At 40.4% G+C, this 144,179-nt stretch overlaps 2 protein-coding genes and 1 long non-coding RNA gene across 10 annotated transcripts; 1 reads left to right on the forward strand and 2 right to left on the reverse strand.

Annotated features, from left to right (window-relative positions):
- Positions 1-8,339: 8,339 nt before the first annotated feature.
- fat1a (FAT atypical cadherin 1a) lies at positions 8,340-113,836 on the forward strand. 8 transcript variants are annotated; one of them, XR_010800287.1, is made up of 32 exons: positions 11,010-11,109; positions 13,399-16,688; positions 41,026-41,340; positions 52,818-52,879; positions 61,975-62,310; positions 65,006-65,216; positions 65,894-65,962; positions 68,029-68,168; positions 76,552-76,827; positions 76,978-77,188; positions 78,700-82,770; positions 84,052-84,248; positions 85,176-85,329; positions 93,603-93,836; positions 97,336-97,725; positions 97,814-98,028; positions 98,124-98,261; positions 98,583-98,726; positions 99,066-99,263; positions 99,938-100,669; positions 100,758-100,860; positions 100,980-101,111; positions 101,446-101,603; positions 102,735-103,164; positions 103,278-103,431; positions 103,851-103,961; positions 104,075-104,727; positions 105,717-105,854; positions 106,436-106,496; positions 109,151-109,210; positions 110,374-110,409; positions 111,765-111,791. XR_010800287.1 is itself a non-coding variant. In XM_066659801.1 (30 exons), exons 2-30 carry the CDS (start codon positions 13,427-13,429, stop codon positions 112,427-112,429), a joined length of 13,935 nt encoding a protein of 4,644 aa, XP_066515898.1. In that variant the 5' UTR covers positions 8,340-8,707; positions 13,399-13,426; the 3' UTR covers positions 112,430-113,836. The 8 variants fall into 8 exon arrangements, 6 of the variants coding, with proteins under 6 accessions (XP_066515898.1, XP_066515897.1, XP_066515899.1 ...); XR_010800288.1 differs by lacking the exon at positions 109,151-109,210 and having other exon boundaries at positions 111,765-111,856; XM_066659801.1 differs by lacking the exons at positions 11,010-11,109; positions 106,436-106,496; positions 109,151-109,210 and adding an exon at positions 8,340-8,707 and having other exon boundaries at positions 111,765-113,836.
- A 10,296-nt stretch (positions 113,837-124,132) lies between these two features.
- Positions 124,133-128,606, reverse strand: LOC136687561 (uncharacterized). Its single transcript, XM_066662048.1, has 2 exons — positions 128,552-128,606; positions 124,133-125,847 (listed from the first exon to the last, which is right to left on the reverse strand). The coding sequence occupies exon 2, from the start codon at positions 125,837-125,839 to the stop codon at positions 124,301-124,303; it is 1,539 nt and encodes a 512-aa protein (XP_066518145.1). The 5' UTR covers positions 125,840-125,847; positions 128,552-128,606; the 3' UTR covers positions 124,133-124,300.
- Positions 128,607-131,973: 3,367 nt separating this feature from the next.
- LOC136687769 (uncharacterized) lies at positions 131,974-134,503 on the reverse strand. The gene is made up of 3 exons (XR_010800530.1): positions 134,294-134,503; positions 134,159-134,206; positions 131,974-132,697 (listed from the first exon to the last, which is right to left on the reverse strand). It is a non-coding gene; the product is annotated as an uncharacterized lncRNA (long non-coding RNA).
- Positions 134,504-144,179: the final 9,676 nt, after the last annotated feature.

A 144,179-nucleotide genomic window follows, 5' to 3' on the forward strand; every position in this document is an offset into this window, starting at 1 on the left:
TTGTGCTGGTAATAATGGACCCAGCATTGCTGCTGGAGTTTTTAAACCAACTCACTTAGCCATTCTGTTAGACGTACATCGTTTGTCCACATTGTGAATGTAAAGTCAGACACAGTAGCTCATTTGTCACTGCACTTTGTGTCCGTCATCTTCTAGTGCTTCATCAGTGGACACAGGATGCTAATGGCTGGATGTTTTTGGATGTTCTCAGTCCTGCTGTGACATTGAGGGGTTAAAAACTCCAGAAGTACTGCTGTGTCTGATCCTAACATACTAGCACAACACACAGTGATACTCCACCACTACACGTGTATCACCATCACTGCAGTTCTGAGAATGATCCACCATCCAAATCATACCTGCTCTTTGGAGGTCATGTTGGGGTCCTGACAATTGTAACTGTGTGTTTGTGAAACAAAATACTCTTTTTTTCATGTAGTTTTATCATGTACTCCAGATGTAGGAGAGAGAGATCATGTTAAAAATGCTGGAATGTTCCTTAAATTTAAAATACGTGACAGAAAACCAGAACTGTATTCAGATACATGTAGAAAGACAGATACAGATGGAGGGAAAGTTCAGCAGATGAAAGAGCAGAGATGAGCTTTAGTGAAACAATGCACTAGATTAGCAGTGTATGCGTGTGTGTTTCCGACCCCTATTCTGACCCCATTGTCTCTAATCCTAATCCTGTCCAAACACTAATGCAGCTCTAATCAGGAGGCTCTGCAGGCGGTCACTCACTCAGCATTAACATTGCCCCCGGAGTCAGCAGCATTTTTTCTTTGCAAAGTTGTAATTATGTAATGCTTGGGAGCAGACCTCAAAATGGTAGCCGGGTTAAAATTTCATGTTCTTTTCCCAACTTTTAATGTTGCTTTTCTCCTTCCTTGGATTTATTTATTCAGTCTACCCTAAATACCACCTTAAAAATAGAATCTGACACTCTGGAGTCATCTGACTTTGAGGAAATGTAGGGATGATACATAAAACAATCAAAAGCTAGAAGGTGCATGCCTTTTTTGCTGACATCAGAGAGTTGGGGAGTTAGTGTTCTCCTGTAAGTGTGTTGAGCATCTGTGACACTGAAGATATTTGAAAAGATGCTCATATGTCATTATCAGTACTGGCAATATTGGCCTTTTACAGTCCACTTGGCTTCTGTTTGTCTTTTATTCAAGGCCTTCAGTCTGTCTATTTGTCCATCTCTTGGACTTGTTCATTATAATACTGCTTGTTTACAAGGAGGTCTTCAAAGGGCCAGATGTTCCTTCTCTCTCTGTCTTTCCTTCATGTAATAACACTATCATTCCGACACCTGCATAGCTGATGTCTTTTGTCACTCCAAACATCAAGGTAAACAAATATAGAGCCATGCCGTGCGATGCGCCCCATCGTTCTCAGTTAATTGCCAATTACGTCCCATATGTTTATTCCCCACTCTCTGTCTGTCTAATTTCGTCCTGCTTCAAATCCCTTCCCCCTCCCCTACCCCCTTTTCCTTTCTTGCTACAAAAAAGCTCACTTGTCACTAGCGCTCCTCATCTAGCAGTGCCAACAAAACTGTGCTTTTTGCCAGCGAGCTGGCAGGTATGAGGAATTTGTGTCAAAGTGTAGATATTGGAACACATTCCCAGCCATTTACAACACACTGTTAAACACACATGGACTTTTAAAGGCATCATTTAATATGACCACAACACAGAACAGAGCAGACGTCCACAGCTGACCATTAAAAAAATGAGACTTTGACCCTACAGAAAGATTTTGTCCAGTTATAGCTACGTAAGTAAGCGCCATCTAAATGCATTTAATGGGGCGACTGATACACTTCTTGGGTCACTGTATGTGAGGAGTGTGGTGTGTTCTCCCTGTGTCTGTATGGGTAACTTCCCACTGTCCAAACACATAAATTAGTAGGTTGATTGGCTGTGTGAATATGTCTACAGGTGTGAGTGTGTGAGGGACTGATGTGTGTATATTTGTCCATGTGTGAGTTAATGCAGCAAAACCTGTAGACAGCTCGTTGTATTTGAGGGGAATGTATTTGTATGATGGAACTTCCTAGCCATCCTGCCAACCCAGAGAGCCAGGCCAGTTGTGCTGTCAGCCTTGGACGGTTAAGACACAGACAAGGATTGAATTAGCCATGTCCTGATGTCTGGTGCACTTGACTAAGGGCTTGAAACATACTTGTTCCTGGCAACTTAGTGATTTTTTCCTACATCTGCTGCTTAGCACTGGCACCTTTGCAAACTTCCAGTGACTGATGATAGAAATAATTATCTAACCCTGCGTTTTAGTAAATTTGGTCTGACTTGGCATCAGAAATCAGGATGATGCATAATTCACAGCTCCAACTGAGAACACAGCGTGTGGACATTAAGGAAAATAGGTCCATATGAAGCCTCCTTTCTGTATGATTCACACTCTCTCAGGAGTGTGTGTGTTGTGAGAATGTGTATCTCCACTGTGGCATAAAGCAGTAATTACACTGAGCTTTTCCTCCCGCAGGCTTTGTGAAGATAATCTCCGAGCCCACTTCAGAGAGGACGCCATTTCTACACTTTTGCTGCCTCTGCCTTCCTAAATGACGACACAGCCCATTATTGTGCACTACACAGAAGATGTTGGGTGGCCCTTTGGATGTGTTTTCCTCATTCTTTTTCCATTTCTGATGTCATCTTGAGGACCCTCCAGGGCCTTCTAGGCTTTTAGAGAAAACCTTATGGCTTCATTGTGAGGGTTCTGAAGTACTGCTTCCATAATGGTTGAAAAGAAAGAGTAAATCTCTTGAAATACCCAATACTTAATGACCCAGTCAGGATTAAATTTAACCTCCATTTAATTTAGCAAATAACCAATTCACTTCACTAAACTGAATTGAAATTTTACTGTAAAATTACAACACAAAATATGAAATGTGTTGATATAAGTTACAAGTTTCCAATGTAGTGATCAGTGAGTGGAAGTACAAGATTGGTGGTTCTTATAAACTTGCCAGAGAGTGTTAAATTGCCTGTAAGCGTGACTGAAGATAAATGTGTTTTTATGTGTGAGGGCTAAGTCTCCTGGAAGTAGAGATTCCAGATCAGATATTAAACATTTGTGACACCTTATCTCTTCAGGCATTGAATAAGTAGCCTGGCTTGTTTTTCAGTGTGCACCTATATGGACATTATCCTGCAGTATCACTCGGATTTCTTGCATTTAAATGATTGGCAAGTAGGACATGCAGTTTGGCTAATAGGAATTTATCCAATGCCAAGCTTCAGTCAGAGGGAGTGGAAGTGCCATACCTTGGGTGATAGATCTCATTCTAATACCTTGGCGATGAGTTGGAACATTAGTACCAATTCAGTATGTGAAATCTCTAATGTTTATACAGTTGAACTGAATCAAATTTAGTGTAGCCTTCAGAAGAGCATTAGTTGGAGTGATGTTTTGTCTTTAAAGGAATAAACAATATAATTGCAAAGGATGTTATTACCTAACTAAAGATAATGAACACAGATGTCTGAAGGGACCACCTCAGTGACATTAGGGACAAAAATATAAGATGCAAGAATGTAACATTTTTCTGAGATTGTCGACTGTAGGCCTGATGCCTTTGTTCGTATTTATCAATTGTAAGCATTTTCAGTATTCTAGTACTAAGCTAAATGCCAAAGTTGCGATTGCAGTTCCAACACACCTAACTGACACGGTGAAGAGCTCGGTAATGAGCCGACGTGAGTCAGGTGTGTTAGAGCAGTGAGAATTTGACCCTATGAAATGCAGAGGTGTCCTCAGGGGCCAAGTATGAGAAGCACTTCGCTAATCATTAGCAGTTTAATTAAGTGTGCAGGGTCATCGGGGAAAGCTGAATTGAGGGGGGTAAAAAATAGGGCCTGCTGAGAGTTGTTACACCAGAAGAAGAGAAGAAGAAACTTCACACCAGCAGTCCATTGACTGTTGAAGAATTTAAACAATAGCTGCATTTGGGTGTGTAAGCCTGTATTCACACCAGCCCAGTCGCCTTGTTCGGTGCCTTAACACAACTCTCTCCCTTTCCCTACAGCCCTGCTGCCCTATGATCATACTTTGTTTAATGCTCAGACCCAGAGCAAGCTTATAGCATCAGGCTGTGGAAAATGGTTTTGAATACCTTTGAGGTTGACTAGCACAATATAATTTATGTTTGTACCTACATTGTGGCTCATTTGAAGTAATTTTGTGAGCAGTGATTTTTGGCACTTTCACATGCCTTATAGATTGATTAAGCTGTTTAAACTATCTGACAATTATCTCATGGATTATGGCATAAAGTGATGAGCAATTACCATTTTTGCTTGCAGAGATCAAGCCTGTTATAAACACTTATATGTTAATGCTAAAAGTGTGACATTAATATTCTATTATTTTTTCATTTCAATAATTTTGCCCCGTCCCAACTTTTACCAGCATCAAATTCTGAACTGGTTTGTTACAAAACACAGTCAGGTGTGGAGGAATAAACACATTAATTAATAAATGACCCAATAAAATGAATTTCCTCCATAAAAATTATAATAAATATTAAACCCAGAGAACATAATAAATAAAACATTAGATTAATTAAAATGTCTGTTTAATTACTTGTTTTTAATTTACTTTCTCTCTCACCTGTCCTCCTCAGGGTGTGACATATCTATGGACTCATTCATTCATTATCTGTAACATTATCCAGTCCTTCACAGGGCACAGGGCACACACACATTCACTCACACACTCAGAGACTTCTGCCTCGCCAATCCACCTAACAACGTGTTTTTGGGCCATGGGAAGAAACTGGAACACCTGGAGGAAACCCACACAGACACGGGGAGAACACACCAAACTCCTCACAGTCACCCGGAGCGGGAGTTGAACCCACCACCTCCAGGTCCTTGGAGCTGTGTGACTGCGACACTACCTGCTGCGCCACCTTGCAGGTATTTATACATTTATTTCTGTAACTATTTTATTTTTGCATAAATTTAACTTTATTGCATAAACTTATCTTTATTTGTTTCCCAATTAATTTTTTTCAGTTTTTCCTTGCTCTTTTATGATAATAAAAGTGCCGTCATGGAGTCTAAACATTCTTATTATTTGATAGATGCCCGATGCTGTAGATCAACTGTATACATATATGTATACATGCCTTGCAACTCTACGTGCCATGCACACTGAAGCTGGAAATCCACAGACATTAATGTCATGCGACAAAGCAGTATGAAGAAGTATGCTAAGGCCTATAATATACCCATAGAACAACTCCGTGTGCAGGAGAGACAACGCTCTCCTCACGGATCTTCTGCTCCCAGAAACAGGGCAGCACAGTCAGTCTGCATGGCAGATCAGTGTGAGCTGGAAATGTGCAAAAAGCACTGCCAAAGACACATTTGCTTCCTTTTATGTTGAATTTTTGAACTAAGACGTGATTGGACCCATGAAATGGCGTGGCATCACACTTAAAGGCTAAGCACCACTTAATGGACCTCCATGAATATTTCACATTATTTTAGTTACTGACACATATAAGTCGCGGTGGGTCCAGAGCCTACCTAGAATCATTGGGCGCAAGGCAGGAATACACCCTGGGTCCTTCACAGGGCAACGCAGACACACACGGACACTTTTGAGTCACCAATCCACTACCAACGTGTGTTTCTGGACTGTGGGAGGAAACCGGAGCACCCAGAGGAAACCCACACGGACACAGGGAGAACACACCAACTCCTCACAGACAGTCACCCGGAGCGGGAATCGAACCCACAACTTCCAGGTCCCTGGAGCTGTGTGACTGTGACACTACCTGCTGCGCCACCGTGCCGCCCAGTGCCTGTTTAAAGTTGACAAATTTAGTCCATTTTCTAGATTTTTTGGGATCTTTGGGCCATTTGTGCACAGATGTCCCACTGTACATTGAATTATTGGAGCCAAAAACAACACCCTTTTCGTCATTTTGTATTAAATTAAGTGCAACTTTTAGAGTTGTTGTCCACCATCTACGTCACAGGCAAGACGCCTATTAGAGTTTCTGAACACCGTTGGGAGAGGGGGGGGGGGGCACCAATCTCAGGTCTGACACCAACCTTCGCTCTGACATTTTGTGTTCTTGGACAATGTTATCAGTATCAACTGCTTTTTTCTGGACTTGATTGCTAAGCCTGAAGGTAAAAAACATGCACCTTCACTAGCATGTTTTTGGGTTTATATCCCTAATTGATTAATTCATTCATTATCTGTAACCGCTTATCCAATTCAGGGTCGCGGTGGATCCAGAGCCTACCTGGAATCATTGGGCGCAAGGTGGGAATACACCCCGGAGGGGGCGCCAGTTCCCATATTAATTAATTAATTTATTTTGTTTTGTTTCCATATTCCTTATTTATTTTATTCTTTCTTTAATTCCACTTTTATTCATTTTTTTTATTTTGGCAGGTTTGGTCGTCCATAGTCAAGTTTGTCATTGAAAACACTGGAAATCTTTTCCTTGTAAATTTGTCTGTTACATAAAGCTTCAAGTGTATAATCACAAATCCATGTTTTATAGCAATTCTCGTAAAACTAGGTTTGTATATTGTTTGTTACAAAATTCTCCAGTTCCACCCAGTTGTTTATCGAACATTTGTCTTGTCACGGGAGTGAAATTTATCACTTAGGAGCTGTATTTGAACAAGGGGTCACAAAGTCTAAGCAACAGCAAGCGAACAGCTGGGATTCAGGGTGGAACTATGAAAGGCTCAAAGGGTCAAACTTGGGAAATATGTTCATACATTTGGAACAATTATCTGCAATGATTATTATACACATTTTAAAACTCATAAATATTTTTCAAATTATGGCCCATTTTATTAAAAATAATAAACTACTTGTGCATAAAAGGCATAACACTTGATATCCAGGTTTGAGATTTTATCAACACACACACACACTCCCCTCCTTCAGGCGAGTTGTTAGTTCTCAAGGCCATTGCTCCCAAAGCCCTGGACCAACAATGGAATGTCTGCACATTGCCAAGATCAAAAGCACCAGCCCTATCCCTATATCACCTGACCGGAATCCAATTAAACTTTATGGACAGTCCCCCGGGGGGAAGTAGGGGGTTGTTGGTGTGTGTGTCCATGCATATGTGTGTGTGTGTGTGAGAGTGCACAAGTGTGTGTCAGAGGGAAATGTTTTCATGTACAAGACCTGAATGTCCATTTGCTGAACTAAGAGAGTAGGAGATCTCTTCCTCTCTTTCCCTCTAAAAGATCTGGTGCCTCTCATTTGCACTAGCCCTTTGGTGAATGTACTTTTAATGAAAGCTAACTCAATAAGAATCATGTTGCCTCCACTGCTCCAGGGCTTTACCGCAAACACAGGCTGCTGAGCTTTGTCATACAGTTGTCAAATGATGAGTTCGGGAACAACACAGGCCTGTGTATTTCTCATAAACTTGTTCTTTTTCTGAGATTTCTGGGAGCTAGAGACCATACCCAGGTGTCCTGAAAAAACATACTGGGTTTGGACCAGATCTGGGCCCGTTTTTCTTGTAAAACATCAGGCTCAGGTTTGTTTTCTTTTATGTAGACTGGAAAATATATATATATATATATATATATATATATATATATATATATATATATATATATATATGTGTGTGTGTGTGTATCTTTTACAAATATTTTGCTGGCTGACGAATTACACCAAGGGGAACTTTAAGAGGAAACATTTTTTTGTGCTGGGTGGCACTGTGGCGCAACAGGTAGTGTGGCTGTCACACAGCTCCAAGGTCTGCGAGGAGTTTGGACTGCAATTCTGAGTGCTGCTCCCAGGTAGCACTATAGACGTCATTCAAGTCAAGCTAAAATATTCTGTGCTTCCAGCTGTCAATTCATAGCAGGGGGATAATAGGTTCAATCCCTGGTGATGCAGCCATCTGTATCCAGGAGACCAACAGATCAGAACAGAAATTACCCTATCTCTGGGTGGGTAGGATGGCCCTCCCTCTTTTCTCCATCACTCAGCATGATATTAACCAACTCTTGTATACTTTACCACCAAGTTGCCAAATCCTTCCAAAGTCCCCTTAAACCTTCCTCCTCTACAATCACTACAACAGCTTGCCTTCCCCTGCCCCCACCACTACAATCACCAAATGCCAACATTCTGGGGCAGGCACTCAAGCCGTGATCCACTCTGAGTACTGTGCAGGAGATGCACAACAGTGAGAGATGGAGGGAGTGGGAAATAGAGAGAGAGAGAGAGAGAGAGAGAGAGAGAGAGAGAGAGAGAGAGAGAGAGAGCATGAGCGCGAGAGAGAGAGCGAGTGGATATGGTGACGTCAGGACCCCCCTTTTGAGTGTGCACGTGTGCTTTTTTGCATACTCCTCTGCTGAAACAACTGAAGCTCACGCAGCGCAGATGGATGGAGGCATGAGGGAGCAGCGGCAGAGATGTGAGACGATGAAATGATAAAATGAGTAAATGATGAAGTGAAGAGATGATGAATTGGTGAATAATGAGATGAGAAGTAATGAACAGCAAGATAGTGAACCCTGCAGCGTGAGCTTCAGCTCCGTGACAGGATCCACGACTCGCTCTTTGACGCTCCGTTACTCTCCCATTCCCAGCGGCAGCTTGCGCACGGAGCGATGAGCCCGAGATTCCTCTGAGAGCAAGTTTTTCGGGCTGTGCATGGACCGCTGTGAGAGTGGTGAGTGGAGAGTGTGCACGGGCATCTACAAGGAAAATATCATTACACAAAGTTCAGAGTAAGGAGGTGACATGATGATAATCATAACAATAAACCCAGTTATTAACCTTATTAAAACTTATTTAATCAATATTAATATTCCTCTGGTAACTGTAATATCACATATACAATTTTGATATTACAATTATAGTAGATCATTATTATTGCTGTTTTATTTCTTGCTGTTGTCCTCATTGTTATCCAATAAAACTGATTAATAAGAGAAATTATCAGCAAATATTATATATATGAACCATCACTAATAATAATGATATGATTATTAATAATAACAATAGTAGTAAAAACTAACAGCAAAAAATGGTGTATGATATTCCATATCCAGTGAAACTCATATGAACATATAAAGTATTCATATAATAAAATGGCATCTCAGTGGTTGTAGAAGTAATATCAGTAGAATTAGGTGTATTACTATCAGCAGTAATAGTATAATAAGTAGTAATATCAGTAGTAGTATGAGTCTAAGTAAATATAGTAGTAGTTGTAATATCAGTCTTAATAATAACTGTAGTAGTAATATAAGTAGAAATTGAAGTATTAATAGTCCTTGTAATAGTATTAGTAGTAACAGTCTCAGTAATAGCAGTAATATCTGTAGTAATGTCATTATTACTAATGAAATTATTGTAATATGAACAGTTGTATCAGTAATATAATTTGCAGTAATATTAATTAGTAGTACTAATATTAACAGTAAAAACAATAGTAACATTAACAGAGTAGTAGCAATAAACGCAGCAGTATCAGTACTAATAAAATGTAGTAATATTAGCTCTAGCAGTTGCAATAATAACAGTAGGAGAGACAATATATTTCTATAATGCTAATTATATTAAATTATCTTTATACTCATGGTGTGATTTCATTCAGGATTCTATGGTTATCTATCTATCTATCTATCTATCTTACTGCTGCTGTAAATAGACTAATCTATATCTATATCTAATTATATCTCATTATAATTAATTATCCTCCATTGTCAGGACTTTCATGCTTCTCTCTCTCTCTCTCTCTCTCTCTCTCTCTCTCTCTCTCTCTCTCTCTCTCTCTCTCTACAGAGTTGAAGTTTTAGCGCCCTCTATCCGCGCGCTGATACACTCATGTCAAAGTTTGGACAAAGTGTTTTTTTTTTTTAAGGTCTAAATCAAAAACTAGTAACAAACGCAAATATTACACTTTTAATATTATATATCAACAAGCGATCTGATTTAGTTTCAGGTATTTTGCTTTGAGTTTAATCCACTGTTTATTATTAGTATTATTATTATTATGTTTCTAAACTCCAGTGCTCCTGTCCTCACCCCGGTGTGTCAATGCAAATGCTTGGGCACACCATGGTCCAATGACTGTGTGTTAATTTCGAAAATAATGTCATTGAAGACCCACACTTTTATGAAATTCATACACATATTATAAAGATAATAAAACCATAAAAAGTAAAAATAATTTTTTTTTATTTGCAAATGTATTATTTATTTAAGTTTTTTTCAGTGCGTGTGGATCTACTATACAACTAGTCCTCACCTCTATCTCCACACATCCCTCAACGCCTCGCTCACAGTTCAAAGGCCCTGTCCCGCGACCTGTCATGAACGTTTCCTTAGATTTGTGATGTAAGAACTCCTGACGGTCTGGAAATTTTTTTTTTAACTTTCTTTGCAATAATTTCCCTCCGGATTTATCTGCTAACGTATAAACCATAAAGCTTGCAAAACACGGGATTTCCACAGGAGATTGTCTTTAAAAGTGTTCCATGTAGAATGTGTATTCACATTTTTTCACATAAATCCAACAAAATGTGAACTTAAATGTACAGACCTTTTTCTAGCCCCCTATTTGCGAACAGCCTACCTGTCCTCGGCTGAGGTGAGGGGCTAAATGTTGCGCTAGTTCGTAGTTTAACTCAGGAGGTTTTCGTTAGTTTTCCTTTTCAACATTGTGTAGAGAACTCATCTACACAACATTTCTGTTTTTAAATGGATGTGATATCTTAGCTCTGGGCCGTATTTTGCGTAGTTTCATTCAAAAATCACCGGTTTATTCCTTTTTTTCCCTCTTTTCTGTCGAGTTCAGAAAATCCCTGAGAAGAGAACATAAATATCCCTCCGCGTTTGTAACGGCTCATTCCAGGGGGAAGTAGGTCCGGGATATGTGCGGAAGGATTTTGAGAGCGAGTGGGGGCGAAACAGAGAGAGAGAGAGAGAGAGAGAGAGAGAGAGGCTCGCGCTGGTTCTGTGTGCTTAGTTGGTTGAGTGTGTGCGAGCGGAAGGTACGATGCAGAAATGTGGATCTTATAAATCACGAAAAATCCCTCCATACTCGGGACAGTAAAGCTGGAAGAGGTACGAAATAGCGTTTGGTTTTATATTATATTTTTCCCTTTGTGTTAACACAGTTTGTAACGACTTTAAAGTAAATATTTAGTGGAACTGTTTTTCAAGCGCGAGCTCCGTTGCTTTTGTATTAAGGTTTAGGATTTGGCTAACCGTAACTTTTATTCACAATTAAATAAACAGCATACGACATTGGAAACTGATAGCTCTGTATTAATATGCATTTCCAATGTGTTGTTCTTAGTTTAAATGAGATCCAGGTTGTTTCCCAGCGAGTTTATTGTCGGTTCGTGCGCGTACCCCCATGCATCTGGCTTGCGAGAGCGAGGGGGATGGGGAGGGCACAGCTTTTGTTGCCACATTTTTGTTTCAAAGTTAATGTGCGTGCGAAGACAGATGTTTGTACTGACTGCATGCTTCGTATTAAGCTAGCGATGCTGTGCGACGTGGTGGACAAAGAACAGTAAGTGTTGGGACACCTGGAGAAAGTTTTAGAAGCTGAAACCCTCTGGTGCCGTGTGGTGGTGGTGTGATAAAGCATGATTCCCCGGAGGATATGTAAATTGCTCAGATTGCACAGAGGAGATAATGAAGAGGTAGACTAATCTAATTGCCACATGCTGGCTTTACCAAATATCCTAGTAACCCAGAGGGTGCAAGAAATCATCTCTGTGTATACTCCATTCTCGTTTAGACTGAACTGAATTGATTTGCTATGTATGGTTTCTCTAAACTGGTTTGCCTTCTATAGACATTTGGATTTTATTGGTCACCTGCTTAATAATGGAGTCCAAATAAGGAATGGATGATAAGGCTAAATTATCATATCGTGATATTTAAATACATATCATGATGTAATAATAGTGCTGCATTAAAATTAGGACATGATGTCATTAATAAACAAAGTAATACAAAGAAATATCACTCCTTTTGCATGTGGTTAAATGTGAATAAGTAAGAGAAGGTATGAGTGAGTAAGTTACCTGCTCCAGTAACTGCTTCACATCTAAGAACACAACAATACAAGCATTTTATTTCCGAGTTTCACTCACAGTATGGCACTATGTCCAGTTAAGCAGGACTAATAACACTCACTTTGGACCCGCTAGTCAAAACCACCTCGATTGCTGAAGGGATTTGGGCTAGTCGCTATACGATTGTTCACAGTGGTGTTTTTTGGAAGCAACCACCTGAAGGATTTTAAAAGCTATATCAAATTTGTTTTGTGGTAGTTATAAAGTTACAGGTTTTGGACTTAAATCTGTTCACAGCATGAAGGTTCTTGTAACCCTATATTCAAACTCACAGGCGACATGTTGCTTATGTAGCTCCAAGTTTGACAGAAGCTGGCCAAACTTTGGAACCTGTGTCTATGAATGGTTCAAAGAATTTCTTGCAGCCAATCGTTTAGAATGCCGCTTTAATTCATCATAACTAATTTGCATAAAGTAGAGAAAATCTCAACTTGATTTGTTGCTGTGTCACTTGCTGCTTTGTCTCCTGCTAGTGTGAACGCATGGTAAGGCATCACAAGGCAAACTAGTCCCCCATCGCTCTTTACTCTGTGACATGGTTGTGTTTGTGTAGTGGTTATTGTGATTCTTGGTTCCTATCACCACCACTAAAGAAAAATGTAAACTCTCCTATAATGAACCGCTTTAGCTCAAGCCCGCTCCTAATGATCGCAAAGTCTCAATTATGCAGAAATCTGGAATTCCCCCTTTAATGTACTGGTGTACCTTGGTTGCAGTCTGCAGATATAAATGTAATGGGAATCTGAATGTGTAAAATGGGTTGATGTAATTGAATTTATGGAGGCAGAGCTCATTTGTTTCTTTGTAATGGCTTTGAACCTGTATCTCTGGGGAGCATGGTGTTCCAAGCTAAACAAGGTCTGCAGATTAAGGCTCGCAGAAAAGCTTATACCTACCGTGGCTGGAGGAATGTGTATATTTGTGTATATCTAAGATGAATGAGCCCATCCTCCCTGGGTTCACTAATGGTAATCGCTCACACTGTGTTCTGTTAAGACTAGCGAGACTGGAACTGCAGACAGGGAGGAAAACAGTCACTCAGCTCAATGCTACACTAATCATATCTGCTCCTCCATGCTGCATCTGCTGTTAACATTCACTGTTTTTATTGGCATGCTTTATGAATGCCAAACAATTGATTTTACAACATGTAATGATCACTGAATATTCTTAAACCAATTATATATATATATATATATATATATATATATATATATATATATATATATGCATTTCTCATCCATCTTCTGCATTCTCTCGACAGGTGGTCTGGTGAAGAACGTCCTGTGACCATGCAGATCCAGGCAACCCCACTGCTGCTGGTGCAGCTGCTTCTCCTGTGTGGCTACACATGGAACCAAGGGCTGGACACCACACCCCTCCCACACTTCACCCATTCTTCTTACAATGCAACCATCTTTGAAAACTCTGCTGCTAAGACCTATCTGGAAAGCCCTGTTAAAATGGGCATCTACATTGTGGACCCCTCTTGGGAAATACGGTACAAAATTGTGGCGGGCGACAACGAGAACCTTTTCAAAGCCGAGGAATACCAGTTGGGAGACTTTAGCTTTTTGCGAATAAGGACCAAAGGAGGCAGCAGTGCCATTCTGAATCGGGAAGTGCGAGACCACTATTTGCTCACTGTCAAAGCTGTTGAAAGGAACTCGAACGCAGAGGGCCGGACACGGGTTAGGGTTCAGGTACTAGACACCAATGATCTCCGGCCTCTCTTTTCCCCTACTTCCTACAGCATTTCCCTGCCGGAGAACACAGCTATACGCACAAGCATTGCCAAGGTCACAGCGACAGATGCTGATATCGGTACAAATGGAGAGTACTACTACAGCTTCAGAGAGTGGACCGAAATGTTTGCGGTCCATCCCACGAGCGGTGTGGTTACACTTACTGGAAAACTTGATTATGCTGCAACAAAGCAGTACGATTTTGAGATTTTGGCGGTAGATCGAGGGATGAAGCTGTACGGGAGCAGTGGGTTTAGTAGTATGGCTAAACTTACAGTACGAGTAGAGCAGGCTAATGAACATGCTCCAGTCATCACTGCTGTTACATTAGCACCGTCAGATACTGACAAGGACCCAACTTACGCTGTAGTGACCGTAGAGGATGATGACCAGGGTGCTAATGGTGAGATAGCATCGTTGAGTGTAGTAGCAGGAGACCCTTTACAGCAGTTTAGAGCAATGAGGACTAGTCCTGGTAGTAAGGAATACAAAATTAAAGCAGTTAAGGAAGTAGATTGGGACAGCCAACCTTTTGGTTACAACCTCACTCTGCAAGCGAAAGACAAAGGCAGCCCACCCCAGTTTTCTTCTGCTAAAGTCATTCATATCACATCCCCAAAGTTTAAAGTAGGGCCTCCGAAATTCAAACAATCCATTTACAGGGTGAATGTAAGTGAGTTTGCTCCACTGCACACACCTGTTGTGATGGTCACAGCTGTGCCAAAATATCCTCAATTAAAATATGTCTTTAAACAAAAATTAGAAAAGAATCACTTTGCAATCAATCCAGACACTGGCTTAATCACAACAGCTGGGCCCATTCATGCTGATATCTTCCCCCGTTATGAACTAGATGTTATTACCAGTGACAGAAAAGTAGCCACTAAAGTTATCATTGATGTAATTGATGTGAATAACAATGCCCCAGAGTTTGAGCATTCAACATACAAAGCCAGTGTTGATGAAAACATGCCTGTAGGAACAAGTGTGCTAAGAGTAAAAGCCACTGATTTAGACAGTGGAGAGAATGGCTATGTCACATATAGCATAGCTAATATAAATCCCCAGCCTTTTGTTATTGATTATTTTTCTGGTGTTATTAGTACCTCAGAACAGCTAGATTATGAATTGATGCCAAGAATTTATAATTTGCGCGTGCGAGCATCAGATTGGGGTGAACCGTATCGGCGTGAAGTAGAGACACAGGTTATGATCACCCTAAGCAATTTGAATGACAACAAGCCCCTCTTTGAAAATGTGGACTGTGAGGTGACCATTCCTAGAGATCATGGCACGGGAGAACAGATTACAACTGTGTCAGCCATTGATGCTGATGAGCTTCAGCTGGTCCGGTATGTGATAAAAGCTGGCAATGACTTGAATCTGTTTGAATTAAACCCTAACTCAGGTGTGCTGTCTCTGAAACAGACACTTAGTGAGGGTGAAGCAGCAAAGTTGTCCTTTCACAGCTTGCAAATCACAGCTAGTGACGGAGAACATGAGACTCTACCAATGTTCTTGAACATAACTGTTATCACAGCACGTAAACCTGTTCAGGTTAAATGTGTTGACACAGGTGTAGCCACTATGCTGGCGGAAAAGCTGCTGCAAGGCAGCAAGATCCACACCCAGCTTGAACCCGATGAGAACTTTTTAGACATACATGCTGTCAACCGCTTTGCACCACAGTTCGCGGACTTCTTCCCCAGCGTTGTTGAGGTCAAGGAAGACCTGCCAGTTGGGGCTCGGATTGTGCATTTGAGCGCTTCAGACTCAGACAGTGGTTTCAATGGAAAACTAGTCTATGTTATATCAGGAGGTGACATGGAAAGTCGATTTGTTATTGATATGAATGATGGCTGGCTGAAGGTGTATGCACCACTTGACAGAGAAACAACTGATCACTATACACTCAACCTTACTGTGTACGATCTTGGACTACCTCAAAAGTCGTCATCGCGCCTGCTGGATGTCAAGGTTACTGACGCGAATGATAACAGTCCACAGTTTCTGCAAGAATCATATTCAGTGGAAATAAGTGAGAATACAGCTATTGGCACTGAGATCATCCAAGTAGAGGCTAAAGACAAAGATTTGGGAGATAATGGTGTTATCAGGTACTCAATATTGGCAGACACTGATCAGTTTGCCATTGATGAGGAGACTGGAGTTGTAACGGTCAAAAAGCCATTAGATCGTGAAGTTCAGCCTAGCTTTGTTCTCAGGATAGCAGCCCGTGACAAGGCTACTGTTGAACCTCAACTAGTATCTACTGTGTCACTTAAAATCACACTGGAAGATGTCAATGACAACCCCCCAAAATTCATCCCTCCCAGTTATCGAATAAAGGTCCGTGAGGATCTCCCAATCGGTACTGTAATCATGTGGTTGGAAGCTCACGACCCTGATGTTGGACCATCAAGCCAGGTACGATACAGTCTCGTGGACAATGGTGAAGGAAAATTTGAAGTGGACAAAGTCAGTGGTGCAGTGAGAATTGTGCAAAATCTGGATTATGAGAAAAAGCAAGTCTACAACCTTGTTGCGAAGGCCAAGGACAAAGGCAAACCGATTTCTCTGTCCTCAACTTGTCACATTGAGGTGGAGGTAGTGGATGTGAATGAGAACCTGTACCGTCCGTGGTTCCCATCGTTCGTGGATAAGGGATTTATCAAAGAGGACGTGCCAATTGGAACATCAGTCATGAAAGTCACAGCTCAAGATGAGGACAGAGGTAGAGACGGGGAGATCCGCTATTCAATTAGGGATGGATCTGGTCTGGGGATCTTCGCCATTGATGACGAAACTGGTAGGTTTGCTTTGCTTTGAGATACTGTTATTTCTCATGTGCTCAGGTCTAGTTGGAAGGTAGAATGTGGAAAGTAGGAATGAGTGATTCTTTATTTTGTCTAGCCATGAATATTTAATGGAACAATTCATTTCTGCATGAATCTGAGTGGTGATTCCCAGATTGTTCAGTTGTGATATTGCCAAGATTGGAGAGACTGGAATTTTTTCCTTTATATTGTTGGTTCAGGTGCAAATACAGGTTGATGTTGGTGGAGGAAATTTGTTGAGCAGCATCCCTTGGTTTCTCCATGTAAGGAGGCAGAATTGATGGCAGGAGCAGATGGAGCAGCTGTCTCTCCGACATGCTATAAACATTCCAAGCTAGTTGCCTTGGTTTTAAGAGGATTGCTGTGCACTTCCCCCTGCTTTCTTCTCATCTCAGCCCTCTCCCTCAAAATGCTTCAACCCACCTACATTTTTCCTTCAACTTTTTTATTTCATTTGCTTCTCTATACTGCGCACATTTTCAAACAATACATATGGTGTAGGTATCTGGGCCAACAACTTGTTGCTGCACTCTCTGAAAGTTTGTGCAAAAGAACTTGTGCTGTTTGGACTGAAAACCATTTCTGTGGTAAAAGTCAAGATCTGGCCTCATTACCAACACACAAAGAAAGTATTAATACCTATTTTAGCTGGACACAGACTCTGCAAGCACCTGTGCCAAAAAAAGATTGGAATTCCAATGGTCGCTTGACTGCCCACCCAGTCTCCCTAGATTCATGTTCACCACATGCAGCCAGCACTCTTCTTTAATATGTAGTGAATTTCTAATTTGCAGCTAATGTGGGCTTCTGCCTTCTTCTGAAAGTGTATTTCTGTACCCTGGCATGCATAATTAATGTACAAATGGGTCAGTGAAAATGCAATACATTAAACATAAGCTTTTTAGCATGCATGCAGTCCATGGTCCAGATTTTTGAAGAATACCATTTGTTTAAAAAAAGAGAAAGTTTATTCCAAGCTCATTCTAAGAAAAAGTGGAAATTATAATTAAGCATTCATTTAGTTGAAGGTGGTGCATGGCACTTTATTAAGGTGGATAAATTAGCTGTGGCTCTTAGGCACCCCTGTAGGGAAATCTTAATTTCTGCAGTGGTAAATTTAGCATGACAGGACGCGCTGGAGTGGGGCTCTTCCCCTACAAAACCATCTGCCTGTCATTGTGTTCCCACCAGTATTATGGAGATTGCCTCACTGCCTCATTCAACTGATGGGACATTATTGATTATTTGCACCTCTTTTGTTCAGGGTTTGCAGGGGGGAGTTTTTAAACTGGGTGCACAACAGCAAGACAGGGAGAAGAATGAAGCAACTTGTGCAAAATATTTGTTTGATCCAATAAAATACACAAATGAGCTTGGTATAAATTTGGGTGCAATGCCAGTCCACAAAGGCATGGTTAAGCTTGTCTGGAACGTTAACTCTGTTATAGTCCAGCATTGTTTGGGGTCTTTAACCAGTGCCAAGTTCTTTCTGCCAGACCTGCAGATCTCCACCAAAGATTGTCAAGTGGAGATTACAAAATGGGCAATTTCATTTCATCCAGTAAATGATTTCTAAATTATTTCTCAAATGCTAAGTGTTTAATAGTGTGGAAGAAATCCACATGAACATTTTGGGTCATATGTTTTGTAATAGATGTCTTCAGATCAAGAATTCCATTTTTTTTTCAAATATGAAATGGGTTTAAAGGGAAATGCTTCATTAGTTAAACAGACTGACTAAGATTATCCTTTATAGTGGTAGGCATAGGAAACAGGGATTTTGATGTCCGCATTGCAAATAAAGTAATTGTATTTACTGTTCACATTCATCAATGAATCTACACATCTTCTAGATGGTAAATTGTTCATGTATTTTTATGGGGCGGCTGATTTTTCTAAGCATGTACTTCTACACTGCAAATACGTTGGTGGAAATACAATTTGGGCCACATTTTAGTCAAATATTTTTTACAATGGAACATTGTGTTAGTTATTTTGGTCAAAGCAGGTTTATTTTTAACCATATCATATCATCAGTTTGCTGTATTCAGAATTATAATCTTAGGTCTAGTCAGAGTTTGGTCCATGACGAACTTAGTTCCGTAACTGATATTTTCCTGTACTGTGCCGACAAGTGCTCAACTTAGTGGGCGATCCCTGGCACTCTCAACTTGATATATTTAGCTGAGTGTGACACTCTAGGAGTAGTCTGGCCGGCACCACCTTTAACCCCAAAAGATGCAGGTCACCAGGATCACCTGACCTGCTCTTCCACCCTCTGTGACCTCAGTGATCTATGGGCACTGTCTGGGTTTGGGTTGTTCTTACATTGAAGCTGCATTGTTCTGGATCACAGCCAGGGCTAGTGGCAAAGTAAATATGCCTGAGGTCAGAGCGGTTCCCTGTGCAACTGAGATTAGACAGTTGGGGTCTGCACTGGAGGGGCTTTGAATGGTTGGGGAAGGGCTAAAGTTACCACGAGTGGCCTAGAGATTACATTTCAAACAAGGAATCAATCTCAGTGCACAAGCTGAATGGGTAGTGCCTCAGAATGTGTCCTTTATGTTGTGATATTAGCAGCAAAATATAATATATGTAGCATCAAGTGGAACAGATCTGTGAATAAATAAATCATTAAAAAATAACTATGGCAGCTGTTTACCGTACTTTAGGTGTAAGAAGTCAGCTAGTCAAGGAGTCACATTTAATATATTTTCAGAGAATTTAGTGAAAGCTTTCTCTTTCACTCTGGGGTCTCTGGAGAGAGAGAGTCATTTGACATACAGCACAGCACTGTTTTGTTATTGCAAACTGACAGAATTAAAACCCCAGAACTGCTTTAAAAGTCACTTAAAATGGGTCATTAAAATGGGAGCAAACTTGTAAACATGCTATCCAGTACTGCTTTTTTCTTAAAGATGGCGTAAATGCCATAGGCTGCTCAAGCTTATATGTGTCAGCAGGTTTTTAACCAAATGGGTCTGCTAAAACATTAACCAAACAAGTAATAATTTTACAGTTTTCTGTTTTATCTGGAAAAATGTTGTGAGTCTTAAGATTTGGAGTTAGGAGTGTAGTTAATATTTAGAGGTGAAATGATATGCTCAAAGTCATTTATTTTATAGTCATGATATTTGAAACTAAAATTGGAAAACTTAGATGTGTATAGAGATATAAAGATGTCCAAATATGACATTTTTAAAAATATGTTTTAAAAATATTATGTGATAATTTATGTGATAATAAAAAAAGAATCATAGATTTAAATGTGTCTATTGTAACAAGTCTGCCACATAATAAAAACCCCTAGTGATGTCTTAAAGTATGAAACGAAAGTGAAGACATGCTCACAGAGCTTAGTTGTACGCAATCACAGGTTAGCATACATTCTTACCTAGGACAGGGAAAGGTTTTATTTTCAGAAATATTAACTTTTTCAGGCAGATGCTGAATGCTCACAATTGTCATCGTTCATTGATATTCTCCTAAGAATGTTTTTATACTTGTTCTTAAGAAAGATCTTTAAAAAATCCAGAGTCATCACATTTTCTTAAACCGCAGAATTGTTCACTGCTGTGTTCTTATAATGATGAATTCTATTGTCCTCTTAAATTTAAAGTGCCTAATTGTTCCATCCTAATTAACATAGGTATATGCCTGCTAATCTCCATAAAATTCATGGAACTGCAGGACATTAACACCAAATGACATTATTTAGCAGTGTCAGAACTGGACAAAACTCACACCGACAATTATGCATGGGATGTAATAACTTGTTCAGTGAACACGATCGGGAGAAGAGTACAAAAGTGATAAAATAAGAGGCAAATATTATAAGAGATAAATATCTTTATTGGTATTGTAATATTGTCATTGTGTTCAACTGTAGAACTGAAGAAATTACATTAACCATTTTTTAAAATTTTCTCATTAACATTTATTTTTCACAAACATGCCAGAAATCAAATATCAACCAAGAAAATATTGGTGAATGTCAGAATCTACATTAAACTGCATAAATGGGTTTTAAAAAGAAAAACCTTGGTAAGAACTGTTGATCAATGAGAATGATTGCTGACTTATGCAAACTGAAGAAACTTGACCAGGATGTATTTTTACAGTGTGTTCTTTGGTGGATCCAAGATCCCCACCTGAATGTGCTTAATGTCCCACTTAAAAAGTGATTTCCTAATATGTCCCTTTTAAGATTTAACAAGTTTACTGCTATCTTTTACCATTTTTTGTTTTATCATTTATTTCTATAGGTAGATATCTAAAATACAAGTACTTTGCTAAGCTAGATAAAGCAGCAGCCATCTTGACAGATGAGTCTTTCGCCATGTCCGAAACTGCCCTCTTCGCTATATATTTGGTTCCACCATTTTGCACGACTGTCCGAAAACCTAGTGCAGAATTTTCAGTGCACTCAAACAATGCCACGATGCACCCCAAAGGTTAGTGTACAACCCATGTACAATAGCTGACACTAGTGGATAGTAAATACTCACAATGCACTGCTTTGCAATGCACTCAGTTCCCTATATTAGCGCAGTTTAAAATGAGTAATATGGAGAATAGTGAATAGGGAGCTGTTTCAGACACAGCTTATGTTATATTCAGAAGGAAATTTGGTTCAGGCATTAAATTTTGAGGACTTTAAGAGTCTTGTACATTTTTCAGCAGTGGCTTCACTTCCAAAGACTACTCATAGTCCTGCGTGTACTTTTTATGTTTATGTCTCTGGTTTTGCCCCGACTGACAAACAGGGTTTGTGGAAGGAATGTGCCTAGACAAAACCCTGGTTCTGTTTGTCTTGTTAGCGTTAGCTTCTATAACTCCCTGTGGCTCTCTTGCTCCTCCGCTCTGGGACCTGTGGCTGTACTTTGTTTTATATTTAGCCTGCCTGTGCATGTATTTAAGGATAAAATGCCGCCCTCGAAAACCATGCAGAAGCTGGCTCATGTTTTTTGTGAGGCTGTTCCTGCGTCGGGAAAAGCGCACTAATTTGTAGTCACGCACCCGAGATAAGATTAGCCTCGCTGCGAACCCCAAATTGTTACTCCCAGATTTGGTCCCTTTTTCTTTTTCTCTTCCTGGCAGAGATTTGCCAAACGAATAAGTCTCTGGCCGAGATGTTTACCATCTCCAGATTGGACAAACACAGAGATTGCTTGGGGCCATATCGAGCCTTGGTGAGACCCCCTGTGTGCAGACCCCAGCCAATTTCAGCCCCGCTGTGCTTGTGCACCAGTTAGAGGATTGATTTTGTGTGTGCGAGAGAGAGCGCAAGAGAGAGTTAGTCTGAGAATTGATGTGTGCGTCTGGGTGTGTGTGTGTGTGTGTGTTCAGACACTGCTTCCCGAGTAATTGAGTTAATAGAGGCCTCACACACTCGCCCAGGATAAAGGGTTTCGCCGCAGATCTGATTGATGTTGCCAGAGCCACGCAATGAATCCGGCGCCTTTTACTGCTTTAATGCCCTCGTGGCAAAGGAACAAGCGAAGAGGCCGCTCCAAACCACACCTCGCAAATCACAGGGAGAAGCTGTACAAAAAAAAAAAAAAACCTAATGGCTGCAACTGCCTGGAGTCTACAGTCTACAGTATAAGCTTGCAGCATTGTAGATTTGGTAATGGTTTGGTGGAAAACTCTATTTCATTATTCTTCCAAATCACACCAAATGTGTTTGATGAGTTGAGACATGTGGTGTCTGAGGTCTGCTTTTTCAGTTATGCCCAGGAACTAAAATGATGTTGTTGCTAGAGCTAAACGTATACTTTCAATCTGAAGTATACTTTCAAGCCCCACAGCAGCATTCTCCCTCTGTCTAAACAGCCCAGTTCAGAATGGCCGTTTAGCACTTGTTCCTTTAAATGAGAATGAATTAGTCACTGTTCACCCTGACCTGAGTGTACAGCAGTGAGGAGCGAGGACCATTTTTATCTATTTTTACTCTGTCCTCTCTCTTCTCTGTTCTTGTTTTCTCAGTTTTTACTGAGTGTTCTTATTTCTCAGTGCTGGCCATGAATATTCAGTTATTTGGATATTCGTTCGTTGGGTAGGAACTTGGTTTATAATTTTGAGATTTGGATATTTGTTTTTTTAGATAAATGTGGCTATTGATAAAAGCAACCCTCCACTCCACATGTATTCAGCTATGTCAAAGTTTTGAACAAAGCCTTAAATGGCCTAACACGCTACAGCAACCTACTTACAACAAAGCATGGCAAAGCTACAGTTCATTTTGTCAGCTTTACCCCTCAAATTAGAACATCTCCACAAAGTTCTGGTTTATTTGTGTACACTCTGTGCCCTTAGTGGCACCGTGTATGCATGAGTTAGCAAACGACTCAACAAGTGGAGCCATGCTGGGAGCGGCATTGCAGCCTTAATTCTAAAGTGGGCGCTGAGCGCTGATTTTCTGAACAATAGTGCTGGCCCCAAGCATTTGGGCATTCAGATATTTGTTTGTTGGGTAGGTATATTTCTAATTTAGAAATTCAGATATTCAGTTTTTTGGATAAATGTGGCTATCGAAGGCAATGCTCCATTCAACCCACATTCAGGTTCTCCAGCAGTAAAAATACTGCCCTTCCCACTCCACCCATATTCAGGCTTATCAACATGTGCAAATGAATTCTAAAACTTAGTCATATAAACCATCCTAACAAACAAGGTGTGCCACAGTTCATTTTGTGAACTTTGTGTCTGAAATTATGTCTGTGAGCCGCAGCGCAGCCTGGAGGGAGAGATATTAAAGCAGGGGTCCGAAGTGGATATTGTTAATAGCAACAATGTATGCCACCCCACTCCCCAAATATATGAATATTCACCAAATCCCTGAAAAGGGTATCCAGGACAGCCCTACTGTCTTGCTGCATTTGATCTCGCCTTTGCGCTCTCACATAAATGTGGGCCCAGCGCTATGATTGGACAGACTCAGATGAGGGGGCAATTATAAAGTCTCTGCAGTAGATGTCAGAAACAGAGCAAAATCTGAATGGCTTGTTTTATCACAGGTTTTTTGACATGGGCAGCCCACAGAAAAATGACTGGCTGGTCTTGTTACACAGTTTGTAGTATGATAGGCTCTATATATACACATTAATGAATATGTGCACTGAACAAGTGATTCTGACATAATATTCCCATTTAAGACCAAAAAATTACTTCTAGACTTCTAGAAAGGAACAGACAGTTTTAAAGTATCTGGAGTAGCTTAACATTCATAGCATCATTTTTTTTCTCTTTTTTGGTGGGGAAGTGAGGCTATATTTCCTAAAATGAACCCCAACGTAGTTACTGGACTGTCATAAAGATCTGATTTAATAAAACTCTTAATGTGTTGACAGAACAAGAGTCTTTGATTTTTGCTCTTTCAATTTATTATTAGAAGTTTATTTAACTCTTAACAAGTTGTAAGTGTAGTTCGTAGTGTCGAGGAGGTGCAAGCGATAACAAGAGAAAGAGCTAAACTCTGTGAAAATTTTTCTGGGTTTATTTGAATGCAGAATTATGCAAATGGGCAATTTCAACTATTCATTAGAGCTGTTCTGGCAACAAGATTGTCTGACCCTCAACATGGAAGGTCATGGCATTTTCATTTTGCTAAATTAAGCGCTGTTTTGCGTTTTTGCCTGACCTCTCGCCTGCCTTTTGCAGAGGGAACTGTTTGAGCTTGGGTTATGTATCTGATTTCTGTATTTTTCCCCAGAGAGTGGTGAGTTTTCAGTCCTTGTTTTGTTCCCTTTTATTTCTTTTGCTCTGTAATTAAGTCAACTCAAACACTTAGCTGTAAGAGGAAGGGTTATGGTGCAAATAAAAGCCCTGCTGTGAAGAATGGAGGGGAGAATGGAAAGGGGCACGTGGTCCTGGGTCGCTCCTAATGGACCAGCCTCGGAAACAACCCTCTAGCATTTCAGATTGAAGGTGCTTACCCTTTTTAGTGGAGAGGATAATGTATGCGATGCCCTTTTCTCTAGCGGAGCGTCCTCTTTTGATAGAGTAGGCCTCCTGTTGTAGCTTGGAGTGTAACAGCTAAGTACCTGAAGTCAGTTGTTTATGCTTCTGGGAAATGCAACTAAAACCCTCTCACAAAACTCTAAAATTCACCCCAAAAACCCACTGATCCTGAACACCAGTGTGACCCTATCCTGCCCTTCTGCTGTGGGGGGGGGGGGAGAAAAAGAAAGAGGTAGAGCTGTTTTTCAGCGATGCCAGATAACAGAGGTATGCGACTGTTCGCTTTGCTTTTTCATGTTTGACTGCCTCTGCCCCAGCCCGGGCGAAGAAGGGGAGCATGGGAATGGGTGGGGTGGTGGTGGTGGGGGGGGGGTCTTACTGTGGGAAAGGAAAGAGAGAAAGGGAGGGAGGGAGAGAGGTTGACTTATCAAATTTGCCGCAATCCCGAAACAATGCTTCTGTTACAGGGAATAATGGTGTGTTATAGGGTACCTGAAAGTGATCAGTTTTTTGATCTCTGAATGGTAGAATCAGTAGGGCTGACCCTGAATATTGTGATATTTGTTTGTTGGGTAGAAATTCGGTTTATAATTTTGAGATTCCGATATTTGTTTATTTTTTGGATAAATGGGGCTATCAATAAAGGGCAACCCTCCACTCCACAAGTATTGAGCCTTGTCAACATAAAAGTCCTGAACAAAGACCAAAACAGCTTAACACGCTACAACAACCTACTTACAGTGAAGCATGGCAGAGCTACAGTTAAATTTGTCAGCATTACACCTCAAATTAAAACACTTCCACGAAGCTCTGGTCTATTCGTTTACACTCTGTGCCCTTAGTGGCACCGTGCATGCACGAGTTAGCGAAGGACTCAGCGAGCGGCACCATGCTGAGCCATGTTCTGTTCAATAGGGCTGACCCCAAGTATTCAGGCATTCAGATATTTGCTCATTGGTTAGGTATCTGCCTCTAATTTTGAAATTCTGATATTCAGTTTTTTTGGATAAACGTGGCTATCAATAAAGGCAATGCTCCACTTAACCCACATTCATGCTCTCCAGCAGTAAAAGCAGTGCTCTTTACCCATATTCAGGCTCATCAACATAAAAGATTTTGTGAAATGAAGCCACTCAGTCATATAAAACAACCTAACTTGTTAAAACAACACACTTACAATGAAGTGAGGTGACACCACAGTTCATTTTGTCAGCTGTGTGCCTGAAATTAGAGCACCTCCACTCAAACTGGTTAAATGGTGTATACTCAGTGCCCTTAGCTAGCAAGGTAGTTAGCAGATTAGTGAGCATAAATAGCAAGCAAAACCATGGTGAGCCACAGCGCAGCCTGGAGAGAGGGATATTAAAGCAGGTGTCGGAAGTGGATATTGTTAATGACAACTATATACACTAGGATTGGGCGGTATAGCGATAACACCGTATACCATGGTATTTATAAATGTGGATAGTAACTTAAAATGATCGGTGTCTTTAAAAGTCAGCTATAATGTTCATGTGCATTTAAAAGAGCCACAGGGAGGGGGCGCTGTGGGAGCTAAATGACTGCTGATGTCACAGTCTGAAAACAGGTGGAGAAAAGCACAAGCCTAGTAGGCAATCGCAGTTGTAAGTTTATCGCTGAGTTTGAGTTAAAAGAGAATGTAATTAAGCTGTAAACAGACATAATTCTCAGAAAATCCTCCACTCGACTTTGTGCACACAGGTATATGGCTTCATCCTCTAAATATGTGTGTTTTGAGCCTCAATTCACTGAAAAGTCTGCTGTGATGTGCTGAAACACAAGTGCCTGTTAAAGCTAGATATGCTTCTAAACAGTGTACACCGTCTTATTTCGCTCATTTTCAAACTTTTCTGTTCCTTCAGCACCAGTTGCTGAAATCTGCTCTTACAGAAAAGGGTTTTTATCATCAACACGTGTGTTGGAGTGCACTCTCGGGCTGTGTTTAGATTAATTTACTCAAATTTGTGCTCAAAGATATAAAGCTAAGTGCGGCCTGACAGAGCACCCCCCCCCACGCCCATCCCTAATATACACCACCTCAGTACCTGAATATGCAAATATTCACCAATATCTCTTCTGATGCTCAGAAGTCCTAGAAATGGTATTTGGGACAGCCCTGAGAATCAGTCATAATTTAATTTAATTAAGTCCAAAACCCATAAAAGAACTGGGATCATATACATTATTTACAGTCTGTGGCCAAATGTTTCTATTTTTGTATTTTCTATTATTCTATATTTCTCCACACTCAGAAATAAAGGTACAGTAGATGTACATTACTCTCACTAAAGGTACAAAGAGTGTAAATGTACTTGTAAAGGTACAAAAGTGTTTAAAAGTCCAGTTACATTACATTCTCTTCTCCAGAAAGAGTTGGATATTTGTAAGTTTTCGTTATAGAACTGTGTCAAAAAAAACCAAAGAAACAAACAAACAAAAAAAAACATAATAAAAGTCCGGGAGATTAAGCTGAGTGTATGAAATCAACACCCTTTTTTAAATCTACTAATTGTTTGTTCTTCTGTTAAAAATCTAATTATAATAGAATAAGGTACAATTTTGTTCCCTAACTAAAGGTGCAACCACAGAGACAGCAAAAAGTACCATCACAGTGACACATTTTCTGACAGTGCAGAACTAAGGGGTGTTAATCAGAAATATGCCCCCTGGTTGCTTTAGTAACACTTTTCTCACAGTGTTTTTTTGGGACACTTCTGTGAGGATTTTATGTCATTCAGCTGCATAAACATTTCTGAGGTTGAATAATGATTTTGAATTATTCCTTCTGGATAACAAAGGCATTGTATAGGAGCTCCTATACCCTGGAGAACAGTTTCTCACAGTTCCACTGCTACACAACTCACATTTTAACATTGTGTCCAAAGTGTCTGCACCTTAAGGAAGCTGATTTCAATACCAGCACGGTATGTTCACTTTTTTTTGAAGGAGAAGTGAATAGAATAAATAAAGTACCTTTCTTGGCTTCTGGGACTGCTACCTTTGCCCTGTTCCTTATTTGTTTTTCCTATACCCCCACACAGTCTGCACACCCCAGTCCATCTCTTGGAGAGTTATTCCTCCATGTTATTTTTTTCCCCAAATAGCCATGTGACCGACTCCACTGAGTCTCTGCTTAGCTCATGTTGCTCAGGCGACGGAGCTCAGGAATGTGAAGGGTGCAGGAGTTGATTGCAGGGCGCCAAATGAAAAGCACACTTTTCCTTGTTAAAATCTGTAGATTTTAGGAGTTGGGTTTTAAGGTACCTTGCTCACATGCTGCATCCCACTACTCTTTCACATGGTAATGTGCGCTAACAAGGGCCAATCGTGTTGATATGAATGTGTGTGAGAGTTCATTAAAGCAACAAAAAGAAGAGTTCTGTGCCAAAGTCTAAAAGGCAGTCTGTTTAAACCTGCTGGTTTGTTCGTGTTCAAGAATATTTTCCGGAAATATGACTAGCTAACTCTTAAATTGATGTCAACAGTGCCTCTGCAGCCTTTGAGCTCATCGTGTTTTGAAGCAAAAGCAAGTTCAGTGAAACTTTTTTTTTTGTGGAGTTATGCATATTTTTATTCAAACATATCCTCTGCTAATTTGACTAGCTAGCTTTTAACTATGATGTCCACAGTTTTTTCTTTGGGGACTGTGGGTTTAAACCTGTTTGAAAAGGTTTGGAGAGCTGCAGGATTTAAGATCTTATTTTAGGAAATTTTAGGAACTCCAAACACAAGGCATCCATGTAAATTATGCTCAATCCTAGTTTCTGCTAACATGACTAGCTAGCTGTTACATTTATTTCCACATTCCCTCTTCAGTCAAATAATGGCTAACTGCAGGAAAGGAGTGTGGGAAATTAAGTGGAGCATTTCAGAGATTTTTACGGCTTCTAATTCATCCAGTCCAACCCTGTATATATTTTCAACCCTATTATCCACTAATCTAACTAGCTAACTCTTAAATTGATATCCATTATCCTTCTACAGTCTATGAAATGCTAACTGAAGGAAAATAAGTTTTGTACCTGAAAAAAGGCATTGGACAGAGCTGCATATTTTTGGGTGTTTCCCTGTGCCAAAGTCTATTTCTTGCTTGCTAATCTAACTAGCTACCTTGAAAATAGATATCCACAAGCTGTCTTAGGCCATGGTTGAGTGCAATGGCAAGATGGCATCGCTTACTGTTTGAGCTTATTCAGCTCCTTTTTAATGTCACTGTCTCAAAACCATAACGAGAATCAAAAGTGAAGTGAGCGACATTGGATGTAAACATGGCGGTCTTCTGCGCTAACTGCCGGTGCAGGACAGAGCAGTGTGATGCATCTCTTCTCAAAGTGTATGTGACTGTGCATCAAAGCTAACTGGCAGGCAACCGAGGATGAGGCAGAACTTTCCCCCTGGAAGCCAAATTGATCTGAAATGAAGATAAATGCTATTTATTTCACAGTCCAGACTCTTTTGTGTAGGTTGATCAAAGCTGTAATCATCAAACATAGCATAAAAGCATTAACTCTTAGTCTGGAATGAACTGTCATAATGGTTGATATGGAAAAAAAACTGCCTTGATATCTTGGCAAATTCGTAGAGCCGTTCCCCTACTCAGGATGCATTCAATTTGGCTTGTCTTGGAGCGTCACAATAGTGCCGGTGTTTGCTGGCAGGGGCTCCATGCAGCTGGCCTCCAGACAAGGGATAAGTGCACACTGGTGTTTGTTGTAATGACGTATAAAAGATGTAATTAGCAGCCGAGTGTAGAGTCTAAACATCTGGCTTTTGAACCGGGTGGCTTTCCTATTCCCTGTGTTTTACTGCTGTGCCACCCTCCACCCTGCCACATTTAAAAAACTCCCTTTGATCCCCTCCTTGCAGAAATACTCCCAAGGAGCACTGGCTTATAAATAGAAGAGAGAGTGAGTGAGAAAGTGCAAGACAGAGAGAGAGAGAGAGAGAAAGGGAAGAGAAAAAATGTTGGACTCTTAAAATGTCAACTCAAACGGCCCTTTGAAACACACTCCCTCGCTTCTTGGTCTTATCAGCCTTGCAGAGAGAGCACTGAAAAAGGCGCTTTAGCACACAGTGCCACTCTTAACGCTATGGCCTCGCAGATATGCCTCGCGGCCGTGTGTCACCGGCCAGTTATTTCATGCCTCATAAAAATGTTGTGATAGCAGAAGACAAGCGGTTGTTATCGGAGGACAGGGTCCAGAGGCTGGGGCCAGATTCAAGCCTAAAATAATCCAAGCGAATAGCGGCTGCTTGGGACAATATGCCATGTCTGGGCAAGTCCCAATAGAGCCTCTCGACTGGAAGTAACCGGCTAAAGTTGGCGGAAGAAACAGCAGGATGAAAAGGCAGCTTTCCACCAGGCATGTTCTAATTGCATCACTCCTCTTCATTCATTGAAGAACTTCCTCTCCCAATTCCCAATTTTCCACACTAGTCTCTGTGATTTTCGTCAGTCAAGGACTCTGTATATTCATGGATTCCCTGTTGTCCTATGTGCACTATATGTCTATAAGTTAGACCCACCATAAAGTGAGTGAATTAAATTCTTTTAACTAGCAACTGTTGTGGACACAGTTTATAAATTCTCCATAGGTAAATATTAAGTACTATGGGAGTCTCTACAACAGCATGTGAGCCTAAGGTCATTATTAGAGGGGGGTGGTATAGCGACTCAGTAGAAGTGAAGGGGACAAACTTCATATTTATACCCTAAATTGGATATGCAGATGTTCAAAAACTATTGGCACTCTAGGGTTCCAGGATTTTTTATCCATTAATGCCCTTTTTGGGGATATGTTTTACTTCTCCCACCATTTCACTTTTTCCCTCTCTTATCATGATAAGATGAGCAGCGATATGTGGAACGAGACACAGTTCTATATTGTTAAGTCTGAGAATCAAGTCTGTTTTTCCACCCTTGGTTTTTCCCCTGTTTTCCCCTGGGTCCTGCGATTTCTGGGGCTCTTAGACTTTTAGCAGTGCTGGCTGTGTACAGAAGGCCCAGCGAAGCGTGGAGAAGCTGGGGTTGACTCCAGAGGCTCGCCATCCCATAATCACCCATGCAGGATATTCTCCAGATAAGGTGGCTTTTGTGCGAAGTGCATATTTGTTAAAGTCATCAGGCACTGGCCTGATAACCGCTTCCTCAATCCACACTTGAGTGCTGATAACCTCAGCAGTGCCGGATGGGATTCATACAATAGGGTTAGCAGGTTGTGGGGTTGGCCAGTCTAGTTCAAGAAATATTCCTCACGGGTGCTCATTTTCCTTTGGTGAAAGTTATGACACAAAATATGTATGTTTTTGTGATTTCCTTCACGCTGTCTTGTTCAAACATGTGGTTTAATCCCATTCGGTCAGAACAGATGTTCTGCTGTGTGAGCAAAGTTAATTTATTCCAGTTGACTTCAAGTAACATTTGTAGTTGATTTTAAACCTAATTCCGATCTGATCCCTTCAGTTGTGACTCAGTTTGCCCAGTCAGATTAAATGTGAACATCAAGTTTATCATTAGCACTAATCTTCCTGAATGTCCTATAGTGTTTCCCACAGCCTGCTCTAGCTTTTTTCTTCATATCATTTTTATATATTATCATAGCTTTCTTTTAAAGCAAAACTGCACTAAGGCCTCTTGCTAATAAAATCTTTGCTAATGCTTATATATGTTTTAACAATGAAGCCCTGGAATTTTTTTATGATCTCAGAAGGAAATCTGGAGAGAGAGAGAGAGAGAGAGAGAGAGAGAGAGAGAGAGAGAGAGAGAGAGAGAGAGAGAGAGAGAGAGGATAAAGGCTAGCGGAAGCTTAGCTTTGGGTGCCCATCTAAAACCCCAAGCTCTGACAAAGGAATTCAAGCTATTCCTGCAGACTGAGAGAGGGAGAATAAAGACACAGAGAAAGAGAGAGAGACAGAAAAATGCTGGGAAAGTTTGGTGCGAGCATGTGAGCCCGGGGCTTTGCGAAAAGCATGATAAGGAGAAACTGGGGAATAAAAAAAAATAACAGGTGAGTTCAAAGCCAAGTAGTCAGACTTCTAGCATGTGGACCAGGGCTGTGTGTGTAGCTGAGCTCTTGGCCCTCTTTAAGCCCCCAATTTTCAACTTTACTTCTTTTTTCCCATTCATTCTGCTACATGTTCACATATTGCCAGAGCAGTAGCATAGAAATAATGATAAATAAGTATTTTAGGAACTCTTCAATAATGGCCTTTTTGATTTTCTCTCTGAAAAAAAAAATCAAAACAATCAACTATTGAAACTATTAAATATGTATTTCTGAGAAGTCAAACATGAGCCAACACATTAAAACTACCATATTGTCTGTTTTATCAGCTCCACTATAATATAGATGCACTTTTTATTTGGGTATAACTTAGCTTTGAAAATTGTTGGTGATAAGAATGCAGACTGGGTGTTGCATTCAGTTCCGTGTCAAGCTAGAGACATGGATGAGCCACATGATCTAAGTGCCAGTTTCCCAGATTAATCTAGTTTTGGTCCCTGGAACCAGGTTGTTTTTTAGTCCCTGCTCTGTCATGGTTCCAAGCTAGCCGAGCAGGGACTAAACCGTGACGTTGAAACCTTGCAGAGCATCAATTGCCAGAGAGGGTTATTATGCCATGCAACACAGACATTCAGCACAAACTTGCCATCTGTAAAATCTCCAAGCTACAGCAGAGATCACATTTGTTTTTACCCGATTAACAATGGCAGCTCATAAAATTACGCCATGGTCTTTTGAAAAGGTTTTAACACTCTTTGGTTCAGTGGCCGATGAAAGAAGACACCAACTACATTTCAGGGGAGCTGTAACGGTAGCAGAAAATCAGTGGTGTGTCGTTGCTATGGCTTGGGAAAATATTCCTGCAAAAACCTTTGCAATAATGAAGTATCAGATAACGGATTATCACTGCTGATGTGTTTGAATGGAACTTTAAACATCAAAATAATGTACTTGTGTCTGGCTTGGTTTGTGGACGCAGGGTGGGTTTTGGGTAGGAGCATAGGCTTAGAGTTATCGTTGCTTTATTACTCTTTGAGCCGCTGCCAGAAAAAGAAGCAGATGATATTGAGTGGGATTTTTTCATGTGTTATGAAAATGAGAGTGTGGGGATAAACAGGATTTTACATTACCTAATCCTCCTCTGACAACCCTGCTAATCTGTTTCTGGCTTTCTAATTCAGCGCAAATGCCAGATTTCTGTACGCAATACACATTGTCTGTGTGTGTGTGTGTGTGTGTGTGTGTGTGTGTATATATATATATATATATATATATATATATATATATATATATATATATATATATATATATATATATATATATATATATATATGTGTGTGTGTGTGTGTGAGAGAGAGAGAGACTGTCTCTGGATGTGTACTCATATTTGCTCTTTTCTAGAATTTGTCTATAAGAAATAACCAGGGATATGGATTTTATCCATCGTTTTTATTTATATATTAATTTTTGTCCAGTTATGACTTGACAATTCAGATCAACCACATTGATACACTATCCTGTAATTCCTAACAGTGTTTTTCTCCCATATAATAATTGCAATTAAAACTGCGATTGTATTCTTTAACTTAAGGTCCAGTCCATTTTGGGGTAAGGGGGGCAGGGTTCAAGGTTGTGTTGTCAAGAGTGCTTGGCAGCCTGTGAATGGTTAGGAACTTTAGCTTACACTGCAATATAAAAAATTCAACCAGCTCAGTTCAACAGCATAATCTCATCTGTAATGTTAAGTATTATAAATATTAAGTTATGTTTATATGTGTGTGTGTTATAAATGTAAAACCACAGTTTTTGTGTGTGTGCATATAGTTTAATACTGTTCTCAGTGACTTGCTGCCAATACTGCCTCTGTCTCATTAAATGAGAAGCGAAAAAGAGAGAAAATAACAGGCTAACGGTGTGTGTCCCACTGGGAAAGAAAAGAGAGGCTCAGCAACCCTGTCCACTTTACTCTCTCTCTCTCTCTCTCTCTCTCTCTCTCTCTCTTTTACAAACACACACACGCAAACACACACTTAGCATTCCAATGGTTATGGCCTCTCTCATTCTCTGGGTTTTTACATAAAACCTGTTTAACATCCAGCTCAGCCACCAGGAAGCATGGCCATATCACATACAAACAAATGATTCTTTAAAATGTATTTACACTCCCTAAAATAGTGCACTATATAGTGATTAATGCAGGAAATAATGAATAGGGAGCCATTACAAACACACCCCTGGATTCATTCAATAAAGATTTGCAATGGAATTGAATCATGATTTACAAAAGAATCACCATTGATTTGAAATTTGGCCAATGTAAAGAATTTATTATGAACTGAATCATTTCTGAAGAACCACAACCACAGAACTGATTCTTTGAAATGATTTGTTTTAAGAAAGTCTTAACCCTGTTAAACTGTGGTCTCTTGGGATTTCTCATGGTGAGGTCTGAAATTTGGAAATGTAATTATACTTTTCTCAAATAATACTACTGCTGCTACTACTACTAATAATAAAAATAAAATTAGTTTTGATTCTATGTTAAATTAATTGTGATTTAGAAGCATTTTTAAATGACCATTTTGTGGAGTAGTGAATCTCTTTGTAAACAATTATAATTATAATTGAGTTGATTCACTGATATATTAAGATTTGTATGGATTATAGATAATTAATTATTTTCCATTGAATCATTTCAAAGCAATAATAATTGATGTGATTAACTTATGAGATTTACAACACTTGGGTTTGCCACACTACCAGTTAGTGGCTAGGTCAGCTTGGCATAAGAGTGTGATATTGGTGTCGACAAAGTAATTAAAATGGGCAAGAACAAACACATACACACACAGTTTTGCAAGGTCAGCTGTGTTGAATCAGTGTGAGCGTCTCTTTCAGTGTTCAGTTAGCGACGCAAGGGCCGTGAAAAGTCTGAGCCTGGGGCCAAAGAGAGAAAGAGAGAGAGAGAGAGAGAGAGAGAGAGAGAGAGAGAGACCTGTCGGATTATTCTGTCATCGTTTTCTAGGCCCCCGGGGCAGATTTCACAACTTCCTTAACAACTACTCATTTGAAGGAGTGGCTCAGGATCACACACACATGGGCATGCACACACAAACACACACACACACACACACACAAAATGCTGCTTGGAAAGATTAGACGACACGAAGCGGCTTCCTCTCAATCTTATTTTGTAGTCAGCGGCATTACATCTGGAGCTTGTTTGGAGATAAGAGGTTTTAAATCGTAAAGAGGCTGCTTTAGTCTGTGCCTATTTATTTGTGGGGAGGGGGGGTGGCGTTAAGGAAACCTGGGGCTTCTTCCTTCAGAAAGGGATTAATGAGCGTATTTAAAGCCCTGAAACTGAAGAGCAGCCAAAAATGCTCGCCAGAACAAAGAGCAGATTAACACTGATCCACCCAGAGCTGCACTATAACACACAATCCAACATCACTTCTAAAATCAGGGGTGTTAATAAGGAGTTCGTCCGCTCAATGCTGCCATAACAACTACTCATCTGGGAAGGTTTTAGACCACATGTTGGAAAATTACTCTGAAGACTTGACAGCGTTCTGCCTTGAGGTCAAGTACTGATAAAGGACAGTTAGGTCTGTAGCACCAGCTCATCCCAAACATATTGGGTGAAGTTCCATTGCTGCTGGAAAGCTTTGTACCCCCTCTAGCTGACACTTGGTATTGAGTATTGTGACCTTATGGAACCAGTTCCATTTCATGGTACCTACTTGGTTCAGCGGTGGCAAAACTACCACGCATAATTTTACAAGGCGGGGAATACACCCTGGAGGGTGTACACAGGGCAACACACACACTCACTTTGGCGTCACCAATCCACCTACCAACATGTGTTTTTGGACTGTGGGAGGAAACCGGAGCATCCGGAGGAAACCCACGCAGACACGGGGAGAACACACCAACTCCTCACAGACAGTCACCCGGAGCGAGAATCGAACCCACAACCTACAGGTCCCTGTAGCTGTGTGACTGCGACACTACCTGCTGCGCCACCGTGCCGCCCTACTGTGTGATTTATGTATGTGATATGTACATGAGACACTGGTTGGCTAATTTAAGTACTGAAGCTGATTCATTTTGCTTGTTTCCAAGTTGTATAAAAGTTTCCTGGCCCTCCCTCTCCCAATCACTTAGCAAAATTCAAGCCAATGCAAGGATCTTTTATTTGGCATAAAGGATCAAGACAGTTAGTGTTCTCTTCCAAATGTGCTGAACTCTAGTGCCACCAGTTTAGCGTTTCATGATGGAAGCAACTTCAACAGTTTCCAAGTGGTTGCTAGGAAAGTGCTGAATGTGGAATGAGCAATAACTAATAAATGAGGGGGAAATTGGACAAAAATTCATGATGCATTTGATAAACACTTTTTGGGAATAATAAAAGGTAAAACAAATAATCCAATAATTCTGTTGGTTACCAGCTCAGCCCTGCATTATCATCATAGTCGGCCATGACAGCTTCTGAAAACAACAGGACTTTACACCAGTCTTACTCTTACACCCTGTTATTTTCTCTTTGCTGGAGGGCAGGGTGTTAAACAGGGGATAGATGGAAGGCGAGAGAGAGAGAGAGAGGAGAAAGTCAAAAGCGAGAGAAAAAGAAGGGAAGGGGTGAAACGTAGACAGGTAGAAAAAAGCAGACAAAGGGAGGTAGAAAAAGAATGGATGAAGAACATAGAGAGATGGATATTAAGGGCAGAAGGAAAGTGTGAGAGAAAAGGGGGACATATGAAGTCATCATCTTTCCAGCTGTGTAGAGGACGTCATGAGCAAAACTCTAGATATGTGTCATCTAGATGAGTGTTCAAGCTGAGGACCAAGGGGCAATGGAAAATAAATTCTGTCGTCTTAAAGTCTGTCTCCTTTTCTCTCTCTGGAGTTCTTGTCTCTTTTTTTGGATATTCTCCTGTTAGATGTTTACAAAAAGTGCTGAATTACTTTTTGTTTTTACTTTGATTTGTGGGCCACCATACACTCTCCTGTCTGTACTTCGCCCTGGGCAAGTGTAAACTGACACAGTCTTTTTTTACTTCCTCTCCCTTTGTTACCACCTGAGGCTAATTCAGCAAACCCTCTGCAAGCAACCTAAATCAGCAAATGAGTGAGAGGAGATCTGGTGTTAGAGCTCCATAAAACAACTCCGTAAGGTCATATTTTCTCCCACTCACTCTTTCTCTTGTTTTCTTCCCTCCCAGGGATGAATTCGAGTCCTAGCGAGTTAGCAGTTAGCGACTTGTGGAGCAGGTCATCAAGTTACAGAGCTCAGCAGCACAAAAGACTCAAAAATACTCTCAGAAAAAGATCCCGTGATGAAACCTGATTGTTCTGGAACAAAGAGCAGCAATGTCACAGATCCCAATTGTGAGATATGTAGTGGATCTTTGATATAATTATGCACTTTCCATGGTAAAGGTGAAAACACACCTGGGATGTGTCCCAAATCAAGCACTTGTAAAGTGTGTGGGATACTTGCTTGGGATTTAGCACTTTTGTAAGGGTTGTTAGGAAATACCCTGGGGACACTGGAACATTAGCATTAATGACGTCCCACTGTATCCTACAGTGCAAAGAGGTAGACAGCTAGCAGTGATTTATGGCACTTTTCGACTGTATGGGGCCTACAGCAGTCTACTCAAAACTGCACTGCTTTTTAATCAGCTAAATTTGGTTCCTGATACTTGGAACCAAGTTTTTTAGTACATGCTCTTTTGAGGTTCCATGAGAGCCGAGTAGGGACTAAACCATGATGGCTAAACTTTGCAGAGTGCTGATTGGCCAGAGAGAGTTGTCATTGTACACCACGCAATGCAGACATTCATCTGTAAACCTACAAGCTACAGCAGAGATCACTTGCTTTTATCCAACTCACAAAGGCAGCTCATAAAATTACACTGTGTTTTTTGAAGAGGTTCAAAAGCTCCTTGAATTGGTGGCTGATGGACGAAAGAGCTGGACGCTGCAACAAGTAAGGCAGAAAATCTATTGATCTTTCTGAACTGATGACAGAGCTGTGTTCAGTCCCAAACAACAACAAATATATGAATACACAATGAGTTAAGAATTCTTAATATTACCGCTGCCGTTGTTGTGGTTTCCAAAGCCTACTGTTTCTGTTAGAGTCATGGTTTTGAGACATCACCAGCTATATTTCAGGGGCAGCTGTGGTAGTGGAAAATAAACAGGTATCAGGGAACAAAATGCGAGTTGAGTCAATTAATTTAGGTACCGTGAAGTAGAAAAGTGCCATTAGTGTTGTTTCACAATGCATTGAAAAATTAAACCGACCCAGAGCCCGTTGGCAATGACTTGTGCATATATATTGTTATAGTAGTATTTGAATTCTAGCTGTTTTGTCATAAATTTGCCAGTCAGTAGTGGCTAGCTTACAGCTGCAAAACTTTCAGCTGCACAATACACACATGAATGCAATCAAATCCTGACTGCTGTTTTCCAACATTTAATGTAACACTTGTCCAGAAGAATATAAGCTCTTACTGCCTTAACAGAGGTCAGAAATTCTCTGTTAATACCCTGCCTTTCAAAGGTAATATTGGACAAGAAGGCATCCAGAGACCTCTGTGAATTTAGTGTGTAAGTGTGGAATTACAATGGCTAGGATCTTCCAGGTCTGCTATTCCGAAATCTTTGAATGAAAGGGAATGACCATTTTCTTGACAGATACCTAGAATTCTTGGGAACCTTAAGTTCAACCATTTAGTTGTAGAGCCATTCAATTCCTGAACTCACAAGAGGAATCATTCTTCTGAGTGGTTTCTGCAATGTTTTTCTGTGGACTCTGGTAAACAGGTGTCTGGACACTTTGACTAGGGAGTGCCTTCATCTCCACAATAGCACCCACACCCTGCTCTATGAGCATGAGCTCACCAGGTTATTACTGATAGCCATCAGTTATTCACACAGTTCAAGCGAGGTTAGTTCTTATCACAGACCAATGCACCATTTATCTTAAAGTTTCTGGACTGTTGTTGTCCAGCATTTTTGTCTGAGATGAAGGGTATGAATGTTTTTTCCTAGGAAGGCTATACACTAGATGTCAGAGCATTGCTGTTAGGATTTGATGGCATTTAGTCATAAGTGTGATGATGAGTTCTGATCACAAAGTCATCCCAAAGGTATTGTATTGGTCTCAACCAATTGGAGGCACAGCCCTTTTCTACCAGCGTGGAACAGGATCGAATCTCATTTGTGAACCTAATTTGGAATCCTTTGACTGGTTTCCAAAAACATAAAATGGCTTTTGAAAAAGAAAAATTAGATTCCACCTGGGATCAAAGCATAGTACATTCTTCAGATTGAAACGTGACTACAGTTGTTGGCTTGTTGGGCTTAAGAAACTTATAAGTCAGAGTTTCAAATAAAGTGTTATGGAGCAGTGGAGTTGGACGGGTCATTTGCAGCAAATAATATAAATAAACAAAAGGAAATAAAAACAGGAAAGTGCTCCTTGTGTGTTTCTGGGACTGTGTTCAGAGAGACTGGAGGCATGTTGGCTATATTTCTCCACTGTTCACAAGCTCAGCAGGATGCTCAGAACTCAAACCATGACATTTTCTGGCTCTATTTATTTCTGTCTCTGGCGCTGAATTCGGCACAGCGAGACTGGAACCAAGCCTGCACAGCGCCCCCAAAACTTGTGGAAACACAGGAGGAATCGTTTTGCTGGATAGAACCATGGGTCCAGGAATCCTGAAAGGAACTGGTCCAACAACCAGAGTTTTTTCGTTGGAGAAAGGCTAACAGTTATATTGCTTCACAACCCAGCATTGGTGGGCTTTACACCTCTCTGCCAGAGAGTTGGCATTGGGCATGTCTTGTCTGTGATGTTTATATAAGCTGGATAAGCAATTGACTGCATGTTGCAGCAGTGAGTAAAGCTTAAAACAGTTGAATTCACTTATTATAAGGACAATAAGGGGTGTGGACAAACCTTTGAAAGCATAGTGTATAATAGAACGGTCTTTTATGGAAGTTCATGTTGGAGTTACGCCATAGTTGCAGTTCGCTTTGAAGAAATGAGTACAAAGGAAGCTCAAAGTCTACCCACACTCCCTTCTCTCTTTATCTCTCTCTCTCTCTCTCTCTCTCTCTCTCTCTCTCTCTCTGACACTCTCTCGCCTGTCTCCAGTATATATTACACTTGTGTGCCAGGTTGCTGTTTGCTTTTGGCCCCTCCCCATTCCTGGATGTCTGTGTGAGAGAGAGGTTTGAATAGACCATGTTGACACAGCTGAGTATAGGACACTCCACAAGGCCTTGTGCTCAAAGCATTAAAAAGAATTAAACAAAAACTTTAAAGGAATAGTCTATTTTTATTTCATGCTAATTTGTTTCATTATTATAGTTACTATATGTCCTTATTAACTACCTCACAGTTTCACCTTAGGTAAAATTCTCTAAGAAGGGTTCTAGCTCTCATTTGGGTCATAAAACTGGACATTGCAGTTCATTATATGTTTGTGAAGTTTGCTTCCTTAACTTTGCACTGAAGCCATGAGCAAGAAATAGATTACAATGAGCACTGTGGTAAATCTGTTCATCATACTTTGATTTTGATCTTATAACATTCATTCATTCATTCATTGTCTGAAACCGCTTATCCAGTTCAGGGCTGTGGTGGGTCCAGGCCTACCCGGAATCACTGGGCGCAAGGCGGGAACACACCCTGAAAGGGGCACCAATCCTTCACAGAGCGACACTCACTGACACATTCACTCACACACTCAAACCTACGGACACTTTTGAGTAGCCAATCCACCTACCCTCACACCTGTTTTTGGCCTGTTAGAGGAGACCAGAGCACCCAGAGGAAACCCAGGTTAGGTTCATGTTTGGATATAACAGTATGTCAGTTTTTGACAAAAAAGTGTTTTTCCACATTAAAATGTGCAGAAAATTACTTCTGGGTCTTGTGAGGTGGACTGGCAAACTTGAATACGACTTCCTACTGTGTGAAACTACAGATGACTGGAAGAAGTGAACTAAGACGTCATGATATTCCAGTGTAAAACGATGAAAATGTGCATTATGGCAAGCAGACATTCTGTTGTTTATTCCTTATAATGCAGTTGCGTTTATGAGAATCATAACATGCAAGTGTTACTCAATCCCTTGCTCACTCACTCTCAGGTGGACCACTAGGGGCATTATTTCTCACATTCTTCTTACAAACAGCAGAAGAAATGATAAACTAAGAATGAAAAAGCAAGGAATTTAGAAGTATATAATGTTTAAACCTTTAATATGTTTAACACTGTCGCTTTACCTCTTCCAGGTGTGATTCGTACACTGGAGCTTCTGGACCATGAGACAGTATCACACTACTGGCTGACGGTTTATGCCACTGACCGCGGTGTGGTGCCCCTCTCTTCATTCGTGGAAGTTTACATCGAGGTTCAGGACGTTAATGACAATGCGCCTCAAACGTCAGAACCCGTCTACTACCCATCCGTCACTGAGAACTCACCCAAGGATGTGTCCATCATCCAGATTGAGGCTTTCGACCCAGACACAAAGTCCAGTGAAAAACTCAGCTACAAGATCACCAGCGGCAACCCACAGGGCTTCTTCAGCATCAACCCCAAAACAGGTGAGTCAAGCTGGGGGAGGTTTCTACCATCGGCCCTTGCTGCAGAGGCACTGGACCTTGTTTTGGACCTTTTGTAGTATTTGTAGTGAGGCTTAACACATTCAAGTTCATTCATTTCTTCTGAATGACTGATGACTCAAAGCAAGAAGAGCAGTGCTTCTAATGTTAACTCTACTTTTCTTTGTCTATATTAGCAATGTTAGTATTTTCGCTGATATACCCTTTAATTTAGGAAGCACAGTAATGATTAGCTTTTAGGTGTTTTCCTGAAAATGTGGGATTGGTGTGTGTGTGTGTGTGTGTGGCTTCAACCTCACCACAGTCTGACCTACAATCTGTGGCTTTTTCTTCTTTTATTTTTCTTCCGTTTCTTCCTCTTCATTTTCCTCAGCACAATCTTCATTAGAGCTCATTTACACAGTCTGCATCTTAACTGCTGAAAAGACAGAGAGTAAAACAGAGGAGAAAGAGAGAGCGCAAGAGAGATTCTAAAATGATCCACTGAGATTGCTAGCGTGATTGTCAGTTAGCATTCAACTGCACCCCCTCCCCCCACCCCCAACCCCTCTCCCAGCTATGGGAGTATGTTCTTTTGTAAATGGACCAGTGATGAATATTTTATTCTCTTCAAATGATTCTCTCTCGTCTCTCATGTAGAGTTGCTTCAATGCTAACAGCACCACTAACAGGTCTTCAGAGTATGTGTGTCTGACAGAGAGAGAGAGAGAGAGAGAGAGAGAGAGAGAGAGAGAGAGAGAGAGAAACCTCGAAAACCTCATTGCTTTGCCTCTTTCAAGGTTTGGAAGTCAGGTCAGGTTACCTTACTGCAAGAATCCTTTCTTTTCTCCTCTTCCTTTGCTAAGTCTGAACTTGTATTTACAGATAGAAGCCTGTTAGCAAAGCGCTAGCTAGCTGGAATCTTTGTAAATTTATATGAGGTCCATATTGTATTTCTGTATTTAGAGCTGTTGCTATTAGGCTAAATTAGCTGACCTACTGTAGTCAAGTCTTTTCCATGAATACATCCCCTGAAACCCCATGCAGGTTTTCCAAGATAGTATAGATGTTAAAGAAGTGTTTTTAAACAGTGAGACTTACATAGATCTACAAATGAATCAGACTTCATCATGTAGCTGAACACAGCAGTCAGCCATGTCAGAAAACAGGTTATTATTTCTTGAAAGCGGATGGCTGTGGAGACCAAGGGCGTAGCTGTTCATTTAGGATTTACACACAGAACCCCTCCATTCAAACAGGTTGTGCTTCCGCCTGAGATCAGACTAAATCATGGTCTGAGAAAATGGCCCTTAGGAGGAATTTATTTTTTTTTTGGTCTATGGGAGTCGCTCCAGGTTTGCCCTCGGCTCCCGCATACTCGCCCACCCTGGTGTGTGCTCTCTCTCTCTCTCTCTCTCTCTCTCTCTCTCTCTCTCTCTCATTCTCTCTCTGTCTCTCAGTTAAACTACTGTTTTCACTAGCAGTAGCATGATGTGTGTTTTCAAGCCAAATATGGGTTTGTGTTCACTCTCTCTCTTTCTCTCTCACTCCTGGTCCTGGACTCTCTCCAGAGAAAGGAGAAGAAAGAAAATCTGGAAGAATTAAATAAAAACTCTGAGCTGGTGTCGTTGAATATTAACTCTGTGAGCAGCGCTTTTGTGAGTTAATAAAACATGAATGTGTGTGTGTGTGTGTGTGTTTGTGTAAGGAAAATGAGGAATAAGATAAGAGATCTCTGGGCAAAAGGCATCTGAATAGTTTTCAGAAGCCATTCCACCTCAGCAATGAGAGTAAATCTGCCGTATTTTAAAATTCACATTGCAAAATTCAGTTCTTGATACATTAACCCTTTACTATATATATTTTGTTATTATTATATATATAATGAAATTTAAAATCAATTTAGTTTAATTCATAAAATACAGAAAATAATAATTTTTCAGTTCATGTCACTCCACATTTTCGATGAGATATCACAAGTGCATATATAAGTCACATATGGGTTGTGTTTCATTGTTACTCTGATTAAAACAAAACACTAACAGAGATTGAGTACTGACTTGTAGAAAATATTTGCGCATCCAACTGTAAATAAAGCCCTATGCATCTTGTATGCAGTTAAATAATTTTGCAGGATTACGTAGCGTAATCATAATCTTAACTCAAGCAAAAAATAGAGTTAAACTCACAGGACACTTAATGCTGCACTTTCCCTTTAAGAGACTTTGACTCTGGGTGTGTTATGCGTGAGCTTGGCCCACCCAAACACTCATCCACAGAGACATAACACAGTGTGTTACAGCACAGTTTCATGGTTTAGGGCTGAATGACCCATGTCTGCATCCATCCTGGGTGGTAGCTGTGGAAAACAACTGGACACAATCTGAACAATGATTTTCCTTCTCCCAAAACGTTTATACATAATTTAAATATCTATTCGAAATTGACATGAATGGGAGTTTTAAAACAAGGAGATACATTTTTTTGTTGCTATAGATATAATATGTTATTTATCAAACTATCTAGTAGTTTGATAAACAAATTTATCAAACAAATCTAGTAAAATAATTCTTATTTATTGAGAATTTACATTGTCATCCACCAGCAACAAAGAGACTTCTATTATTGAATAAAGTCATATTCAAAACATATTCAAAACAAATCAAACAAAGAGACTGTTCAGAATAGTGGGCTGACTGCCCCACAGCCCAAACCTCAACATCACTGAATGTGTTTGACTTGAGAAAAAACAACCAACTTCTAAGACTGAGCTCTCTGTGAGTGAGAAGACTTAATGCAAACACATGGATTCAGTATGAATACACAGTCCAATCTACTGAAAACAGCATGTGAGAGAGAGAGAGAGAGGGAGAGAGAGAGAGAGAGAGAGAGAGAGAGAGAGAGAGAGACCTCACAAGGGCAGGAGAATGAGTGGGAGTAAACAGGATTAAAAGTGTTTGAACACACGTCCCCACACTTTCAGCTCTGAAGACTGAGGTGACCTGCTCCTCCGTGTGTTTTGAAGTTAAAGGAGAGTAGGAATGTGTGTGTGTGTGTGTGTGTGAGTGAGAGCGAGAGAGAGAGAGAGAGAGAGATGTAGACAGATAAAGATAGATGGGGGAAGGGAGAGATGGAAAGAAAGGAGACAGAGAGACAGAACATTTTTAAAATAGGGAGCGAGAATTATGTGAACTCTCAACATTTTGAAACGTGATAAAAAAAAAAAAAACAAGAATGAAATTTCAAATTAAATATGGAATAACATATGAAATGAGTAAAACGTATGTAAAATGTTTAGGCATATAAACACACCCATTCCAGCATCTAAGGGTTAATAGTAGTTCTGCAGTAAAGCCCTTTGGAGGGTCCCCTCACAGTGTGCAGTTTATTCCATGAATACATTTTCTTTTAAACCACCTTCATGCCGTGTTTTATTCCCTGTGTCCTCTTCTAGTTTTCATCCTGTGCAGTGGGAAGTAGCCATTCAGTAAAAAATTAGTTTTCTTTAATGCCAGGAAAATGGAGCACTGCTTATCAGCTAACCAATTACAACACAGATTGAAGGGGAGTGGCTGTTTCCATGGCAACAACAATGAGCAACAACAGGAAGATTCTGTTAGCTAGTACCTCACTGTACCAGTTTACACTCCATGGAGTGAGTCTACCTCAAGGGGATGGCCCAGAGGGAATGGGTGTAGTAGGCAATATCTGATACCTCCAGGCCACTATGGGGCAGTAAAAAGATTACATAAGGTGAAGAAGCATGGAGAAAATGTCTGCATGCTCAGTTATGTTTCCTCTGTGTAGATGAATTGTATCTGTTGGTTTTTGAAGGGTGCATATGTAAATTAATAATAATAAATTATTATGAATAATAATAATAATAATAATAATATTAATGATAATAATAATAATAATAATAATAATAAACACCTTAATAATACATTAGGACTGTCCCAAGTACCGTTTTTAGGACTTTGGAGCTTCGACCAGGATATTCTGTGAATACTCGAATTCAGAGTGTGGGGTAGTGTATGTTGTCACTGACAAAATCCGCTTCTAACCCCTGCTTTAATATCCCCCTCTACAGCTTTGCTTGCTACCTATGCTCGCTAACCTGCTAACTAGCTTGCTTACTAAGGGCACATAGTATTCATAGTTTAACCACTTTGAGCAGAGACGCTCTAATTTCAGGCATAAAGCTGACCACATGAACTGTAGCGTCACCTCACTTCATTGTAAGTGTTGTTTTAACATCTTAGGCTGTTTTATATGACTGAGTTTTAGACTTCATTTGCACAAAGACTTTTATTTTGATGAGCCTGAATATGGGTAGAGTAGGGAGAACACTGTTTTTACTGCTGGAAAGTGTGAATGTGGGTTAAGTGGAGTATTGCCTTCGATAGCCACATTTATCCAAAAACGGAATATCCGAATCTCAAAGATAGAAACCGAATAACTACCCAACGAACAAATATCTGAATGAACATGAACACTTGGGGCCAACACTATTGTTCAGAATATCAGCACTCAGTGACCACTTTAAAATTAAGGCTGCACTGCGGCTCGCAGCATGGCTCAGCCCTTTGAGTTATTCACCAACTCGTGCATACATTGTGCCACTAAGGGCACAGAGTGTACACGAATAAACCAGAGCTTCTTGGAGGTGTTCTAATTTGAGCTAAAGCTGACCAAATAAACTATAGCTTTGCCATGCTTTGTTGTAATGGACTACTTTATTTTGAGAAGCTTTGCTAGCCATATTGATTAGCACAGTATTTTGCTCCAAAAACGCTGATTTTAACACAGCATAAGCGTCTCTCACTGAAATTCAATTAGCACCTCAATCCCTATATAGTAAGTTACATTAGTCATAAAACAACAATGAATTCATTCAGGTAACATTAGATTTCAGATTTCCACGTATGAATAAATATAAATGATGTTGTTTAGAAATATATAATGCACTATTAAGATCTAGGCTCCCTAATGTCATGATTTACATAGTGCACTACATACGTATTATGGAGTGATATGGTATTAAACCTCTGTTTCTCTCAAGCTTTGTGGTGTTTTGATGTTTGTTCTTAAGAGGTTCTATGGCCCCCTGCTGGACTGGCATGATAATGCCGCCAGAAGTAAAGCATAGTAAAATTAATTTACCAGTAAATAATGTGTAAAGTAGTTCCATTACAGCTAGAGAGAAATAATAAGTCATTTATAATTACTTTATTTGGAGTAGCTAACATGCTAGCTCTTTTGATTAGCAGAGTAACAAAGCAAGAAATGTATTGATGAAATTAATTTTAACAGGGCACATTATTATCGTCAGAATTAGATGGAAGTATTTAGTAAATTTGTTAAAAAATACTTTATTTGGAGTTGCAGTGCTATTGCTGTTGATTAGAACAAACTGGCCAGCCCTAGAAGTTACTTTACCCAAAAGTACTGAATAATATAATCCCATTACAGTTGGAGAGAAGTAGCTTGTAATTAGTAATGGATTTGTTTATTTGTTGTAGATATTCTACCACCACTCAATGTGTGGGAGTTATGGGCAGGTGTGTTTGATGAGGGTGGGTGGGTGTGGGCAGTTTTGGGGTGGATTTGGTGGGGTGACGGGATGTAACTGGAAGTAACCTCCACTCTCTTCTTCTTATTCATTCATAAAATCCATATCAAATCAGAACAGGAAGCTGCGAAGTGGCATTTGTGTGATAAATGTAGCTGCTATTGGCTAATCAAAAATACATTAGCCGCAGAGCAGAGCCGACAAACACACACACACACACACACACACACACACACAGACACACACTTTAAAACACGGTGGAGCTTTGGAAAGAGTGAAAGAAATAGCTACGGTAGGTGTTGGAACATTGCTGTGAGAAATTGATGGCAGAGTGCTGATGCTGGTGTGAGGTTGGAATCTAGCATTGTATATATTTATTTCTTTAAGCATGTTTTAGGTTTTATTTGTTTGTTTGTATATATAGTTTGTGTAGGTGTTTTGAAATCTGAAAGTGGAGAGAGAGAGAGAGAGAGAGAGAGAGAGAGAGAGAGAGAGAGAGAGAGAGAGAGAAGATAAAAAGGAGAGTCCAAAATGTTTACCTGGTCACACTGGCCTCAATCCTTTTTGCTGTGTGTGTGTTTTAGGAAAGTGCCCCATTGAGTAGGTGGATCAGGAAGTGTGTATTCCTACATGGAATTTGCGATTTGTGTGTGTGTCCTCCCATTTCTTTCTTTCCTTCACACTCATTACTGCACCAAACCTCAGGGGCCTTGAGTGTTGCCCATTGCTAAACAGTGGACTTGTCAAGGTTTGTCACCTAAGAAGGGGTGGGACTGGGTACAAGCTGTCCAGTTGGTTGGTGTGTCTGGCTCAACAGTTGCTAGGCCAGCAGAATCTCCAGCTTCCTGTGAGTACCGGGATACTACCTCTGTGGAGCAACCCCACTCTTGATGTTGAGGGGCTGAGGTTGTGCAGTTACTATACAGTGGTTGATAATGTTGTTTATTTCTTTGGTGTGTGGAGGCTTGGTCTTCCTCTGTGAATTTGATGGACGTGCTGAACGTGTGTGCCGATCTCTCTGTAACTGAACTGTTTTGATATTTGGTTTTATTATTATTATTATTATTATTATTATTATTATTATTATTATTATTTTATTTTTTTTTTTTTAGTATCAACCTGGTTATAACTACTTTTTATGTTGGATCAAAGACTTAAAAGGCTCTAACTGAACTCAAAAACTCTCTCTCTCTCTCTCTCTCTCTCTCTCTCTCTCTCTCTCTGTCTCTCTCTCTCGCTCTCTCTCTCTCTGTCTCTCTCTCTCTCTCTCTCTCCCCTCCCCCTGTCTGTGTGTGTGTGTTTCTTGCTGGTTTCTTTGACCACATCTGATTGTGTGTGTGTATGTGTGTGTGAGAGAGAGAGAGAGAGAGACAGAGAGAGAGAGAGAGAGAGAGAGAGAGAGAGAGAGAGAGAGTGACAGAAGTTTTTTTGAGTTCAGTTAGAGCCTTGGATAAGTCTATGCCTCAGTGCTGCACCCTGTGTTGAAATTGCAGAACAGCAGCGAAATTGCAGAACAGCAGTTCCAGCTCAAACTGACACCAGTTCTTTTCTCTCCTTATTTCCTCTCTCTTTCTCTCTCTCTCTCTCTCTCTCTCTCTCTCTCTCTCTCTCTCTCTCCCCTGCGATCATCTTTCAGTACAAATCCACTTTCATTTCAGAGTAAAGAGAAAAAAAGAGAAAAAAAAGAGAAGGCCTTTCTGAAAGGCCGGAGTTTGGAGCCAGAATGGTCAGAGAGGAAAGGGATACTTCACCTCTACAACTTCCTCAGTCACACTTCCTGCCTTTGGGCAGTTGGCAAATACACCTTAATTAAAAATAAAAAAGTGTTGTTTTTATATGTTTTCAGAACACATCCAATCTACTCTAAAACCTTAGAAAAACAGTGAACATTTTCAACAAGAGTGTGTCTCTGTGTGTGTGTGTGTGTTTGTGTGTGTGTGTGTGTGTGTGTGTGTGAATTTAATGGGCATTTGTTTGGGGTGTGTGTTTGTGTTTATATCTCTCTTAAGCCATATTGGGACAGGATTAGTTTTACCTGTGGACGTGGGGGTAAAGTAATTATTACCTGAGTATCTCAGTAGTTTTAATCCTGCTCCTAATAGACCATTTCAGTCATTTTTCCGGAGTGCATGCTCCTGTTTCAGGAAAGATTCCTGGGCCTTTTACCTACAGTAAAACAGTAAGAAGGTCCCCAAGTTCAATTAATTTTGCCTGATTTAAAATGTGGGGAAATATTGCACCACATCCCAGAGAAAATGAGTTTTTCACGGGTTTCCTTGAAAAAGGAGGAGCTGAAGGAGGCGTGATGGAATATACGGTTTATTACCGTATATTAGTGATGGAATATATGATTTAAGTAAAAGCTCAGCGGCTGAACGTTGCACATTGCTCAAACCCACAAAACGACCTGTAGGTATGTTTTGTCCACACTAGCCTCCATACGTGTGTCGTTATCATTAAATGTTATAATATCGGTTATAATATCTGTGCAAAAGATTAGAAAAGTTTTTTGCCACCTTCTCACCCGTTATCTGTTATGAAGAACTAGAAGATAACGTCGTTGAGGGCTGATCTCAGAACAGTTGTGACAGTCTAAAAACTCCAGTAGCTCTGATGAAGATGATCCACACAGTGCGTGAATCGAGTGGCCCCTCCCATCTTGGTTATTTTCACGGCGATTTCTTATCCAGTGCGAATTCACTATAAACATCACTGATGTCATATAGAAACATTACATTACCCCAGCTCCCCATGTAAAACTAATCCCGTCCGAATAGGGCTTAAATCTGTTGAACCTTTAATATTTGTCCTTCATTCTACATGCTTACAAGGCCCCAACTGTGCCATTTAAGCTTACAGCAGCACACAGAGCGAGAGAGAGAGAGAGAGAAAGAGAGAGAGAGCTCTATGGATGAGTGAAATCAGGAATGCTTCAGTCAGTAAGAATGGACATTAAAACATTTTTTGTATAATGTTCTCTACAGCTCTCTCTCTCTCTCTCTCTCTCTCTCTCTCTCTCTCTCTCTCTCACTCTCTGCGCTGTGTGTGTGTGTGTGTGAGAGAGAGAGAGAGAGAGAAACCAACCGACAGAAAGAAGAAATTAAGCTAATTCTAGAGCAATAACAACGTAAAGCTAGCTGAGCATACTGTCTTTTTACTCTTTTGCAAATTAGCCGTTAGTTTTCCCTTCTTTCATTTCTTTGGCTAGTTATTTTGCTCTTTATTTTTCCTTCTAATTTCCCGACGGGATGCTCTTGTCACTGCATCAGGGCTATGGTTTATAAAGAACAAGCTGAAAGTGTCCAGTGCTGCCGCAACCTATACTAAAGGGCTTTTCATTTAGCTTTAACAGTTTGCAAGTCAGCCATGTCCATTACCACAGAAACAAGGGTGAATGAAAGAGGGAAATCTCAAGGTAAACAAGTCAGAGAGGCTAGCAAACACATACGTGTTCTTGTTTGGATTTGCTCTGTAGGCTAATGTAGCTAATAGTCATGAAACAGCATGAAAATATATATCACAATTATCATGGCTGAAATAATGAGGGTTATCCGTATTATCACAGTATTGTTAAATATGCCGAAAAGTTCAGAAAGTACTGATGAACACATTTAAATTATTTCACCACATTTTATATTGAACAAAAATTATTGCAGTACTATGCAATTTAAATAAAAATAGACCCAAATGAACAATAAACTCTGCTCTTCTATGCTCATTTCTCCCAGTCAGGTAAAACAGCAACTCTCTCTCTCTCGTCTCTCCATAACGGCAAATTGTATTTATCTTTGGCCCAAAACAGAGATTGTGCTTTCGTTTTTTTTTTTTTTTTGTATTTTTTTCTGAAGGAAGGAATGGATCGTGGGTAGTGACTGCGGGAGTCTCTCGAGTCGTTGGTTTGCGTATGTACTGCCAACAGATGGACATGCAAACACTCACACACACTGGTGTGGAACAATATTAGGGAATATTTCCAAATATTTCAGTTTTTGTAAAGCACAACCGCTCCTGAGCCTGAAGATGTCACCAGGCCCAGTGCCAGGTGCTGTATTGAGGGGTGTAAAGCACTGGTCTATGGAACAGTGGAACTGAATTCTCTGGACCGACAGAGCTCAATTCAATGCCTCTGAAATGAACTCATCATCCACCATCAGCACCTGACCTTACTAAGGCTTTCACAGCTAAGTACCATCAAATCCTCACAGCAGTGTTCCTAAATATAGTTTAAAGCCTTTCAGAAGGTAGAAGCAAGATCACCTTCCTTTCATTTCTTAAGGAATGATTGAAGAGCAGGTGTCCATAAACTTTCAAATATAAATACACACAAAAACATGCAGACACAAACACACACACTGCTGCTGTAGATAACTGTCATAATACTGGCATGTTCTCATACTTGTGTGGGTGATATTGAGTCCTCCCTCTGAAAAATGTGTGTGTGTGTGTGTGTGTGTGTGTGTGTGTGTGTGTGTGTGTGTGTGTGTGTGTGAGTAAGAGGGAGCGAAAGCGAGATGTGTGTTTTCCCCTATTGTACGTCTTCAATATGATTTCTCAATGTGTCACCATATTGTTTTAACCCTTTAAGTCTCATATTCATAAACAGCTCTTGGTTGAAGCCTTTTCCGCTTCAGTTTGTCATGGAGTTTTATGGCTAATGTTACTAACATATAAAGGATGTTTATTATTGAACTATTTATTTTACGTCCAACAGCTGGACCAAGGCTAGCCACATTAGCCTTAGCTCGATAGCCCTCGGCCTAGTGAAACACAGACACATGATTAATGCAAGGGCCAGGGTTTGATTACTGTTTGGACTCTGTGATGGATTTGCAGTTTTGTTTACACATAGCCTACAGAAATGAAAAGAGAGGGGGGAGAGGGATAGAGAGACACAGAGAGAGAGTAGGGAGAAATATAGACAAGGAATGGGAAATTCAATTAAAGTACAGAAGAATAAGATACAAAAAAGCAAGGTAAAGTAAAGATGTGTGAGAGAGAAAGAGATAAAATAAGGGAGAGAACAAATGAAAAGAAAGAAAGTAACAAAGATGAGTAACCAAGTTAGTGAATATAAAATATATAGAGAGAGGAAAAGTGAGTTGTGGTGAGTTATTCCTGATGTGAGCTCTGTGCATTGGGTTTTTCGGGAAACGTTTTATTTTTGTCCCTAATCAGAGTCGGCTTCTACAGCCTACAATTACCCCTTAGCCCCAGCTCTGACACACACACACACACATATACACACATACACACACTATCTCTCTCTCTCTCTCTCTCTCTCTCTCTCTTGCACTCTGTCTCACACTCACAAAAACTCCTCTAACGGCCAGCAGCCACAGACTGGAGTCCTCTCTCTACCCCCAACTTTTAAATGATCTTTGTTTCTCCCTGTTTCTCCCTTTATTCGTTCTTCCTCTCATAGTTTCAAACTTGCTTTCTCATTCTCTTCCCTCACCCTAAATTTTAAATCTCTCTTTCTCTCTTTTTCTCTCTCTCTTTCTCTCTCTCTCTCTCTCTCTCTCTCTCTCTCTCTCTGGTATTGTAGTAATGCTAATAAAGACAACAGCAGTAAACTACAGGGTAGTTTTGGAGTATGCGTGTGGGTCATTTTAATATGTGGGTGTGTGTGTTCTGTCTAGAGCCAGCCTTTACCCTTCTGTCGCTATGGTGCCATTAACACACACTTACTGTATTTCACGTCTGTGTGTGTGTGTGTGGGAGGGGTGTGTGTGTGTGTGTGTGTTTAGTGCAGCATTTCTGCCACAGAAATGTATTGCAAATTAAGTAATTACATTGCTGCATTTTAAGATACACTAAATTAAAATTATTTTAGTTATATCAGCAGGATCTATCAGCAGATCCCTGTGTGTCTTGCAGTGTACTGATGTGTTTTTCGTTTCTCCCACAGGTCTTGTCACCACCACGTCCAGGAAACTGGACCGAGAGCAGCAGGATGAGCATATCTTGGAGGTAAACACAGGGTTAATCTCAAACACTCAAAACAGACAATCACAGGCTCCCAAAACAATAAAAAATCATGGGATCTCTGGGGATGCAACTAAGCTCCTTCTGTGTGGCCCTCTTTCTCCCCTTTCACTAATGCCACATTTCCACTGCATGGAACATACACGACTCGACTAGGCATGGCTCTTTTGCTTTTAAACTGGTGTTATCTGTTACCTGGTCCCTGTAACTGGGTAAGTTTTCAGTCGCAGCTCACTCCAGGTTCCAACCGTGTTGAGTAGGTACTAAATGGTGACCTGTAAACCCTGCATAGCGCTGATTGGCCAGAGAGACATGTCTTTTACCATGAAATGCAGAGCTCATTCAAATCCAGCACAAACTCGCCGCTTGTAAAATCTCAGCAGCTTTCACATTTATTTTTATTGGACTCATAATAGCAGCTTGTAACTTTACCTCAAGGTTTTTTGAGGTTTATATGCTCCTTGGGGCGATGCCGAGGAAAATTTCCAGTGAACGCCGAATGTGCAACAAGGAAAACTGATCTGTGAGAACTGGGGCGTGTTCAGTCCAAATAACATAAACAACACACGAATACACGATGAGTAAACAGCGCCTAACTTTACTACTGCCGTTGTTGTGGTTTTCAAAGCCAGCGATTCTTGTTAGAGATGGGTATGTTGCAACGTCACCGGCTCCATTTCATGGGGAAGCCCTGCCAGTAGAAAAGTGACCAGCTTAAGAGCCGGACCCATGTGGTGGAAAAGCCCCATAAGTGCAGTGCTGTAGCTATGGTTTGTGTGCTGACATAACAGAGCTAGGCAGTTCGTGCTCTCCTACAAGCGTGTTGAGGAGAAATTGTATTGACATCAGATAATCACATTAAAGGAATGAGAGATGTATGGTGGCCTCCCCCACTCTTTTCCCTACATGCTTCATTGAGGGGTAGGGGGGAGGTTGGATATCCGGTGTGTGTGTGTGTGTTTGTTCTTTGTTCTCCATCTGTGTTTAATGTCTCTGGGTCAAGTAACTCTCTCTCTCTCTCTCTCTCTCTCTCTCTCTCTCTCTCTCTCTCGCTCTCTCACCCTCTCTCAGAGTAAACAGTTCTTCTGAGTTAAATATTAACTGAGCTTGGCGATGACCTGATTTAGACCTGATTAAATTAATTTAGAGAGAGAGAAAGTGTGTGTGAGTGAGAATCAGGTATTTTATCTTCCATGGGGGTTTATTGTGAGGAAGTTTCTTTATTGATGTCTCCTCTCCGGGTATCTCCCGTCAACCCGCCCTTCAGCTTAGCTTCCTCCCCAGGGGGCTACACTCTTGCGGGGAAAGCTGCTCAGGAAAGCAGGGGGTAGGATTGAGGTGTGGAGGTTGTGTGTATACAAATACAGTTATTTTAAATCAGCTCTTTTACACCATTCATGGTGTCATTTGCAATTTTGGCACAAAAAGCCAAAAAACAATAAATATAAACAAAACTTTATAGACAAGTTGCCTGGTGACAGTTATTGTGTATTTATTAATATTCCAAAAATACATTCCACTCATTAAGCTTTAAAATAACATTACATACATACATAGAAGATATTTACAGTCTATAAATATGTATCTAAATGTATATTTACATTTAAAAACATCAGACATATGTTTTTTGGACTTCTTTTTCACCCCCAGCGCAGAGGTATTCACCTACATTTTAATAAACTAAAGAACGCATAAACAGAAAGAAAATGAGAGCAGAGAGAACTGTTTGCGGTTGATAAGGAGTTTAAGAGTTAGATAAACATAGACAGAGAGAAGAGAAGGTATTTCTCACTTTGGTTTGGAGAGAGGGACGTGTTGGGACATGTCCCAGTAGACAAGGTCCTTCTGTTTCTGTGGCTACAAGAATGCTAATGCTAGCGGCTAGCAACTCATGCTTAGCCATAACAGCAGAGCTTTTGAGGTGAAGAATCTGGTTTTGATTTAGTAACAAATATACAACAATGTAAAAGTGTTCACAAGTGTGTGTATGTGTGTGTGTGTGTGTGTCTGGGTGACTGGGTGAGTGTGTGCTGCTGTGTGTCCAGTCATTCCATATCCAGCGCAAGTGAAACCAGGGCAGTTATGTAGGGATGTTTTGTCTACACTTCCAGTCTTGTAATCTCTTTCTCTCTCTCTCTATGTCTTTCTCTCTCACACACACACACGCACCCACACACATACACCCCCCCCCCCCTCTCTCTCTCTCTCTAAGTTATTGTTAAGGCCGGTGTAGATTTTAAACTGAAAATCTGCTGTAATTACAGCTCTGCAGCTTCCACACACTCCTTCATTATCTACATCAACCTTTCTTCTCTCTCTCTCTCTCTCTCTCGCTCTCTGCCTTTTATCTCTATCCCTTCTGGGGGTTTTTTCTATCCCTGCTTATTTTTCTCTGTATCCTTTCTCTCATTCTCTCACACTTTCTGGCTACCTTTTTTAATCTCTATCCAATATTTCTCTCTGCCTTTCTTTTTTTCTTTCTCTCCTGTCTTTCTCCCTTTCTCTGCCTTTTCTCTCTATTGCTTCCCTCTCTCTCTCTCTCTCTCTCTCTCTCTCTCTCTCTCTCTCTCTCTCTCTCTCTCTCTCTCTCTCTCTCTTTCTCTCTCTCTCAATTCAATTCAGTTCAATTCAAGATGCTTTTTTGCATGGCAAATTCATTACATTTGTATTGCCAAAGACTGGGTTAACATTTAAAGATTCTAAGAAGAAAATATTTGAATCAGAATCTTGGAAACAAACAGCAACATTTAACACTAGTGACACTGGACTGGAAATTTCTTTCTTTCTGGAATCTTTCTTTAAAAAAAAGTTGAATACCCTAATAGATTTTGCTGTGTGTGTGTGTATGTGCATGTGTGTGTTTGTGTGTGTGTGCATTTGACAGGGTCACTCACTCTCCCTCTTGCTGTGGCAGGTGATCACATATTGGGCTGCAATAGTGCAGCTCTCTGTTTTCCCAGCAGATACAGGAGTCTCTCTGTGGAGGTCAGGGTTGTGAAGGAGGGGTGTTTTTTTTACCAAATTTAATGTAGAACTCTTTGCGGATCTCAGTGTATTTTGGGCATTCTGTAAGGATATCCAGCTCTGTCTCAGGTTGAACCTGCACTGCTGGCAGAGTCTTTTCTCCTGAGGCAGCCTGGACTGTCTGTGTCTGCCCATCTCTATGGCCAGACAGTGCTGACTGTGTCTGTACCTGGTCTGGGTGGTTCTCAGTTCTCGATCAGTCACTGTGCTGATGTACCACAATGTGCTGCTGCTTTCGGGCCTTAAAGCATTGCATTTACTTTGTGACTTTGTTTGAGTTTCTCAATAGCATCTGTACTGTCATTTTACTCGTGCAGTAATTTTATTGGTTCTGATCTGATCTGCTGTGTTCTGGTCTTGAACTGGCTGAGTGTTAGTGTGTGTTAATGTGGGTGGTGAGCTGTAGCTTCGGACCAGCTGAGGGGATTGTGTTCTTTGTTCAACTCTTGGTAATGCAGGGCTTTTTAATGATACGAGCAAGGGTCACTGTTTTAGGTGTGTCCAGAATTGGATTGCCCTTGTTTGTATCCTTATAATTAATGGATATTGGCTTAATTCTGCCCTGCATGCATTGTTTGTGGTGCTGTGCAATTTTAATATAGTTTAACAGATTTCTGCATGCAGGGTCTTAGTCGGTTGTTTGTCCCATTTGATCAGTAAGTGGATTCCACGCTTCAGTGCTATAAAGGGCATCTCACTTGTTGTCTTTCTTTCATCCCTGTAACCCCCGTCCCCCGCCCCCATGGAGAGAGATTAGTCTCAAAATACTTTACAAATGTGTGAACGTTAATCCACAAATTAAACACAAATATGTCACAAATATGTTTCACAATTCACAACTGAACACATCCCAATCTGTGTCTCACAGTCTGCAATTTGTACAAATACAGTTACATTCATAAATACATGTTTTTTTTCATAGATGTATCACAATTTTATGTGAAAATAAATACATTTGTTTAAATTTACATTGAATATATTTTTAAAGTCGAAGTCTTAAATTTAAAATAATTTTTTCAGTTTTAGAATCTGCGTTTGTTGATCAAGTCACTTGCGTGTTTTCGGTGACGTGTATTTGTTCATTTCCTCTCGCAGGTTTTTGGATTTTGAGACTTTCCTTCTGAATTTCAACCCGATCCAAATACAAATGCAGCCTGATCCACAAATGTGGCCAGTAGGCGAACAAGCCACCGCTAGGTGGCACCTTTGTTTTCCCTGGTGTTACAGGACTGACCTGTTACTCTCAGGGCTACAGCAAAATGACACCCTTTAGGCGGGACTGTGACTCCATTAGCTGCCGCAGTAAATGATGGAAAGCTAACTCTGGCTGCGGACTGCAATAAAAGTGATGACCAATGAGAAGCCATTGGAGAAGCTATTGGCCCCCCACTCTGACTGAGGGAGAGCATCTGTCTGAAACTAATCACATCTTAACAATCCAATCTCAAAAATACGGAACACAACACTTCCCGTATCAGTCCAATAGGCAACACGACTTTTAGTGTCCAAATATGGGATGTGTATTTTATTTGATATTCCTAGTCTAATTAGGGAAGTTTTGACGTTATTAAATTTAGGGCACTTTCAAAAGCGTTCCCATCTATGATATGAAGCTGAATTCAGTGTTTTTTTTTTTTTTTCGGACATTCTACATTACATGTTGCGCAAATGCGTCTACATTTAAGTAGGCCCCACACGTCCTAACACCTAGCGGTGGCTTGTTCGCCTGCTCTACACATTTGTGGATCAGGCTGCATTTGTATTTGGATCGGGTGAAATGTGAATGGAAAGTTTCAAAATCCAAAAACCCGCGAGAGGAAATGAACAAATACATGTTACGGAAAACATGTGAGTGACTTGATCCACAAACGCATATTCTACAATTTACAAATACTTTTTAAATGTGAGACTTCGACTTTATAAATATTTGCAATGTAAATTTAAACAAATGTATTTATTTTCGCATAAAATTGTGATATATTTATGAAAACCAAAAACATGTGTTTATGAATGTAACAGTATTTGTACAAATTGCAGACCGTCAGACACAGATTGAGATGTATTCATTAGTAAACAGTGAAACATATTTGTGATCTGTGTTTAATTTGTGGATTAACATTTACACATTTGTAAAGTATTTTGAGACTAATCTCTCTCCATAACCCCACCTCTCTCTCTCTCTCTCTCTCTCTCTCTCTCTCTCTCTCTCTCTCTCTCTCTCTCTCTCTCTCTCTCTCTTTAACTCTGCTGTGTAGAAGTGGTGTGGTCAGCCCCTGGACAGCTTCAGAAATAAACAACAAGAAAGCACATTACAATCTTAATTGCTGTCCATACCAAATGGTGTGTGACTGGTTTGATGAAGTCTGCTTGGTTTGTGTGTGTGTGGGAGGGTGTTTGTGACACTTAAGCGATTCCGTTTGACTCTTACTTCACTGTTTTTGAGTTTAAAATGCTCTCACAGCAAGCACAGACCAGTGAGATTGTTAGAGGAACTTGTGTGTGTGTGTGTGTGTGTGTATGTGTGTGTGTGTGTGTATGTGTGTGTGTGTCAGCTCATGCTGCAGTCTACCATTACTCTGGGACAAAATTGGTGTTTTCGGAGCTTAAACAGAAGACAGCGTCCGCAAATTAATGATGTGTTAAACAGACGCTGGTGAAGACGGGCCTCTGTGGGACACCTGTTCCTTTCTGCCAGAGCAGAAGCCCTTGAGGATGGATGGCTTATTACACACCCTCCTTGTGCAGTGTGCTTCTAAATATTTTCAGCAGCCCTCTTAATGACTGAGATGAGTCTTTAAGGTGGACCCGTTGGGTTCCGAGGGCTTGTGCTAACACTGGGCCGTGGAGCAGTGAGACTGCATTTTCTGGAGTGACAGAGCAATAACTTTTGAGATGATGTCAGGACTAATCATGACTCTACTGAAATTTACTTTACTCTAAATGACTTTACTGGACTCTGTTGGACTCTTCTTGACTCTACTGGACTATTGGATTCTATTGTACATTGCTGGACTGTTGTTGATTCTGCTAGACTCTCCTGGAGTCTGTTGGACCCTACTTGGATCTACTGGACTCTACTTGAATCTGTTGGATTCTACTGGATGCTACTTGACTTCTGAACTGTAGTGGACACTATTCCACGAGAATCTGCCGAGCTGTACTTGGCTTTACTGGACCCTATTGCACTCTACTGTACTCTATTGGACCCTACTAAATTCTACTACACTCTACTGGACTGTACTTGACTTTACTGGACTCTGTTTGACTCTACTTGACTCTATTGAACTCTACTTAAATCAGTTGGACACTACTAGACTCTGCTTGACTGCTCTACTGAACTTATGTGGACGCTACTGTACTCTACTAGATTCTACTGGACTTTACTGTGCTGTAATCTCTGTTTGGTCCCTAGTCCTTGGCTGGTTTTCCACTCCCCACTCTTCAACCACCAAAATGAATCTGGTGTTGTCTCAAAACAAAAAGAAAAGAACCCGGTTCCAGTTACCAGGACCACATATACCTAATGGAAAGGAAAAAACTGAGTAGGTTTGAGTCAAGCAGAGTAGGGACCATGCAGTCTAAAAATGCCATTACACGTTTATGACATTAATGCCATCTTATCCTCACAGCTGTCTTCTAAGCTGTGATTGAAACAAAGGAAAATTGATAGAACAGATGAGTAGAGAGAGAGAGGAATGAAGGAAGGAAAAAATAGAACAAAAGAGAAACAGTACTGTTGGATGAGCAGGAGTATTGAGTCTGTGTGGAGCTGCTAACAAGCAATGAGGACCACCCAGAGAAGCAGGCCCCCTCCTTCACACACCTCCTTGAGCTTTAAGGTGGTATTAATTTCACACTCTTCACCTCACTGCTTCCTTGAAAGCGTTCCTTCTTTGTTTGTGAAAAGATGCCATGCTCTTGACCTTTGTAAACACCTCTCTGGCAGAACCTTGGCCTCTCAAATTTTGAAAATGTCAATGATAAAATAAATATCCTGTTCCAGAGCTGCGTCTGTGATGCGCCATGAAGTGAGTGGAGCTCCTGCATCAGGTCACTGCTTATAGACACACACAGAGTTTCTGTACAAACTGTTTCTTGTTCCTACTTTCCCTTTTTCTTTCTCTCTTCTTTCTCTCCTTCCACAACCAATTTTTTCCAGTCCTGTCCTCATCTCTCATCTTTCTGTGCCTTCTCTATTTCCTTTGTTTCAGTTTCTCTTTTTCTGCTTTTTCTTTAGCTTCTCTCTCTCTTACTTTCTCCATTCTTTCTCTTCTCTCTTTCTCTCACTCTTTCTCTCTAACACCTGCTGAAGTGGAGTGTTAATCAGCATTGTTTTCTTCTTTGTTGGAAAAAGAGCCTTTGCTCTTCCAAGAAGGCTTTACAGTAGATGTTAGGACATTATTGTGAAGATTTGATGGCGTTCAACCACTTAAACATTAGTGAGGTAGAGTACTGGTGTTGAATGATTAATTATGGATCATAGGAAGTTTCGCTTCTGCCATCGATTCTACCACAAAATGCAATGATGGTTTTCAACCAACTGCCGAACACGCACACACAGACAGCCTATCTCTCTCTCTCTCTCTCTCTCTCTCTCTCTCTCTCTCAATTCATAAATTTTCTTAGTCTCTGTCTTTATTTTTTTTTTTTTTTATTATTTCTATTTTTTATTTTGTAATCACTTTTTCTTTCCCTTTTCATTTTCTTTCTTTCTATTATTTCCACTCCTTTCTTCCCACCATTTCAATTTCTCTTCCTTATTTTCTTTTTTCCCATTTGCCTCTTGCTCTCTTTGTCTCTCTGTTGTCTATTTTTCCAAACTCTGTATCCTATTTGCTTAGCCTTTACTCAGTTTCAGTTTGTATCTGTTTTTAAACATTTCTTTTTCCTCTCTGTCTCTATCTCTTTTCTCTCTTACTACCCCTTCTCTGCTCTTCTGTCTCATTATGCTGTTGATGTAATTGGAAATGTTCATTTTGACACTGGGTGCCTCCTGGGGTTTTTGCAGTTGTTTGACATTAGAGACATGAAGGACAAAATCAGAGATTTCTTAAAGGCATTTTACCTTGCTGGGGAAAGTCTGGCCTAGCCACCAAGCTACAGGATAATACATTCAATCAAGCTAGCATTAGTTAGCATTGACTGTAAGGTTATTAAGATTACAGTGTTCAGGCTTTATTTAAATGGACATTGCTTACCACATGACACTTCAGTAAAAATGGCCAATTGGTCCATGTCCCAATTATTATTTTTGTCATTTCCTCTGTCCCACTCTCTGTGAGCACTTCATTAAGTCTCTCCCTCTCTTTTTTCTCATGCCCTGACAGCTTCTCATCACAGCAAGAATCATCAGTATAAACTTACCACATGTATTTTTTTATGGTCAATGATAACCGCAGAATCTAAGAGTTAGCACTTTAATATTAAAACAACCATATCTTGAAAATGTTTTTTTTTTTCAATATAATTGGTAGGTTTCCAAGTTTGCCTTAAAGTGGACCATTCCCATCTTAGCCCAACAGGAGGTTTTGAATTTGTTGTTTTTGTGATGTCACAAAAATAAAGCACTTTTTTATTCACCTATTCACCCAACATCATGTTAGCCTCATTTTTAGCCCCACAGTTATTTCAAGTTCTAAAGAAGTCAAAAATATATATTTGAATGAGGTAAAAGACAGATCATTTCCATGTGTTAATTTAAAGGCACAGCAAATGAACACAATGTATTTTTATGTTTTAGGGATAAAGGGTTGGAAAATTAAGATTTTATGCAAAAAAAGCACAAATGAAATCAACTTTAACACCGTTAAACACAGAGGGTCAAATAAAGGTCACCACCAAAAGTCCTCCCTCTAAGATGTAGTTTCCTCTCTAACCCTTTCTTGTCTTGTTTTTTCCCCCTCTTGTCACTTGTCAGGCCACTGTTGTAAATAAGAATTTGTCTGGTTAAATTTAAGGTTAAACAAAAAATAAGACGCACATCTAAGAAAATGACCACTATTTTTTAAAAAATTTCTTAAAACAATTCACTGTTGTCTTCCACTGTGTTCTGACAGATAACAGTGACGGATCAGGGGGTTCCAGTGCGATCAAGCACAGTGCGGGTAATTGTGAAGGTTCTAGATGAGAATGACAACCGACCAGTCTTCATGGAGAAGGTGTACAAGATCAAGCTGCCGGAGCGAGAGAAGGTCGAGAAAGAGAAAGAGCGTTCTCTCCGTCGAGACCCCGTTTACAGAGTCATTGCATCAGACCGAGATGACGGACCCAACGCAGAGATCTCCTACAGTATTGAAGAGGGGGACGAGCTTGGAAAATTCTTCATTGAACCCAAAACAGGCCTTGTATCTTCTAAGAAGTTCTCCTCTGCCGGAGAATATGACATCCTTACGGTGAGATATGCGCTATTGGCATTTAGCCAATGGCTTAAATGAAAAAAATAAATTCTAAAGAGTTTTCTGATTTAGGTAGCCATCAAAAATTGACTGGGTGGTCTTGTTTCATATTGTGTCTAATTATTATTATTAATGTGCACCTGCACTGAACAAGGGTTTTTTCATAACATGCATCCTTTAAGACCACCGTGGGACAGTTACACTGTCTGGAACTTTTGGAAACATTAATCTACCTGTACATCACAGTATTTATAAGATAAACCGTTCAAAATGGGATTTTAAAGACCAATATTAGGAGTTTTTTTCTTTGCCTTGGCTGCCATCTCAGCAAACAGTGTATGGAAACTTGGAGTATATTAAGCCCATCCCTGTGGTTCACATCCCACAGTACCATGTGTAACATTACTTTTGGCTGTTCCTCCACACCTGAATCCACACTTCAGCTAATTCTCAGGAACTTCATGAGCTGCTACAGATGTGTTTAAAGCGTAGCGAACGCCAAATTGTGATGCGCATCCTCCTTGCCACAGTCATTTTCAGTGAATCCTTCCACTGTGAAATAGTTTTTCCACCTCATCCCAGAATACACATCACAGCCCAAATTTGTGAACACCTGCTCGTCCAAATGTTTACTGATGTTAATTGTTTTTCGTCATAGGTAAACTAATGCTCCTATGACCACCATACTCAGTGCCAAGTGGCAGAACTAATATTAAGACTATTATTAAGGCCCTGTCTACAATTATGGAGAAACACTGTTTTCTATAGCTTGTTTACATTCAGAAGCTCTGTGTCTTTTAATGTGGAACGGTATGTTTGAGGGAAAACTGTTGTTTGTATGTGGTGGAGGATTAACTTGTCTGTGAGGTTTTATTCACTGTTTGATTTACCACAAAAACTCATTTGTAACTCGAGTTGTTTAGTTTTGTAGCATTTTCGCTCTGTGTTTACTTTCATGGAGGTAGCACTCTCCTGAATTCAGAGTTAATTTGACTAATTTGAAACAGAAAAAATAGGTCAATGTTACCCACCTATGGCGCAGTAATAGAGCAACATGCTAATCCAGCAGAGAGAGAGAGAGAGAGAGAGAGAGAGCGTGACAGAGAGAGAAAGCCTAGCATACCGGACAGAGAACTTTTTTTTTTATCCGTTTACTGACACTAGGGCATTATAAACACATTAGACTGAGTACACAAACAGACTGGAGAGCAGCAAATTTTTAAAATTGATTTTGATTAAATTCATGAACAGCATCAAAATATCATAGCAGTATAGAAGCTGTTACTGCCGGAAGGGCATATCAAAATACCTATTAATAGACAAATGGGCATTTATTTATTTATCTATTATTGATATATTAAAAAATAGCAGCCAATCAACTGAGTCATTTTCATGCTGGCTAATCCTCACTCGGCTTCTATTCCATCCTATTCTGGTGAAGGTCAGCAGCTCTGTTTCTGTGTATGTGGTCAGTGATATATTGGTCACTCCTCCTCCTCCTCCTTCACACCTCGACATCTGTCGATTGCTGGGCGCCATGACGACAGTTGTTTCATTGGTTGGTTGCGTTTTTTCTGTTGCTCTGAGTTGTTAGCATGGAGCAGGTGCTGGTTTATTGTAGTTAGCAGGAAATCATTTATTTCTGAAAACATCTATTTCTGACACGTAAAACAGACGAAAATGGCTGCGGATATAATACTTCAATTTAACAAATAAAATCTGTATCCATAAATAGACCGCAGTCATTACGCTATGTATTGATTATGGTGGTAAACAAATAGTGGACTAAGCATAAATAAAATAATCCATTAGAACTTGGTATTAATGTTTTATTATAAATAATAATATCATTACAATATTTTTTCCTTATTGCAGGTAGAAATATAATGGTTTAGTCAGCCATGTTAATGTTGCTCAAAATAAATTAAAATATCTATTATGCAAGAAGCATTATTCTAGATGGCGTCCTGCTTAACAAAAACTGTTGGTGTCCATTACTTTTTAGTAAATCTGCCCAGTGCATGCAGTTGAACTGATTCACTAAAGCTAAATTACTTATAAGTTAGTGTTAATTACACTAGTAAATGTATGATCTTATCAGCTATAGGATTCCTACATATATAATGGTTAATATTTAATTGTTAGTGGTGACAAAATAGCTTGGTGTGGGATAGCCAGTGAAACAAATGTAGCATAAGCTATATATATATATATATATATATATATATATATATATATATATATATATATATATATATTACAACTATGAAAATTAGTACAGAATAGTCACAAGAATGTGTGTAGCCCAAACACAATAAAAGTTGTAGTATCAACATGGAAACAGGCGTGAAACAACTGTGGAAATATATAGATCTTAATAATGAAAACCAGTGTATTTTAAGCATTACATTAGCATTATATTATGTAATCAGTGTATTGTAACCATGAAAAGAGCTGCATCATGATGATTATAATGGATTTAGTATTACCATAGAAACCATGGGAATGGGTGTAGCGTAACTATGGAAGCAATTGTATCATAATAATGGAAAGTGTATCATAACCATGTTGTAGCATAACTATATCTATTATGGATGTGTTTTGTAACCTAGTAAATATAATTAGTGAAACAATTCTGATTGAGTTTGTTGACTGTGTGTGTGTGTGTGTGTGTGTGTGTGTGTGTGTACAGATCAAAGCAGTTGATAACGGCCGTCCTCAGAAGTGGTCCACATGCCGTCTGCATGTGGAGTGGATCCCGAGGCCAGAGCCGAGCTCTGCACCTCTGGCCTTCGATGACAGCGTCTTCTCCTTCACCGTCATGGAGAGTGACCCTGTTGCCCATATGGTCGGGGTCATCGCCATGGAGACACCGGTCACACCCATCTGGTTTCAAATCACAGGTAACGGTCCTCACACTCTGCACATTTAACAGTTCAAATGCTCATAAAAAATGTTCTCCTGGAGTTTGATTAAAATATAGTAAAAATACAGTAATATTTCTACAGCCCAAACAAGACAGGAATTTATGTATTTTACAAGGAAATATGTGGGAATTGGTGCACTAATTTTCTTAGTTGGTGGCCATGATATCTTTTTGCATTCTTATAATTTACAAAATTATTCTGTCCTTTTAATTTGTAGCCAAAGTTTCTTCCCACATTTTACAAATTATGTTCCCATTTGCTTTAAAACAAAGTGCCCAGGATTTGATTAAAATATTTAGAAATTAAAAAAAATTGCATTAAATTGAAGTAAAACAAGAGAAAGATCTCTGCAAATGGAAAATTATGGGGACATATAAAAAAATGCACACAACATCCACCTTTTCTCCAACTAGATTTTTGTTGTATCTGGCCTTTCTTGGGCTCAATATATTTCAATCAATTAGCATCTTGTTACCTACTCACCCCTTTCCTTTCTTCCTTTTGTCTATTTCTAACCAATTTACGCTCTGTTGCTTTCTCTCTTTTTTCTACGCCTGTTACCCCTTCTGTCGGAATGTACCTCTCTTCTGTCTCTTTTTGTTCCTTTCTTATTTTTTTCCTACCTTTCTTATCTCTCGGTTTGGTTTTGGAAGAGAGCTCTGAAGCGAGTGAGGTGTTTTACCTGGTGCAGACGGCCTGCGACCTCAACTGCACGGCTGCAGGTATCCTTTACAGATCTGGGAGATTAGAGCCTCACTCAGATCTGTGATTGGTCTTTCTATGCCAGACTCGTGATTAGTCAATGTGTTTTTGTGGTGGTCAAGAATCTGTCAACATTGAGGTTGAAAATACACTGAAAATGCAATCATAAATATGGAATGTAATCATAAGTAACAATGTAAAAATATAGTAAAAGTGAAAATTGTTAGATTACTGTCCAGAATGCACTAAACATCTTTGTGGCAATATTTTAAAATGTACATCTTAGCAGTTATTTCAACTCTAAACTAAAACTTAAAGCCATAAAAATATTTTAAAATACTTTCATCATCATAATCTGAAAGTTAATATTTATTTAACCACATAAAGATATATTTAACCTATGCTGAGCTAATAAATATAAATTGTGTTAGAAACATTTGGAAATTTAGGAATTTTTATTTTGAAATTCCTGCTTAAACTGTGACAATACTTGAAGCTTGTAGCTCCAGAGCAATTAGAAAATGCTTGAGTACCTCACTTGACCAAAATAAACCGAAATGCAATTTTACAATGCTAATGCTATGAAGAATTGGCTGATCCTATAGTTAATTACCTATAGCTAGCTCCACTAAAATTAACATCTGGCTGATTCTTGTACTTTGGAATTCATAACCATTTTATCACAACGTACATTCATCTTGCTTTCATGTGTGTGTTTTTGGTCAGTTTTTAATTGAAATATTGTATTATTTTTAATTTTTTTTTTTAAATTCAGTACTTTCTTGGACCAAGATCCCTGACATAAATAAAGTTTTACATTTAATTTAAGGTGGGGGTTTGGTCTAAGGCTAACATTTAACATTTACTTTGTCATGTGAATGACTCAACCACACTGGTTGAACAAAATGATCAAATTTGTGTCTTTTCTAATTTCTTTGTTCTTCAAATACATTTTCTACCATACATTGTGCCAATACAGGATATCATCAAATATAAACCCACTCTCAAAGTTACATAAACCCTGACTGTTAATATTATCACTGATACAGGGTAAATAGATTAAGAATCGCGAAAAATCCACCTGAGAGTGCTTGTTGGAAGAATACAGGATATATAGTTAGAAGGCTTTCTTTGTTTATTAGCACTATAGAAATGTATATAATCTTGTGTAGTTATTTACAATAACTACAACATTTTTCCATATTGTCCCTTTAATTTTTGTCCTCACAATATGGTTCTGTATTGAAAAACTGCTTAGGCGCAGTGGCCCGTTGTCGTCATCATCCTCATCTTTTCCGCGTATCCATTTCAGGGTCACTGTGAAATGGCCCATTGTGGTATTTGTAAATGACCATTGTCTGCATTTTGTGATTTTCTCATGCCTTTGTTCTTATTGATTGGTTCAATTGGTTCATTCTTGTTATATTGTCAGGCATTTGTGAATGTGTACATCAAACATTTATCATGTCTACATCACAGTCCACTAAATATTGTGTTTTCTACAGGATTTTACTGTCAATATTAACATGATCATAATGTTGTAAATGTGTTTACCATGTGTAGAAATTGCAGTGGCAGTGTACAGCCTCAGACATTATTTTATGGAGCATTTCTAAGTGAAATTAAGAACAAACACTGTATATACAAAATCTTTGACACCTCTCATTCTACACTAATGAATTTATCTGCTTATATCAATCAGTGATACAACATATTTATGTTGTTATCTCCAAAAAAATCATGAATAAAATGAGGTGCTGTGGAGCAGCTACACAGGAGCCTAATGTCACTGTGTTCAATGCTTAGTGTCAGCTATGGAGCAGTGAAATGGCATTAGTGGTGCAAAATTAATAATACATATGTACCAGACCAGAAATATTTACATGGTTGCCATTAAATCTTCACAGCGGTGTTCCAGCATCTACAGTAAAGACTTGTTGCTGCTTCAAAAGGGATAAACTTTTAATCTGGTTTCTTTACTCGCAGACATCTTATATATTCATTGTCACTGGAATGAAGTCAAATTCTGTTCAGTTCCTCTGCGTCCAGCTGTTTAGCAGATGCTGATGGTTCTGTTTTCTCTCAGGTGGTAACTCGGATAACCGTTTTGATGTGGACAAGGCTAGTGGGACGCTGGTGGTGGCCCAGCTGCTAAATGCAGAGCAGAAATCCAATTACAACCTCACACTGGAAGCTACGGATGGCACACGCACTACTACAACACAGGTAATCAAACAGTTAACGTTGACAGATAAAATTTAAAGTTAAGGTTATATATATTATAAATAAAATTATTATTATTAATAGTAATAATACTGAGTCTAGATATTTTGCAAAGAGCAACTAAAAAGCAGACACTGCAACCCTGAACTGGAAAAGCGGTTACAGCGATGAATGAATGAATATTTACCATAAAGATTTTTGTTTTTCTGCTTTTTAAATCACTGTATTTTTGGGACTGTGTACATGTTTAGAACCTACATTTGCATAGGTAGTAGTTCTCAGTATTTTTTTTTCATTACTTGTTAGCAAATTTAGCCTCATAGCAGCAGTGCAAATCTAAGAAAACAATATCACATACCACAATATCACAATATACACATTAGATGTGTTTAATCACCTACATTTAGTGTCATTGGAGCTAATTGATTTGAGCAAAAAATAGTGACATAATGCTAAGCTAGGGCCCGTAGTTGCTAGCTAAGTCTTCAGGTGTTATAGTAATAAGATTAGACCTAGTTAGTTACTGTTTTGAAATTGTGTGTGTGTGTGTGTGTGTTAGCAGCTAGCACCTTTATAAAGGTGCTGTTTGGACACTTTTTTTTCCAGAGATTCCAGAGACTTGGTCCTGTCCGTACAATTATTTTCACATCAAAAAAGGCTCTGTATGTTTGTTTTAACACACATTCCTTGGCTGGACACACATTTTTCTTTTGTTTTGTCTCTCTCTCTTTTTTTTTTTTTTTCTTTTTGGCATTAGCTTCTGGAATCTTCCATTCTCTCATTCCTGAAGAGCGTGAGGAGGAGGATGGTGCTGTCTGGTTCTGCCCTACTAACTTTTATCTCCGTCTTCCTCTCTCTCTCACTCACTCACTCTTGAGAGAAGCCCTGTTAGAATAAATTCATCTAAAGCACTCTAGTAACTGTGTGTGTGTGTGTGTGTGTGTGTGTGTGTGTGTGTGAGTGTGTGTGTGTGTGAGTGTGTGTGTGTGTGTTTGTTTGAGCACGGTGATTTATGGTTACTGATTGTCTATTAGTGCTGTGTAGACAGTGTTAGTGTTGTGATTACTTTGCTACATGTTGTGATTAAAATGAAAGGAAATGGAGGCTCACTTACATCTCAGTTGGTGGCAGGTTGGTCTTCACTGAGAGTATAAGTTGTGGAGATAGTAAAAAGGCAATAGAATAGTCAAAACAATAACCCGTGTGTATAAATATTAATTGAGAATGCATTTGCATATTTGATGATATCAGTATCGCAATAGCCAATATCCCAATAATGAGTAACATTTGATGTATTGTGCAGCTTTTCTGTCTCTCTCCCCATTCTGCCCCTCATCTTTCATTTTAATGACCCTGACCAAGTGGTCAGCACATGGTTAGAGGCTTCCTGTGATCAGGAGACTGCTTCAGTACACACACACACACACACACACACACAGCTCTCACTCCAACACAAAAGCAGTGACATAACACATTTATCCGCTCCAATATCACGGTTTATCAAAGCCTGTCTCCTCTCACAGCCATTGTTGGAGCCTTCAGCACAAATCAGTTACAGTTATCTCACACACACAAATACACACGCGCATTTCTCAGGCTTTGTTTCCAGCATCACTACCAAACACACTTCACAACCCACCACCCGTCTCAGACGATGGATCATATGTGTGTGTTGGAGAGTTTCACAGTCAATCTCACTGGAAATTTACTGTATATGTATTGGCCACTTTTTAGAAACACCAACCTTGTAGGTCCACACACTAGCCACTTTATAAGAAACACCCCCTTTTTTACTGACAATCACTGGCTACTTTATAAGAAACATCCACATTTTACTGACATATACTGGCCTCTTTTCAGAAACACCCTGATGCTTACTGGAGCCATCACTCTACACACACACTCATACTGTAACTAGTGCGCACACTCAGCGCAGCTACGAGCGAGGTGAAACAGAGAATGTGGATCCTACTGTTTGTGAGTCAAGTGGGGGAATGCTGTATGTTCATGGTTAAAATTTTATGTTTAACCAATTCATTTTTATATTTTAACATTTTCACATTATCAAAGACACAAAAATGAAACATTTACCCTTATTTTAAGGGGTGCTGGGACTCAATTTAGGAGTGCATGAGCACCACTAACGGGTTAGACACGCCTATGATTTCAAACAAAAGCATCTCCTATTGTTTCTCTTCAACTTGGCTTAACTATGTTGCAAAATCGGGTTTTCCTTGAACCCTTCCCCATGTCTCCAATACCATCTCCACTGACTAAAAGCAAAAGGCGAAAGTAGCTGAAAATAGCGCCCTTCAGAGCCATAAATAATACCGTTGGTTCCACTTACTTTAGTCTGCCGTTAAAACAGTAAGCTAACTTGCATGAAAAATATGGAAACTCCCAAATGCATTCTGCGAAAACCAGATAAATATTAAACTTTACTTACTTCCCATGGTATTTTTAAGATGTTGTTAAGACATTTTAAGACAAATTCAGGCCTTATTTCTAGATAAATAGTATTTAAGACTTTTAAGGACCTCCGGACACCCTGAGAAACACCAGCCCCCTTCTATTGACCCTCACTCACCACTTATTTGAGACACCCCCCTTATTTACTTTTACAGACTGTGGCTCATCTGTTGCTGCCCATTTCATCAGCCTCTCTCCTCTCTCTTTTCATCCATGGTCACTTTCTTGTCAGAGAAGCACTGATGTCCAGATGTTGTTGGGCAAGAATGTTGACCGTGACATAATACAATGTGTGGTCAGCATCAAGACAGGGCCGACAGTGGCATTACTGACCAAAAGTATCTGGAAAGGAGTATCTCTATGATTAGACGGTTGATTATTGATGATGGACTTAAGGGCTGCAGATAAAACTGTGGGCTCTAGGAGCTGCAAAAGATGGGTGTCCAGTAAAGTGACCAGTACGTACTTAGTTAAAATGGCCTTGAATGTGAGAGTTGTGTATTCTGTGTGTGTGTGTCTGTGTCTGTTTCATTTCACATCCTGCCACCTAGTCAAGAGTCCTCAACCCTGCATGAAAACGAATAGCTTTTACTCTCCTCATTTGTTCCTGTCAACACTTTCTGATATCGGGCGAACATCTGGAGCAGGTGTGCGCAGACAGATCTGGGTCAAGACGACAGACGAGGCAAATATTTGCCCTTGCATTATTAAAGAGTGACTGTGAAGATGTGGCCATGTTACCATACAGCGATGTTGTGTACTGATTGTGCAGTGTTTCCCAACGTCTGTGTCACCTGCTCATCCCATGTTGCAATAAGAGCTTCTGTTCTTGTGACAGGTCTTTGCTTTTGATTTTGAACATTGCTGTGAGAGTATGACAGGATTCAGCCTCAGGTCCTGTTGGGAGATGATTAGTTCTGGCTCTCCAGCTCATCTGAGGTGCACTCTAAACCTGAATATGTTAGCAGAAGTATTCGGGCAATCAGTTGCCTTAATAATTTTAAATTCATACATTTTAATGTCAGAAATATGCATAAATATTTACTGTAACATCAACAGTCATGGTTTAATGGCCTTTACTGCATTTTAAGCAACTTTTATTAGACTGTTAAAAGAGCACAGGAGAAAGCAAGTGAGGGAACAAGCAGCAATTCTGGCTGGTTGTGTATTGAGATCCAGGGGTACCACACACCTGAAACCCCTCCCCCCCTTCTTCAAGACAGTCAACCCCTGCACAAAGCCACACCATGTTATGCAAGATGTGCCCGCAGTGCATGCTGACTTCCCTGTGAGCTCCCTAGCCCATCCTATACTCTATGCCTCCACAGTATTAAAACAAAATCATCCTTGCTTGCAAACCACTATAGAATACTGAGTAAAAAGTTGCAGATTTTTCTGAAGAATCAAATTAAACATTCAATCCATTAAAAATATTTTGTTAAAACTTAAAAGTATTAGCGCATTTAAATATGTAATTGGGGTGGCACTGTGGCACAGCAGGTAGTGTCGCAGTCACACAGCTCCAGCATCCTGGGGTTGTGGGTTCCCACTCCAGGTGACTGTCTGTGAGGAGTTTAGTGTGTTGTCCCTGAGTGCTCCGGTTTCCTACCACAGTCCAAAACACATTTTGGTAGGTGGTTTGGCAACTCAAATGTGTCTATAGGTGAGAGTTTGTGGGTGTGTGTTACCCTGTGAAGGACTGGCACCCTCTCCAGGGTGCGTTCCTGCCTTGCACCCAGTTATTCCGGGTAGGCTCCTGATCCCGATCTATAACCTCTTATCCAGTTCAGAGTAGCAGTGGGTCTGGAGCCTACCCAGAATCATTGGGCGGAAGGCAGGAATACATCCTGGAGGGGGCACCAGTCCTTCACAGGGCGACTCATACACATACACTCGCACCTCCAGACACTTTTGAGTCTTCAATCCATCTACCAAAGTGTGTTTTTGGACTGTGGGAGGAAACCGCAGCACCCCGAGGATACCCACGCAGACACGGGGAGAACACACCAACTCCTCACAGACAGTCACCCAGAGCGGGAATCGAACCCACAACCTCCAGGTCCCTGGAGCAGTGTGACTGCGACACTACCTGCTGCGCCAATTATTATACTTTAATAATTGTGAATATTATACTTCAACAGGTTAATTAGATTTAAAATATGGAATTACGGTATTTAAACTCATCCACAACTTCTGTGCACTTTGACATTTTATTTCATGCATTTTTAAGGACATTTCTTTATTAAGCCTGACTTAAATCTTAAATCTGATCTTAAATACTGATGACCTTAGTTTCCAGGACATTATATCTTAGTTGTCCCGCAGAGAGAGAGAAAAATGAGGAGGGAACATGAGTTTGATTCAACTCACTCCTTTTTTATTCGTTTTTTCTTCTTTGGTTCTTTATGCTCAGATTAAGAAGAGCTTGAGCATGTTCAATGCAGGGTGACTTCATCCTTTCTGGAGAACAACTCCAAACGAGGTCGTTTCAGCAGGGTCTCAAATGTTTCACTTGGTTTTGTCACAAGGAATTCAGTAGACGTAGACGCAGCTGGGATTTTATTTTTGAGGAAGGCACAGAATAATAAACAGATTAAAGTTTGAGGAGTTGGGATTTAGAGTGGCTTTGGGTTCCTGTTGTTGTTGTTTTGTTTGTGAGTTTCTTTCCCTTGTTGTTTATTCTCGTGACCTGCATAAGGCTAATTTTGTAATCACGATTTTCTTTCCTGACCTCTTTTTCTGATCTCTTATGGCGGTATTGGTTATCTACCCTTAAATCACACTCACAGCAGTGCATCAGTAAATGAATGTCTCCTTTTGTTTGTTTGCTTGGTTTGTTTTTGTTTTTTAACATAAGCACACATACATTTCAGGATCTAATATAATTCATGTATTCTATCTGATTAGTAATGCTAGCAATAAAAAAATTACATGTGGTACTAGTTTCTCTTACATTGCTACTTTCTTCACTAGTATATTTGCTAATATCTGTGGTAGATGCTGGTGCTGTTATTGAATTAATTTACCCTCAACGTGTCTCAGGGAGAAGTATCATATGGTTTTATGATATTATTTTAATATGGTTAATAATTGTCTTTGAAATGAAGTCCATGTAGCACTAACACAATTGTTGTTTAAACAAGACATGTATACAGTGTTACGGTAAATTTTATTCGCACTATGACTTTTATCCTATTAGTGTTTATTCGGTATTATGGATTGCAAATTATTTTTTTTAACAGTTTAACTTTTACAGTTGTGCTATTTTATGGTAGTTATTCAAATCATGTATGTATTTAGTTATTGAGTTTTGTTCAAACATTAGTGTATCGTGTTAGGGAAAAAATTATGGTATTTTTTGGTACATTTTATATATTATTGTCAGTGAAATGTTGCCTGTTGTGCTAGTTTCTTACCAGATTTTTGCTCATTTTTGCCCTACCTGCTTTGCTAACACCCAGTTATTGTTATTACCCAGCCACTTTTATTATTATACATTACAGACATTTAGTCCTAAGTTCTTTTTTATGAATTTGAACAGTTTGTAAGTAACATCCCAGTAAAGAATTTTTTTTTTTTTTTTTTGTTGCTCCAGTTTCTCTCCCGAAAGCTCACAGTCTGAGAGAGTGTGGGCCACGTGGCTCTTTCTAGTTAGGACTTTTTTGGAGAGTTGAGTGAACTGGAGGCTAATAGATATTTCACTAACATCTATTTATAGAGTTGTGTGTGGAGTGGTGGGTGTACACAGATCAGCAGAGAGATTATTTAGTATGTGTGTGCACTGGTGTGATTTCTCATTGCCGGTGGGCCTCTTACTCCATTGTAACACTCCTCAGGGATCAGCTGACACACACACACACACACATGCACACAGAGCTGCATTCCACTTTGGGCACAGGATACAATCCAGACAGAGAGAGAGGTACAAAGTACTCCACCCTCTAGCTCTTTCTCACTAACTCCTCTCATTTCTCCTCGCTATTTCCTCGTCCCTACAGCCTCCTGTCTCTCGCAGGATGGAGAGATGGAGGGGACGTCTGGGGAGACCAAGAGAAGAAAGAAAGGGAAGAGAGGAGGCACTTCATAAAAGGAAGTTCTCACTCTTTAGGGACAAGTGACATGCTGCTATTGCTATACATTAGCAAATGCAAAAATACAATGTGTCAGCTTTTCTGCACACACAGAGACACACCAGTAGACAAGTGATGGCCGTCCTACTTCACTCGAATTACTTTGTTGTCTTGTAGACTACATTTATTTATTTATGAAATTGTTTGTTTATAATGTTACAATTTATTTCACATAAAATAAAATAAAACAGCCACTAAGCTGAGTTTCTGCACTAGTTCATTTATTTAAGTTCATGGTAATAGTGAGTTCAGTGGGTTCAGTGGGTAGAGTTCAGTGGGTTTTTGATACTTCTTGCACTAGTGAGTGTGTGTGAGAAAGGGTAAGTGTGTGAAATTGTCCACAATAAAATAACATATATCCATCCCAGGCCTTTTTTGAGGCTCATTGGAAAAACTTTGAGATCCCAGGTAGTTGGAATGAAATCCTGGTGTGGATTTGTCCTTTTGCCATTTCTTCATGGGGAATATGTTAAAATGCTGTAGGTTCCACCTGGTGCTCTACTGTGTTATTAGCCCATTCAACTCTGCTAGGGCCTTTGGACCGAGAGCAAGTTAGAAAAGTCCAGTGGTGTGGGTTCTGAGGCTCTGGGCCAAGTTTCCTTTTGTGGCTATTAATCTACAAAGAAACCAACGTTAATCAGTGCCCCCTAATGGTTGGCATACATCGGGCCACTTTGTGCTGAGTTTGGTTCATTATTCTGGTCTTATGAAAGCATTTTTGCCTGTGTGGATTTACATGAATACACTCTGGTTTTCTGAGTCACACACACACACACACACACACACACACACACACACACACACACACACACACGTAGGCTCTATAAAAGCCGGCCAGTGAAGAACTCCCAGAGGACTCTCTAATCCTCTCTAGGAAGCCAACTAGACGGTTGGTTGGCTTTGATAAAACCAGACAACTGTATGGCTGTGTGTGTGTGTGTGAGTGAGAGAGAGAGAGAGAGAGAGAGAGAGAGAGAGAGAGAGAGAGAGAGAGAGAGAGAGAGACTAGCACTTATACTGACAATGTTAGGTGTGTAAGTCTTCCAGTTCTTCCCCAGTTTAACTACATCATAAAGTGCATCGAAAGCAGGGCTCTCCGTGTCCAGCACTGGAGGAGGATTTATAAGATGGGGGATGCACCAAATTTTCTCAGAGAGACTTGGCTCATCTAATAACTCTGTTGGTTAATATTGACAGTCTCCCTTCCCCTGCCCTGTGTCACTGTAGGCACCTCACCCACACATAAAAATGTTTTTTTTTTTTTAATAATAAGTAGGTTGTGTTTTTTTTATTATTTATGTTGATTGTGTTTGTGTGTTTTGTTTATTAGCGATCAGGTTAGTCCATCAACAGTCAATTAATTATGCGCCTGGCTCTTGGCCTGACATTTCACTCTGCTCCGCTGCTTTATAACTGTTAATGAAATACATCCGTTTACATCACGAAGGCGTGTGAGCTGGTATTTAGTATGAGAAAATGTCACTGTAACATTTTCCCAAGGCCCGCAGACACACACACACACACACACACACACACACACACACAGCTCAGTGTGACGAGCAGCGTTTGGCCCTCATTGATCCTTCGGCGAGAAGGAGAGAGAGAGAGAGAGAGAGAGTCAATCGCCGCCTCAGAGCAACAGAAATATCTCTTCATATCTCTCTCTCTTTTTCATATTTCTCCATATTTTTCATTTTTCACTCTTGTTTCTTTTCCTCTCTTGTTTTTTTTCTTTAGTTATTTCTCCCTTGAATTGCTCATTTGCTCACTCTCTCTTTCTCTCTCAGGTCTTGATCAAAGTGATTGACACTAACAATCACCGGCCCCAGTTTTCTGAGGCTCGATACGTGGTGACAGTTGCTGAGGATGTTGCTGTGGAGACGGAGGTATTGCGTCTGAGTGCGACTGACCGGGATGAGAAGAACAAGCTGACCTACACCCTCCTCAGCAGCACTGACCCTTTCAGCCTCCGCAAGTTCCGTCTGGATCCGGGAACCGGGGCCCTGTACACAGCTGAGAGACTGGACCATGAGACCATGCATCAGCACACTCTCACTGCCATGGTAGGACTACATGTCTGTCTTCCTCTGTCTTTGATTATATTGTACATGGTCCAGAGACTAGACAACAAGAACATTCACCAACTCTCTCTCTCTCTCTCTCTCTCTCTCTCTCTCTCTCTCTCTCTCTCTCTCTCTCTCTCTCATGTCTAGGTGAGAGATCAGGACATCCCAGTAAAGAGGAACCTGGTGAGGGTAATAGTGAATGTGGAAGACAGTAATGATAATGCCCCCTGGTTTTCTGGGGCTCCATATAAGGGTCGGGTATATGAGTCAGCGGCTGTGGGGTCCACGGTCCTGCAGGTCACCGCCCTTGACAAGGACAAGGGCCAGAATGCTGAGATCATCTACAGCATCGAATCAGGTAGTTAGCACTGATGCCATGTTAATGCTTCTTTTCTTAACTTTAAAATTTGAACTTCACATTCAAAGTCATGGTTTCCGATGAAATTCTCCAAATTTTTGAACACTGCAACATGTTTGTGGTCTATAGTTTTCCCAAGAGTGGGCTGTTAGTTTTCTAACTTACTTAATCAACACGAACATAGTTTTGCCCCAAGTGGTGCAGTAGTCTTAAGAGAGAGCCCTGTCAACATGAGGTTTCTGGTTGGATCCCTGATAAAAATTCAGCTGTTCAAAACTGGAAGCCCAAGAAAGTCTTAGATGACCATGTTCTCTGGGAAGGTGGGATGGCCCCTTCTCTCCTCTCATCTGTCTGCTCATGATACTAGCTCGCATGGGTGTGTGAGCATGACAGATCTGGACACTTTGCCTTGTCCTCTGATGTGCTGAGCTGTTAGCAATAGTTAGAAAAGAAGCAATGGCTTGGCCTAACATGTGTCAGAGAAAGCACCTGTTCCACTGTAGCTAAGCCAGCAAGTTCTGCCTGTAACGCAGTGCATGTAAACACTGGTGTATGAAATGTAGAGTTACTGTGAGATGTAGCAGACCCCCGGTGGACAGTGACAGACCCCCAGTGGAAGGCCTAGCATTCCAGTCATGTCATCCATGTCTTGCTTTGTGTGTCTGTGAATAAAGTTCATGCACAGCGAGAGGAAAGTGGGAGAGTGTATGTGTGCCATCTAAAGGTCTTCAACCCACCAGACTTATTCATGAATGACACGTTTGACACACTCTGCCATGACGTATCACAGAATGAGAGAGGGAGAGGGAGAGAGAGAAAAGAGTAGGAGAGAGGAACAGGGAGAGATGGAAAATCCAAGTTAAAGCCAAGAGAACAACACTGAAAAAGAGGGAGAATTACAGCTGCGGGACAAGAGATGTAGGAAAAGTCAAACAACAAAGCATGCAGTAGATCCCTCCCCTCCATTTCCCATGATTGTTGTCTCAATAAACACCCAGTGTTTGTACAGCAAAGCAGGAATGCCTCTGTAGTGCTGGCTGCCATGTTGAGATCGCACATTTTTGACGAGTCTGGGATAACTCTGACTAATTGAACTGCAAGACCCAATCAGTCAGCATTCCCCAAAGTGGATGCAAGCCTGACCTGGATGTTCTCCAAAATCTATGAGAGACTGGAAGGTGAAAAACCTGATCAGTCTCTCAAAGTGTAACTTTTGGGTTCAGCTAGATGCCACCCTGATATTAGGAGGATATGACAGACGTTGCATAGCCAAAATTACTTATGGGAATTAGGATTAATTTATTTGCTCTATGGCTATGGCTTCTCCATACTTTGTGCAACATTACTAACATGAAATAGAAGTAGGTCCATGAGCAATATCAGGGTCCTGGCATGTAGTCACAGAGAAATCAGTAATTAAATGTCAAAGATAAAATTAGAATATTGATTCAGTTCTCCAGGATTTCCAAAACTTTAGACATGTGATACACATTTGTTCTTCTCTTTCTTAGGAAATGTGGCTAATTCCTTTGCTATTGATCCTGTCCTGGGGACAATCACTGTGGCAAAAGAGCTGGACAGAAGCAACAAAAACCAGTTCGAGCTGATTGTGAAAGCTACAGATAGAGGAACTCCGCCCCTCTGTGCCACAGCCACCGTGGACATCACAGTTACCATCTCAGACAATGCCAAGCCTAAATTCACAGAGAAGGAATTTTCTGCTGAGGTTAGCGAAACTGCACTTCCTGGAACATTTGTGAGTCTGGTCACAGCCACCAGTCAATCTTCAGTCTTTTACCAGATCAAAGATGGGAACCTGAATGGAGCTTTTGACATTAATCCCAACTCTGGAGTGGTTGTGACACAGAGGGCTCTAGATTACGAAACTATACCATCGTACAAGCTAACCATTCAGGGTACCAACATGGCTGGCCAAGCCAGCAATGCCACACTCCTCATTCACCTGAAAGATGAAAATGACAATGTTCCAGTCTTCATCCAAGATGAATTTACTGGAATGATCAGTGAGTCATCTCCTGTGAAAAGTGTGGTCCTCACCAAAGACAGCACACCTCTTGTCATCCGTGCTTTAGACATGGACTGTGATGCCAATGCTAGGTTAGTGTACCAGATTGTGGAACCATTTGCCCACAACTACTTTGCTATCGATTCCAGCACTGGCGCAATCAGAACAACAACAGAACTGGATTATGAGCAGAAATCTGTTTTCCGTTTCACTGTTCAAGTTCATGATATGGGAATCCCACGTCATTTTGCAGAGAAGGCTGCCAACGTCACCATTGAGATCATAGATGTCAATGACTGTCCACCTCAATTTAGTCAGGAATTGTATGAGACCACAGTTCTAGTGCCAACTTACAAAGGTGTGGAAGTCATCACCATCAACGCCAGTGATTCTGACTCAGGAGCTAATGCTAGACTCCTCTACTCCATTGCCGAAGGGAATATTGGTGACAAGTTCAGAATGGACCCTGTCTCTGGGGTTATTACCATACAAAATGTCACACAGTTGAGAAGCAGGTATGAGCTAAGAGTTAGGGTGTCTGATGGTAGGTTTTCAAGAATGGCATCAGTGAAGATAAACGTTAAAGAGAACAAAGCCAGCAGTCTGAAATTCACTCAAAACTCCTACAAGGCTTCAGTGCAGGAGAACTCACAAGAGAAAAAGACACTGGCTGTCCTTGCAGCTGTGGGTAACCAAGTAAATGAACCTCTGTTTTACACAATTTTGAACCCTGATAAGAGGTTTGAGATTAGCCGTACAGCCGGGGTTCTCTCATCGACGGGCATACCTTTTGACCGTGAGGAGCAGGATACTTATGACATTGTGGTGGAAGTGAGCAAGGAGGGCAAGCCATCTGATGTAGCTCACATTCTTGTGACAGTAACCGTTGAGGACATCAATGACAACTCTCCTATATTTGTCAACCTGCCTTACCATGGTCTGGTCCAGAAGGATGCTGAAGTGGGCCACATCATCAGACAGGTGACTGCAGTAGATGCAGACACTGGGCACAATGCAGAGATCAAATATCACCTACAGGAACTGAATGATTACATTCAGGTCAGTTCAGATGGTGAACTGTCTGTGAAAAAGCCATTTGAGAAGGACTCTCTAAACTTTGAGTTTGTGGTCATGGTTGTGGCTACAGATGGCGGGGAAACATCTCTGTCCGCAACAGTTGAAGTGCCTATAACCGTAGTAAACAAAGCCATACCTGTGTTTGAGAAACCGTTCTATAGTCTGGAGATACCTGAGAACATACAGCTCAACACACCCATTGTCCACGTCCAGGCCAGTGATTCTGAAGGGCCTAGGATAGTGTACATCATCTCAGAAGGGGATCCTTATAGTCAGTTCTCCATCAATTTCAATACTGGTGTCATCCACGTTGTTCAGCCTCTCGATTTTGAAACTCACCCTGCCTATAAGCTGAGTGTAAGAGCCATTGACTCCCTAACTGGTGCTAAAGCTGAAGTTTTTGTTGATATCATCTTAGAGGATGTGAATGACAACCCACCTGTGTTCAGTGCCAAGTCTTATAACACAAACCTTTCTGAAGCTTCAGTGATTGGTACCTCTGTAGTACAAGTTTCTGCCACCGATGCTGACACTGGTAACAACAAATTGCTCTTCTACCAGCTAGTGGAAGATAAAGAGAAGGACTTTGAGTACTTCACAATCGATCGTGACTCCGGGACTATCTGGACAGCACGTATGCTGGACCACGAGGAGAAATCCCAACACAAGCTAACAGTCAGAGCTGTGGATGGAGGAGTCCCTGCTCTGTCAAGTGAAGTCTCTGTGATGATTGAAATTACTGACCTTAACGACAATGCTCCGATGTTCTCACAAAATTTGTATGAAGCTGCGATCAGCGAGCTGGCTCCCCGTGGACATTTTGTGACTCAGGTTCAGGCTTCGGATGCAGACAGCTCTGATAGTGCAAAACTTGAGTTCTCAATCCTGGCAGGGAATGAGGAGCAGAACTTTGCCATGGACAAACACTCTGGAGTTATCTTTATTTCCAATCACAAGAAGCCACATATGGAGTCCCTCTATAACCTCAATGTCTCCATTTCCGATGGCGTTTTCAGGAACTCTGCTCTGGTGAAGGTTAGTGTCAATGGAGCCAACTTCCACAGTCCCACCTTCCCTCAAGTTGACTATATTGTTGAGCTTTTGGAAAATTCCCCAGTTGGGACATTGGTAGCAGAGGCCCAAGCATCAGACAGTGATGCAGGTCCATATGGTAGACTTACGTACCACATAGTCAACAACATTGCTAAAGAAAAGTTCTCTGTCAATGCAGATGGTGAAATTTTCACTTTGGAGAGTCTGGACCGTGAGAATGCTTTGGAGAAAGTCATTCCCATCTCTTTGATGGCAAAAGATGGTGGTGGCAAAGTTGGATTCTGCACCATCAGTGTGATCCTAACTGACATCAATGATAACTCCCCACAGTTCAGAGCCATAGAGTACAAAGTCAGCGTAGTTGCAGATGTTCCTAAAGGTACTACAGTGCTTAAAACTGCAGCTTCTGACATGGATGAAGGAAGCAATGCTGACATCTCTTACTCCATTGAAGCAGACACTGATAACGTAGCAGAGAACTTTGAAATCCATCCTATCACTGGTGTCATTGTGACCAAAGAAAGTCTCATAGGTTTAGAGAATGAGCTGTACACATTCATTGTTCGTGCAAAGGATGGTGGAAATCCCTCACGATCTTCGGTTGTCCCAGTCTATGTCAGGATACTGCCCCAAGAGGTCAAGTTGCCAAAGTTTGCCGAACCACACTATAGATTTGCTGTTGATGAGGATCGTCTTCTGGGTTCTGAGATAGATGTGATCCAGGCAGAAAGTGACCAGCCTGTGACCTATAGTCTGATCAAGGGGAACACACTTGAGAGCAACAAGGATGATGTGTTCGTAGTTGACCCTGAAACGGGAGCGCTTAAGTTGGAGAAGACCCTGGACCATGAGAGCACAAAGTGGTATCAGCTCACTCTCCAAGCACAAAGCCAACATGAAGGCACTGAAGTTGTCTCCTCTGTGGATATTAGTGTCCAAATCAAGGACATCAACGACAACCCTCCCCTCTTCGAATCAGACCCTTATGTGGCCGTTGTGGCTGAGAACCTTCCAGGTGGCACCTCTGTGATACAGGTTAAAGCAACTGACTTAGACTCCAGCACTAATGGGCAGGTGGTCTACAGTCTTGATCCTGTCCAAGACTTGCCAGAGATAACTGAGCTGTTTGCCATTAACAGCGAGACAGGTTGGGTGACCACACTGAAGGAACTGGACCGTGAAGAGAGGGACAGGTACAATGTTGCAGTTCAGGCCTCTGACCGAGGAGACAAAGTGCAGTTGACTGCTCATGCCAAGGTAGATGTGATGGTTGCAGATGTAAATGACAACCCACCTCGCTTTACAGCAGAGATCTACAAAGGCACTGTCAGTGAAGACGATCCACCTGGAGGTGTGATTGCCATCCTCAGTACGACAGATGCAGACTCTGAGGACATTAACAAACAAGTGGAATACTTCATCACAGGTAAGTCCATTTTTGTTCACTTCTGCATGCAAGTTCTTTCAATGTTGTCTTGCCCCTCAAACTTTGTCTGCTACATGTGAAGCTGATGTAGAGCACGTTTTTAAGATATCGGTAATCCGCAAGCACTCAATTACTCTGCGCTAATGACATCTCATCGCTGCCAAGCTACTTGCACAAGTTACTATGAAGATATCATCTGCTTGTTCAAATATGCATCCCATTTAATCTGTAAACAAATTCCAATGTGCCCGTCTAAATATTTGGGTCACTGGAAAAAAAAGTCTTCCTTGTGTAATTATACCAATAACTCTTAGAAATTGGCAGGGGGAATAGGCGAGCTCTAGCGTTAATTAGCTTTTGTGAACAACTGTGCCAAGCTGAATATCCAAAGATGTCAGGACCACAGCGATGATGAGTAGCTCTTCATTTGCTGGCAAACCACATTGCCTCGTTATACTCCTTTTAGCGTGATCTTTGATTACAACAGAGATTGGTGTCTCTCTTGAATCAAACACAGCTGATATTTGTTTTTGTGAATGATCCCATACCTCGGTAAACACACAGAACTTTGGGTGGATGCAGACTTGTGAGTTTTACAAGCGCCTAATTGCCTGAGATTCAGTGGTGCGTCAACTCTCTGATACAGCCGATATCATCAAGGCAAACATCAGAGGAATGTCAGCTGATTAAGTGTGAGCTGTCACTTAGCGCATCTCTCTTGGCAGACAGCTTTGAAATCTGTGCAGTGCTGGCATACACATGCATCTTCCCTCTTAGTATTAGATCATTAACCCTTCAAAGACTTAATGCCTTATTAGTTACAGTAGCATTACATTTACAACAGGTTTTCCAACCCAAACCTATTTACACAATTGTGGTGGGGCAGAAGGTAAAAGACAATACAAAGAGTATTTGATGTTTAACCTTACCAACATGAGAAGCAGTGCTGCAGGTAGTGTAGCTAACTCAAAGCTCCAGGGTCCTGCTGTTTTGGGTTTGATCCATGCCTCAGGTTCTCAGTGTGTCTGTGTGGGTTTCTCCAGGTGACTACACAGTGCTAGATTAATTGGCAGTGCAAAAGTGAGTGGGTGTGTTTGTGATACACTGTGATGGACTGGTGTCTCCAAGTCTATTGTAAGATTCTGACGACAAACTTCAAGTTTAGGTTCTGCACTTTAAACAGAACTCAGCTTGTTCAAATACAGGTCGGGAACATGCTTGGTTTTGATGAGTGATAACCTGCAACCTCTAAGGTTTATATGTGTACCTTGTGGTATGCAGGTGGCGACCCCTTGGGACAATTTGGTGTGGAGTTGGCTCAGGGAGAGTGGAAGGTGTTTGTGCGTAAGCCACTGGACAGAGAGGAAATGGACAACTACCTGCTGAACATCACCGCTACGGATGGTACCTTTGCTGCCAGAGCCATGGTGGAGGTCAAGGTGCTGGATGCCAACGACAACAGCCCAGTCTGCGAAAAGGTAGGAGTGTGTGTGTGTGTTTGTAAGTTTCAGTTCATCAGTGTCAGTTAAAGAGAAAAGCTCATGGAAAACAGAGAGAATGTTAGTAAATGAATGTTTGTAAAGGTTTTTGTGTAAAATGCAGCATTTCAGACACGAAGAAAGATCATTCTGCTCTGGCCATGGTTTTTGAAAGTCTGTGTGTGTGCGCGCGCGTGTGTGTGTGTGTGTGTTTCGAATAACAGATATGTCACAGTCACTGTCTCTAATCGTTCTGCTTCATTTTTTTCTTTTTTATTTACACTTATTCCACACCCCCCACAATCTGTTGCACTTATTTCACTCTCTCTGTCTTTATTCTATCCTTCTTCTTGTTCTGTTTGTCCACCCACCTACTTCTCTGTCTCTATCTCTTAGGTCTCTCACACTCTATCAATATTCTATTTTCTTTATCTTATTTCTCTTTCTCTCTCTTCATGTCTCCTTTTTTCTGTCTTCATCTCTCACTCTTGTTTATGATCTTACTCTTTCTGTCTGTCCCTGTCTTGCTCTCATTCCTTCTGTCTCTCTGGATTTTTCTATATCTGGCTATTTGTTCTCCTAATCTTCAGGGTATTTTTTCTTTCATTTATTTGCCTCTTTTCCTCAGCACACTTTATCTCAATTCTTTCCCTCTCTTTTGTCTTCTCTTTTTCTTCTCTTTAACTCATAATTTTCTATTGCTTCCTTTCTCTTTCACTTATTTTCAGTCTCTTTTACTTTTTTTGTCTCTCTTTCTCCTACACATTTTTCTAATTTTCTTTGTTTCTTTTTCTTTCTTTCTCATTATTTTGTTCTTTCTGTGAACTGGAGTGCCCAAACATTGTACAGTAATGTATAGCAATATAAAATAAAATTTGTCCCAGATGATTACTTACACTCTCTCTCTCTCTCTCCCTCTCCCTCCAGTCTATGTACAAAGAGCGAGTGGCTGAGGACTCTACTGCTGGACGCCTGGTGCTGCAGGTTTCTGCGGTGGACGCTGATATCCGATCCAATGCCCACATCACATACCAGCTCCTGGGAGCTGGGTCCCAGCACTTCAGCATCGACCCTGAAACAGGTGAGTGTGTGTGACCTAAGAGGAACCTGTCCCCAATAGTGTTGCACGGTATACAGATACTAGAAAAGTATCCCAATACTTTATCATTAAAAACAGTACAATGCCCAATATAATCAGTACCGATACTTTAAGAAGGAGTGTTTAAAATAAGCACGATATTTCCAACGTGTGAAACGGGGGGCAGTGTGCACCCCCAGCACTTTCCCTCTCTTTTCAGAACTTCTAGCAAGTTATTTAAGATAACAAAAAACACGCACCAGTTATTTTCAGTGCAAACCTTAGCTACTTTACAGTATAGAAAAAATCTACCTCTAGCACACCTTGTTAGAACACCGGCACTGACCGTGAGCGGGAGAGACAGCTCTCTCTCTCCATGGCTTCTCTGCTCCCATAGACGGAGCTCCGGGAGACACAGCTCCCTCAATGCGGCTCGTCTGCTGCAGAGACAGAGCAGCACAGTCGGTCCACACAGCAGCTCACACAGATCAGAATGAGCTGCAAATGTGCAAAAAGTGCTGGCAAACACACAGGTTTGCTTCCTTTTATGTTGAATGAATTCCTTTTCTGAACTCCCAAACTGAGATCACATGATTTATTGAGGCATTCAGCATTATTCAAACAGCAAACAAGGCCTGTGAATGTATGACATGGGACCGAAGGTGCAATTGGACCCAGAAATAGCAAAACCTCACTTGTGGCGTCACACTTAACAAGCACACACCAGTGATTTTGCTGAACATCCTTTTTTTGCCATGGTATCGTTTCAGTATCGCTATTGAGATATTTAGGCAGGCATTGTATCGAAAGTCATCATTTTGGTATCATGACAACACTAGTCCTCAAACAGGCAGTGTCTGCTAGTTAGGGATGGGCGGTAACTGTCTCATAATATTAACACAGTGTACCGTATTACAGTGGGAGGTGTGGTGTACTGTGCACTGCTTTGCTGCATGAGCCTCATATCTGTGGTGTGGATCAAGTGAAGCGTTCAGCTCAGCACAATCCGACAGTGCACACCGACACACCTGTTGACTATAAATACTTGTTTCTGAGAGCAAATTTCAGTGACTGGTGCTGGAATAAGATGATTCTACACTGTTTAGAAGCACAGCTGGCCAGCTAACAGGCACTTGTGTTTTAGCACTTCATAGCAGATGTTTTTTCCAGCAATGTGTGGTTCATATCAAGCATAATTAATGTGGTGGGCTACTAGGCTTGTACTTAAAGACACAGAATAGAAATTTGACACACCACACACATGGTAATTTTGAAATACCGCCCTCACGCTGTCCACATTTTTAAATAACACGGTATACGGTATTACCGTTATACTGCCCAGCCCTAAGGCTAGTTTTAATTCAGCTGTGTGTGGGTGTGTTGTGACAGCTCTTGTCCCCATTAGTGTCAGAACTCTTACACAAACTGACACACGGCCTCGCTCTGATAGTCACACTGCAGCCAGAACCCTACTTACACACGCACACAGTAGCTTCATTGTGTGTCAAGGCTTTACTTCTGTTCAAGGCATTATTGCAGAGATAGAGAGTCACTAGCACGCATTCTCAATCACACACACAAGAATCTCCATATTCAAATTCAAGGCCAGTAAAACAGTAAAAGCACATTATGATCCCTCAGCAGGCAGTCGCTTGGCACTCGGACACACGCACACACACTCTGCCGTCAGCAGAGTGTCTGATTGAAGTCTGATTCCCGCTGGTTGGATTCTGTGGTCAGCCCGTGTTTCTGTATGTAGTCGCTTCATTATTCTCACTGCATTTGTCCAGTCGTCCCCTCAGGGAGCAGACTTTTTTCCTCTCACTGCTCAAATTAACGATGCATCCAGGAAATTTTACCACTGCTCTCATCTCTGCCCTCAAAGGAGAGCGGAAACATTGGGCAGGAGCAGTGGGAACAGCAAGAGGTCCATTCCAACATCATCAGATTAGGGCGAAACAGAACATGATTCAAAATCACGCCCCTTTTCCTTCTACAGGAAATCAGAGTTTCTGCACAAATCCAGACTTCTTAACCATGAGCTCTTTCCCAATAGGGGACAGGTCAGGGATAGGTTATGGATTGTTTCCCAGTTTACAACTTGGGAGAAGGTTAGTAACAACTCATAAATTCCAAAAATTGTTCTGAAAATTTTCAGAAATTTCCACTGGTAATAAATGAGCAACAGGTCACATATTCTTTACTCTTTATTGAATAATTGTTCATAAATAATCACCAACTGTGAAGTATTTACAGAAATTATTGTTTTTTTTCATTAGAGGTGAGTTTTTTAATGTAATTTTTGGTGTTTTTTTGGTACTTGATATTTGTCTTGTGTGAAAGTTGATTTGAATTTGGAGTCTTATTGTGTGTTTTATTGTTTTCATGACAATGATAGGGCACAGACCATCTGCAAGACACAGATTCTGTAATTAGTTATGATTTTTTTTCTTGTTTTTTCTTGGATGTAAAATCTCTATAGGGTTTCTCATTTTTCACATTTGGTTTTTAAATGAATTTATGTTCCACCAGCGTATGAAGGCAGGATTAGACGAGAGCGAACACACACATACACATAAGCACACGCACACTCATGTACAGTGATAAATGCACTCACAGTACAGATTTGAGATGTTTTATTAAAATGTTGCTATTTTGTCGTCTGGAAACCATCCTCCCTCGCCCTCGCGATCTTGTGTTCTTTTATCTTTCTCTTGCAGTGTGTTTTTGTGTGTCTGCGTGTGTGAGTGTAAGTGTGAACTATTGCTGTTCTTTGTGAATTAAATGTCGCTTATGGCCTGAAAGGCGAACACAAATCAACACAAGGGCTATTGTGAAGGTGTGTGTGTGTGTGTGTGTGGGTTTAACATATCTGGAGGATTTTCTTTTTGTTCCATGAGGGAAAAGAAAAGGCGCTTGTACGTCAGTGATGCCAAGAGACTTCAGCAGCTTTTTATCAGCTCCTTACCAATAATAACTCAACCTCTCCTGCCCCTGCCCTTTTTGTTTTTATGTCTCTCTCCAATTCCTTTTTGTTTCACACTTTCTCTATCTGCTTTCTTTTTTACTCTTCCTTACATTTCTCTGTTTTTTCATTCCCCCCATTCCCTCTTTTTTCTGTCTCTTTTTAGGTACACCAACATTTGTTTCTGTTTTTTTACTTTTTTTCTCTCTCACTTCCTCTTTTTCCTTTCATTCCCTTTTCTTCCTGTATCCACACTCTTTCTGTCATGCTCTTTCTCTCTCTCTCTCTTTCTCTCTCTCATACTCTACCAGTTCTCAAGCATATTTGGCTCTGTTTTCACTCTCTCTCTCTCTCCTCCCTCTTTCACTCCTTTAATTATTGACTCTGTTCCTCCGCGGCTGGCCTTTAGCACTGTGTGGAGTGGTTTTTCTATTTTCCGCTCGTCCTCTGAGACCGCCTTGGCCACTCGACCGTCTGCTTTCTCAGCGTTAAAGACGCTGGCACATTGCCCCCTGGTGGACGAGGGAGAGGATGGATGAGAGTGAGTGGAAGAGAGAGAGAGAGAAAAATGAGGACAAAGACAAAAGAACAAAGCTCAGACAGATTAAAAAGAGAGTGAAAGAAGGGAGGGAGGAAGAGCACACATGCAGATAAGAATGAGAGAGACTGGAAGGAAGAGAAGAGAGGGGGAACAAGGTAAAAACAAGAGGAAGAAAGAAAACAAATTAAAACTCTTTTATCCTTTACCCTTTGCTTTTTTTTATCCCTTCCTAGTTCTCACCCAGTATTTTTTTTCACATTAGTTTTGACACTGATTTCACGTGAGAGTGGGAGTGTAATCTGTCATTAGCTCTTAAATTGGTGAATGACACATGGAGGGAATAAGCTCCACACACTGAATAAAATCTACAACCAGTGTTTTTGTGTTTTTCCGAATAAATGCAACTCACAGAGATGTTTCTTATAGTTCCTGATTGAATCAGTTTATCCTCTATAGAGTGGGTCCCCAACATGGGGGTGGGATAAGTTCCTCTGGCATATCTAGGCGACTAGGGTTCAGAGAAAATGATTGGCTGTGTTTTAATGAAAAGGAGACAAAAACTGATTTTGATTGTGGATTTTTTACCCTGTTTGGACATGGTTCGTTGTCACCTAACATGTTTATTGAAGTGAACAGTTTGTTTATGGCACTGAGTCAAGAGACACACTCGGGTGAGTTTTCCACTCAACCAGAGAGCTAGTTGTTTTTCGGACTCGATAGCAGGTGAAATTTGAAACAAACCAGAAACAAGCCAGAAACAAACATGTCACACATTGGTACATGCATCAATTCACACACACACACCGAGCCACAGACAGTACAGTCCTAAGTGTGTGTAACTGGAGTCCAAACAAATCCTCCACAGTTCTGTTTCCTAATGAAATGTCTGATACCTGCTTTGGTCAAAACACCACAAGCCCCACAGTAGCCTTCTCACTCTGTCTAAACAACCCTATTCAAAACAGCCACTTTCAGTGCCTGTTTCTTTAAATGATAATGAGCCACTTGCTGTTCACCCCCAGAGACTTATAGAGAATCACAGTCGTGTCAACGGAGGTCCAAAATGCTTGATGGTCATATGACTCATGCAGGCTTCAAACAGTTACAGGATATATATATATATATATATATATATATGTGTGTGTGTGTGTGTGTGTGTGTGTGTGTGTGTGCTTAAAAAAAAGAAACAGTACAAAAAATTGCCACTATTTCAGAATTAGTGGGAAAATCTGCTGTTACTAAATTTTAGACTATTATATGTTAATTACAGGCATGTTCCTGTTGTTACAATATTTTAATTAATGCAATGCTCAATTATAATGTACTCAACGTATATTATTATTTTACACTTTATTTTTCTGCCAAAATTTTGCGGCATATATAGTCCTGCAGTTTTGGAGCTATCGACTACGTTCAAACTCCAGATTGTCTGGCTTGATGGTGTGATTCAGGCTTGTATACAGCTTTTTGATGAGCACACTCGTTTGCCTGCTACACTTGTTTTTTCCCATTCATTTTTATGGAATTTTTGGTCAACCTGCTGTACTTTTTGATTTTCAGGATATAGCCATGAAATTTCACTGACCTAGCCTGACTTGGGTACACTGGGACCCGTCACATCAATTTTCAGACCGATCACACTCATCCTTCCCATATTTTCCCTCTTTCAGTAGCCCTCCATTCATTTGAATGGGGAAGGCTACAGTGTGTGATGTCACAATCCACTCTGCTCCTCAGCCTGGACAGGCCTATTCAACTGTACATTTTCTCATAAAAACTTGATACTTTCATTTAGAGACTTCATTTAAATGGTAGGGAAATGTCCCTTTTCTAACACCAGTACGTTTGAAATGATTTCACAGTACAGTGTGGTGTCTCAGCCTCAATAAATAATTTTGGCTTTTTTTTTTCATAATTTTCTGAGCGGGTCAGCACATGTTTCTTTGGTGTTTAACCTGTGATAACATGACCATTTTTTGCTCAATCTGCATAATATTTGCACCAAATTGTTTGTCCTTTGTACTTATCGTAACTGAGCTACAAGCATTTGTTTGAAGTGTGCACACTCCCATTGGAATTCATTGAAATTAGTGTATCTCAGGTCTGTGTGCTTGTGCATGAAATGCCATTTATGACAAAAACTGTGTGAAGATGTGAGAGAGTGAAACTGCATGAGAGAGAGGGAAAGTTCGAGCAAGCCTGTGTGAGCGAGACCGAGTATAAGTGCTAAAGCAAGTCACTTGGGCCAGGATACATTTGGGTTTTAACATGGAGAGTCTTTAACGCTTAAAATGAAAAATGCTTAAAGTGACTTAATGTACTAAAATAACAACTTAGGAGCACCAAATTTTTCTGAACATCTACTAATCATAAGTGCTCTCTGCTGCTGAAACATTTAACCTGTAACTTGAACGGAAAGTAAAACCAAATACACCGAGCTTACTGAGGAAATGTACTAAAATAATGACGTGCAGACTTTTCTCCATCATTATACTGATCATAATTAAGCAGAAATGGTGCATGAAAAGAAAATAGTATACATACGCCATGTTAAGCTGTTTCCTTATAATGGGTTTGAATGGGAAAAAGGTTAACCTTTCAGCAGTAGAGAGTGCTTATGATCAGTAGTAATTGAGAACAATTTGATGATCATAGCTCACTGTTTTAGTACATTAAGACACGTTAAGCTTTTTGTGTCAAACGTTTTAGACTCTCCCGTTTTGACTGCATTAAAAATACACAAGTGTTAAGCTCTCTAAAATACCTTTCTACATCACTACAGTTAATTGTGTAAAAAGAAAACAAATGGACCAACATAAAGCATGAATATATCTTTTGTATTTTGACAACACTTTATAATGACAATGGATGGTGTGTAGATGAGATCTCACTACACCACTTTGGGTGCAGCCATAATCTTTGCTCTTTATTCACCATTGCCGCCCTGTGGCTTCCACACGAATTACGTTGGAATCCATGTGAATTATTCACAAATATCATCATATCTCCACTCTGTCTCGCGCACACTTTGGCTCACTCGCTCTCGGGCGCATTCCGATCGGTTTTGCGAGCACTTTGGCTCACGCGCATTTCACTTGGGCTTGCGAGCACTTTCACTCGGGTCTCCAGCACACTTTGGCTCACTCACTCTTTGTGTGTGTGTTTGTGAGGGGGAGAAAGAGAGGGGGAGGGGAGAGAGTGAGATCGAGGGGGAGGGGGAAAGAGAGTGTCATGCCCTTTTTGTGTTTGTGTGTGTGTGTGTGTGTGTGTGTGTGTGTGTGTGTGTGTGTGTGTGTGTGTGTGTGTGTGTGTGTGACACATAGGTAAACGGACACCCAGTGTTCAAATTAGGAAACTTGTTTTTCTAAGGTGGGAGAATGATCCAAGCTGTGCAATCATTATACGTTTCCTTTAGGAAAGGCATGTTTCTAGTTATAAGTACTGCTTTTTAAACTTGTACAGTAGTCAGTATGAAATATACACTATGATTTCTGATAATTTAGAAGGAGGTAAAGAGATGTTCATAAATCAGTTAAGATTAGTTTTCTAACACATCATGGTGGTTTCAGTGATCCTGTATTGACCTAATTTTGAAGACTATTGAAAAACCTATGATATCAGATTGGACAGAAGGAGGAGTCTTAATGTAGAGATCTGCTATTAAAAACGGTATAATAAAATATCACATCCAGCCTGGACATTAAATCACATATGTTTGCACACATCAAAATATTTTACCATGCATTTATTACCACAATACCACAGAAATAATGGCTTGTTCAATTTAGCAGAGTGAAGTGTCGTTACATAAAGATTACAACAATAAATACAATATGTGAAGTAATGTTCAAAAACCTGCACAGCATTGAAAAGCTTATTTGCTCAAGGTGCAGGATGCAGGTGCTCTTTTTTAATGTTTGCAAGTCTCAGATACACATTACATCATATTCTACATAATCACAAAAATGAAATTCTGTACCTTATTGTTGTGTAACTTTAGCTTAGATTGTATTACAAAAATACAATCACCTTCTCGACCTACAACTGTGCAATCACTCGCCCGAGTTACATTTAACCAATACACCACCAGCCAAGCATCACGCTAGAATAATTTTTCTGTAGTTCTCCAATGGAATAAATCACAAAATGACATTATGAGACGTATTTCAAGCTGTTTGTTGTCATGCTTATACTTTACTCAAAATGAACGGTTAACATTCTCCAAATATGCTAATTTAGTGGGGAACCCCTAGTTTATTGGCTGTAGGTGTGCTGATAATTCAAAATCTCATTCTTTAAATGTCTTAGATTTTGAATGCGCATCACACTCACATCTGTTCTGACATAAATCTACAGCACAGTTGATGTCTGGGGCTAACTTCCGGAAACTACTGAGATGGTCAATTGGAGTGAAAGGAGTTGGAGTCAGCTCTTTCTATATGGATTTGTTCACCCCGACCCAAGCGCACAGCAGTGAGGAGCAGGGAGCAGAAAGTTTTTAGCTGTTTTCACTCTGTTCTCTTTCTTCTCTATACTCATTTTTTCTGTTGTGTTTGAAGTGGCACATTGCTGCGTTTAACGTCGTCTTTGAGCTCTCACATAAACACGGGTCCAGATGATTGGACAGACTAATACTAGATAATAGGTGGTTTACTGATTATCAGATATATCTCTGCTGCTTTCTGGTGAATGACTGACTGCACCTTTAACAGCACAAAGTTGACCCTTTTTTGTTACTTGTTTGTGTGTGTGTGTGTGTGTGTTTGAAAGGCGAGCTGAAGACCCTCTTGCCGTTGGACCGTGAAGAAGAAGAGCTGTACCGGATGAAGGTGCGGGCGGTGGACGATGGTGGGCGTTACTGCGAGTCAGACGTGGAGATAATTGTGGACGATGCCAATGACAACGAGCCACAGTTCCCCTCCGACCCCTTTGCTGTCACTGTGTTTGAGAACACAGAGATTCACACCCCTATTGCCCGGCTACAGGCTACCGACCGCGACATGGGTGAGACAGAACAAATACTTTTTTTTTTTAATTACAGAATTTCTGCTCAAGAAATTTCTGTTCGGAATTTGAAAATTCATATTCAGTCCTTTCAGAATTACATTTTAGTTAGTATTAACTTAACTCAGGATTTAGAAGTTCCTTCTGAAACATTGATAATTCCTTATGGGTGATTAAGATTTTTCCAATTTTGAGAATTTCTTTTGAAAATTGTGCAATTTCTATGCTAAATATAAGAATTATGTTTTTATATTACTGTTATTATTAATAATAACCATACATTTTATTTATATAGCACTATTCAATAACTCAAAGATAATTACAATAGTCACTACATAGAAACATTGAAAAACATACAAAACATTTGTTGGCAGATACAAAATACAAAACCTTATAAAACAGTACAGAATGAATAGATTAAGTAAATGTAGAAGTTTCTCCAGTCAGGACTTTGGGAATTCTCATACTGGAAATTTCTTGGAATTCTTTTCTAGTGCATCTCTCTCTCTCTCTCTTGTTTATTCCATTTTCTATTTCCTCTATCTCTGCTGTTCTCTCTCTCTCTCTCTCTCTCTCTCTCTCTCTCTCTCTCTCTCTCTTCTCTCTCTCTCTCTCTCTCTCTTGTTTATTCCATTTTCTATTTCCTCTATCTGTTCTCTCTCTCTCTCTCTCTCTCTCTCTCTCTTGTTTTATTCCATTTTCTATTTCCTCTATCTCTGCTGTTCTCTCTCTCTCTCTCTCTCTCTCTCTCTCTCTCTCTCTCTCTCTCTCTTCTCTCTCTCTCTCTCTCTCTCTTGTTTATTCCATTTTCTATTTCCTCTATCTGTTCTCTCTCTCTCTCTCTCTCTCTCTCTCTCTTGTTTTATTCCATTTTCTATTTCCTCTATCTCTGCTGTTCTCTCTCTCTCTCTCTCTCTCTCTCTCTCTCTCTCTCTTCACTGTTCTTTGTTCACTCTCTCCATTATTTCCTAAATGTCACAGTTTTCCTGCAGCTCTGAATTCCTTTCTCTTTATTTCAAAAGTCACAAGTCTCTCTCTCTCTCTCTCTCTCTCTCTCTCTCTCTCTCTCTCTCTCTCTCTCTCTCACTCATGCTTCATTCTTTACAACTTCCAACTGTCTGATATTTGAGGAAACTTGCTTGTTTACCATGTCTTTTGAAAAGAAGGGCATTCATAGGAAGTTGTTCCCTCTTTGCTGCAGTAACAAGTGTATCCTCCTTGTTGAAAAGATGTTGGAACATTGCTGTGAGCATTTGATTGCAGCCACGTTGACTGTAGTGACATTGGGTACTGTGTCCACATCTATAGTAGCTGAGAGTAGTTCACTGACTGTAGGGTGAGGCTGCAATGATTTGTACATTTATACATTTATTTGTACGTCATACTGCTGCAGCTCAGCAACTAGAGGGTGCAGAAACGGGTCTTAAATCATTCTGTTCAATTCACTTAATGACCATTAACCAATTTCACAGATTTAAGGACCGCAGGGGGCTTCTGTGTGTGCGTGTGTGAAAGAGAGAGAGAGAGAGAGAGAGAGACTGTGTGTGTCCTGCCTCTCATGCTCATTGTCAGAAATGAGAGATGGATGTGTGGTAAATGGGAGTATAATAAGCTGTAGAGTAATCAATCACCTGGAGAAGTACATCGCATTGATGTGTGCGCGCGCGTGTGTGTGTGTGTAGAGGCTGTAGCTGCAGGGATAATGGTCTCTGCACAAATTGATCAGTGTGAATATTGAAGAAGTATTTATGAAACGGGATGTGCTCGTATTCAGTCTATAACCCTCAAAGAGGTAAACAATGGAGTCTCTCTGCAGCCCCTCCCCACCCTGATTTTGGCAGCTGATTTTAGTTTAGTTTTATCATTAGTACGTTGACTAAAGTGTGTATTAGTTTTAGTCTCATTTTAGTCATTTAAATGTTGTGCATTTAAGTCTAGTTTTAGTGCATTAAAAAATAGTAATATATTTTTAAAGGTTTTAACATTTTAGGGTTATTATTTATTAATAACGTTTATTCATTCATTCATTCATTCATTCACTCGTTAATCTGTAACCACTTATCCAGTACTGGGTCCAGAGCCTGCCTGGAATCATTGGGCGCAAGGCAGGAAAACACCCTGGAGGGGGCACCAGTCCTTCACAGGGGAACATACACACATTTACTCACGACACTTTTGATTAGTCAGTCCACCTACCAACAAGTGTTTTTGGAGCGAGGGAGGAAACCGGAGCACCCGAAGGAAACCCACATGGACACAGGGAGAACACACCACCCGGAGTGGGTGAACCCACAACCTCCAGGTCCCTGGAACTGTGTGACTGCGACGCTACCTGCTGCACCACTGTCAGATCAGATTCTGATCAATAACGTTTAAAAAAAAAATTTTAATGTAATGATATATTTAAAAAGGTTAACATAAAAAATTATGGAAGGAAAATGGTCATTGTTTTCTTAAAATACATTTTGCACTTATTTAATATTAATATTTTATTTCAAAGTTGCTCCAGAAGGTGTCACAAACCAAGAAATTCAAGTCTAAGAATCACTGGCTAACAGTTGATGTGAGCGACTCCCAGACACTCAAAGAAACAATCCTTTGGGAGTTGACTCTCGTTCATTATTCTGCCTGGCTGCTCTCATCACCCAGGCAGCAGCAAACAGATAATTTTCCTTTTTTAAATTTCTTTATGATTTTCAATTATCAAATAAGAAATAATGGGCCATTTATCTTTCACATTTTAGTTTAGTTTTTATTCTTTCATGAAGAGTCAAAAACCATATATTTCTCAGTAAATTTCTCACATATATTCTCTCATATATATATATATATATATATATATATATATATATATATATATATATATACATATAGTTTTCAATATGAAAAATTGGTGGTCAGTGTATATTTCTAGAAATTTTAACAAAATGAACACTGCGGGAAGTAAACTGAAACATTTTTTAAGACACTACTAAAAAATGGCCGAACCAAAACTAGTGCACTTTATAGTGAATAGGGCACAGTCTCAAACACCACACAACAGCTTCTTGTTTTTGTTCCATCATTTGTGCCTATTAGTTGATCTCAGTGAGGACTTTGTAGCTGCTCCACATCCATTCAGACGCACATTTTGTAGTGGTCTTCACATCGTGGACGAATAGCAGTGCAGTATGAAGAATTCCTAGCAATGGCTTTGAAAGTCCTGCCACTCAACTGGAAAACAACACCAACCAACCCAATACCAACCCCCCAATCACTGAATGGCTGGTATTGGTGAATGGTTGCCAATCACTGTGTGCTTGTGTGCCTTCACTGCCACAAATGGTTTAGAAGTGTCACAGTTTCATGCAATGACAATAAAAGCATGTTTTGTTTTAGGTACACAAATAAAAAACCCGAAATCATGTGACAAGGTGGTCAAACATTGGTCAGACTTCTCCATGTAACCCAACAGACCCCAGAACTGTGTCCAGACTAACATCCCCATGTCTGTCCTCAGGTATGAATGCAGCTCTACTCTTCTCTCTGCTGGACTCAGCCGATGGGATGTTCTCAGTGGATGAAGAGTCCGGTGTTTTGTTTCTGGATGGCACTCTGGACCGTGAGCTCAAGTCCTCCTACACTCTCCGGGCTCGGGTTTCTGATCGAGGCTCCATCCGGCTGCTCTCCTCTGTCTGCACAATCTCTGTCTCAGTTCTGGACATCAATCATGACCCGCCAGTGTTCCAGCGTCGTGAGTATGGTGCCGCCGTGCCAGAGGACGTTGCTGTGGGAACGCAGGTGCTCAAGGTACAAGCAGTGAGCAGAGACACAGAGGCTGGGAATCACATCACGTACAGCATCGTCAACGGCAACGAGAGAGGGGCCTTCAGTGTGGACCCAAACACTGGTCAGCACTCAGACTTTTTCGAGGTCAGGGAATATTGATTTATACTTTAATCTCTGGATTAATTTTTATAATCTGTGTGTGTTTGTAGGAGGTATATTTGTGATAGAGGTGCTGGATTATGAGTCCTCTCCTGAGTTTTATCTGACCGTCGAGGCCACAGATGGAGGGAGTCCGGCTCTGAGCGACCTGGCCACAGTGAACATCAACGTGACAGACGTGAATGACAATAGCCCTGTGTTTGGGCAGGACATCTACGCCGCTGTGGTCAGCGAGGATGTGGAGCTGGGGAAGACCGTACTGACCGTGAGTATTGTCCATCGGCTCTGACCAGTGACTATAGACCTCTGACTTTTAGCCTTTCTGGATTTTAATGTTTGTGGGTACGTGTGTGTGGTTAGGTGGTGGCCGATGACGTGGATGGACCGTCCAACAACCAGGTCCGCTATGCCATCGTTGACGGCAACCAAGGAAGTCCTTTCACTATTGACCCACTGAAAGGAGAGGTCAAGGTGGCCCGCCATCTGGACCGAGAGAAGGTAGGACACAGCAGTGTTTGTGTTGGCAGCTGAATGTGATTTAGTGTTAGTTTTAGTCTTAATCTCTTGACTATGTATGAATTTTAGTCTTATTTTAATAATTTTATTATTGTTAATAGAAGAAAACTAAAATATTTTAGTCTGGTTTTAATCCATTAAATAAATTTTAGTATTATTATTGATTTTTCTATTATTTTTTAGTATTATTTATTATTAGCTTTCATAAACTATAGCTTTAAAGTTTTGTTACATTTAAAGTCATTAACATATTTACAATAAAACATTAGATTTTTAATATGAAAGTAACTGTTTACTGTCTAGATGTCTGGTTACACTCTGACTGTGATGGCGTCCGATGGAGGAAGTCCAGTCCGTTCCAGCAGCTCCACCATCAACATTGATGTCTCTGATGTGAATGACAACCCTCCACTCTTCTCCCAGAGCAACTACAGTATCATCATACAGGTCAGAACACACACACACTCAGTGCTATTTGTTGACCATAGGGTTATAAAGCCTCCCAGCAAACTACCAATCATCCAACATCAGCACCTCACTTCACTGCTGTTTACTTGACTTATGTAAGTTCTAACAAATCCTTAAAGTCATGTTCCAACTCTGCTGTAAAATGCCTTCCCAGAGTTGAACGCTAGAGCTGACCTAGATGCAGTGGTCCTGTTGCTAAATGCAGGCCACCTTGAACCCTTGGTCATTCTACTGGAACATACTAGACAGATCTTTTTTTCTGTCACAATCACAATATGCAAGAGTTCACTGTCATGGTTCTTCTCATGGTTCCTACAGGAGAACCGTCCAGTTGGAACCAGCATCCTCCAGCTGACCGCTTCAGACCGAGATGCCTCACACAATGGCCCCCCCTTCACATTCGCCATTGTCGACGGTGACCAGGACCATGCTTTCCACATCACACCACGGGGAACTCTGGTCTCCACGGCAACGCTCAGCCGAAACAACCGGGAGCAGTATGTACTGCACATACGGGTGAGTGTCAGAGAGAGAGTGAGGGTAAAGAGAATGGATGAGAGAAGTAAGTGTATACAAGGAAGAAAAAAATAAAAATGAAAGAGAAGATAAGGAAAAAGACAAAAGAAAGAAAGGAGAATAGGGAGAATGGAGAGAAAATAAAAGAAAGGAAGAACAGAGGGAGAGAAAGATTAAGAAATGGAATGAGCTGGTAAATAGAGACAGATGGGATAAAGAAATTAATTTGTATGACAAAGAAAAAAAATAAAAAAGAGAAAGAAGGATGGAGAAGAGAGAAAGAGTGTTTAAAAGAGAGTGAAATGGTAGGGAGAGTGAAATTCCAGAGTCTTTTTCTTTCTTTCTTGGCTTCTCTATCTCTCTTTCCCACTCTCTCTCTCTCTCTCTCTCTCTCTCTCTCTCTCTCTCTCTCTCTCTCTCTCCCTCGCTCTCTCTGGTTGTAAAGTGCTGATGTGTTGTTTTCTCGTTCTCTCGGTGCCGATTCACTGAGCGTTAATGATCCCTCCTCTAATGATGATGATGATGATAATGCCGACGATGCTAATGACACTAAGCTTCATTGTTAGTGAAAAGCTTAGTGAACACTCATGTGGCCAAGAAATGCACTGCGGGTTACTCTAACACACAGAGCCCTGATTCGTGACTCTGAAACTTTCCCTCTGTCTCTGTCTCAGGTGTCGGACAGTGGCCGCCCCCCTCTCTCTTCCTCTGCGTTTGTGAGCGTTCGCCTGGTCGAGGAGAGTGTCCATCCTCCAGCCGTGCTCCCGTTGGACGTCTTCATTACCACTGCGACAGACGAATACCCCGGTGGCGTTTTGGGAAAAATCCACGCCACGGACCAGGACGTTTATGACACTTTGTCCTATAGTCTGGCTCCTGACCCCTTAGACCCCACTCCCTCCTTGCCAGGCTCCAGCCCTCTGTTCTCCGTGTCTGCAGCAGACGGGAAGCTTGTGGCTCTCTCTTCTCTGGACAGTGGTCAGTACTCCCTGAATGCCACGGTCACAGATGGACGGTTCACTTCTTCGGCTCGGGTGAATGTCCACATCCGCCATGCCCCTGACCATCTCCTGCAGAACTCAATTGGCATCCGCTTTGCCGCCATTGCACCCGAGGAGTTCATCGGAGACTACTGGAGGAACTTCCTCAGGGCTCTGCGCAACATCGCAGGTGTCCGGCGAGCCGACGTCCAGCTGCTGAGCCTTCAGCCTGCTGCTGATGCATCGGGAGACCTGGACGTCCTGTTGGCCCTGGAGAAGTCTGGCAGCCCCTACCAGCCACAGGAGGTTCTCTACAGGAAGCTCAACACCTCTGCAGCCGCCATAGAGGAAATGACCGGGGTCCGCATTGTGCGGGTGGCCAAAAAACTCTGTGCTGGATTGGAATGTCCACTCAGCTTCTGCCAGGTATGGAACTCCTCTACCCTACACCTTACTGCAGCCCACATACCCCATAGTCCTTCTGATATGAACGCTGAACCACTTTCTTTATCAGGAGACCATCACCTTGGAGACAGGAGCAGCATCCACCTACAGCACAGCAAGGGTCAGCTTTGTCACGCCGCGACACATCCGTGCCGCTAAGTGTCTCTGCCAGGGTATATATATACACACACACACACACACACTCACACAGACATATCTAGATACCTTGGGTCAGTTTATTTAATTATCTCTTCATATGTATTTGTGTTTGTATTTGTGTGTGCATGTGCAGGTGCTGAATGCTCAGTGTTCAGTAAGCTGTGCGTGGGGAACCCATGTCCCGAGGGGATGGAGTGTGTGGAAGACCCCACTCACACCAAGTTCAGCTGTGAATGTACAGATGAGAAATCAGGCCAGTGTTCAGGTAACAACACACAGCACTAACACACACACACACACACACACACACCCGCACATATAAAATTTGGTTCTGCTATACTTGTGAGAACCTCCATTTCTGTAATGTTTACTATAGCTAATTAACACCTCACATAAGATACTCTTATACTCTTATATTTGTCCTCACAAATGTATAAAAACATGCACACATTGACTCACAAACTAAAACAAAGACGTTTTTGGGATCAAAGCTTACAGAAGGGGGGTTTGCTAGTTCTTAGCTATGTCTCTCTTTCTCTCTCTCTCTTTCATTCTCTCATTTTGTCTGTCTCATTTCTCTCTCTCTCTCTTTCTCGCAGAAGGCCAGACACTGACGTTCAGTGGTCATGGCTATGCTCGGTATCGACTGATGGAGAATGAAAATAAAGAGGAAATGAATCTCTCTCTGAGACTCCGGACCTTCTCCGACCACGCCACCATTATGTATGCCAAGGGCACAGACTACAGCATCCTGGAGGTGAGCAGTCCAGTATGAATCTGTTGTGTGTGTTACATTGTGGCAGGCTTTTAATCCAGTATGAATTTGGAAATTACATTATACAAACATAAGCCCTATATGCCCTCTTGTGGTAAATTCTGTGAGAATTGGGAAGTGGGAATGTTTTTCAAGCTTATAATACAACAGGAATTTCCAGTTTAAAGAGGCATTTTTATTATTTATTTTTCTTAGCTGGAGATTGGAAACTCAGAATCTCTGCCTTAGAGCTATAAATAGATCAGACATATTCCCAAGACTAGGACACGTGCTGCCAAACACCAAACAAACAGCAGATATTTATAAATTACTAAGACAGACTTAAATGGTAGTGGGAAATTTCTCTCTCTCTCTCTCTCTCTCTCTCTCTCTCTCTCTCTCTCTCTCTCTCTCTCTCTCTCTCTCTCTCTCTCTTCCACACTCAAGACAGTCAAGAGAAAACAGACGGAGGGTTATTTTTTGGTGGTGGGAGTAATAGAGACAGAGTTTTCTCACCAAGATTGAGGAAGGAATAAAAAGAGAGAGAGAGAGAGAGAGAGAGTCTATCTCTTATTATATCTCCATTACAGCATCATTCTATTTCTGCCTTCTTTCTAAAGAAGCACACACACATACACACATTACACTATGCTTTATTTAGCCTCTGAGAATGTTACTCTCTCACACACACACATACACTACACACTATTTCTCTCTCATAGACATCATCTGGCCTTTCAAATTGCCCAGACTTTCAACATTTCTGTCCATTCCCTCATCTCCACTGATCTTACAGGAGCACTTTGTAGTTCTACTGTTACTGACTGTAGTCTGTCTGTTGCACTGCATACCCTTTTGTCCTGTTCTCCAGTGGACCACCTAGCAGAGTACTACTACTTGGCAAGTAATGCAAAGACACTGGTACAAGTTGTGCTGGTATAAGTGGATCAGCACAGCAGTTTCTGCTAGAGTTTTTAAACCCTGTGTCCACTCACTGTCCACTCTGTGTAACACGCTTGCCTCCTTGGTCCACCTTGTATGTAAAAAGTAAAAGTATGGACACAGTATGCTATCAGCTTGGTTGACTATTCTCAGTCCAACTGTTCTTACTGATTCTTCATCTGTGTGTGGCAGATTGTAAATGGACGTCTACAGTATAAATTTGACTGTGGCAGTGGACCGGGCGTTGTGTCGGTCCACAGTCCTCTCGTCAGTGACGGCGAGTGGCACTCCGTGGCCCTAGAGGTGGATGGGAATTATGCTCGGCTGGTGCTAGATGGCGTCCATGCCGCCTCTGGGAAAGCACCCGGGAATCTTCGGACACTGAACTTGGATTCCAGTGTATTCCTAGGGGGCAGAGGGGGCAGGACAGCAGGACTACGTGGCTGCTTGGGAGCCGTAGTGCTGAACGGACGTCAGCTGCCTCTCGGACCTTTGGGAGCCCGTGGTGTGCTGGAGGAGCTACAGGATGCAACCCCTGGCTGCAGGCTCCAACCCCCTACCCCTGCCTGCTCCAGCAACCCTTGCTCCAATGGGGGCACCTGCACAGAGCTGGCCAGCAAAGGTATGTAGGGCCCTGTGAAAAAGTTTGCAATCCACCTAAATGAGGAAGAGGTGGGTGCAGGTGTTAGGGCGTCCTTCATTAAATGACCCCTGTTGTTTATCTCCATGTTGCAGGCTTTTTCTGCAAGTGCAGCCCTCTCTTTATGGGCTCACACTGCGAGCTGAGTGTGAACCCCTGTTCTTCAAACCCTTGTCTGTACGGAGGAACCTGCATCCCCCACGGTGATGACTTCTACTGCCAGTGCAGAGGACAGTACTCTGGACAGCGGTAAAACACTAAATAAACACTAAAATAAACACTAAAAATGACTGCATCTTATTATCATTTTCCATTCCACCTTTGATGGTACAGTTACAGACTAATGCCATTCCACCCTAAATTGTGCAGCAATTACATTCTGATGCTAGTCCAACTTAAATGGTGCAGCAGCTCCTTATTGATACCAGTCCATCTATATATATGCAGATATTGCGTTCTGACGCCAGTCCATCTTAAATGGTAAAGCAGTTACATCCTGACACTGGTTCACCTTTAATTGTCCAGCTGATCAGTTTTGCTGCCAGTCCATTTTAAATAGTAGCTATATTAAAAAATATACTTCAGGTTGTGATAAGTGTTGTGTGTTAAATACTAAATATTACCTATTGGTGTGCGTGTGTGTGTGTGTGTGTGTGTGGATGCTTCAGGTGTCAGCTGGGTCCGTACTGCACTGAAAACCCATGTAAAAACAGTGGACGCTGCATCGACAGTCTGGATGGTCCAGTGTGTGAATGTGAGCCTGGATTCCAAGGAGACAGGTATGAGATCACACATTTGACATATGCGGTTTTTATAGTCATGTGTGTATGTCCACGTCTTTGTTTGTGTGTGTGTGTGTGTGCTAACATCATGTCTCTGTGTTCGTCTTCAGGTGTCTCAGCGACGTGGACGAGTGTATGAAGAACCCTTGTGCTAATGGAGGTCATTGCCAAAACACATACGGCTCCTTCAGCTGTAACTGTTCCATGGGCTTTGGGGGGCGCCACTGTGAGCTTCGTGCCGAGATACGCAACGACTTTGTGTCCACCTCCTGGAACATCGGGCTGGAAGAGGTCATTGGCATTGGTGTGTTCGTGGCCAGCATCTTCCTCATGGTCCTACTGTTTGTCCTGATCCGGAAGCGAGTTTGCCGTCGCTCCAAGTCCCAGATGTCTACGGATGACGATGCCAAACGCCTGGGCCTGGCTTCCAGCCCTCCCTCTTTCCTTCAGCGGCCGTACTTCGATCCCAAACTCAGCAAAAACATCTACTCTGACATCCCACCGCAGGTGCCTGTCAGGCCCATCTCCTACACTCCTAGCATTCCTAGTGACTCACGCAACAACCTGGACCGCAACTCCTTCGAGGGCTCCGCTATCCCAGAACACCCAGAGTTCAGCACTTTCAACCCGGACTCCATCCACACACACCGGAAAACTGTGGCTGTGTGCAGTGTCGCACCCAACCTGCCCCCGCCTCCGCCCTCCAACTCTGTCTCCGACAGCGACTCCATTCAGAAACCCAGCTGGGACTATGACTACGATGGTACATGCTAACTCACACTTCTGCACATCAGACATAGTGTCAGGTTTGAGACTCTGAGAGGTCTTTCAAGAGGTTCAGGGTTCTAAACATTGATCCTATTACCTGGAATAGTTAGGTGTTTAGTTCAATAGTTTAGAAGTCCAAGGCCAGAAGTCCTGATCCATTTTCACATATGAATTCTGCAGGAACTCTGGATTATCAGGTCCAGCGATTTTGCTGAGTGGTCCTTTCACACATGCAGACATATCAGACATATTCTCACAGAGGGTGCTGCATGTGCAGCGCATGCAGGTGATACTCTGGAATATTAATAGCTCTGTTATTACATGCACTCACTCTGGCATTATCCAGAGTTTCTACTAGTGTGCTAACGGGACATAACTGTTATGGGTGTTTTCATTCACACATATGTCAGGGTTAAATCTCTTGTTTACCGTGCATCATGAAAGGGGCTACAGGGAGTCTAGTTGGCCTTGATCTTTGGATGGGAAAGAAAGACCCCTGTTCGCCATCACTGATCACCGATGTCACAGATTTGGGAAGTTTGTATTCTCCTTTGGCATGCTAAACTCTTCAGTAGCAAGAGAAGGGCAGCCAGATGTCTTGTTGGAAAGTATGTGCTCACATCTACCCTTCCAACACAGGGAGCAGTTTGTGTTGATTGGGGATAAATTGGTGAAAGGGGACAAAATTCAGCAAACAGAAAAACAGAAATATTCATTTCCATATTATTTATGCTAAACAAATAAGCCTTTTACAGATTTCAAGTGCACACTTAATTTCAAAGGAAACCCCACAAAATCACAACAATGTGGGTGGATCCATAATCTAAGGATCTTTCTTCTGGGTTCCAGCTACCAGTAAGATTCAAAATGGGACCCATCATGCATTGGTCGACAAAAAAAGACACAACGACAGAAGTCCTGATTGAATTTTACTAGTGAGATGATTGGCAATAACCCTCTGTCTCTCTTTCTTGTAAACTTTAGCTAAAGTGGTGGATCTGGATCCGTGTCTGAGTAAGAAGGCAGTGGAGGACAGTGCGTGTCAACCTTACAACACCAGGGGGAGCATGTCTGAGGTCCAGTCGCTCAGCTCCTTCCAGTCTGAATCCTGTGATGATAACGGTACGTTTACATATACAACAGACATTCTGCTAACTCTAATGATCCTGCTAGCATACCTCATTTAGCTCTTCAGTGGCTTGCGAAAACACAAATCCAGATGTGTGCTGCTATTTGAGTTGCTAGCATCTTCTACAATATAATCTGTGTTATTGACAATGCTAGATATATTGTTCTGTGTTGTATGCTAATACTAACCCTTAATCAAGAAGATTCATTCATTATATGAAAATGTATTTTATTGTCCTTGACTTGGACTACACAACTGAAGCCAAAGTTGAAGTACACTTCACCTAAACATGTTAATGTGGCTAACAGCCATGCATAAAATTAACTAGAACCTGTTAGTAATGTTAGTATTTTTGTTATATATTAAAGAAGCAATCAGTCCTTCTCTTCAGACAAGCTATAGCACCTGATTTATAGCTTTTTAGCTGTTGCAGTAAATTGTAAGCTACTGTTAGCATACCTACTAATCCCCCTCTTCTCCCTATGATCATAAAGAGGGGCTGGTACCTGGTCATGATGTCACTATGTTATGTTTCTCTTCCCTCTTTCTTTTATTCGCTGCATTGGGATCTTAGCTCCCATTTGGATCAAACCCCACCAAAGACACAGAGCAAGGTTTTAGCTAGCCACCTGCTCGTAAGTCAACACAGTCAATGTGGAGAAGGAAGAGATGGGATTCTCAAAGCATAAAAAAAGGATGCCTTTTTAGCTTTTTCTGCTTTTCTCTTTTTCTCTCAGCCCATGTCTTTTGCTGTCTTATGTTCAAAGGCCTGCAGATTATGCCCCTGAATTTGGCATGAGTTTGAAATGAGAAGATGATTTATGTGATTTGTTTTTCTTTTTTTGGTGATGCACCAAAATGTAAATTCTTGACTGAAAACGGAAAACTAAAAACTGACAATAAATGAATTCATTTTAAGTAAGGGTTAAAACCACACATCCTCAATAACAAACAACAGTCATTCAAGGCAATGAATTACATAGTAACAAAATTGAAATAAGCCTCTCACTCATTCTTCAGTCCACCTTATATGGGGTAACTATTATATTCTAGAACCTAAGCTTCTTAATAGAAATTTCCATTCCATCTTAAATGGCACAGCATGTACATTCTAATGCACAAGTGCTACATTCTAATTGCTGCACCATTAAAAACTAGGTGAAACAGAATCTAGAATAAATTTAAGGTGATATTTAAGATGTAATCAAATTGGCCTTTAATTTTCAGCCAAAACTAAAACCATTTTCAGCCAAAAGTTTTTTTGTGCATCTCGATTTTCGTAGTCTTTAAACTCATTGCATGATTTTGGTCATTCTTTCTTTTCTGTTCTGCTTCTTTTCTGTTATCCATTCATCTTGCGTAGTCACAGCTGCTAACGGATGGTTGAGGAACTCAGCCGAGAGAGTTAAACAAGGGTATAGGACATCAATCTTCTTTACATCATCAAATAAATCACTATTGACCTTCTTAACTATTTTATTTTTATTCTTATTCTTATCTGTGCTTTGTCTCAAACCCCTCCCTAAAGAAACTAACAGAAATGGACCTTATTAATACTCCGCCCATAAATGTATTAAAGTATAACTAAAGCATAGCTACAGTTGCTAGGTTGGACAAGCCTTGCCCAAATCTTACATTACTGTTGAAGCTAATAATAAACATTAGCACATATCTTGACTAAAATAAGAATATTTAAGAATAAGAATCCTATTATTATCAAATTATTTATGTTTATTTATTTGAAAAGTCAGTTTGTTAGTGAAGCTCAAAATGAGATGTTAGCAATGTGTTTAAATTAGCTACAGCAGCATAGTACATGTAAATAGTGTTGTGTAGCTATGGCTATCTACTGTGAATAATGTTTCAGTTTTTATCCAAAAGAACGCGTTTGTAGGTGGAGCATTGATCCCTTCCTGACACATTAATAACTTGTATAGAGGAGTCCAGTTAAAACATCTTGACATCTGCATAAAACCAGCCATTTCTCAAAAGATCTCACTTTTCTCACCTTTTTCCAGCTGCACTTCTCATTTTCTGTTTCTGCCCAGGGCTGAAGAGACCTCTCCTTTTTCCTTTTCTTTCTTTTATCCTTGAGGATTCTCCTGATCCTTCCTTCTGTCCCCACAGTGTTGTTATCTGTGTGTTTGTCCCATCATGAGCACAAAAAGATTGCCACCATTTTACATCCAAAACCTCATACCGATTGCTGCCAATCGACCATCAGTTTAGACCTTCTCAAAGTCCAGTGGAATACCACAGGAATATATTTAGCTTGGGTCAACCTCAAAGGAATAGTCTGGAAAAATACACGTTTTCCCCAATCAACAGGACATGTTTGGTGTCTAAAGTTAAAAGGCTAATGTAGGCTACTTTTTAAGAGTTCATCTCCAGAGTCACAGCAACCACTAGACCCACCTTGAAAACATTTTTCTTACCATAGCTTTCCAACCCACTGAGGTAAACCTAGCAAAGGGCAAGTAATCACTTACCTTGTTTTGTGGAGTTTGGTGTGTTCTCCCCATGTGCACATGGGTTTCCTCCCAAAGTCCAAAAACACACGCTGATAGGTGATTGGCTACTCAAAAGTTTTGAGTGAATGTGTGAGTGTGTGCCGTCCTGTGAAGGACTGGCGCCCCCTCCAGGCGCCCACCATGACCCTGAACTAGACATGCGGTTAGACAGTGGATGAATATTTCTTTGGCTGTTCTTAAAGTGTGAACTTTATAGGAAAAAATGTGTCAAAATGTGTTAGTGTCTATGGAATTGCTAAAAACTATGTAAATTACTAAAAACTTTTTTCCTGCACAGTGCCAATTTTTTAAATGTTAGCTTCTCTTGGGAATATGCACGTCCCAAGGGTTGTATGTATCCGTAGCACCATTAGCTTTTAATATAACACAAAATTTCACCTCAATTTCATACATTAAGGAAACCTAGCATGATGCTAACTGTTTATAACTTTCTATTGAAAGTTAGCAGCTTTAGCTTGCTAGCTCAAGTGTACACCTAAATAAGCCAAAATCAGACACTCTCCAGATTGACTATATCTGTTGGGTAAAACCAATGCCAAACTATTCCTTCGAGTTGTGATTATTTGGATAATACTTCACCCTCCTCTATGTGTGTGTGTGGTTGAGTCACAAATGGAGACATGTAATTGTGGGGGGAAATCAGTTCCCTTTTCCTCACAGTGGTTCTGATTCCTATGGTTCTTTCGTTTGGTGAAATGTTTTCCATACTAACGTTAGCTCTTTCTCATCTGCTCCCTCCCTGCCTCCTCCTCCTAAAGCCTCCATAGTGACAGTAATCCACCTGGTCAGCTCCACGGCTGGCTCGGTGGAGATACAAGGTACTGTTTTACTGTCTCATCACCTCCATGAGCAGCTATTCCAGTCTGTGTAATATTGTCTGCTGGGTGGGGTTTAGAAGACCAAACAGATGCCCTTAACTTAGTACATCTTTGAAGAAAAACAGAAGCAGTCAAATATTTGGACCAGCTATATTTTGTTTGTATTTAAAAATTTCTAAGGCATTTTTAAGACACTGATATTTTTATATTTGTGTTTGAATATTTTTTAATAATATAAAATATTATAATCAAAATATCAATAAAGTTTGTAACAAGTTTTAAAAGCAAAAATAAATAAATAAATAAATAAATAAATAAATAAGTAGTGATGCAGTAATGCTTCAGTGGACAATTCTTTCCCCAAAACATTAATATTTTTAGGAAATGTACCATACATTGTAAAGGTTTTTAATATTTATATTTATTAATTCCTCACTGAAACTATGCAGTTGAAATATTATATATTATGCATCAGGAAAAAAAATAATTGTCATAGTCAATAATAGTTATGAAATAGTAAATGTTATTACTTAATCATTATTTGTTTTACCTGGCATTGTAATTAGATTTACTTAGCAGATTGTTTAAATGCTATACAGCTTCCCCAGTTACTTTAAATTCATCTGACACTACAGTAATTGTGTTATTTTTTTAAATATTTTAATTTATACATTTCTGTTGAATGTTAGCATCATATCAGAATATTATTAAACATGTCTGTACCACAAATTATTTGGTATTATCAAAGGTTTTTTTTTGCTACAACAAGCATATGTAGATATCCTTCAGTGGTGTTAAAATCCTGGGACAATATCCCTTATATATTTATATTAGCATAAAAAACATACAGCCGTTGAAAACTATTATCTAAACTGACTGCTACTGTATTTGCATACTAAGAAATTTTAGTTATTTCTACATTTTCAATAATGCTTATTAGTAGTCTCATCTTGCGAGTTTCATCAAGAGCATTTTGGCTGCTAATTAGAGCAAGAACATCAGACCATAATGGAGCTTTAACACTCCATCAAATTTAGCTAAAGGCAGAAGTGTGGTCTCTGGGGTGTTCTTGTTCTCTTTCTGTGTTTTCTCTTCCTCTCTTCTTGTGGATGTAGTTATCTGACATTTTCTCTTGTTTCTTTGCTCTTTGCTTTCGTCTAAAGAGTCACTCTCGCCTCCTGAGCTCAAGAACCCAAGAGGTGAAGTTTAATTTCTGTGGGATTTTGTTGCCTGAAGCCCTGTGTTTTCTCCCTCAGCGCTATATACACACCCTGCATGCCTGTTAATGCTGTGACAGAAAATGCTAACACTGCCTTTAGCTTAATGCTAGGCCTCAGATTCCAATTAATCATGTTTGCACATAGAGCTTCTCCCACAAAAGCTAATCCATGCAAGTAATTAGCTGTAGTTAACTAAGAACAATTAGCAATGAGTTAATTTCCCTTTTTTACCTCAAAGTGACTTATTAGTGACTAAAATATTTTTTAAAAATGTTCTCTTTTCTTTTATAACACAAACTCAAAGTTAGAATAATTAATCTTACAAACTTTTAACTGCATTATAAATTGAATTTATGCTAACAGAAGAAATCCATTTTATATATGAATTTTTACTTTTATCTGTATTTGTGTGTTAGCTTTATTAAAGCAATTTGTTCCTTTTTTGCACATTAGCAATGAATGAAGCAGCCCCAGTCTATTAAAATATCATTTTACAATACTTTTTTGTCACAAAATAAAAAATATAGGTTTGTCAGTAAAATGAAAACCCTGCAGAAAATGTCGGTCATACTCAGCTGTGTAGCTGATTCATTGCCACTAAAAATGCTTTTCTACCATACATGTTTGTCATAAAATACTTTTATTACTAATTTATTGCATATTGAATACCCAAAAAGGTACTGAGACTCACAGATGTGATTATAATACATTTAGTTCTCTTTTAACCATATGTGTGCTTTGTGTAATATAGGTATTTTGTGCTTTGTTTAAGTTTATTTGGTGTGAAATGCATGATTTATTTGGAGTTTATTTGTGTGCAAGTTTTTAATGAGTTCCATTTCAGTTCCCCTAGTTTTGAGATTTATATATATATATGTGTGTGTGTGTGTGTGTGTGTGTGTGTGTGCTATACATTTCTTCACTTAAATTGCAGATAATTAAATGACTACTTAAGTAAGGAATTTTATAAAATTCTCATGATTATTAATGTACAAATTAAATATTAAATACAACAAGCTGTGGTAATAGGACAGTGGTTGTAGTTTTCAATTTACACAGTTTAGTAAAGGGTAAACATTTAATATTGGTGGATTGAAGGTTAATTTAGAGTAAGAGCAGGCTTTACAACACATGGAAAGTAAGAAGGCTTTACAACACGTGGAACATTTTTGTGAGAATTTGATTGTATACACAGATTTGTTTTTGGGGGTGTGGGAGAGTTGTACATTTTGTTTATATGTTTGTTATTGTATCAACTACATGATATAAATACAGTAGATGGATAACAGCTGGAACATTTCGTCAGTGTTTGATACCTCTCTCCTCTACTTTAGGATACCACTGGGACACATCTGATTGGATGCCGAGTGTTCAGCTTCCTGGAATCCAGGAGTTTCCTCAGTATGAAGTGGTGGAGGCTCCGCCCACTCTGTACACTGACCCCGCCCTGCTGGACACAGACTACTACCCTGGCGGCTACGACATTGAGAGTGACTTCCCGCCACCACCAGACGACTTCCCCTCTCAGGACGACCTGCCTCCTCCTCCTCCGCTTGGGCCTGAGTTCAGCTACGACTCGCTGCGTTCTCCTAGCAGCCGGGGGTTTGAGGGCACCCCTTCCAGCCCCGGAGGATCAGCTGTGCGACAGCGGCCTCCTTTACCACAGCTTTACTCTCTCAGCCCTTTCCTCCCTCAGCATTTCTCTTCGGACTCCGAACCCCAGAGAGACCCCAGCCCAGTTGGCTCAGAGCCAAGGCCAGGGTGCTTCCCTCTGGGCTTCGGCCGAGACTTCCAGCCCCCGACCCAGGACAACATGTCTCTTTCCCTCTACACATCCACGGCCTCCTGTTCCGATATGTCAGCCTGCTGCGAGGAGTCCGAGGCACCTGTCAGCGACTATGACAGCGGCGGGGAGGATGGCGGAATGCAGTTCCATCGTCTCATCATACCTCCGCTGGATTCCCAACAACAACAGCAACAACAACATACTGAAGTCTGACACTGGATCCGAAACCGAGCAGAAATAAAACCAAGAAAAGTGCCTGAAAACTAAAACCTTATGCAGGAGACTCTTATTGAACGACAAAGCAACACGTACACACACACTGAGATACACACACACACACATACACAAACAAGCTGTATGCATTTATCACCAAACATTTTCTCATTTTTCAGTCATTTGTTGTCTTTAACACAAAGGATTATATCCCGGAGGTCTGCACTGAGAAACTGAAGCCCAAACCCTGTCCATAGCTGCAAGTCTAAGACACAACTAAGGTTCAATTCCCTGCATTGCTCACTGCAAAAACACTAAGATTCCTCAGGCATAATGACATAGTAATGTACCTAACAAAATTGTAATTCAGTAATTATTAAATATATTGAGTGCACCTTGAAGTAGCTGAAGTTGCTCATTTTAAGAGGTGTCTGCAAATTTATGGAAATTTCCACATTCTCATATTAGATAACTTAACTCTCTTCACCACCAGATGGCAGTGTAGAAACTAGTTTGTTTGTCTAGTCCAAAGAAAGAATGATACAAAGACTTGTGCAGCGGTTCAAGGGCTGCATGATTCCTTATGAATTTGTAAATTGAATTGAACGTTTTTATAATTATTTTTCATGGTGTATTTGGGTCAGGTTGCAGACCTCTAGCACAAACACACACACACACACACACAAATACAAACACATACAAGGACAGCTCCCCTTCTGTGTGTGTGCAGAGGTGTTTGGACACAGCAGTCCATACAGTACTCTGTTGTGTCAATCCTGTTATTATGCACACAATGTTGTGTTAATGATGTAAAACCCCACATTCGTGTTCATGAAAAAAAGCAACATTTCAAAGCGATATCTGTCTGTATTTGTATAGATAAAAAAAACAACATGCAAACTGTTTGTTCTTTTTCTTTTCTAAAATTACAAATCTACATGCATTTGTAATGTAAATGGTACTGTACAGTTTTGATTTGAATGGTTTACTAGGTTGTTTTGTAGATACAATTTTTATTTTCTGAGAAAGAAAAGAGAAGAAAACCTGCACAGCGTCATTATCCGCCTTACTGTGTTTTCATTCACAAAAAAAAATAACACAAAAAAAGAGATACCATGAGTCGATGCGTACGTGAACGTATCCACACTTGAGTTACAGAAAAATATTTCATTTTATTGTGATTTTTTTTTCTTTTATTTTTTCCTGTCGTTTGTAAAATTCAACTTTGAAACCCCTTTATTTTTCCATCATAAAAAAAGAAGCAGAAAAACGGGACCCAGTATATTTATATTGCGAGATGAAGCGTGGATACGTTTCTTTTTTTCCTCTGGTCTTGTTTATGGTTTGTTTTTTTAAATACTGCCACTAGCTTAATCGCTTTACTACTGGCAATAAATTATTCTTAAAAACAACACAAATCGTCTCAGTTTTTTTTTTTTATTACTTAATAATAACAAATTGGTTTGTTATTACTGTGTCAACACTACACCTCAAACCCTATTTGAGTGCTAATACCACCCTCTGGTGGAGAATCTAGAGCCTGCTAAATATAGTTGGTTAGTTACAGGCCATTTCCACGAGGTCTAAAAACCTTGCAGAAAAATGAATAGCCTGTCACTTATTGACTCACTTGATTTTGCATTTTGTTGTTTTTGAAAAAATTACTGGTATAAATTACGGCAGGGATGCCGGCGACACCCCCACCACTTTCAGAAAGTGTGAACTGTGAATATTTTCTTTAACAGCTTGCTGCATATCCCTGTCCGAACTCTCTGTGATAGGGCATTAAGACCATGGCCACACCCCTGAAATTGATAAATCAGAGCAGGTGTCTTATTATTATTATTATTATTATTATTATTATTATTATTATTATTATTATAAATGAAGCAATGTCAGAGTGCTTGATGTTGCTAAATATTGACACCATTACTGCCTTGGTACAATGGTTTATTATAAGGCTCGGGGAGCCCTAGAGACTCAAAACACAACAGCATTTAGGAAAGAAAATACCTCATATAGTATAAGACGTTAGTCGGGCTATGACAATCAAATGAAACTGTTTAATCTATTTAATATACTTAGATTATCACCCATAGACTAATATCAAATATGTGATGTGCATGTAAACACCTTCAATTGAAGTATACTTGACTGTTCAAAGCAATCCCTGTTGGACAAATTGAACTTGCTAAAAAAAAAGTAAGTTGTACACAAGCCAAGTCCATGAGGTTTTACAACCTAACACAAAAGAAAAATCCAATTCACTAAGTTTGGACTTGCATTTGTCATGTTGCTGAAGTTTTGCAACTTTTCTCAAATTATTACAACTTTATGGACTTTCACTATCAATTACTGTAATAAAAACATACCTGTAAGTTAAGTAAACCATAACCAAGATATGTTTATGAGATATGATCATACAGTGCTTATTAATGTAAGTCAACAAAACTCCAGCAAGTCCGAGGAAGTCCTTACAGAAGACTTACAGAATGCCATCTGAACAGTTGTTTGTTGAGTGGGAACAGGCAGCTGTTTTCTATTTCGACACATTCCCAAGTCCTGCAGAGAAAACCAGTTTATAAATTCTCCTTCAATCTGGGACACGTAGTTTTTGTAAGCATTTCTTAAGAACTTATGTTAACATGCATAGGAAAAAAAAAATAAAATATATATATATATATATATATATATATATATATATATATATATATATATATATATATATATATATATATATAATACAAGCCAGATATGTTAAATCTGAAATAAAGGCACATAACAAGTGGTCAAATGTGTCCTAAGAGTCAAGTTACTCTCTGAAGGTTGAGTCTTCCTCCCAGGGAACAGTGCGAGTTTTCTCACTAGCGATATGCTTTGTCAGCATGAGCCGAGCCTGGACACCTGGGCCAATAGCAAGACTGGACTCACTTTCAAAAATGTCATAATCCAAGGGACAGTCCTCCTTTGATCTCTTCTCAAAGTTGACAACCCATTTGTACTTACTGTATTTGTCATTATCATCCAATGGACTTGTGTAGAATCCCACCCATGAGTTATCGAAGACATTTCTCCAGTTAGTGAAGGACTTCTTGATGTAGAGTCGAGCACCGGCGTACCCGTCTTTAGTGTAAATCTGCAAGCTCATATCATAACCGCTGACCCTAGCTGGATGAACCCTGTTGGTCTCATCAAGCTCTGGACCTTTCCAGAAACTCATGTAGTGTGTGGCACTGAAAACAAAGTAGTATGAAGTCTTTTCACTTCTTCCAAGACGTACCTGAAGACCAGGGTTTAGAGGTATACTAGTGTCTATGGATCCAAATGTCCTTCCATTCAGTGAATACTCTTCCAGAGGTTCTTCTTGGGTTCCATTTTTATAGAGAGCAATATTCACCTCCATCCTTGCAATGCTTTCTGGTATTCCACTCCACACGATCCTTGCATAACCATCTGATGTGGACTTCACCTCTAGCTTCATCTTGGACTGCCCATAGCAATCACTTTTATCATCAATATGGAGAGGACAATGGTCAACACTGGAGATGTTTGCAGTGTTAGTTGAGCAAAGAAAGGTCGACAACCTCCGATCAATGTTGTAACCAGCCAAAGTCAGAAACCATGCAAGTCCTGGCGTCTTTGGGTAGACCATCTCTGCTTTGGCAGCTTTTTGTTGATGATGCAAGAGTTGACATGGGCTAAAATCCAGTCTAGGATCAACTGAACTACATGCAACATCCTTATGAAGTGTCTGAATCTGGATCAAGAGTTGAGGACTGATCTCAAAGGTGTTCTTTGGGTCAAACTCAGTTCCTTGACTTTTCTGAGTGATGTAAACTTTGTACACTCTCTGAGGACTGTTGCTCTGGACTTTGAACAGCACTCGATCCATGTTTCTGTCCTGAGATCCCACTGAATTGTGGAAATCCTGAGTTACATAAAAAGGCAACATTCTGGAACTTTCAAGGTTGAGATCGCCTAGTGAGTAATAGTGACTTTCAGGGAAGCCAGAACGTGCACTTCTTTCAATGTTTTTATGTGTCTCGGTTTTGTAGCAATGTAATCCATAGCTGCCATAATCTGGATCAAAATGAAGTCGGATTTCTCCATCTTTGATTTCAACATTGTGGGCAAACCAGTGTAGAAGCAGGAGACCATGTTGTGGGAATTCTTTGACAAAGTTTACAGTTTTCTTCAGGTCTTTAATGTTTTTCAGGGTCTTGATGGTGGTAACACTGGCCACAAGCCAAAACAAGGAGAGACAGCAAAAAACTGCATTGTTCTTCATCTTAAAACCTAAAGAAAGCAAGACAAAAAATTACTCACAGAATGTATAATAAGCAATATTTTAGCATGAACTATGCAGTTCATGGGGAATCATGCATCAAGCACTTCACAAAGTCTGTAGTTTTCATTAGCATTTAATTGTTTGGTAAAAATTATGACAGCGAACATCATCCCCCACTTCACCACGCCCCACCCCCAATCACCTTTCCCAAATTGCATCATTGTTTGACAATGCTTTCCTGCGCTTATACAAAGTTGTACACAATAGAAAACAGAGCCACCCCCCAAAAAATAAAAAATAAAAATAAAGATAAATAGATTACATGGGTATGTATTTATTTAAAATAATAGTGCAGCAGGTAGTGTCGCAGGGGTTGGGGGTTCGAGTCCCGCTCCAGGTGACTGTCTGTGAGGTGTGTTCTCCCTGTGTCCACGTGGGTTTCCTCCGGGTGCTCCAGTTTCCTCCCACAGTCCAAAAACACACGTTGGTAGGTGGATTGGCGACTCAAATGTGTCCGTAGGTGTGAGTGAATGTGTGTGTGTGTGTGTGTTGCTCTGTGAAGGACTGGCGCCCCCTCCAGGGTGTATTCCCACTTTCCACTCAATGATTCCAGGTAGGCGCTGGACCCACCGCAACCCTGAACTGGATAAGCGGTTACAGATAATGAATGAATGAATAAATATCAAGTTTTGTCCTAGTTTTCAAAGGGTATTATATCAACAACAGAGTCCATGTTATCAATGTATGCCAAGACTAGAATAAAATAGAATAAAATGTATTGGAATATCCAGCTAAAGAGTACAGGATTTTTCCAGTGTCATAAACCGCATTAAATTGTTCTCCCAGGGCTTTTTTCTTCCATTTGAAAATTATAAGCCATCTAGTCACTAATGTGGCAGAAAAGGTTTCTATTCAGAAAAGGTTTCTCTAAGCAGAGCCCTTGAGGAGTCACACCAAATGATGTTGTAATAGGAGAAGGCTGGAATGGCTGCCCGAACACTCCTGAAAGAAAGTCAAAAACTTGTCAGAAAACAGTAAGTCCAAAGCATATGAGCATGTGTGACTGGTTCAAGTCCACATGTATCACACATTGGGTTAATATTTAGGATGAATTTTGCCAACCTTGCTTTAGATCAGTGTATGCGATCGACAATTTTAAATGTAATTATAATATGTCTTAGCTATATGGAAGAAGAGTGTTTCCTGTCCAATATATTTTGCCACAATTTGTCAGATATATTAATGGCAACTCCCTCCTCCCATTGTTGCTTTAATACTATTTGGTTAATACAGTATAACCCTACGAATTCGAGAATTTTTATTGCACCAAAGATAACTGGATATTTGATAGTCTAGTTTCATTAAAAAAATTGAGAGACATTGAAATAAATATATAAATTTGGGCAGTATATTCATTTTTATGGTGTTTAACCTCCCCCCTAAGGATAAAGAAAGTAAGTTCCAGCGTTACTACTAGGAGACATGGGAAATTGGCTTTATAAAGGTTTTGGAATGTATGTGTGATCCAAATTCTCTTTACTTATTCTAAACGGCAACCTCTTATATACTGGGAGGTTGACTTTAAATCCAGACATAACGCTGAAAGTGTCTGATGAATCCGGTAATTTGGGCAAATTGTTAATTGGATCAGAAATATATAGAAGCATATTATCTGCATACAGAGACATTTTGTGCTCTAGAACAAAAAATAATGGCAAAAAACAACAGCCTTGTCTTATTCCATGAGGCAACTGAAAAATGGTGAAATGTTATTGTTTGTGTAAACTGCTGATACCGATGAAGACTATATAATTTAATCCATTTAATAAATGTTGATCCGAAACCATATTGCTTTAATACAAAAGATAATCCCACTCTATCTGTCAAATTCTTTCTCAGCATCAGATGGCAACACAACCTCAGGGAGAATAGGTGAAGCGGGAGTATAAAGAATATTAAGAAGTATGCGCACATTGTGATTTGAACGCCAGTTTTTAACTCGTCTGGTCATCTGATAATATCGATGGTAATATATTTTCTAATCTGATAGCAAGCATTATAGCAATCAGTTTATAATCCACATTTTATAGTGAAATAGGCTGATATGTGCTGCATTCTAGAGGAGATATGGAAAATTAGATATATAACAGCTATAATAGCAAGAGGTAGAGAACCAGAAGCCAATGATTCTTAGTATACTGAAATCAGAATAGCTCCTTAGCAAATGTCTTAAAGAATTCTTAACCCTCAACTTTTAAATTCTTAAAAATTGAAATATACTGAAATGTAATCGAAAGTGTTATTTGATTTGACATTCAGTTGTTAACTACAGAAAACGATACTAAAATTTTAATGTACAGGATATGGCACTGATCATAATACAATATTGACCTTGGCTTTGGAAATGTTCTCCTTGATGAAATGTAAATAATTACCCCTGCTATAATTTATCGGCCTGCTGTATCAGCCTCTGTCTTTGTCGTAGTTTTTTTTTTTTTTTATTGCTGTCCCTCTAGTTTTGGAATGAAAATTAGAGTGGTACGACTGACCAATCCAGCCTCCCTTGAGGCTTGAAATCATCAAATATAAGTAAATGTTTTTCCTGAAGAAAGACAATCCCAACCTTAAGCTGCTTTAAATGCTCCACCATTTTTTAATGCTTAACAGGGTGATTAAAAGCCTTAATGTTCCAAATTACAAATGATACTTAGCAACCCGCAGGAACATTCAATGGTTTACCTGTGACCAGCTTTTGTGGTATGAAAAATATGGACCAGCAACCCAAATAAACATGTAAGTCTTAGCAATTGAAAATAATTTCTTGACCACATCCTTTGTCACTACCTACAACAGAGTGACCATAAACCCCCTAAACACAAAATCCACACATAAAAGTGCTTACCACTGTGAGCACTAGATAACCCAACGGGCTCCGCTGCAAGCACTCATTTAACATTTAAGGCTCCATTAACAAATCTAACAAACATCTTTCTAAAGTAATATTAATGAAAAACTTGCACATGGGATAAAACCAGATATTTCTGTGTTTACATAGAACAGAATACGGACTTCAAGTAAAGGCTAATTTAAATACTATCCAAGTCTTATATTTAAAAATAGGAAATAGGAGACATCAGTGTGGTTGAATAGGCTATTTCTCTTACTCAGAGGTATTAAGGTCATGGCTTGGGTCTGAGTCAGACTATGCTGGACCTCACATAAGCCATAGCCTCCCCTGGGTCCCAGAATTCCTTCTCCGTTTTGTTATAAGTGATGCAGAAACTGTCAGGGTGACGAATGCCATAGTGGACGCCTTCTCAATCATGGAGCAACTTCTTTACTTCATTGAAAGCAGCTCTGGCCTGTGCTACACTCGGTGGGTAGTCTGGAAATACGGAGATGTTGGAACTTTTAAACTGTATAGAGGGTCAGCTTCTATGGCTCACCAAAGAACCTGCATGTAATCCTGATAATAACTAAATTACACCACAATGACCCTTGGTTTCTCACCGGCTTGTCTTTGCTGAAGACCGCGACATGATCGGCATGGGTGGAGCCAGGGGGTGGCCAATGGTGGCCAAGGCCACCATAAATTAATCTTCTGCCAGCACCCAGCCCCCCACCACCGCTTTGTCTGCAACTTTTTTGCGGAACCATTTCTTTAGAGACAATTTTACAGCGCACCTCAAACAAGTAGATCTCTGAAGAAACAGGTGGCGCTGTACTCAATGCATGTATCGGTAAATGAGTGAATTCCCATGTTTTCCCATGTGTAGCAAATAAAGGTGTAAATGACCTAAAAGCACACATAGTTTCAGCTAAACATACAACGGAAACGCCAGCGCCCCCCCCCCTCCCGAGACATGTTCTCTTTTTCACCATCTCAGATCTGGTCACCCTACTTTAGCTTAATTGAAGCGGGAAAACGTGAAACTGGTCCCTCGGCCACATAAAATGGACATTCGACCTCCGCATTCTTCTTTCCAAGTCCACACACTTTTCTTGCAGTGTTTTCGCTTTTGTTTCGAGTTTATGAACAGGTTTGCAACGCGGTCACCTCATCTGAGCCTGCGGACAAGCCCCACTCCATGTCGCCCACGGTATTTTTCACTGTATCCAACTCAGAGCGGAGCAGAGTGATGTTAGTCACTACCTCTGTTTTAACAGCCTGCAGTTCTGCTTTTATACCTTAACACAACCGTGAGCGTGGACTTAAGTTCTGACCTGAGAAGTGATGAAATGTCCATTCGCAGAGCAGAAAGAACCTCGGCTTTTAGGCCCTCCAGGTCTTACAAGATGGAGTCGTATTGCCAGGACGGTTAGCAATGTTTCTTTCCGTGTATATAAACGGTCACAGATGTTTGGCCATTTACTTGACCACAAAGAAAGATTACAGGTTACAGTTACAAGACACACCCACTCTATGCATGCATTGCACTGCTCTCAGTATGTTAGCTTATTATCCTAGAATTGTCGATTGATGAGTTTTATGTTCTGGTTTATGTATATTTTGTGCTGTGATCTTCACACCATTCTGCTGTTTCAATTCCTGACATTACTCCCAGTTAGTATACAGTGGGTTATTACATAGGTCAGTAGCCAAAATTCTAGTTTTTCAGGGTAAAACACAAATTATCTTGTTTCTGCAGGGAATCACATCATAGTCAACTAATTACAAATCTGTGCTTTATCTCTACTAGGATGTGAACCCATATGTGCTGCATGTTATTGAACAGCTGGAATTATGGGGCTCTTGCCAAATTTAATTAAATGTAACCATCTTGCGTGGCAACAGTCTCAGCTGCAAAGAAGTGAATCCCCCCCCCCCCAAAAAAAAATCAGTTACTGCTTAGCCATTTTTTTTAAACAACGCCAGTTCCACTGTCCCACATGGCTTTTGTAATTGATCAGTTTAAGCTTCAATGTATGTTTTTGTCCGAGACTATATCTGGGACATTTTGAGACAGAAGAAGCAAACTGATTCATGTTTTCAGCCTTCCTCAAAAATGATTACACCTCCCGTTTCAGATGTTTTTGGAGCATTTCAGTGTATCTGTTTCAGACTCAGCATACATTTTTTTGCAACAAATAATACAGCGAATACGTTGAAAATGAAATATCATTGTAATACAGGTCAAAGAGTGTTTACAAAGTTTGTTTTTCTGTTTTTCTCCTGGGTTTGTCACTAAGCTAAACACATGGCACACACAGCGAGACACATAAACAGCTGGAAGTTGTTGGTAGCTGATACTTACTTCAGTTGGCGCTGAATTGTGTCCCAGCTCTGTCTTCCCTCTAAGGAAATTTCTTTTGGGAATTTGAAGACGAAATAGCAAATGCTAAAACAGCATGAGTTTTGTCTGTTGTCACAGTGTGGAGCTTGACTGTGTTACGTAAGTCTCCAGGAACCAGCGTCACAGCAGCCATGATGATAATTAGATTACAGTGTGTATATATACACTATAAACTGGTCAGTCATTAAATTAAAATTACCTTTTTTTCTACCCTCATGTCTTAGCACAGTTTGTGGTCGACATCTGTGGTCACACAATGCTTCCCACAATATGCTGCTGGAGTGATATGTTGGACTGATGGACTGTTCTCCTGTCCAGGAATGACATTGATATATATTTATAGAATCTCTAATACATAGTCCATAAGTGTAAAACAAAGAGGTTGAGGTGGTATTTCACTGCTTTGGAAGACAGACCCAAAAAGAGATCCCAAAAGTGTCCATCATTACATCACTGACAGTTATTATTACAAATAATTATAATATTTAACCACAGGGTTTATATGTTCGTTGGCTATTAGGTCAATATAATTGCCTGTCTACACTAACTCATTACAGCAGATCATGTTTGTGTAAATTACAAATATGAGACAGAAGAGGGCGCCATAATCCCAAACATCACAACGTAGGAGCGTAAATATTTGTTATTAATATTCTTCATAAACATATGAAATAGTGTTATACTATCCTGTTCACTTGTAATGACAGTATATAATTTGCTAATGTAGCCAACATGACATCAGGCATTTGACAGCTGCAGGTAGCAGAAACTGTCTGAGTATGTAAAGCATAGCATAATTTATTTATTATTCTTAATTAGCAGTACTGTTTAAAAGTTTTGAGCACATGGTAAATTAGATGAGCATTATTTGTTTATTTGTTTTAAAAAAAATCTAATAGCATTATTCCAGTAAGTGTGATGTTGTGTGTGTGAATGTGTTGGATTAACACATTCCAAAACTGTCTTTGTGACATTCCAGTGTAATTGGAGTTTATTATACAATTCTTACTGGTTTTACTGGTTAATAAATACTTAATTAGGTTAAATCAAGTGTGCTACTGATTTAACAAATCCATATGATCAAGGAAAACATCTTGAAACCAATTTTGTTCTTCACACTATTCACATCTACTATTTTTAAAGAAATGAATATTTTATTTTATTGTATTTGTTATTATATTTATTGTAGTTATATGTAATTTTATATAAGCACCACATTTACAGGTATATAAAATATTATTATTATTATTCATTCATTCATTCAGGGGCAGCACTGTGGTGCAGCAGGTAGTGTTGCAGTCACACAGCTCCAGGGACCTGGTGTTTTTCCCGTGTCTGTGTGGGTTTCCTCCGGGTGCTCCAGTTTCCTCCCACAGTCCAAAAACACACGTTGCAGGTGGATTGGTGACTCAAAAGTGTCCGTAGGTGTGAGTGAATGTTTGTGTATGTCTGTGTTGCCCTGTGAAGGATTGGCTCCAGGATGTATTCCCGCCTTGCGCCCAATGATTCCAGGTAGGCTCTGGACCCACCGTGACCCTGAATTGAATAAGCGGTTACAGATAATGAATGAAAAAAAGGATTAATTAATTCATTCATTATCTGTAACCGCTTATCCAATTTAGGGTCACGGTGGGTCCAGAGCCTACCTGGAATCATTGGGCACAAGGCCGGAGTACACCCTGGAGGGGGCGCCAACCCTTCACAGGGCAACACAGACACACACACACACACACATTCACTCACACACTCACACCTACGGACACTTTTGAGTCACCAATCCACCTACCAACGTGTGTTTTTGGACCGTGGGAGGAAACCGGAGCACTCGGAGGAAACCCACGCAGACACAAGGAGAACACACCAACTCCTCACAGACAGTCACCAGGAGCGGGAATTGAACCCACAACCTCCAGATTGTTGATAATAATAATAATAATCTCAGATGACTGACTTGTGCAAAATACTGCATAAGAAATAATACCTGATGATACAATATAATTATACTTGCAGATTGGCAGATGAGCAGGTGTAAACACACTTTGGAACATATAGTGCTCTAAGTGATTTGTACTATAATCAAAGAGTGCAAAACAGTCATATTTTTTTTTTTTTACATTTATTATAAAAAATTAAACTTTCAGAATCAAAAGTACTTCATGGTCTCTGTATGAACCAGTTTATGCTTTACACAGCTGGTTGCCATGTTTAAAATGGGTTTAATTAAGTCAAATTGACAAATAATCTGTATTTAAGAGTATGTTAAAATCCATTGAGAATTTAATTTGATCCTCATTGGGTAATCTGGCTTTCCCAAGGAACCGTGCGTGCTTTCACAGTTGGAGAATACCAGCGGAGGAGGAAACGATATCGGACAGTCTGTTGGGAAAACAGGAAGCGAGCTTGAACTCCAGGTCCAATGCTGATGGAGGACACATACTGATAGATCAGATACTCTTTGGTGTCGTCTTTATCGCCCACCTTTTCAAACATGGAGACCCACTGATAGTGTTGATAATCTCTGTCATCATCTTGTTCCTTGGCATAGAATCCAACCCATGATGCCTGGAACTCGTCTTTCCAATTATTGAAGGACTTCTTGATGTAAAGGCGAACGCAAGCATACCCATCTGTGGTGTAGAGTTGGAGACTGGCATTATAGCCACTGATCTCAGTAGGAAGGACCCTGTTAGCTGCATCAAACTGGGGCCCTCTCAGAAATACGGAGTAACTAAGCCCGATGAAGCCATGATCGGTCTTGAAGTCAAATGTTACAAGGCGTGGCTGAAGTCCATGGTTAAGTGCCACAAATGTATCTGCAGACCCCGAGGATTGGTCTTCAAGAGATACAAAAGTGTCAAGGACTCCAGAGGTGTCACTCCCAAAAAGCACAATAGTAGGACTCTGTTTCAGGATGTTCTCAGGGATATTGTTCCATGTGAGCCTTGCATAGCCGTTTGATGTTGACCTCACCTCAATCTTCACTGGCTTGGTGCCTTCACATGCCGTCTCAGGATTCAGATTGACATGTTGGACTTTTTCATCTGTTGAGCAGTGCCATGTTTCCTTATGGACTTTGTACCTGGCATCTGTGTTGTATCCTGCTAGACTCAGAAGCCACCTCAGATCTGGTTGTTCAAAGATGGTCTTGAGATGTTTTTCAACAATTTTCCTGTGAGTCAAAAGGTCTTTGTTGAGTCGAAGTCTGGGATCATCTAACTCTGTACTAGTAGAATTCAGATTGTCATACATGCCTGACAGTAGAACAAGAAACATATTAAGAGGCTTCTGAAGAACTTGAATCTCCCTCAGAAGCTTAGGACTTATCTCATAGGTTTTATTTAGGTCATAGTCCTTCCCTTCTCTTTGAGTAATGTACACTTTGTCCACTCTCATTGGACTACTTCTTTGCATACGAACAACAATCCGATCAATATCCCTGTTGGGATTCTCAAGGGAATTGTAATAGTCTTGAGTCACATATGAAGGAAGCTTGGTTCGAACTTCCTCCAAACTGAGACTGCCTATTGAGTAGAACTCTCTGCCCAGTGAGTCATGTGAAAGAGTCACTTTCTCTACAATTTGTGGATTCGTATCACGCTGAAAGCCATAATCTTGCCGAGAAGGTTTGAAATGAAGCAGGATGTCTTCTGTTTCGTCGATAGAGATTTGACTGGCCAACCAGTGCAGCACCAGAAGACCGTGGCGAGGATACTCCCGTCCAAATTCTGTGCTTTTTAGATCTTCAATCTTGTGTAAGGTTGGAATGGTGGAAACCCTGGAACTGATACACAGCACAGAGAAGCACCAGAGGAGGTTCTTCCACTTCATAATGAAAACTGTAAAATGCAGTAAAATATTCTTTCACTCAGGGCATATACAGCAACATTATTTTGGCCCTAGTTCAGCATATTCCCCATTTTTATCTTTCCTACTGCATATGGATTGATGGCACCTGGCAGTCTGCTCTCTGATGCAGAGCTAGGGTCAAAAGTCGACTAAATCTGATCTGCATTTGGAACTGATCTACACCAGATTTGTTCCAGAGTTTGCTACCAAGCACAATAGGTATGACCTGCATAACACACAGAAGGATGGCACAAGAAAGGGCTGGGTATGGTTGCCACATGTCCCAGACAGTTTATAGCCATAGACTATAAAATAAAGAAGGGAGAAGGCACATGTTCTCTCCTCACAAAATACCAGCTGTGTATTCTGTCTGTGTTATTCTGGCTGTGGTGGTTTAAAGGTGGCAGAGATGCAATCCTGTACTAGCTAAATGGTTGTATGTTGGCCATAATCATGCTCTACAAAATGTGGGCTATATCAAATTTACTAAAGCATCTAAAACACATAGCACAGATTTTTTCTAAAACCAAACTTTGTGATTCAGATTAGGGCCAGGTTTCTTTACAGTGATGGTAATAGGAACAATGGGTTGTGACACCTATGGCCAAAATATAGTAATCTCTTAAATTACTTAATACATATTTCTTTCTGCTTTGTGATCCATGAGTATTAGAAATGTCTAAGTTTTGGCTAGTTAATAAATTATATTAACTCATTATATATCTAGAGACTTTGATTGAGTCATGTTTTCTTGACTATGTTCATTGATGCTTCCACTACCACGTTTCACTAGGAAATTTGAGTCAAGATGATATATGAACCTCTGCCACCACACTGTCCAATTAATGCAGGTATTTTGGTGGTGAGTCAATGAAAAGATTGAATTCAGAGGCCCAAAACTTAATGGCAGCACTCATAAGCCGAGTTTAATTTGAAGAGTAAGTGCTTAGCACTTACTGGCCAAACATTATAGAGTTAAACTGATGGTAAGTGGAGAAAAAACTAGTAAACAGAGCATGTTGATTGGTAAAAAAATTACATAATAGTGGAGTGTGATTCATTCATGGTCTGTAACCACTTATCTAGTTAAGGGGCGCGGTGGGTCCGGAGCCTACCCAGAATGACTGCACAAGGAAGGAACAAACCCTGGAGGGGGTGTCAGTCCTTTGCAGAGTGACGCACACTCATAATAGCTGTAAACAGTATTATTGCAGTGGATTAGAAGCTGTTGTTTTGTATACTGTGATTAGGGCAAAGATTGTGGGTGGAGTCAGATGTATTTAAAAGGAAACACAGTGTAATATGTCTTTAAACATGGAGGAGGTGCAGGGTGTTTGTATTAGTGCACTTTTAAAAAAATCCACACTTTTGGACAGGAGCCACATGCAGCTGTGGATCTTTGTAATATATTAAAATAATAATAATAGCTATACATTCCTTTGTCCATGTACATTTTGGTCAGTTGATTTCCTCTTTAAATGGGAAAATGGAAATTAGGACACATACCATTATCTGATTTTAAATTTCTAAACAGAAAATAAAAATGCTCTGTCGGTTTTTCTGGGGCTGTGGTCAAGGTGTCTGGATCCACCTTTACGTTTAACTTTTCTCATTCCTGGCTCCGTTCAGAGAGCGGCTGCTAGGCAGGACAGCTCTAGACCCACACTGAAATCATTTCCCATCAAACACAAGACGTCATTTGAACATTGTTTTGGGCAAAATTTTGTTCGCCTTGTTCTCTGATCTATATGATTTGGTGAAAATGTAGCACATGGAAGGACGTCTTTTCATCTTTCACTTATAACCAAATATAAATATTGTTTAGATGGCTGAGATGGCCAGCCGAATCATTTTTGCAATAAAGTTTAGCTGGGTGGCTGTAGACACAGCACAAAGGTGACCCTGCAGTATCTGCCAATATGTCTCATGATTATAGGGAAGAAACAGGGTTTTTGTTAAGGAGTTTGAGGAAATTTTGGTCTTAACTGGGAAAAATCAACTCTCTACAGCCCTGAAATATGAGTTATTGTCAGATTTTTATGTATTTGATAAATTCTATGAGAATCTTGGTCTTGGGGGAATCAGATCTTGGCCAATAATTAAGAGAATCTAAATTTTGGAGTCAACTGAGTCTCAGTGTGCTATAAGGTGCAATGTAGTACTATTAATTTTTGCGCACGCATATTTGTAAATGCATATCTTCTGGTTCCTGGTAGTAATTTTTTTTCTGGCTTGTATCTGATAGGAAGGCCGCCCCTGGTTTAAACTCTTCCCTTAAACTCTTCTCTGGCCAGAACACAAGGGCATCTAAATACAAAACAAAGCTAAATGCAAAACAACTACTCATGTATTCATAGTCACAATAACTCAATTGTAAACTATAGTGAAATATTGGTTTCTATTACCATCAAGCAAATGTTAAATAAAGCAGTTAAATTCCATTTTTAACTTAATTGCTTAACATAGTTACAAACATTCATGATGTTGTAACGTCAGCTAACTACACTACATCTGACTCACTGAGTCATAAATATTTTGAACCACTGTAGGACAGAATTCTCCACATGGATCAATGCTGAACTTGCCCAAAAATGTCAATCCTGGAAATATTAATCTTGGAAAATGCTTAATTTATTTTATTTAAGTTGAAATGAATAAATACTAAAAATCTATTAGTCTGGGATGGTCCCTTACCTGACGTGAGAGTGGTGAAGCAGTTGACTTTAACCAGTTGAGTATCAGCACTGATTTCACTCTGTTATATTAACTCTATTATAGAAAATCTATTTAATGTTTAACTGAGTCCAGCTCACTGTGTTTACTTCCAATTTAATCCAAACAATCCAGATCCAGGAATTCAGCTGGTTCTGCTGGCAAATATTTACTAACAAACTTTTGTTTTGTTATTAAAGCTCCTGAAAGACTGGGTCATATCAGTGTAGTCATTCTGAAATTAAGAATTCACATTCTCTAATAAAATATAAACTATGCCATATTTTAAGGCACAGTTCTGATTTATTTATTAGTTTTTTCAAAACGAAAAAAAATTATATATATATATATATATATATATATATATATATATCAGCGGCGATTGCTCTAAGACTGCAAGGGAAGCTCCGCTTCCCCTAAAATGTAAAAAAATAAGTATTCAAACATATACTGTTGTTTGTACATGTCATTGAATAAATATGCACTACAACGCGCTCAACTTTTGTTCAGAATTCTTATCACTGGTAAAGACGCGACTTTCCTCTCAATCATTCCCGCAGCTTCACAGTGATTTAAACAGTGAAGACGCTGAGCGTCCACAGAGTTCAGCAGCGAAGCAGCGAAGTGCAGCGAAACGAGATGAGTCATTGGATAAATGCTGGGCTTTGTCCCGCCCATCGGACGCTCAGCGTCTCTGGGGGTCTATGGGGCAGTGGGCTGGCCTCGGCTGGCCCGGACTCTCAGCTTCTGCATGATGATTGGATGATCTGTCTGAGGCTGAATTCCTTTTTGATTGACAGCGAAATGAGCGAATCAGCGATCCTTTGGTGTAAAGATCCGTGGGAGCACAGGTGGACACACTTCACATGGGCCAGTGCCGTTTAAGCAGCCTAGCTCTGCTGGCCATTGAGAGGACACTAGTCAAATCCCTGGAAAAGACGTCTTGTTTATATGTATATATAAAAAAAATATATATATATATATATATATATGATTTTTTTTTAATTAGGCTTGTCCTAGTAGCAGTCCTCAATAGGGCTGTCTTATGAAGACTCCTTCTTAGTAACCCAATCACACAAATGGAATAGTCAAGGCTGCATCATGACATCACTGGAAAGACATGTCTTGAAGCACTAACATGACAAAGTTAAAATAATTTGTATTTGCTTAATATTATTCTGCAAGACAATACTATTAAAATATATTAAAACCCATATATTGGACCTATAAACCCTGAAACTTCATCTTTACAACTTTTCAACTTTTAATCTTTATATTTCAATTAGGATAATAATTAAAAATAACATACTACTAAATATATGCTTTCTATGGTACAGTAATATGCCAATAAGCTTTCTGATTAAATGTGGTATACAGACTGTCACATCCTATGTTTGTTTTCCTCACCATGTGCTCATTTAGCACATGGCTCTGTTTATTCTTCCTGTCTCAGCCCTAGTCCCGCCTTAGCCCTGCCCTCTCATCAGAGTCTGCTTTGTAGTCCTGCCCTTGCCCCCAGGTGTTCCTTGTCAGTGCTCTGTGTATATATAGTCCCTTTGTTTCCGTGTTCCCTTGTCGGTTCTTGTAGATGTGTTTCTATATCAATTGTCTTACACATTGCCACCAGTTCAGCTATATTCCTGTTTTAGTTATGTTCCTGTTTTAGTTATGTTCAGCTAAATTCTAGTTTGTTTCCTTGTCTCCATGCTTGTGTTTGTTTTCTGTTTGTTATGTTTGACTTGGTTTAATTAAATATTCCTTGCGTGTACGTCTGTTTCCTGCCTCAATTATGACAGAAGAACCAAACCGCAACTATGGATGTAGCGAGGAACCCATGGGCCAGGTGTGCTTTTAGGCAGACTCCCTTTAGCACTGCTCCTGGCAAGCCAGTTGGGTATGTGCTGGTGACACAACCGTCCACCTTATCCTGACAGCGTGGGAGTCGTCGGAAGCAGCATGCTGGAGTTTTCCCCTTGCTGGAGGACTGCCCCTTCAGGTCCGGTGAGGATTTTGGGGGGGCATTGAGGGTTGGTGCTGTTAGCCTCGAACCTCAGGGCAGGAGGCTAAAGAGGACATGAGGATCTTTGGTCAAGGGACTTCATGAATTTCCTCATGAATGTGCCCATTGGACCTCTTGAACGTTCAATAGCTCCAGCACCTGCCCCTCAAGCAGCACGTGCCTTATGAGCAGCACAAGCCCCTGCCTCTGTGGACGTCATTGCAGGACCTCCTGCCTCCGTAGACGTCACTGCAGGACCTCCTGCCTCTGTGGACGTCACTGCAGGACCTCCTGCCTCCGTGGACATCACTGCTGGACCTCCTCCTCATTGTAGGACTGTTTACCGCTGCTTCAGTGTCTGCGGCGTCCACAGCCGTTCCTGCTCCAGAGAAGGCGGCGTCCACAGCCGCTCCTGCTCCACAGAAGGCGGCGTTCCCCGCCGCTTCTGTTCCTGTGCCGCCGGCGACATCTGCCACTTCTGTTCCTGTCCCCCGATGCTCCTGCACCCGTGACTGTGGCCCCGGGCCGCTTCAGTTTGTGTCCGTAAATCGGCCCCAAGGACTTCCAGGCCGATCCCCAAAACTGTGCCAAGGCTGGTACCTCAGACTTCCCCCACAGACTGTTGCCAGTCCTGGGCACCCACCCCCCCACCCCCTTGGGTGTGTTTCCACCTTGCACCCAGTGATTCCGGGTATAGGCTCCGAAACCTCTGGGAACTGGATACGTGGTTTTAGACAATGCATGAATGAATGATGGCGGTGTTAGATGTAATGGAACCCATGTCTTACAAAAAGTTCCACCTTTCACTCATCAGACCGCAAAATATTATCCCAAATGAAACAATATTAACTTTATTTAAAAAAAAAAAATTTCCAGCAGTGCTTTCTGCCTTGCAACTCTCACATAGATGCTTTTTTGCCAGGTGTCTTTCTTGCTTTGGATTTGAGTACACTACACTGACCTTGACTGAGCTGATATTTTCCTCCATGTTGAGTCATCCATTCACTCCTGGAGAATTTTTCCTGGAGAACGTTCACCACTGTTCCAAGTTTTCACCATTCTGGCACTTGACGCTACTGTAATATTTAATGTGGAAATGGAAGTTTTGAACAAAAAGCCACAGAATAAGCAGCTGGATTCAGCTTCATATCACAGAGAGAGTAATGGGTGATAATATGATTATCACATACTCTTTCAACAAATACAATCATCTTAAAAACAGCATTTTGTATTTAAGGTATTTGGACTAATATTTAAATTGTGACATGTAAAAAGTACTACATTACAAAGCGGGAATGAGAAAGTCACTATTTAAATTATTTTGTTATATTATTAATTGTGCAAAAAAAAAAAAAAAATTGGAAGTGGGAAATTTGGAAGAAAGACTGGAGTCTGGTTTCTCAGTTGGTTCACTTTATTCACCAAAAAAAAAAAACATGACAAACTAATGATTTGACACCTTCAGCAATCAAGCAAAGTGCACAGTAATGGGTGAAAATGACCTCAGTCAGCTGTAGGTCTCCATTATGATCTCTAATTTCACTGCTGCACTTTCTAAGAGATGTTGAGGGTTGAGAGACTGGTGGGATGCGGGGTATGATTTGTCTTGTCTTTAACCTTTCGTCTTCTTCCCGCCCGTGTTGCACGGAGGTGTACGCTGCACTACCACAGTAACCTTGGACCGATTTTTTAAGCTCATTTTAAAAGCGTCACGGACATTGTTAGTTGTGATGGCATCATCGTCTGGTACAAGTGCCAGGGACACTGTGGTGCTTTCCCCCTGCTTCCGGTTGCAGTTCTTCTGGATTTGTAAGTTATAGTACATCTTATTGTTCCTTTTAAATGTCCCTTGTAAATCGATGCGAAAGCATTCTGACTTAAAAAGTTCAGATTTGGACTGAGGAGTCAATTTATTATTGTCCCACATGGCAATTAAGCCTTCTATCTCCTTCTTTTCTTTATTGGTAGCATCTGCTATATCTTTTTTATCTACTTTTTCTTCAAAAACTATTTTTATGCAGTTTTCCGGGTCCATGCACCACACAGAAACAGAACATAATGACAGCCAGACCACCACGGCCGTGAGCAGTGTAAAGATGAGGAAGGCTGGCTTCTGTGCCATTTCAGTTCTGTTCAGGATGACAGAGGAAGAAAAAATTAAAAAATAAATAGTGTGCATTTATCATTTATTACACTTTATATCTTACAAAAATCATATATATATATATATATATATATATATATATATATATATACTTTATACTTTATTACTTAATACTTTAATGTTTTAGAGCAGATGATAAGGCATATTACTGTGTCATTAAGAGACACTGTTGTGAGCCATTAAGTTTCAGTTTACAAAAAGATACTTTAGAGGAAATAATTTTTCATTGCCGGTGTTATAGAGCAATGTGGTAATGATTATCATACATGTCAGCCTTTTACTCCTGTATACAGTTAGTCTACAATGATGTTTAGAGATAATGTAAATACCGAAAGGTTTGAAACCACTGTAGAATTAGCATGACCTTTAATCCCTCAGATGGCATACATAAGAAACAACATGCTGCTTTAACTAATATAGCCACGAGTCCAGATGTTAAGAAAATGTTCTCTGCGCCCAAGACAAAAGGGGACCATTCAGACTACTATAAGTCATATCTACAAAAGTCAGCATTTGTCATTGTACGGAGTGCATCAGTGCTCACAGCATTGGTGACATCGATAGGTGTGAAAATGCCATTAAGATATGGAGGTGTATATTGGAATGTTAGAGAGACATAAGCTGCTAAGAAGGGAGGCACGGTGGTGCTGCAAGTAGTGTCGCTGTCTTGGGGTTTGTGGGTTCGAGCCCCACTTTGGATGACTGTCTGTGAGGAGTTCTCCCCATGTCTGTGTGGGTTTCATGCAGGTTCAAAAACACGTTGGTAGGTGAATTGGCTACTCAAAGGTGTCCCTAGGTGTAATTGTGTGAGTGCATGTCACTCCGTGAAGGACTATCTCCTCTTCCAGTGTATGTTCAGGTTGCACCCAGTGATTCCAGGAAGGCTTTGAACCCGACCCTGAACTGGTTAAGTGGTTACAGACAATGAATGAATGAATGAACGAATGAATGAATGCTGCTAAGAAGATATTGTCTAGGGAGTTCATGGTTATTTCAGCAGGACAATGCCAAACCTCACTTTGGCCATGCTATAATACTGTGGATTTGTGGACACAAAGCACAAGCTTGACTGGTCTATCGTCCAGCTCTGTCTCCTATTGACCTCATGAAAAGGAGAATCAGATAAAAGTGACCATGGACTGTTTTGTATCAAGTGGGAAAGGGGAAAACCTCGCAACACAAAACTGAATCAATTAGTTTCCTCAGTTCCCAAACAGAGTGTCGTGTATGTATATATATGTGTGTATATATATGTGTGTATGTGTATGCGTATGACACTCTAAGTGTTTGGGAGTGATATAGTTTTTTTAAGCAATGTCCGTGATTATTTCTACGTCTCTTTTTAACAGATTTTTTAACTAAACAGGACTGATTCATAACTGATTCAATCTCTGTCTGTAATTAGGTGTGAGAGAAGTAGACTTACTCTGAGTTTCCAGCTGTGTGGAGTTGGTCCAGATGGAGCCTTTGGAAACTGTTGGAGAAATAAACATATGCCTCTATTGGTTGAATTTTATTCACTTAAACAAGAAGTTAAAGCCAGACACTTCCACACTCCCACCTTTGTACAATCTCTGTGATGTAATGGAAGACTTTCAGGATGTTTTCTATGGTGTATTTCTGCTGATGCTCACTCAGCTGTGTATCCAGAAAGCATTTTCTTTCTTCTCCAAGGACAGATGAAGTTCAGTGCTGTTCACGAAACTAAGTCAATGCATTGACAATCAGTCTCATTTATACGCAAGAACTGACAAGAGGGTTGTATCCACCTCCCTAAAATCTGCTGCTATAAATTACTCTCAGCTGTCATTCAGAATTCATAGGAAACCCCACCCTTGTTTTCATTTTAGTTTCTGTTCAGATAGTCAGATAGCCTTTCAATGTTTCCAGGAAAGGTCAACCTCGATAACAAGGAGATGGCGGACCAGTGTTGTTCCACTGAGGGCAAAGTTGGAGATCCACTAGTGTTTTGCAAAGCGTTTTCTGGGCAGACCGCCACATGCCACATTTTAGCACTTTTCCATTCACAGTCCAATTTACATTTTTTCCTTCATTACGTTCTTTTTTTAAACTTTATAAATAAGATTAGTAAATAATTTTAATCCAGCACAGTGTCAGCATTTTTTAACATAATCATTTTATATCAGGCCTTTACTCATTATTATATCTCTCACAGTTGTTGGTAATATTTGTATTAGTTTGTTTTCCAGAATACAAATCTCTGTGAATTTAAAATCTGTTTGAGGAGATTAAAAATTATTTATATCCTGTACAGGACAGTAATCTGAGTGTTCCAATGGTGGACCAGCAGTGGTCTACAGTTAATGGTGTCAACAATCAGTAATCTGTCAACAACTTTATTTTCATGGCTGTGACCTTCCAGGCCTCATACACTTACACTACTGTGTTTAATATGTGCAAGGGAGTATTTAAACTAAGTTACAACCATTTAACATAATGTTAAGCTAAATGTATAATATTCCTTTACTTAATTGGGACATAAATATATTTTCTGAGATGGTGAAACAGTTTACTTGAACTAGTTAAATGTCAGCACTGATTTTACTCTATTTCTTATTTCTGTTTTTCAGAATGTTCATTTATTATGTAACTCATTTAATGTTCTGAGTTAAGGTCACTGTTTACACACAGTCCAACCCAATCAATACAGGGACAGGAATTCACCCGGATCTGCTGCCAGCAGTTTACCGTCAATGTTTGATTAATGTTTAACCAAGGCCAGCTAACTCACTGGGGCATATACAGCAGAGTGCATATTATTAATAAAAATAAATAAATAAGTAAATATATATATTATGCATTGTACAAGAGTCTGATTTATTTGCCAAATTTAACACACTTGAAAAAATATAGTGTTAATTATAAAATGAGCTGTAACTTTTTCACATTTGCTAAACCGTGATGTTAATTTTAATATGTAGAATGTGTGGAGGAAGTATTGACTTATTTTCTCTTGCAACAAAATATGCACATGGTAAATATAACCAGCAACATGTTTGTTTACTTTAATGCAATCCCACAATCAAAAAACAGTATAGACTAATCAAAAACAGATGTTATTTTTTAAAAAAACTCCTTAATAATTAAAGGAAAATGCTACAATATCATCACTTTTAGAGGTAAACTTTCCCGGATTAGCAAAAACACCTTCCAAACTTTAAGCTAACTTTAAACTTTAAGTTTAATGCAGCAAATAATTATGCAAAGTAATTGTGGAGCATTTCAATTCATACATTAATCAAAAATATTTGGACACAATGTAGAGTTCAGCTGAAATTTTTACACTTTATTACATGTGTCAGTGTAGTGTTAATGTGATAATAGTTAAAAGTTCTTTTTTACAACATTAATGCATTTTTCTAGAAACATTTGTTGAAGTACAAGAGACCTCCCCCAGAAGAAGACTGCCATCCTCTGTGTAAAAGTAATGGGGGCAAGCAAAAGGCCAGAGACTCTTCTAAATTAATGTAAATTTAATAAATTCATTAATTCAATTAAGGGTCCAAAAATAAAATCAATAAAAAATACCCCAGAAAATACTGTGTAATAGTCTGAAATAGCATCCTACCTTAAGTTACTATAGTACCTTGATAGTGTTGTTTAAAAAGTAAAATAAAATAACACTATATAGTGTCTCTCTTCACCAAAATGGTCCGGTACAGTGACCGCATTACTGCAGACGCTGCACATAACTTATGGTCAACCTCACTATCCCTCTTCTTATCACTCGTGAACAAGAACCCAAGATACTTGAACTCCTTCACTTGGGGTAGGTTCTTACCCACTACCTGAGATAAACCAGACTTGGAGGTGCTAATCCACATACCGGCAGCTTCACACTCCGCTGCAAACTGTTTAAGTAAATGCTAGAGGCCTCCATGCAAAGAAGCCAGAAGACCAACATCATCTGCAAAAAGCAGACATGCCACATCATAAGCCCCTCGATGGAAGCCTTCCCTTTCCCAGGCTATGCCTCGCCACCCTGTCCATGAATATCAGGAACAGGAGTGGAGATAAGGCCATACGCCTTCTCCAAATCTACAAAGCATGCGTAGAGTGGAGTAGGAAATTCCCATGCCCACTCTATCATCTGTGAAAAAGTAAAGAGTTGGTCCATAGTTCCATGGCCAGGACGAAATCTGCATTGTTCCTCCAAAATCCTTGGTTCGACCATTGGGCATTCTCCTTTCCAGCACCTTTGCACAGACTTTCCCAGGGAGGCTGAGAAGTGTGATGCCATGATAATTGTCACACTTTCTCCGGCCCCCTTTTGTAAAAATAGGAACCACCACCCGTTTGCCAATCCAAAGGCACCGTTCCTGAGGTCCAAGCAATATTGTAGAGGCGTGTCATCCAAGACATCCCCACAGTATCGAGTGCCTTCAGTAACTCTGAATGAATCTCATCCACTCCTGGAGCTTTGCCACAGCAAGGTTTTTTCACCACCTCAGTGACTTCAGCCAAGGAAATGGAATCCGACAGCCCAGACACTTCTGGCCCTACCTCCTGCACAGTAGGCATGTCTCTCAGGTTAGGGAGTTCCTCAAAGTGCTCCTTTCAATGCCCAACAATACGCTCAGTCGACTTCAGAGTTTCACCATCCTTACTGAGCACAGCTTGGACAGTGTCCCCCCTCCCCCTCCTGAGCTGTTGGAGTGTTTTCCAGAACCTCTTTGAGGCTGCCCCGAAGTCATTCTCCATGGCCTCTCCAAACTCCTCCCATGCTCTGCATTTTGCTTCAGCAACTGGCACAGCGGCAGCCTTTTTTGCCTGCCGGTACCCATCTGCAGAATCTGTAGTTCCCTAAACCAGCCAAGCCCGAAAAGCTTCCTTGACTCTTGGTATCCTCCAACGGGTCTTTGAGTTGCTACCATAACAGGCATTGACAAGCTTTTGACCACAGCTACATGCAGCTGCTTCCACATTGGAAGTCCAGAACAGTGTCCATTCAGAATCCATTCTGAGTCTTTTGTAGAAAAGGAATGTGACAGGAGGATATGGAGTGAAGCTTGAAAGAGTTACATTCCTGCATACAGGAGATCAAGGACATTTTTCATTCTAACGAGCATGGGATGTAGCTGATTCTTAGAACCCAGTTTCTGCACAAAACTGTCATCTCTTTCTTCCCTTATAGGTGGCTCAGTTACAAAATAATTCCTTATATGATGATGAAGTGCTTATGTGTGTGTGTAAGTATAAAATAGCAATTGTCAGACATACAAAATATCTTGGCAAATCTAGGATTGCATCTAATGCATGTGTGTACATTTCGACCATAGCCTTTTGGGGAAAAGAATGGTAAAATTAGATTTTAAAGCAAATAAATTATTTAAAACTAAGCTCTAAAAATAAATGGAAGAGGGTTGGGGGTGGGGTGGTGTCTTTTCACAAACCCAGTCTTCCCTCAGATACAGACACGAATGGATGGGCAGGCCTTGAACTTTCAGGCCAATGTGCTCCTATCAACCCTGTGATAACAGTGATGATGGCTAGGCTGAAAATTACAATGAGCCAGGAACCCCAGTTGTATACCGAGCTTGTTGGGGCTGACTCCTCATTGTCCCAGGGCTCAGTGCGAGTTTCCACTCTTGTGAAACCCCTGTCCAGGTGGAATCGAACCTGCATGTTAGGGACAAGGGTCAGACCAGAGTCATATTCATAGACGTCATAGTCCTCAAGGTTGGCATCCTCTAATTTCTTAAAGTTGGTGCTCCACTCATACACTTTGTAACTATCATTGGGAACCTCATTGCTGGCATAGAAACCCACCCATGATTTGAAAAAGGCTTTTTTCCAAGTAGTAAAAGTTTTCTTGATGTAGAATCGAGTTCCAGCACGACCATCTTTATCATAAAGCTGCAGGCCAGCATCATAGCATTCGATTGCAGCTGAATCACATACATGGTCATAGGAATTAGAAAGGCCATTGCTCTGATGTTTACTGGACTTTGAATCGTACTTGACCCTTTTACTATTGTCATAACCCACCACATTTAGAAACTCAAGAAGTCTCGGGCCATCATTATTTCGATCCTTCTTTGCAATATTAGCTTGGACATCGTCTTGGCAAAACTCCTGAATCTCCTGCAAGAGCTTATTACTGACCTTGAAGGTGCTTTCTGGGTCATACCCACTTCCTAATGCTTTGTCCTCAGAATGCTGGGTAAGGTATACTTCGTCCACTCTCATTGGGTCATCCTTTTGAACCCTAAGTGCAATTCTGTCCAAATTACTTAATAGACATCCCTTCATCTTGCAGTAATCCCGTGTGACATAATCTGGAAATCTGAAATTTTGGGATAAATTAATGTTCTTCCCAGTAACCAAACGAAGGTTGCCTACAGTGTGACATACTTTAAGTTGGACAGGTCAGGAAAGGTTTGTTCATAGTTTCCAAAATAATGGAAACCATAGGCTCCATTGGCTGGATTGAAATGCAGATGCAAGATCCCATTCTAGTCAATCTTACTCAGGCACACAAGCCAAAGCAGAAGCTTGAGGCCATGTCGTGGAAAATATTTCCCGAAATCAGTTTTCTCAAGTAGATCCTGCATGTCTTTTAATATTTGGATGCTGTAGACACTAGCCAAGGCCAGAAGGAGTGTTAAGAAGATGAGGAGTCCTCTTTTACCCATGCTTACATCTGCAGAAATTAGAAAAAATCTTTAGATCAGTATTAATGCAACAGAGGGTAAGGGCCTTTTCACACTAAAGCATTTTTCCAGACCTTAGTCTGCTTGGTCACTGGGTTGGCTGCAGCTATGGAAGCTCTACACTCCTGGTCAGAACTGGATTCCCTAAATTACTCATAATAGAGTGCACTATAAAAGGGAACTTAATTCAGAAGTGTAGTGAACAATTTCAGACACTACCTCATGTGGGTTTTTACCAAAAAGCACAGTGCATTATGGCAAACTACTAGCCACTAGTCTCATCTAGTGCACATTGGTTGTACAATACATTTTCCAGTGCATTGTTCCAGAGTTTGTTGAGTGTCCACTGTTTTCCAATATGGTGGAATCTAGTACTGAGCAATATGAGCGCTAATTAATATCAAGATTAATTTTACATTTTACCATGATTATGATTATGTGTTCATTCATTTGTTATCTGTAATCGCTCATCAAGTTCAGGGTCACAGTGGGTCTGGGGCCTACCCGGAATCAAATGGGTGAAAGGCAGGAATATACCCTGGAGTGGGCACCAGTCCTTTACAGGGCAACACAGACACATTCACGATTTCGATTTATTGCCCAGCCCTAGTAGAACCCCAAAACAGTGCACTATATAGTAAATGGGGAACAGTTTCGGACACATGGTTGAGATCCACACACAAATGAGCCCAGAATCGGCTCTGGGTGTGATCTCAAATATTCAAGTGTGAAAATCCAAACCAAAGCGTGAACAACTGGGAACTACTGATCTGAACTTTCTTGAATTTGCATAGCCAGCACCAATGTTTAATATACAAAGATAAAAAGCAGTACAGAGTGGAAACTGATCAGTGTTCTAATATGGTTCCTAGGTAATTAATTTTAAGTCTGTCATGTAATGTAACAGAAGCAGGTTTTGTACTAGAAGGTCACTGGATCATTCCTCATAACCAGCAAGAATGTCCATGACTGAAGTACTCTTGAGCAAGGTACCCAACTCCCAAAATGGGCCTCAGGCACCGAGGGTGGCTGCCCACTTCTCCGGAAGTATGTTCACTGTCCCTAATCACTCTGTTACTGTGATTAAAGATACATAGATTACACAGATTAAATGCAGAGGTTATATTTAATTGTACTGCTTCACACTTTTCAGAGTTGCAGTGGGAGCAGAGAGCTCCTCCACACACACCACACTCCTCACAGGCAGTGACCTGAGGCAGGGATAGAACCCACTATGTGGGTTCAATCCCTATTTAAAATGAGGTGTTTTCCTGAAGGATAAAAGCGTTTGTAATACTTACAATGTAAGGACCTTGTTGATGAAGAAGCACAGACTTAAGTGACTGAATGAGCTCCAGCCTCCAGCTGCAAAGTGAAAGTGAAGGCAGCTTGGTGCCTCACCCCCAAGTATATATCTCTGCAGGCCAGAGACCACCAAGTGGGAGGGACATACGCAGTAAGTAGGTGTATACCAGGAAGTGGGAAGTTAGGGTTAAGGTTAGGGATAGGTTTAATGTTAGGTTGTAACTCTCACTTGGAGCTGTACCTTTCACTTGGAGGTGCTTCTGACATGCAAGAGATACCTTTCTCACTTGGAGTTTGAGAAGCGACAATGCACTTGCACAGATCCCGTGTCTTTAAAGGCTTTTTTCATCTCCTGAGCTCCACTATCTGCTGCTGAGTGTAATTCACATTTACAGTACCGTTGTGAAATCAAGTCTTACACCCCCATTTCTCTCTCTCTCTCTCTCTCTCTCTCTCTCTCTCTCTCTCTCTCTCTCTCTCTCTCTCTCTCTCTCTCTCTCTCTCGCTCTTTCTGTGGCCCACTAACATAAACAAGACAGGCTTTTGGGGCTTCTACTAACACACACATTCCCTGTCTCTCTCTCATAGACAAACCCACTAAATCACTAACACCACAGCACAAGAAGAAAGTTATAATGCAAGTTACGTACTCCAACTTGTGTCCTCATGTCTGTTTCAGCTCACTCTACTGTGTAAATTCACTCCAGTATTGACTCGGTAACCACCCGTAAAGCGTTACGCATTTCTCATGAGAAGCCTCCGCCCTGTGATTCAGAAGTTGCTTAGGCCAGTAAACCAACAGAGGACCTGGCGTAGCAGCCACATATGCACTATTCTCCCTATTACAGCTCTGTGGAACATCACAAACATTTAGGAGCTGTAATTTTAAGGTAGAAATACAACATAGCGTTTCTTTTAAGGGCAGGAGAATGTGCCGAGAGCCCCCTGGATATGGGCGTGGCTTGTAGCACATGGTATTAATCTGAACTGTTAAGATTGCAGTCTGGAATATTATTTTATCAAGTTTCATGAGTAGAGATGGGCAGATAATGGAGCAGAAACAAGTTTGAAGATGGTTCAATATTTAAAAATATTTGAAACAGTAATTTTTGTTTTGCCTGATTCACTTGTGTGTGTTGATAAATAAATCTGTCCGAACTGAACCCAGAGCAGAGTAAGTATTTTGTCTGAGAATTTTTAGTAACGCCAAATATTCTGCCAAAATCCATGTAAACAGAAAACCTAAAAAGAAGTGCTTAATATGAGCCTTAAGAGGCTCTGCATGAACACACCGTCGATAGCTTAGCATCATCACACACCCCTCACCCCTGGGGCAGTAATCTCCTCATTTTTGGGGTCACAAAAGTGGCCACCCTAAGCTATCTCCTGTCAAATATTCTTGAATTCAGATATTTCAAAACCCTTTTCCCTTTTGGCAATTTGGAAACCACACCGAAAATTAACCAAATAAACATGATATAAACAAAAGGTTTAAGTATAGATAGCCTTTATTACATGTTAAGCTGATTAAGCCAGATTGATGTGCCTCCGATTTGAAACCTATGTGACGTAGTGAAGCCTTGTTTACAGTGATCACATGAGCACAGTTATTCTGAGTGAGACTCAAAGCATGACCCATCCCTATGGATCAAGTAGCTGGGGGTTTATAGCAACTAAAGTGTTTCATACAATGTAGGTGGGCTTTTTGTAGGATGTAATTTAGAAATATAAAGTTCCATTTTCCTCCCATTGTCCAGACACACATTATGGTAGGTGGAATGGCTGTGCAGAAAGTGTCCGTAGGTGTGTGAGTGACTGGGTGAATGCATGTGAAGCACCTCAGCAAACATCTGTAGAGCAGCTGCATCCTCTGAATTCTTAATAATTGTGAGATGAGTGGTGGTTGTTATCCAGAGCTAATTGTCCAACAGCAGTACTGGACCTCACTAATGTTTATTAGGCTAAATACCATTATATTTAGTATAAAGCCTTCACAAAAAGTGGACCAACAGACCATCAACGTTCGACCACAGTGTGGTCTGATGGAGGGTTTGATCTAAAGTCTTATAAACAAATTTCCACCTTAAAGAGACAGAAGCAGTTTGGACATTGTACATCTGCAGTAATTATCATTTCCACTGATAAAGCCACTAAAGTTTTATAGTCTCTTACAACAACAGGTATGCTTGCTCATGGAGCACGAAGCTCAAAGTTGATGAGATCTTTGGAAGAGGTGTCCAAACATTTCTGTAGATAACACCAGGAATGACTACTCGCTAAACCCAGACAGCCTCAGAACATTGCTGTGAGGATTTAAAATAATTCAGCTAAATAAACATTAGTAACCTCAAGTACTGCTGTTGGACAATATATTCAGGATCCTAACTCAAAGGTATCAGATGGAGTTCCATAATTTGGTATGTTTGCAGTCTCACAGTGGCCGAAAATGATCCCCAAATGCATATGGAACTAGGTATGTCCAGATGAATGCGTAAACAGCTACATTATCATGGCAGTCCAGTAGGGTACCTCTTTAAGAGAAACCTCAAAAGACATTGAAGCATGAATCATTCCATACTCCATACTATATATATATATATATATGATTAAACAACTTATTTTTATGTACATGTTGGAATTATTAGAATTTCAGCCAGAGAGGTGTTCTGTGTCACATCCATGTTCGAAAAGCTGTGTTTTTATCCCATACACTGACAATGGCATTTTCAGATATCTCCACCTTGGATAGTGTTTTAGAAAACCTCTGTGTTCAGTGACCTACAACACCATTTTCGTGTGGTCAGGAGTCAAACAAAACCACAGATTTAAAAAATATCCTGGTCCTTGTGGACAGGGCCTTAGACTGTGGACATCTTCCTGTTCCACACTAAGCAAACATTAAGTTTTATAGTCTCTTACATCAAAAGGTATGTTTGTTCATGGAGTGCAAAGCCCAAAGTGGATAAGATCTTTGGAAGAGTTGTCCAAACGCTTCTGTAGGATTGACCACTGAGGATTTTTGTCTTGATATCTTGTTACTGAAAGACAATGTAAAATAAGACTGCAGTCTGGTTTTGTTTCTCAGCTTTTTCATTTTATTCACCAAATTAAACATAACAAATGGATCATTTCATTTATTTAGCAATCAAGCAAAGTAAAATAACCTTGGTCAGTTGGGGGTCTCTACTGAGATCTCTAATGTCACAGCTGTATGTTCACAGATGATGAGGCTTGAGAGACTGACAGACGTGAGGTGAGCTTTGTCTTGTCTTCAACCTTTCGTATTCTTCTTCCCACCTGTGTTGCATGGGGCGGATGTTTGCTTTACTACCACAGTAACCTTTGACCGATTGTTTAAGCTCCTTGTAAAGGCCTCACGTTCATGGGCAGTTTTGATTGCTTCGTCATGTGGTATGAGTGCCAGGGACACTGTGGTTTTCCCCTTTTTTAGGCCATTCTTCTGGATTT

This window comes from Hoplias malabaricus, chromosome 2 (assembly GCF_029633855.1).
Source record: "Hoplias malabaricus isolate fHopMal1 chromosome 2, fHopMal1.hap1, whole genome shotgun sequence".
NCBI lineage: Eukaryota > Metazoa > Chordata > Actinopteri > Characiformes > Erythrinidae > Hoplias > Hoplias malabaricus.

Coding starts and splice junctions, on each gene's coding strand:
- fat1a (XM_066659801.1), top strand. CDS start 13,427: ATGCAGATCCAGGCAACCCCACTGCTGCTGGTGCAGCTGCTTCTCCTG. Junction 76,828..76,977: donor AGCACACTCTCACTGCCATG/GTAGGACTACAT, acceptor TCTCATGTCTAG/GTGAGAGATCAGGACATCCC. Junction 98,029..98,123: donor TGGGGAAGACCGTACTGACC/GTGAGTATTGTC, acceptor GTGTGTGGTTAG/GTGGTGGCCGATGACGTGGA.
- LOC136687561 (XM_066662048.1), bottom strand. CDS start 125,839: ATGAAGTGGAAGAACCTCCTCTGGTGCTTCTCTGTGCTGTGTATCAGT.